The following is a 135,800-nucleotide window of genomic DNA, read 5'->3' on the forward strand; positions in this document are numbered from 1 at the left end:
CATTACACAGCGGAATTACCTATATGCTGGAAGGTCCAAAAGGGACCATGTCTCTTCATATGCAGATATTTCTTGTTTCTAAATAAAATCTAACATTTTAGTGTTTAGTAGTAAAAAATGCAATCTCAATGTCACACTTTTCAGCTTTCTGTTACATGATGATTGCATATAATCTTCTTCAAAAGGTTTATGAAATTCGATAGTTGGGTGGAGTTTTAAACATGCTTACTATTTATTGGGACGCTCTTCTTATTTCAACCGTGTTCTTTTTTTCCAAAGGCAATCTGTGTTTCAAGAAAAAACAATCTTCTGGCCTACAGGTAAGTATAGCAAAATATCATGTCAATTATGATATGAGGAAGAAAGAGAAACATAGAATGAGAGTGGAATTGCAAGAGATCAATAATAAAGCATCTATACTTACGATGACAGTGTTTTCTAAATATTGCTGAATGTAAGTCTTGATTAGTCTTCTAGTAGTTTGTTACAATGTCTTTTCTTGTTGGAAGTTCCAAAATCTCTTCTGATTTCAGCAGTTAGAAGACATATTCTTCAAAAGGAAGGAAGAACCGTTCCATGGTTCTTAGAGAAAATGCATCAACCAAGCCTTGGCCCATGCAATACGCAGTGACTTTGTGCCTATCATCCCGTGCACGCACATAATTTCACAGCAATTCAGTAAAAACAAAGCTTTGAACTGAGATTTTACTGTATATATCATTGTGAAATATGTGAAAATAGCTCAGAAATTACAAATCAAGAAACATTCTGTTTTTAAGTCTTAATACTATTTTTCTATACAAACATTGGGATTTAGTTTTCTGTAATATTATATAGCTTGCTGTATAGGAAGTATACTAAACACTTCATACAAATGGCAAGAAACTGAACTCACCGCCATTCGTAGCTGTGATCTCGAAAATAGAAACTGGACTTCTTACCTTAATTTTGACCACAATCCACAGGTCTGGTGTTGACTTTTAGCCATTACACATCGGAATTACCTATATGCTGGAAGGTCCAAAAGGGACCATGTCTCTTCATATGCAGATATTTCTTGTTTCTAAATAAAATTTTACATTTTAGTGTTTAGTAGTAAAAAATGCAATCTCAATGTCACACTTTTCAGCTTTCTGTTACATGATGATTGCATATAATCTTCTTCAAAAGGTTTATGAAATTCGATAGTTGGGTGGAGTTTTAAACATGCTTACTATTTATTGGGACGCTCTTCTTATTTCAACCGTGTTCTTCTTTTTTTCCAAAGGCAATCTGTGTTTCAAGAAAAAACAATCTTCTGGCCTACAGGTAAGTATAGCAAAATATCATGTCAATTATGATATGAGGAAGAAAGAGAAACATAGAATGAGAGTGGAATTGCAAGAGATCAATAATAAAGCATCTATACTTACGATGACAGTGTTTTCTAAATATTCCTGAATGTAAGTCTTGATTAGTCTTCTAGTAGTTTGTTACAATGTCTTTTCTTGTTGGAAGTTCCAAAATCTCTTCTGATTTCAGCAGTTAGAAGACATATTCTTCAAAAGGAAGGAAGAACCGTTCCATGGTTCTTAGAGAAAATGCATCAACCAAGCCTTGGCCCATGCAATACGCAGTGACTTTGTGCCTATCATCCCGTGCACGCACATAATTTCACAGCAATTCAGTAAAAACAAAGCTTTGAACTGAGATTTTACTGTATATATCATTGTGAAATATGTGAAAATAGCTCAGAAATTACAAATCAAGAAAAATTCTGTTTTTAAGTCTTAATACTATTTTTCTATACAAACATTGGGATTTAGTTTTCTGTAATATTATATAGCTTGCTGTATAGGAAGTATACTAAACACTTTATACAAATGGCAAGAAACTGAACTCACCGCCATTCGTAGCTGTGATCTCGAAAATAGAAACTGGACTTCTTACCTTAATTTTGACCACAATCCACAGGTCTGGTGTTGACTTTTAGCCATTACACATCGGAATTACCTATATGCTGGAAGGTCCAAAAGGGACCATGTCTCTTCATATGCAGATATTTCTTGTTTCTAAATAAAATCTTACATTTTAGTGTTTAGTAGTAAAAAATGCAATCTCAATGTCACACTTTTCAGCTTTCTGTTACATGATGATTGCATATAATCTTCTTCAAAAGGTTTATGAAATTCGATAGTTGGGTGGAGTTTTAAACATGCTTACTATTTATTGGGACGCTCTTCTTATTTCAACCGTGTTCTTCTTTTTTTCCAAAGGCAATCTGTGTTTCAAGAAAAAACAATCTTCTGGCCTACAGGTAAGTATAGCAAAATATCATGTCAATTATGATATGAGGAAGAAAGAGAAACATAGAATGAGAGTGGAATTGCAAGAGATCAATAATAAAGCATCTATACTTACGATGACAGTGTTTTCTAAATATTCCTGAATGTAAGTCTTGATTAGTCTTCTAGTAGTTTGTTACAATGTCTTTTCTTGTTGGAAGTTCCAAAATCTCTTCTGATTTCAGCAGTTAGAAGACATATTCTTCAAAAGGAAGGAAGAACCGTTCCATGGTTCTTAGAGAAAATGCATCAACCAAGCCTTGGCCCATGCAATACGCAGTGACTTTGTGCCTATCATCCCGTGCACGCACATAATTTCACAGCAATTCAGTAAAAACAAAGCTTTGAACTGAGATTTTACTGTATATATCATTGTGAAATATGTGAAAATAGCTCAGAAATTACAAATCAAGAAAAATTCTGTTTTTAAGTCTTAATACTATTTTTCTATACAAACATTGGGATTTAGTTTTCTGTAATATTATATAGCTTGCTGTATAGGAAGTGTACTAAACACTTTATACAAATGGCAAGAAACTGAACTCACCGCCATTCGTAGCTGTGATCTCGAAAATAGAAACTGGACTTCTTACCTTAATTTTGACCACAATCCACAGGTCTGGTGTTGACTTTTAGCCATTACACATCGGAATTACCTATATGCTGGAAGGTCCAAAAGGGACCGTGTCTCTTCATATGCAGATATTTCTTGTTTCTAAATAAAATCTAACATTTTAGTGTTTAGTAGTAAAAAATGCAATCTCAATGTCACACTTTTCAGCTTTCTGTTACATGATGATTGCACATAATCTTCTTCAAAAGGTTTATGAAATGCGATAGTTGGGTGGAGTTTTAAACATGCTTACTATTTATTGGGATGCTCGTCTTATTTCAACAGTGTTCTTCTTTTTTTCCAAAGGAAATCTGTGTTTCAAGAAAAAACAATCTTCTGGCCTACAGGTAAGTATAGCAAAATATCATGTCAATTATGATATGAGGAAGAAAGAGAAACATAGAATGAGAGTGGAATTGCAAGAGATCAATAATAAAGCATCTATACTTACGATGACAGTGTTTTCTAAATATTGCTGAATGTAAGTCTTGATTAGTCTTCTAGTAGTTTGTTACAATGTCTTTTCTTGTTGGAAGTTCCAAAATCTCTTCTGATTTCAGCAGTTAGAAGACATATTCTTCAAAAGGAAGGAAGAACCGTTCCATGGTTCTTAGAGAAAATGCATCAACCAAGCCTTGGCCCATGCAATACGCAGTGACTTTGTGCCTATCATCCCGTGCACGCACATAATTTCACAGCAATTCAGTAAAAACAAAGCTTTGAACTGAGATTTTACTGTATATATCATTGTGAAATATGTGAAAATAGCTCAGAAATTACAAATCAAGAAACATTCTGTTTTTAAGTCTTAATACTATTTTTCTATACAAACATTGGGATTTAGTTTTCTGTAATATTATATAGCTTGCTGTATAGGAAGTATACTAAACACTTCATACAAATGGCAAGAAACTGAACTCACCGCCATTCGTAGCTGTGATCTCGAAAATAGAAACTGGACTTCTTACCTTAATTTTGACCACAATCCACAGGTCTGGTGTTGACTTTTAGCCATTACACATCGGAATTACCTATATGCTGGAAGGTCCAAAAGGGACCATGTCTCTTCATATGCAGATATTTCTTGTTTCTAAATAAAATCTAACATTTTAGTGTTTAGTAGTAAAAAATGTAATCTCAATGTCACACTTTTCAGCTTTCTGTTATATGATGATTGCATATAATCTTCTTCAAAAGGTTTATGAAATGCGATAGTTGGGTGGAGTTTTAAACATGCTTACTATTTATTGGGATGCTCGTCTTATTTCAACAGTGTTCTTCTTTTTTTCCAAAGAAAATCTGTGTTTCAAGAAAAAACAATCTTCTGGCCTACAGGTAAGTATAGCAAAATATCATGTCAATTATGATATGAGGAAGAAAGAGAAACATAGAATGAGAGTGGAATTGCAAGAGATCAATAATAAAGCATCTATACTTACGATGACAGTGTTTTCTAAATATTGCTGAATGTAAGTCTTGATTAGTCTTCTAGTAGTTTGTTACAATGTCTTTTCTTGTTGGAAGTTCCAAAATCTCTTCTGATTTCAGCAGTTAGAAGACATATTCTTCAAAAGGAAGGAAGAACCGTTCCATGGTTCTTAGAGAAAATGCATCAACCAAGCCTTGGCCCATGCAATACGCAGTGACTTCGTGCCTATCATCCCGTGCATGCACATAATTTCACAGCAATTCAGTAAAAACAAAGCTTTGAACTGAGATTTTACTGTATATATCATTGTGAAATATGTGAAAATAGCTCAGAAATTACAAATCAAGAAAAATTCTGTTTTTAAGTCTTAATACTATTTTTCTATACAAATATTGGGATTTAGTTTTCTGTAATATTATATAGCTTGCTGTATAGGAAGTATACTAAACACTTTATACAAATGGCAAGAAACTGAACTCACCGCCATTCGTAGCTGTGATCTCGAAAATAGAAACTGGACTTCTTACCTTAATTTTGACCACAATCCACAGGTCTGGTGTTGACTTTTAGCCATTACACATCGGAATTACCTATATGCTGGAAGGTCCAAAAGTGACCATGTCTCTTCATATGCAGATATTTCTTGTTTCTAAATAAAATCTAACATTTTAGTGTTTAGTAGTAAAAAATGCAATCTCAATGTCACACTTTTCAGCTTTCTGTTACATGATGATTGCACATAATCTTCTTCAAAAGGTTTATGAAATGCGATAGTTGGGTGGAGTTTTAAACATGCTTACTATTTATTGGGATGCTCGTCTTATTTCAACAGTGTTCTTCTTTTTTTCCAAAGGAAATCTGTGTTTCAAGAAAAAACAATCTTCTGGCATACAGGTAAGTATAGCAAAATATCATGTCAATTATGATATGAGGAAGAAAGAGAAACATAGAATGAGAGTGGAATTGCAATAGATCAATAATAAAGCATCTATACTTACGATGACAGTGTTTTCTAAATATTGCTGAATGTAAGTCTTGATTAGTCTTCTAGTAGTTTGTTACAATGTCTTTTCTTGTTGGAAGTTCCAAAATCTCTTCTGATTTCAGCAGTTAGAAGACATATTCTTCAAAAGGAAGGAAGAACCGTTCCATGGTTCTTAGAGAAAATGCATCAACCAAGCCTTGGCCCATGCAATACGCAGTGACTTTGTGCCTATCATCCCGTGCACGCACATAATTTCACAGCAATTCAGTAAAAACAAAGCTTTGAACTGAGATTTTACTGTATATATCATTGTGAAATATGTGAAAATAGCTCAGAAATTACAAATCAAGAAACATTCTGTTTTTAAGTCTTAATACTATTTTTCTATACAAACATTGGGATTTAGTTTTCTGTAATATTATATAGCTTGCTGTATAGGAAGTATACTAAACACTTCATACAAATGGCAAGAAACTGAACTCACCGCCATTCGTAGCTGTGATCTCGAAAATAGAAACTGGACTTCTTACCTTAATTTTGACCACAATCCACAGGTCTGGTGTTGACTTTTAGCCATTACACATCGGAATTACCTATATGCTGGAAGGTCCAAAAGGGACCATGTCTCTTCATATGCAGATATTTCTTGTTTCTAAATAAAATCTAACATTTTAGTGTTTAGTAGTAAAAAATGTAATCTCAATGTCACACTTTTCAGATTTCTGTTATATGATGATTGCATATAATCTTCTTCAAAAGGTTTATGAAATGCGATAGTTGGGTGGAGTTTTAAACATGCTTACTATTTATTGGGATGCTCGTCTTATTTCAACAGTGTTCTTCTTTTTTTCCAAAGAAAATCTGTGTTTCAAGAAAAAACAATCTTCTGGCCTACAGGTAAGTATAGCAAAATATCATGTCAATTATGATATGAGGAAGAAAGAGAAACATAGAATGAGAGTGGAATTGCAAGAGATCAATAATAAAGCATCTATACTTACGATGACAGTGTTTTCTAAATATTGCTGAATGTAAGTCTTGATTAGTCTTCTAGTAGTTTGTTACAATGTCTTTTCTTGTTGGAAGTTCCAAAATCTCTTCTGATTTCAGCAGTTAGAAGACATATTCTTCAAAAGGAAGGAAGAACCGTTCCATGGTTCTTAGAGAAAATGCATCAACCAAGCCTTGGCCCATGCAATACGCAGTGACTTCGTGCCTATCATCCCGTGCATGCACATAATTTCACAGCAATTCAGTAAAAACAAAGCTTTGAACTGAGATTTTACTGTATATATCATTGTGAAATATGTGAAAATAGCTCAGAAATTACAAATCAAGAAAAATTCTGTTTTTAAGTCTTAATACTATTTTTCTATACAAATATTGGGATTTAGTTTTCTGTAATATTATATAGCTTGCTGTATAGGAAGTATACTAAACACTTTATACAAATGGCAAGAAACTGAACTCACCGCCATTCGTAGCTGTGATCTCGAAAATAGAAACTGGACTTCTTACCTTAATTTTGACCACAATCCACAGGTCTGGTGTTGACTTTTAGCCATTACACATCGGAATTACCTATATGCTGGAAGGTCCAAAAGGGACCATGTCTCTTCATATGCAGATATTTCTTGTTTCTAAATAAAATCTAACATTTTAGTGTTTAGTAGTAAAAAATGCAATCTCAATGTCACACTTTTCAGCTTTCTGTTACATGATGATTGCATATAATCTTCTTCAAAAGGTTTATGAAATGCGATAGTTGGGTGGAGTTTTAAACATGCTTACTATTTATTGGGACGCTCTTCTTATTTCAACAGTGTTCTTCTTTTTTTCCAAAGGAAATCTGTGTTTCAAGAAAAAACAATCTTCTGGCCTACAGGTAAGTATAGCAAAATATCATGTCAATTATGATATGAGGAAGAAAGAGAAACATAGAATGAGAGTGGAATTGCAAGAGATCAATAATAAAGCATCTATACTTACGATGACAGTGTTTTCTAAATATTCCTGAATGTAAGTCTTGATTAGTCTTCTAGTAGTTTGTTACAATGTCTTTTCTTGTTGGAAGTTCCAAAATCTCTTCTGATTTCAGCAGTTAGAAGACATATTCTTCAAAAGGAAGGAAGAACCGTTCCATGGTTCTTCCATAAAATGCATCAACAATGCCTTGGCTTATGCAATGCACAGTGATTTTGTGCCTATCTTCCTGTGCATGCATGCATCCAAAAAGGGACCATGTCTCTTCATATGCAGACATTTCTTGTTTCTAAATAAAATGTAACATTTTAGTGTTTAGTAGTAAAAATGCAATCTCAATGTCACGCTTTTTGGCCTTCTGTTACATGATGATTGCATATAATCTTATTCAGAAGGTTTATGAAATGTGATAGAAGGGTAGAGTTTGAAAAGTGCTTACCATTTATTGGGACACTCGCCTTATTTCAACAGTGTTCTTCCTTTTTTCCAAAGGAAATCTGCATTTCAAGAAAAAAAAAATCTTCTGGCCTATAGGTAAGTATAACAATGTATCATGTCAATTATGATATGAGGAGGAAAGAGAAACATAGTGTAATGACGGGGTAGGGAGACAGACAGGTGAGCCCTAATCTACCCGCCACTCAGTCCCTGCCTACTTGCAACGGCCCGTCCTAGGCGACGGCGTACAACTGGGCGACGGTCCCTACGCTCAATAAGTGCACAACAGACAAACAGACAAGGGTACACAGAAGCTAAGGGAAATGGGGCAGTTGCCCACGACAACACAGTGAGCAACAAGAGTAGTGAACGAGCCGAGTAAAACCAGGAGTGCACGAGGTACAAATCGCAGAGCAGGAGCATAGTCAGTAAAGCCAGGGTCAAAAATGAAGCTAGGTCAATAATCATAGCAGGAGCAGCAGAGCCAGGAAACAGAAAAGAATTACAGGCAAAGGAGGAGCAGGAAATGCAGGTATAAATAGACAGAGGGCGGGAGCTAGCTCCATCTGGCCAGGCTGTGATAGGCTCTCCCACTCCTCAGCCTCCCAGCCTGACTGGTAAAAGATCGTGTCACTCTCTCAGACGTAGGAGCAGGTGCAGACTGATTACCCACGGGCGTCGACACAGAAGCTGTGTCTGGCAGATCCTTCACAGTACCCCCCTTTTAAGAGGGGCCACTGGACCCTTTCTAGGTGGACCTTGCTTATTGGGGAAGCGAAGATGGAACCTCCTGAGCAATACCCCAGCCTGAACATCCCGGGCGGGTACCCAAGTCCTCTCCTCAGGCCCGTATCCTCTCCAATGGACCAAGTACTGGAGGGGGCCTTGGACCATCCTGCTGTCCACAATCTTGGCCACCTCGAATTCTACCCCTTCAGGGGTGAGAACAGGGACCGGAGGTTTCCTCGAGTGAGCCAAGGACGGGGAGCAGCGTTTAAGGAGGGAGGCATGAAACACGTCGTGTACTCGAAAAGACGGGGGTAACTCCAGTCGGAAGGAGACAGGGTTAAGGACTTCAATGACCTTGTACGGCCCTATATATCGGGGAGAAAATTTTTGGGTCGGGACTTTAAGGCGCACATTTTTAGAAGATAGCCACACCAGATCCCCGACCACAAACAAGGGGTTAGCAGAACGTCTTCTATCTGCCTGAGTCTTTTGTATGCTCTGAGACGCCTCTAAGTTCTTCTGAACCTGGGCCCAGACTGTGCACAGTTCCTGATGAACGACATCTACCTCGGGATTGTTGGAACTACCAGGTGAAACGGAGGAGAACCGTGGATTAAACCCAAAATTACAGAAAAAGGGGGAGACCCCTGACGAGTTACTGACCCAGTTATTAAGGGAAAATTCGGCGAGGGGAATGAAGGAGACCCAATCATATTGACAGTCAGAGATAAAACACCTTAAATATTGTTCTAGAGACTGATTAGTCCTCTCAGTTTGGCCATTAGTTTCAGGATGGAAGGCCGAGGAGAAGTACAGATCAATCTCCAACTTTTTACAGAAGGCTCTCCAAAACAATGAAACAAATTGTACCCCTCTGTCAGAAACAATATTGACAGGAACCCCATGGAGACGCACGATGTGTTTGACAAACAAGGTAGCTAACGTCTTAGCATTGGGTAGTTTCTTGAGGGGCACAAAGTGGCACAACTTACTGAAATGGTCTACTACAAACCACACCACCGACTTGCCTTGAGATGGAGGCAAATCGGTGATAAAATCCATAGAGATATGGGTCCAAGGTCTCTGGGGAATGGGCAAAGAACATAGTAAGCCCGCAGGTCGGGACCTGGGAGTCTTGGACCTAGCACAAATTTCACAAGCGGCGATGTAGGCCTTAACGTCTTTAAGCAAACTAGGCCACCAATAGTTTCTGGCAATGAGATGCTTGGTACTCAGGATGCCTGGATGGCCAGATAGTGCAGAGTCATGATTTTCCCTGAGTACCCTCAGCCGGAATTGCAGGGGAACAAACAGCTTGTTCTCAGGAAGGTTCCCGGGATCTGAACCTTGATCAGCCGCAATTTCGGAGACTAAGTCAGAATCAACAGAGGAAATGATTATACCTGGAGGCAAAACACATGCAGGATCTTCCTCCGAAGGAGGGCTGGCCATGAAGCTACGCGACAGTGCATAGCCTTAATATTTTTAGACCCAGCCCTATAGGTGACCAAAAAGTTGAATCTAGTAAAAAATAACGCCCATCGAGCTTGTCTCGGGTTTAGCCTCCGGGCAGATTCTAAGAAAACCAGATTCTTGTGGTCGGTAAGGACCGTTACCTGGTGCCTAGCCCCCTCCAGGAAGTGGCGCCACTCTTCAAATGCCCTTTTAATGACTTAGAGTTCGCGGTTGCCAATATCATAGTTACTCTCAGTGGGCGAGAACTTCCTGGAGAAGTAGGCACAGGGACGGAGATGGGTGAGGGACCTGGTACCCTGGGACAAGACAGCACCCACTCCCACCTCGGAGGCGTCAACCTCCACGATGAATGGCTCCATTTGGTTAGGCTGAATCAGCACAGGGGCCGAGATAAAGCACTTCTTAAGGACCTCAAAAGACTGGACCGCCTCTGGAGGCCAGTGGAGGAGGTCAGCACCTTTGCGAGTAAGATCCGTAAGAGGCTTAGCGATGACCGAGAAGTTAGCAATAAATCTCCTGTAATAATTAGCAAACCCCAGGAAGCACTGTAACGCCTTCAGGGAGGCAGGTTGGACCCATTCAGCTACAGCCTGAACCTTGGCAGGGTCCATGCGGAATTCATGAGGAGTGAGGATTTGACCCAAAAATGGTATCTCCTGCACCCCAAACACACATTTTTCGGTTTTAGCAAACAGTTTGTTCTCCCGAAGGGCCTGGAGCACCTTCCTGACATGCTCAATGTGGGAGGACCAGTCCTTGGAAAACACAAGTATGTCATCAAGGTACACTACAAGAAATACCCCCAGGTAATCTCTTAAAATCTGATTTATGAAATTCTGGAAGCCCGCGGGAGCATTACACAACACAAAGGGCATGACGAGGTATTCAAAATGACCTTCGGGCGTGTTAGACGCAGTCTTCCACTCATCCCCCTCTTTGATGCGGATAAGGTTATAAGCCCCCCGTAGATCAAACTTAGAGAACCATTGGGCCCCCTGAACCTGATTGAAGAGATCAGGAATCAAAGGAAGGGGATACTGGTTCCTTACAGTGACCTTATTCAAGTTACGGTAGTCAATGCACGGCCTAAGACCACCATCCTTCTTCCCTACGAAGAAGAAGCCAGCACCTACCGGAGAAGTAGAGGGGCGAATGTAACCCTTGGCCAGGCATTCCTGGATATACTCTCTCATTGCTTCACGTTCGGGACAAGAGAGATTAAATATCCTACCCTTAGGGAGCTTAGCTCCTGGTACTAAATCGATTGCGCAATCGAATTCTCTATGAGGAGGTAACACTTCGGAGGCCTTTTTAGAAAAAACATCAGTGAAGTCCTGAATAAACTCAGGTAGAGTGTTCACCTCCTCAGGTAGAGAGATAAAATTAACAGAAAAACATGCATTCATTACCCCATTTGGTAAGATCCCCAGTATTCCAGTTAAACGTGGGATTATGCATCTGCAACCAGGGAAGGCCTAAAACCAAATTGGACGATAATCCCTGCATCACCAGTACGGAGCCCTGCTTCAAATGCATGGAGCCAACAAAGAGTTCAAAAACAGGGGTATGCTGTGTAAAATAACCATTATAGAGAGGAGTGGAGTCGATACCCACTACCCGAACAGGTTTAGGCAAGTCAATCAATGGCATAGCTAGAGACATAGCAAATTCCACAGACATAATATTAGCAGAAGACCCTGAATCCACGAAGGCACTGCCGGTGGCAGACCTACCCTCAAAAGAGACCTGAAAGGGAAGCAAGATATTATTAGGTTTCATATATACGGGAAATACCTGTGCGCCCAAATGACCTCCCCGATGGTCACTTAGGCGCGGAAGTTCTTCTGGCTGCTTATTCTTACGCCTAGGACAGTTGTTCATTTGATGCTTGTCATCCCCACAGTAGAAGCAGAGACCATTCTTCCTGCGGAACTCTCTACATTGTTGGGGAGAGACGGAGGCCCCGAGTTGCATAGGTTCATCCGAGTTTTCCGTGGAAGAATGAAGTAACGGAACCTCGGGAGCCATCATGGGGGGGTCAGAGGGGAAGGCACAAAAATGTTCCAGTTGTCGTTCCCTGAGACGTCGGTCAAGACGTACCGCTAAAGCCATAACCTGATCTAGGGAGTCAGAAGAGGGATAGCTAACTAACAGGTCTTTCAGGGCGTTCGACAGACCCAATCTAAACTGGCACCTCAAGGCAGGGTCAATCCACCGAGAAGCTACACACCACTTCCTAAAGTCAGAACAGTACTCCTCAACGGGTCTCTTACCCTGACGTAAGGTCACCAGCTGACTCTCGGCAAAGGCAGTCTTGTCAGTATCGTCATATATGAGCCCGAGAGCGGAAAAAAAAAGATCAACAGAGGAAAGTTCAGGGGCGTCAGGAGCCAAAGAGAAGGCCCATTCTTGGGGCCCGTCCTAGAGCCGGGACATAATTATACCCACTCGCTGGCACTCAGAACCTGAGGAGTGGGGCTTTAAACGGAAATAGAGCCTACAAATCTCCCGAAAGGAGAAAAAAGTCTTCCGGTCCCCTGAGAACCGGTCAGGCAAACTTGAGGTGGGGTTCAAGAGGTGAGATGGGGGGCACTACCAGGGTAGCATCATGCTGGTTGCCCTTCTGAGCCAGGGCTTAGACCTGTAGGGAGAGGCCCTGCATTTGCTGACCCAGGGTCTCAAGGGGGTTCATAGTTGTGTCAGGGAGCAGGGTAGAAAAGGTATATGGGCCTGTGATTATGTAATGATGGGGTAGGGAGACAGACAGGTGAGCCCTAATCTACCCGCCACTCAGTCCCTGCCTACTTGCAACGGCCCGTCCTAGGCGACGGCGTACAACTGGGCGACGGTCCCTACGCTCAATAAGTGCACGACAGACAAACAGACAAGGGTACACAGAAGCTAAGGGAAATGGGGCAGTTGCCCACGGCAACACAGTGAGCAACAAGAGTAGTGAACGAGCCGAGTCAAACCAGGAGTGCACGAGGTACAAATCGCAGAACAGGAGCGTAGTCAGTAAAGCCAGGGTCAAAAATGAAGCTAGGTCAATAATTATAGCAGGAGCAGCAGAACCAGGAAACAGAAAAGAATCAGAGGCAAAGGAGGAGCAGGAAATGCAGGTATAAATAGACAGAGGGCGGGAGCTAGCTCCGTCTGGCCAGGCTGTGATAGGCTCTCCCACTCCTCAGCCTCCCAGCCTGACTGGTAGAAGATCGTGTCACTCTCTCAGACTTAGGAGCAGGTGCAGACTGATTACCCACGAGCGTCGACACAGAAGCTGTGTCTGGCAGATCCTTTACACATGGAATGAGAGTGGAATTGCAAGAGATCAATAATAAACCATCTATACTTACTATGACAGTGTTTTCTAAATATTGCTGAATGTAGGTTTTGATTCGTCTTCAAGTAGTTTGTTACAATGTCTTTTCTTGTTGGAAGTTCCAAAATCTCTTCAGAATTTAACAGTTAGAAGACATATTCTTCAAAAGGAAGGAAGAACCGTTCCATGGTTCTTCCAGAAAATGCATCAACCATGCCTTGGCCCATGCAATACGCAGTGACTTTGTGCCTATCATCCCGTGCACGCACATAATTTCACAGCAATTCAGTAAAAACAAAGCTTTGAACTGAGATTTTACTGTATATATCATTGTGAAATATGTGAAAATAGCTCAGAAATTACAAATCAAGAAAAATTCTGTTTCTAAGTCTTAATATTATTTTTTTTATGCAAACATTGGGATTTCGTTTTCTGTAATATTATATAGCTTGCTGTATAGCAAGTATACTATATACTTCATACAAATGGCAAGAAACTGAACTCACCGCCATTCAAAGCTGTGATCTCGAAAATACAAACTGGACTTCTTACCTTAATTTTCACCACAATCCAAAGGTCTGGTGTTGACTTTTAGCCATTACACATCGGAATTACCTATATGCTGGAAGGTCCAAAAGGGACCATGTCTCTTCATATGCAGATATTTCTTGTTTCTAAATAAAATCTAATATTTTAGTGCTTAGTAGTAAAAAATGCAATCTCAATGTCACACTTTTCAGCTTTCTGTTACATGATGATTGCATATAATCTTCTTCAAAAGGTTTATGAAATGCGATAGTTGGGTGGAGTTTTAAACATGCTTACTATTTATTGGGACGCTCGTCTTATTTCTACAGTGTTCTTCTTTTTTTTCCAAAGGAAATCTGTGTTTGAAGAAAAACCAATCTTCTGGCCTACAGGTAAGTATGACAAAATATCATGTCAAATATGATATGAGGAAGAAAGAAAAACAAAATGAGAGTGGAATTGCTAGAGATCAATAATAAAGCATCTATACTTACGATGACAGTGTTTTCTAAATATTGCTGAATGTAAGTCTTGATTCTTCTTACATTAGTTTGCTACAATGTCCTTTCGTCATGGAAGTTCCAAAATCTCTTCTGATTTCAGCAGTTAGAAGACATATTCTTCAAAAAGAAGGAAGAACCGTTCCATGGTTCTTCCGTAAAATGCATCAACAATGCCTTGGCTTATGCAATGCGCAGTGATTTTGTGCCTATCATCCTGTGAATGCATGCATCCAAAAAGGGACCAAGTCTCTTCATATGCAGACATTTCTTGTTTCTAAATAAAATGTAACATTTTAGTGTTTAGTAGTAAAAATGCAATCTCAATGTCACGCTTTTTGGCTTTCTGTTACATGATGATTGCATATAATCTTATTCAGACGGTTTATGAAATGTGATAGAAGGGTAGAGTTTGAAAAGTGCTTACCATTTATTGGGACACTCGCCTTATTTCAACAGTGTTCTTCCTTTTTTCCAAAGGAAATCTGCATTTCAAGAAAAAAAATCTTCTGGCCTACAGGTAAGTATAACAAAGTATCATGTCAATTATGATATAAGGAAGAAAGAGAAACATAGAATGAGAGTGGAATTGCAAGAGATCAATAATAAACCATCTATACATACTATGACAGTGTTTTCTAAATATTGCTGAATGTAGGTTTTGATTTGTCTTCAAGTAGTTTGTTACAATGTCTTTTCTTGTTGGAAGTTCCAAAATCTCTTCAGAATTCAACAGTTAGAAGACATATTCTTCAAAAGGAAGGAAGAACCGTTCCATGGTTCTTCCAGAAAATGCATCAACCAAGCCTTGGCCCATGCAATACGCAGTGACTTTGTGCCTATCATCCCGTGCACGCACATCATTTTACAGCAATTCAGTAAAAACAAAGCTTTGAACTGAGATTTTACTGTATATACCATTGTGAAATATGTGAAAACAGCTCAGAAATTACAAATCAAGAAAAATTCTGTTTCTAAGTCTTAATACTATTTTTTTTATGCAAACATTGGGATTTCGTTTTCTGTAATATTATATAGCTTGCTGTATAGGAAGTATACTATATACTTCATACAAATGGCAAAAAACTGAACTCACCGCCATTTGTAGCTGTGATCTCGAAAATAGAAACTGGACTTCTTACCTTAATTTTGACCACAATCCACAGGTCTGGTGTTGACTTTTAGCCATTACACATCGGAATTACCTATATGCTGGAAGGTCCAAAAGGGACCATGTCTCTTCCTATGCAGATATTTTTTGTTTCTAAATAAAATCTAACATTTTAGTGTTTAGTAGTAAAAAATGCAATCTCAATGTCACACTTTTCAGCTTTCTGTTACATGATGATTGCATATAATCTTCTTCAAAAGGTTTATGAAATGCGATAGTTGGGTGGAGTTATAAACATGCTTACTATTTATTGGGACGCTCGTCTTATTTCAACCGTGTTCTTCTTTTTTTCCAAAAGCAATATGTGTTTCAAGAAAAAACAATCTTCTGGCCTACAGGTAAGTATAACAAAATATCATGTCAATTATGATATGAGGAAGAAAGAAAAACAGAATGAGAGTGGAATTGCTAGAGATCAATAATAAAGCATCTATACTTACGATGACAGTGTTTTCTAAATATTGCTGAATGTAAGTCTTGATTCTTCTTCAATTAGTTTGTTACAATGTCCTTTCTTCATGGAAGTTCCAAAATCTCTTCTGATTTCAGCAGTTAGAAGACATATTCTTCAAAAAGAAGTAAGAACCGTTCCATGGTTCTTCCATAAAATGCATCAACAATGCCTTGGCTTATGCAATGTGCAGTGATTTTGTGCCTATCATCCTGTGCATGCATGCATCCAAAAGGGACCATGTCTCTTCATATGCAGACATTTCTTATTTCTAAAAAAAATGTAACATTTTAGTGTTTAGTAGTAAAAATGCAATCTCAATGTCACGCTTTTTGGCTCTCTGTTACATGATGATTGCATATAATCTTATTCAGAATGTTTATGAAGGCAGGCGCATGCGTGCAGCTGAACATGGCGGACGCATTCTAGCCAGGCTCCGCACCTCGTGAAGTCAACCCAGCATATATATCGTTAACAGCTGACATCGGGACCCATAAGAGATAGGAGAAGTACCTTAGATGCTCGGGCATTCATCTATGGCCAGAGGGAGCGGCAGACGGGGTAAGCAAGCCCAAGCTCAGAGATCCGTGGCAGACATGCTGATGTCGGCGCCGAATATGGCGGAGCAGGGCCTGCAGCACAGACACAGACACAGCCCGGCACATCGGCACTGTCGCAGGATTATCCTGTGCTCCTGAGGGAGCATGGCAGTGAATCACTATCGCAGGCACCAGAGGATTCGCAGGCAGAGGGCCTGATCCCGGACTTGGGAATACCGCAGCCAGCGCCCATTCATGTGGCACAGCACTCGCTCATGCCGCCGGTCATTACTTCCGGACTGTCAGAGGACGCCATTTTCTCTTGCATTTTAAGAGCCATGCAAGCCCAGATGGGGGAAATCAGCTCCAAGATTGCCGCTGTACATCAAGATCTGCATAAAGTGGGGGCTCATATGCAGGCTATAGAAACCAAAATGACCTCCATCACGACAAGAGTTAATCAGAATACCAGATTTATGGAAGACCTGCAGGGGCAATCGGATGAGGCGAACACCAGAATTGAGGACCTGGAAAACAGATCCCGACGCTATAACTTCAGGATCAGAGGGGTCCCGGAATCTCAAACGGATGTACCGGCGGTGGTTCGGGACCGGGCCCACAGAGCATTGATGGCCATGAGGCGGGATGGACTTCCTAGAGATATAATAGTGAAACTTCACTATTATTCAGTTAAGGAGAAAGTGATGGAAAGAGCTCGGAAGCTTCCGGAGATCACCATTTGTAACACCGCGATACAGATATATGCGGACCTGGCTCCCGAAACCATTCAAAAAAGGCGGATACTTCACCCTATTCTGCAGACCCTCAAACACCATGCTATTCCATACCTGTGGGCATTCCCATTTCGTCTCCTTTTCATGCGCAATATCAGGCAATATGGCTTCTCTACGCTGCAGGAAGGGGAAGATCTTCTGAGGGACTTAAATATTCTACCGTCCCAGGATAAATCCAGCTCTTCCCGACTCCCTATACAGGAACCTCCGTTGTCACCACTTTGGCGCACGCAGGTAGGCTGTCTAGACGCGCCTCTAGAACCGAGGGTGTACTCTCGTCGTCAACCGAATCCTCCATGACGGGTGGAGGGCCGAAAATAGATGCATTCATTTTTCTTCCTTATACTTCATATCGGAGTATGATGTCTTCAAACAACACTAATGTTGAGTTTAAGCCTGATACTTCATAGTTGCAACCTGTTGCAGTTCTTAGGGGACTGGGAGCCTCGGTTCCATACGTTGGGATCGTTCTGGGGATTTCTGATTCCCACTTATATTATTGGAAGCTTTTTTATAGGCTGGCCCGAACAAGGCGAGGAAGGCTCTTGATGTACCGAGGTCGCAGTGAGTTGGTATTCCGGCCATAGATATGTTCAGTTCAAGATGTGAAGTTTGCTTTACTTTATTATTAACATATGAATGCATATTATCACCATGTGTTTCCCTACCTCCCTCGTTATTGCTCTCACTTGGCCCTGGTTGGGGGGCGGGATGAGGGGTATAGGGGGGGGGACATATTAGAGACACAGGGGTGGGTATGGGAAATATCTTCCACCCAGTACGCTCAGGGATGATATATGTTATGGGGTTGAATGTCTATGTACGTATTTATGGATATGCTTTGCCTTCACGACGGTCTGCTGCCCCCATTTTGCAGTCTTTTCTTGACTGCCTAGTCGGTAGACTATGTTCAGTATTACTGATATTTTGTGTCTGCCCTATTTTTGTTCTGTTTCCTACTCCCTTTCCTTTCCCCTCTTTCCTATTTTTGACCTTTGTCTCTATGGCTGGCTCCCAATCAGCACATGGTTATACCTCCTGCTCTATGATGGTGGTCCCGGAATCTACTAAGACCTACAGTTTACTCACACATAATGTGCAGGGTCTTAATTCCCCGATCAAGCGTCGAAAAGCTTTTTTATACTATAAATCTACTCACGTTGATATACTATTGTTACAGGAAACACATTTACCTCCTCTGCTCCATCGTATTTTCATAGACACTACTCACAAATTTTTGGGCTAGTGCCTCTACTAAGCACAGGGGAGTGGGCATATGGCTGGCTCGGTCGGTCCCGTTTACATCTCACAAAACGATCTCTGACCTGGATGGCAGGTACATCTTGGTCACAGGTCTGTTGCACGAATCTCCGATAACTTTTATTACCTACTATGCCCCGAACTCCAATCAACCGGCGTTCTTCCAAGGCATGTGGCGCAAGCTTCAAGCATCGATAGAGGGCCCGATAATTATGGGGGGGATTCTAATATCGCCTTGGACGCGTCCATGGATAAATCCCATGCATCCAGGGTGCGATTTATTCCTCCTACGTCAACTAGCATACAAGTAGCACGTTTTTTTCATTCGGTGGATTTCACAGATATCTGGCGGGATTTTAATCCCACAGCGAAGGATTATACTTATTTCTCCTCAGCCCATAATATTCACACCCGCATTGATCATGTTCTGCTTTCTACTAGTTTGCTCTCTAAGGTCACGGACGCTAGGATTTTGGCTACCCCCTGGTCTGATCATGACCTGATTGTGGTTCGGCTGTCAGATTTATGTGGGAGACCTCCCATCTCATCTTGGAGATTGAATGAGTCACTACTATCGGATCAGGAGATAGTCAAAGAAATCCAAAGAGAATTGGACACATACTTCCTACTTAATAAGGCACCGGACACCTTGATCATGTCCAACTGGGCGGCTCACAAAGCAGTGATTAGGGGAAAGTTCATTCAGATAGCCTCGCGTAATAAGAAACGGTCGAAAAAGGTACTTGCGTTAAAGGAAAGGAAGTTTGCGGACCTGTCTGAGCAATTTAAAAAAGACCCATCGGCAGCTATCAGAACAAAACTGGCGGAAGCTAGAACAGAATTGAATTTATGTCTGACGAGCTGGGCGGAAAAAAGTCTGCGATGGTCACAACATAAGTTTTTTTCACAGGGGCACAAACCGGGGACATTGCTTTCCAGACGCCTTACGCCCCGATTTAACACCTCAACACCGCCTAAATTGCGCTTGGCGGATGGATCTCTATCACAGAATCCTACTAAGGTTTTAAAGGCCTTTCATGATTTTTATTCAGCATTTTACTCGGCACCACCTCAGTTTGATAAAAATAAGGCTAAGGCCTTGCTGGAAACAGCAATCCCTACTAAACTTTCCCAAGGGGATAGAGAGGTATTGGATGCTGAATTTAGTTTGGAAGAGGTATTGGATGTTATTAAAAATCTGAAGGCCCACAAAGCCCCGGACCAGATGGGTTTTCTTCAGGTTATTATAAACACTTTAGGGAGGTCTTGGCCCCGCACATGGTTGAACTGTTCAATGCCTATCGGGAAGGTAATAGTTTGCCTCCTTTCTCAAATTTAGCTTACATACATCTCATTCCCAAACCTCATAAGGATCATACAGATCAGGCCAATTACCGCCCGATATCCCTACTCGATGGGGATCTTAAGATTTTGACAAAAATCCTGGCGGTTAGATTGAATTTGTTCCTCCCTACATATATACATAAGGACCAAGCAGGGTTTATACCCTTCCGCCAGGCGGAGGACCAGACGAGAAGGGCTGTGGATATTATCTCAGCAGTCCACTCGGGGTGGGACGGTACTTCTGGACGTCAAAGTATGTTATTAAGCCTTGACCTTCCGAAAGCCTTTGACTCGTTATCCTGGGAATATTTGTTTTATGTCCTTGGAAGGATGGGCTTTGGCTCCAGCTTTTTGTCTATTCTTAAGATCTTATATTGTCTTCCTACGGCAAAAATAAATTCTAGGGGATTTATGTCGGGAGCCTTTCCAATATGCAGAGGAACGCGTCAGGGGTGCCCGCTATCGCCCTCCCTGTTTGCGCTGGCTATTGAGCCATTGGCCAATCTCATACAAAATTCTCCCAACATTAGGGGAGTGAAGGTGGGGGGAGTAGAACATAAATGTGCATTGTTTGCGGATGACATTCTGCTTTTTCTGTCGACACCTCTTACATCTTTGCCGAATCTCTTTCATATCCTTGATCAGTTTGGCAAGCTGTCTGGACTTAAGGTCAATCATGCCAAGTCGGTGGCAATGAATCTTACATTACCGGATAGGGTAGTAAAGCTCCTAAAACTTAACTTTGATTTTCATTGGGATGCTTGTAGATTGACGTATTTAGGCATCAAACTGACACCCACTATAGAGTCCCTCTACAAGGACAACTTCCCTCCACTTTTGAAACAAATAGTTGCAGATCTCACTAGATGGTCTCCTCTTAATCTCTCATGGTTTGGTCGCATTGCCTCCATCAAAATGACGATTTTGCCCGGATTGCTGTCTTATTTACGCACACTCCCTATCGTGGTCCCTCAGAAGTCGCTTAGAAAAATCCAAGGGCTCATTATGTTGTTTATTTGGGGTTCTAAAAGCCTGAGAATACAGAGACAAACTTTATTCATTCCTAAAATTGCGGGGGGTCTGGGGGTTCCCTTGATCCAACATTACTACCATGCAGCACGTCTGGCACAGTTTACAGATATTTATGTGAGACCATACTGCCCTCAATGGACACAAATTGAAACGACCGCATGTGCTCGTTTCCCGCTGGAAACGCTATTATGGATGGAGACCTCGGACAGGCCTCCGGTTCTCTCCCCTGTGCTTCCTCAGATGTTACAGCTGTGGGATACGCTTAGAAAGAAATTCCATATTAAATCACCCCATTACCCGCTTATGACTATCACGGGTAACTCTGCCTTTCCTCCGGTACTGCGTAGTATGGAATTTCGTTGGTGGCTCAATAAGGGATTTTACAGGATCAAGGACTTTTTTATAGGGGGGGACAGTAGAACTTTGGGTTACTTTCAGGACTCACACTCGATGCCCCCATCGGAGCATTTTAGATATATGCAGATACACCATTTCTTGTTGGACTGGAAATCCAAGCAGGGGGACAACAGTACATTGACTACTTTTGAAAGGCTGTGCTGGCTCTTTGGCCTACGACGTAAAATATCCACGATATATTCCGATCTGGTCACTCCGGAGGGTAAACTCCCTTACATGACCGGGTGGGAACACGATTTAGGTACAGTGGTGGAATTGGAGCAGTGGAGGGAGATGGCGTGTATGACCTCGAAATTATCTATTAACACATCCTTGGTTGAAGCGGGTTATAAAGTATTAATGAGATGGTATATGGTCCCCACTCGTATAGCTCGATTTAATCCATCTGTGGATTCGCACTGCTTTAGGCAGTGTGGTGTGGAGGGCACGCTAATGCATATTCTATGGGAATGTCCAGTAGTTGCAGTTTTTTGGAACCAGGTATACCAGCTTATCAACACAGTGATCCAAGTCAAACCCCCCAATGATGTAATTACGGCACTGCCGTGTGGTGCTATCCCGGAGGTTCGGGCCCCCACACGTAAATTTGTCCGATATGTGTTCCTGGCAGCTAAAATAACTATTGCTAGGGCTTGGCGATCATCTACGTTGTCTATGGATATGTTGATCGCTAAGATCTCATGGATAATGGTCAATGACCGCCTAACAAATCTTCTGGCTGGTACATTAGACAAATTTGATGCCATTTGGGACCAATGGAGGAATCGCACACTTTCGTGAATACAAAGAAATGGTTACGATACCCTTCTACCCCACACCTTTCCTCCCCCCCCTCCTCATCCTTCTTTTGGTTATTGTGTGTGTTTTTTCTTTTCTTTTCTCTCTCCCATAGAGGCCACGTCACGGTACTCTATAAAGCAATGTGATGCCAAGGGTAGTTACCTATGTTAGCAATGAATACATTTATATGCTCTATAATTTGCAAGAGTTTCGACATCATGATAGACATGTAATGTGAGTTTCACTGCAGGCCATGTTGGTCTAATACTCTGTTCGATTGTATTATTGATATGCAAAAGCTGCGACTCTGCGAGTCTGTGTTATTACTATTTTACAAAACTGTTTAATAAAAAACTATTGAAAACAGAAGGTTTATGAAATGTGATAGAAGGGTAGAGTTTGAAAAGTGCTTACCATTTATTCGGACACTCGCCTTATTTCAACAGTGTTCTTCCTTTTTTCTAAAGGAAATCTGCATTTCAAGAAAAAAATCTTCTGGCCTATAGGTAAGTATAACAAAGTATCATGTCAATTATGATATGAGGAAGAAAGAGAAACATAGAATGAGAGTGGAATTGCAAGAGATCAATAATAAACCATCTATACTTACTATGACAGTGTTTTCTAAATATTGCTGAATGTAGGTTTTCATTCGTCTTCAAGTAGTTTGTTACAATGTCTTTTCTTGTTGGAAGTTCCAAAATCTCTTCTGAATTCAACTGTTAAAAGACATATTCTTCAAAAGGAAGGAAGAACCGTTCCATGGTTCTTCCAGAAAATGCATCAACCATGCGTTGGCCCATGCAATACGCAGTGACTTCGTGCCTATCATCCCGTGTACGCACATAATTTCACAGCAATTCAGTAAAAACAAAGCTATGAACTGAGATTTTACTGTATATATCATTGTGAAATATGTGAAAGTCTAAGTCTTAATACTATTTTTTTTATGCAAACATTGGGATTTCGTTTTCTGTAATATTATATAGCTTGCTGTATAGGAAGTATACTATATACTTCATACAAATGGCAAGAAACTGAACTCACCGCCATTTGTAGCTGTGATCTCGAAAATAGAAACTAGACTTCTTGCCTTAATTTTGACCACAATCCACAGGTCCGGTGTTGACTTTTAGCCATTACACATCGGAATTACCTATATGCTGGAAGGTCCAAAAGGGACCATGTCTCTTCATATGCAGATATTTCTTGTTTCTAAATAAAATCTAACATTTTAGTGTCTAGAAGTAAAAAAATGCAATCTCAATGTCACACTTTTCAGCTTTCTGTTACATGATGATTGCATATAATCTTCTTCAAAAGGTTTATGAAATGCGATAGTTGGGTGGAGTTTTAAACATGCTTACTATTTATTGGGACACTCGTCTTATTTCAACAGTCCCCTGTAGGTGATGCCACCCAGCCCCTTGTAGGTGATGCCACCCAGCCCCCTGTAGGTAATGCCACCCTGCCCCTTGTAGGTGATGCCACCCAGCCCCCTGTAGGTGATGCCACCCAGCCCCTTGTAGGTGATGCCACCCAGCCCCTTGTAGGTGATGCCACCCAGCCCACTGTAAGTTGCACCCATACCCCCCCCTTCCAGGAGAAGTCACTGACTTCAATGTCCATATATGGACAGTGTAGTCACTGACTTCTCCTGGAGAGGAATTCCCTGCCACAGGTCGGGAATTCCGCTTCAGAAGTGAGTGACGTCACTGTGTCCATATATGGACAGTGTAGTCACTCACTTCTCCTGTAGCGGCATCCCCGGCCAAAGAGTCGGGGATTCCGCTGCAGAAGTGAGTGACTTCGCTGTGTCCATATATGGACAGTGTAGTCACTCACTTCTCCTGTAGCGGAATCCCCGGCCATAGAGTTGGGGATTCCGCTGCAGAAGTGAGTGACTTCGCTGTGTCCATATATGGACAGTGTAGTCACTCACTTCTCCTGTAGCGGCATCCCCAGCCATAGAGTCGGGGATTCCGCTGCAGAAGTAAGTGACTTCGCTGTGTCCATATATGGACAGTGTAGTCACTCACTTCTCCTGTAGCGGAATCCCCGGCCATAGAGTCGGGGATTCCGCTGCAGAAGTGAGTAACTTCGCTGTGTCCATATATGGACAGTGTAGTCACTCACTGCTCCTGTAGCGGAATCCCCAATCCCCGGCCGGGGATTGGGGATTCCGACTCCTAGAGGGAGCAAAAAAAGACCCTCCTCCTCCTCACATGCACTCTGCACTGTGACGAGGAGGAGAGAGAGCGCGAGCGACGGTAGACCCGGCCATCACTCGGGACACATTCCGGTGATGGCCGTGTATTACCCGGCCCCATATACTTCTATGGGAGCCGGGCGGCCGGGTACCCGGCCGAAAATAGGGCATGTCCCATTTTTTGACGGCCGGTTTTCCCGGGCCGTCAAAAAATCGGTCGTGTGAATAGCCCCATTAGGGGTCTATTGTTCCTAATGCAGCCGGGTGACGGCCGATTTATGAACGGCCGTCACCAGGCCGGGAAACCCTGTCGTGTGAATTCCTCCTAAGTCTTAATACTATTTTTTTTATGCAAACATTGGAATTTAGTTTTCTGTAATATTATATAGCTTGCTGTATAGGAAGTATACTATATACTTCATACAAATGGCAAGAAACTGAACTCACCGCCATTCGTAGCTGTGATCTAGAAAATAGAAACTGGACTTCTTACCTTAATTTTGACCACAATCCACAGGTCTGGTGTTGACTTTTAGGCTGGGTTCACATGACCATGTTACGTCCGTAATGTACGGAACGTATTTCGGCCGGAAGACCCGGACCGAACACAGTGCAGGGAGCCGGGCTCCTAGCATCATAGTGATGTACGACGCTAGGAGTCCCTGCCTCTGCGTGGAACTACTGTCCCGTACTGTAATCATGATTACAGTACGGGACAGTAGTTCGACGCAGAGGCAGGGACTCCTAGCATCGTACATCACTATGATGCTAGGAGCCAGGCTCCCTGCACTGTGTTCGGTCCGGGTCTTCCGGCCAAAATACGTTCCGTACATTACGGACGTAACATGGTCGTGTGAACCCAGCCTCAGCCATTACACATCGGAATTACCTATATGCTGGAAGGTCCAAAAGGGACCATGTCTCTTCATATGCAGATATGTCTTGTTTCTAAATAAAATATAACATTTTAGTGTTTAGTAGTAAAAAATGCAATCTCAATGTCACACTTTTCAGCTTTCTGTTACATGATGATTGCATATAATCTTCTTCAAAAGGTTTATGAAATGTGATATTTGGGTGGAGTTTTAAACATTCTTACTATTTATTGGGTCGCTCCTCTTTTTTTCAACAGTGTTCTTCTTTTTTTCCAAAGGAAATCTGTGTTTCAAGAAAAAACAATCTTCTGGCCTACAGGTAAGTATAACAAAATATCATGTCAATTATGATATGAGGAAGAAAAAAAAACAGAATGAGAGTGGAATTGCTAGAGATCAATAATAAAGCATTTATATTTACTCTGGCTGTGTTTTCTAAATATTGCTGAATGTAAGTCTTGATTCTTCTTCAATTAGTTTGTTACAATGTCTTTTTTTCATAGAAGTTCCAAAATCTCTTCTGATTTCAGCAGTTAGAAGACATATTCTTCAAAAAGAAGGAAGAACCGTTCCATGGTTCTTCCATAAAATGCATCAACAATGCCTTGGCTTATGCAATGCGCAGTGATTTTGTGCCTATCATCCTGTGCATGCATGCATCCAAAAAGGGACCATGTCTCTTCATATGCAGACATTTCTTGTTTCTAAATAAAATATAAAATTTTAGTGTTTAGTAGTAAAAATGCAATCTCAATGTCACACTTTTTGGCTTTCTGTTACATGATGATTGCATATAATCTTATTCGATTGTATTATTGATATGCAAAAGCTGAGACTCTGTGAGTCTGTGTTATTACTATTTTACAAAACTGTTTAATAAAAAACTATTGAAAACAGAAGGTTTATGAAATGTGATAGAAGGGTAGAGTTTGAAAAGTTCTTACCATTTATTGGGACACTCGCCTTATTTCAACAGTGTTCTTCCTTTTTTCCAAAGGAAATCTGCATTTCAAGAAAAAAAATCTTCTGGCCTATAGGTAAGTATAACAAAGTATCATGTCAATTATGATATGAGGAAGAAAAAGAAACATAGAATGAGAGTGGAATTGCAAGAGATCAATAATAAAGCATCTATACTTACGATGACAGTGTTTTCTAAATATTGCTGAATGTAGGTTTTGATTCGTCTTCAAGTAGTTTGTTACAATGTCTTTTCTTGTTGGAAGTCCCAAAATCTCTTCTGAATTCAACAGCTAGAAGACATATTCTTCAAACGGAAGGAAGAACCGTTCCATGGTTCTGCCAGAAAATGCATCAACCAAGCCTTGGCCCATGCAATACGCAGTGACTTCGTGCCTATCATCCCGTGCACGCACATAATTTCACAGCAATTCAGTAAAGACAAAGCTTTTAACTGAGATTTTACAGTATATATCATTGTGAAATATTTGATTATTGCTCAGGAATAACAAGTAATGTAGGGGTTATGGAGCCCAATGAACACGTTTATCGCACACGTACATGATAAACGTACGGCAATAACGTGATGTGAATGGTGCCTTACTAATTTCCCTACTTCCAACACACTTCAAGAACTGACTGTTCACATGCTACCTAATATATCTTACCCCTTGACAGGCGCCATTGTAACGAGATATTCAATATTATTTACTTCATCTGTCAGTGGTTTTAATGTGACGGATGTTAATTGTATGTTTGAATACGTTTTTTTTTATACAAAAAAAAAGGTGCTATAAAAGGCAGTTAGGAAAAAACACAACCATGCGCAGAAAAATCTGTGCGTACTCACATGTTTTGTCTTGAGATGTTCTGCAGTAACAATTGTGACATTCTGCGGCATTCTGATTACTTTATGTACAGTATATTGCATACATTGCCCATTGACTCCCATTGTAAAAAAAAAACATATGCTGTGCCACATATATTTTTTGTGGAATATGTTTTTATTGAGAATGCTTTTCTACATGGTAAAAAAAAAAGTATACAGACACATACTATCAGAGCATATGCCATAAAGATACTCTTATGCCATGTATCAGGCCTATTAAAGGCTACGGATACATTGGGCATATCTACTGAGAGCATTTCCAGGCCTATATGCCGGACCTATACCACAAATGTGTAATAAAACAGAGCAATGAGGTACCTACTGTTACATAATGTACCAACTACCAATTACTATACTGTACATCTCATCCCCCGTCTTACCTGCAGCCACCATCACATTCCAACTGTCATCTCCCAAGTAACAGAAGAAAAAAATAACACATCTGATTGGTTGCACCTAACTGTCACTTTTTTACATTATAAGAAAAAGAAAGCATCTGATTGGTTATGTCTGTCACTTTTTTTTTTTTAATAATAGAATGAAGAAAGCTCCTGATTGGCTGATTCTAACTGTCATTTTTTTGGATTACATAAAAAAGCAAGCAGATGATTGTTTAACTCTAAGGTTGGGGCTAGACCTAGACTATTTTAGTAGTGAGCTATAAGGCTGGGTTCACACGTGGCGGAATTTCACTTAAATTCCGCTGCGGACACTCCGCAGCGTTAATCCGCAGCGGAGCCGTTTGTCCATTGACTTACACTTTAATTTAGCAGTGTTCGTTTAGACGAGGCGTAAAATTCCGCTGCGGAGCATAGGCTGCGGAGCGGAATTTGGTGTCCGCAGCATGCTCTGTCTGTTGCGGAGCAGTGGCGGACTCATGGCGGAATTTCTCCATTGTCTTCAATGGAGAGTCAAAATTCCGCAATGAAGTCCGCAGATCTTATGTGTGCTGCGGAGCGTATTGGTTTTACTACCATGACATTTCTTCATTCTGGCTGGACCTATGTATTTCTAGGTCTACAGCCAGACTGAGGAAGTCAATGGGGCTCCCGTAATGACGGGAGCGTTGCTAGGAGACGTCTGTAAATAGTCACTGTCCAGGGTGCTGAAAGAGTTAAGCGATCGGCAGTAACTGTTTCTGCACCCGGGACAGTGACTACCGATCTTAATATACATGTATCTGTAAAAAAAAATATAAGTTCATACTTACCGAGAACTCCCTGCTTCTGTCTCCAGTCCGGCCTCCCAGGATGACGTTTCAGCCTAAGTGACGGCTGCAGCCAATCACAGGCCAAGCACAGGCTGCAGCGGTCACATGGACTGGCGCGTCATCCAGGGAGGTCGGGCTGGATGCCGAAAGAGGGACGCGTCACCAAGACAACGGCCGGTAAGTATGAAATTCGTTTACTTTCACTAGGGAAAGTGCTGGCCCTTCTCTCTATCCTGCACTGATAGGGAGAAGGGAAGCACTTTTCCCGCAGTCCGCAGCAGCTAGTCCGCATCAATTTTCTGCACATTTTGTGCAGATCCGCAGCAGAATCTGCAACGCAGATTCTGTGCGGCATTGATGCGGACAGTTGCGGAGGAAATCCGCCACGTGTGGTCATGCCCTAAATCGCTGTCCATAGGAATGCATTGAGTAGCTTGAAAATCTCTTCAAAATCACTGCAGTCAAGATATTTTTAGCAATTTTTTCTTTTTTTTAATCGCTACATGCTGGTATTTCAGAACTATACACTTGTCTGGAGTGATTATGCAAACATTTTCAATGCATTTCTATAGACAGCGATTTATCGCTCACTACACACGTAGCAGTTGAGGTGTAGGCAGAATCCTAAATAAAAAATGCATCCGCAAAATAGAATGCGTTTTTAACCCGATTTAGTAATTTTTTTGATGAGGTTGTGTTTTTAATCGCAATCGCGTCGTAAAAGCACCAAATCGTGGAAAAACATACCTGTTTGATGCGTTTTTGTTTTTTTTATCAGTCCAATTTTTATTAACAAGAAGGGTATGTTCACACGGCGGGGGTCCGTAACGGCTGAAATTACGGGGATGTTTCAGCCTGAAAACATCCCCGTAATTTCAGCCGTACCGGCATGTGCAGGCGCTTGAACGCCGCGTCAATTACGGCCGTAATTAGCGCTGCTATTCATTGGAGTCAATGAATAGCGGCTCCAATTACGGCCAAAGAAGTGACAGGTCACTTCTTCTACGCGGGCGTCTATTTACGCGCCGTCATTTGACAGCGGCGCGTAAATATACGCCTCGTGTGAACAGACAAACGTCTGCCCATTGCTTTCAATGGGCAGATGTTTGTCAGCGCTATTGAGGCGCTATTTTCGGGCGTAATTCGGGGCAAAAACGCCCGATTTACGTCCGTAAATAGGCCGTGTGAACATACCCGAACAGTAATGATACATTAGCAGTCATGCATCAACTGTAACAGCATTATATACAGCATTTCCAATATAACATCATAAAGAAATATCCCAACATTGCATCCCAACCCCCCCTCAACCCCTGCACAGCCCCCTATCAGTATCTCTGTAATTTGTACCGATAATCACAAGACCCCACAAATTCCTATTGATTCTCCATATAAGCAAGCAACCTTATTACCATGTCCTACCCCCCTCCTTGCCACCTCCTGCTTGAATGTATCTCCCTTGGCCAACTCACCGTTTAACAAAATATACCTTGGTCAGACAACTATCTCTTAAATAATAACCCTACAAAATCGGTTCCATCCGTAGAATCCAACTATACACCTCAGGTCTTTTCTCAACGTTTCTATATTTGTGTCCGTATTCTGCTCAATTCTGGTGACACCACCCCCGAGTAATCCAACCATTTTCCCCACTGCTTATCAAATTTCTTCACATTACCCCTTTCGAGAATATTTTATATTCCATCAAAATAGTGTGATTCTGCATTCCCACAATTTCCCTCTGCACGGGAGGCTCCACATCCAACCAGTGTTTAGTTATACACTTTCTCGTCTGGTATAACATTTTTGCAATTGCCAAACATTCCAGATTGTCACCCTCCAGTTCTGCCACAAACCCCAGCAACAGCACCTTTGGATCCGCCGCCAACTCCACACCATACACCTGTTTTTCTAAATTCTGATATCTCCCCCCATAGGTTCCGCAAAGCCCTACATGTCCAGAACATATGATAAATGTCCGCTTTCTCCGCTGTACACCTAGGACACTTAGCATCCGATCTGAGTCCCATCTGTTTCAGCACCCAAGGGGTCCGGTAAACTCGATGTATCAAGAAAAGTTGCGACCTCCTCTGCGCCATACTGAGGGATAGATGGTAGGATGACGCTAAGATTTCCTCCCAATCTTCTTTGGGCAAAGAACTCATATCCCGCTCCAATTTCACTCTCACTAACGCCATAGGATCTCCCAAGTGCTGTGATAGCAAGTTCTTATAAGCCATCGAAATCAGCCCTTTTGATGTGTCCGCCTTAACCTATATTCTAATACTCCCAGTGCACAAACAGTCAGATCCACCAAATCTAGCTGCGCCCACAGAGCATGTCGTATCTGCAGATATTGGTAGAACATTCTGTGCTCCAATTGAAACTGGTCTTTTAATTGCTGAAAGGACTTCAGTGTAGTATCATCATACAAGTGATTCAATCTTATAACCCCTGCCATTGATACAATTCCCACAGAACCGGATTATGCTAAATTAGAGTATATTTAGTACACATCCCTATGCCCAATACCTGTTTACATTGGCACAATACTTTATGTATCAGAAGCAATATCGGTTTAGTACATGCTATTCTCTTGTAAGTATGCGCTTCCAGCCCCTCCAGCGGATTAATCCCACCCCCAAATATGACAATAAGTGCGCATTGGATCCCCATTTCTCTTTGTCCTCCCATCCTTTAAAATGTTGGCTCTGAGCTGCTAAGTAGTATATCCAAGCATTCGGTAAAGCCACACCCACTTCATCTTTTGGCAATTGTAGTTTCTCCAATTTTATCCTAAGCACCCCTTGTTTCCAGACCAGATCCCGAAAAGAGATTATGCAATCTTCTAAACCAGTGCTTGGGTATCCATACCAGAGAATTGTGGAGAATGTACAGTACCTTGGGCATAAGAATCATTTTGATTAGGTTAGTCCTCCCCAGAGCAGAGAGAGGAAGTCTATTCCAAGTCTCCACTCTAGCTATAACCTTGGGCAACAGTGGCAAGACATTTAAAGACATATAATCGTTAACCTTAGAAGTCACCTAAACCCCTAAGTATGTAAATTCTGAAACTACCGGAATACGGGGCCCTACTCCAATGTCCGCAACATTAACCGGGTCAATCGGCATGAGGGCCGACTTGTTCCAGTTAATATTCAAACCAGAAAAGACTCCAAATCTAGTGATCATGTTCAGTACCAAAGCAAGAGTATTTTCAGTGTCTGTCAGATATATCAAAATATCGTCAGCATATAGAGATATTTTTTCCTCCATCACCCCGTATTTCATACCCTTTATGCGCTCTTCTTGTCTTATTGCACAAGCTAACGGTTCCACTGCCAGAGCAAATAATAATGGCGACACCCCTGACGCGTTCCCCTGGCCAGCGGAAATTTATCAGACAGCGCTCCATTCATCCGTAGTCTAGCCGTAGGAGCCACGTAATGCAACTGAACCTACTTCACAAAATTAGGACCAAATCCTATCTTACCCATAACCTTCCATAAATACCCCCATTCTACACAATCGAACGCCTTAGCGGTGTCCAGCGTTAGCACAGTTCTCGCCACAGGTTCATCCGGCACTACCTGAAGATTGAGGAATAACCTCCTAAGATTTACAGCCATTGACTTGGATGGCATGAACCCCGATTGGTCTTCATGCACAACTTTCTGCACCACATTATTTAGCCTCTGCGCTAAGACCTTCGCCAGTATTTTAATGTCCGATGTCAGCAAAGATATCGGTCTATAAGATTCCGGTAATTGGTTAACTTTCTCCTCCTTAGGTAAGACCACTATCGTTGCTTCATATAAGGAATCAGGTAATTTGCCTCTTTCAAAACTATCCAGTAGGGTATCTAGAAATTTTGGAGCTAGTTCATCCCTATAGTGCTTATAAATTTCCCCAGGCAGACCATCCGGACCCGGTTCCTTCTCATTTGCCATATCTCCTATCGCCCTTTCCAGTTCCTCCAGGGAAATAGGTTCCTCCAATCTCTCTCTGTCCTCAGGACCTAGGCTAGGCAATCGAATATCTCCCAAATATTCCTCCAATTGCTGTGTAGTGTAATGCACTCTAGAGGTATAAAGTTCAGTATAGAACCTTTTAAAGACTTTCAAAATTTGCCCCATATCTGTCTCCAACCTTCCGCCCTTTAGTCCATGAATGAAGTTATTGCCCCTTTGTGGCTGTGCCATTCTAGCAAGCAACTTCCCAGCAGTGTCCCCTTCTTCGTAATATTGCTGCTTAACAAATAATCTCTTATTATAAGCTTTCTCCAGTTGCTGATTTCTCAACAGGGTCTGAGCCTCCACCCAATTTCTAAGTGAGTCCTCTGAACCCTCTTCCACATGCCTTCCGTTTATGCCACCCGTTCCATCAGACTTTCCCCCAACCGCCTAGACCTTGTTTTGATCCGCTTAATATGTTGGATGAATACTCCTCTCAACCAAGCCTTCATGGCATCCCATAAAACCCCCTGTGGTACCGAATCAGCATTAAAAGTGAAGTACTGCCCTATCAGGTCTCGCAAAACGGATTCAGTCTCCAGTTCCCAGGACTTCTGTTGGGCCGTTCTCCCACTTCCAGCATCATTGCCACAGGGGAATGATCCAACAGCGCTCTCTGAAAAATATTCTATCTGTGCGATATAATACACACGCCGAAGCTGAACATACTATCAGATCTATCCGGGAAAGTGACTGGAACGTGGACGATGCACATGAGTACTGGCGTATCCCTGGGTGTTTATCTCTCCAGATATCCTGTAGTTCCATTTCCATAATTAACCTGCCAAATGCTGTCATGCCCTCCCCTTGTCCCCCAGCCCCCCTATTAAAGTTTGATGCAGTTTTTAAACTGCACCTCAACCACTACGTGTGAATATACTATAAATATTACTTATTAAAATTAGAGAAAAAAGCCTATCTGCCCCCAAGATTTGTTCTCATCTGAATTGCGTGTGTGGAAAGGATGAGGGTGCATATAAATGAGGAGTATATATTGTAAATAAGGCTAATCCGCACTGAAACTCCACCACAAACCACAATACAATGTAACAATTTTAACAAACCCCCATTCACTTACAGCAGTGCTTCTCAAACTGAGGCCTCATCAGTGGGGTGCCCTCTAGTTTTTGTTGAGACAGAGCTGGGGAGGCAATTTTCACAGAGTGATCCTAATCTGCACAGTCCTTTCTCTGGCTGCACCAATCTCAGTACTTTTGTGCTTATTTTAATGTTATATTAGGTTCGAGAGACAAATTAACAATACATTTAGCAATATTTTTTATTTTTACATTAACTTTGACCACAGGTGGTGAGGCACAGGCAATATCATGTTCAGACTGGTGAGGCCCCTGTAGAAAAAGATTGAGAAGCCCTGATTTACAGCATTAAAAATCTGCAGCGGTGTCTGCACATGTCCCATGTACACGATCGTAGAATTCATCCGTAATTACTGTTCGTAATTACGACCCATTCTTTTCGATTGCCCACGGACACCTTCCCGTATATTGTGACAGGTCCTCCTTAAGCTAAATTTACACTTCAGATGTTACGTAAATGTGATTTGTAAAGATCCCAATCACATTTTGCATGTAACAACCGATGTGTTCTAGGGCTCGCTGCAATTTTTATTTTGGATTCACACGAGACGCACATTTTTTGTGCAGAAAATCCACAGCAGATTATAGTCTTAGCTATGCGGATACGATTTGAACAAATCTCATCCACATGCTGTTGAACATTTTCCAGGCAGAAATCAGGGAATGCTGCAGATTTTCATAACCACAGCATTCCCTGTTCTGGATGTTCACTGCAGATTACAGCCTTTTCAATGTAAAAGGGGTCAATTCCACTCCAAAATATGCAGCAAAATACGCACATAAAACGTGCATATTTTGCTGCAAAAAAACTACGTAAACGCTGCATATAGAATGTGAAAAATCCATCCCGTATGAATCCAGCCAATCACAGCATGTCCTATCCATCACAGCTTTGTAACCAGTTTTATCTAATTGAAATCAATGGTGAAAAGCTGCAGAATTAAAAACTGGCTTTGTTTACACATCACAGATTTGCTGCAGATTTTAAATGCATTTTTTTAAGCTGAAACCAGAATCGGATCCAGGAGAGAAAACCTATAAGGCCTTTTAAAAAAAAAATATTTCTTCTATTCCTGTATTTGGCCTAAAAGATACATGCAAAATCTGCAGTAAATGTGCATTGTGTGAACAAGGCATTAGGCTCCCTGCACACGCTGCGGATTGTGTTGCAGAAATTTCTGCGACTAAAAATCAGCACAAAACCTGCAACAAAATCTGTAGCGAGTTCAGGGGCCTTAGGGCGGGTTCACACATAGCGGAATTTCACTTAAATTCCGCTGCGGACACTCCGCAGCGTTAATCCGCAGCGGAGCCGTTTCTCCATTGACTTTCACTTTAATTTAGCAGTGTTCGTTTACACGATGCGTACAATTCCGCTGCGGAGCATAGGCTGCGGAGCGGAATTTGGTGTCCGCAGCATGCTCTGTCTGTTGCGGAGCAGTGGCGGACTGGTTGCGGACTCATGGCGGAATTTCTCCATTGACTTCAATGGAGAGTCAAAATTCCGCAATGAAGTCCGCAGATCTTATGTGTGCTGCGGAGCGTATTGTTTTTACTACCATGACATTTCTTCATTCTGGCTGGACCTATGTATTTCTAGGTCTACAGCCAGACTGAGGAAGTCAATGGGGCTCCCGTAATGACGGGAGCGTTGCTAGGAGACGTCTGTAAATAGTCACTGTCCAGGGTGCTGAAAGAGTTACGCGATCAGCAGTAACTGTTTCTGCACCCGGGACAGTGACTACCGATCTCAATATACATGTATCTGTAAAATAAAATATAAGTTCATACTTACCGAGAACTCCCTGAGTCTGTCTCCAGTCCGGCCTCCCAGGATGACGTTTCAGTGTAAGTGACGGCTGCAGCCAATCACAGGCCAAGCACAGGCTGCAGCGGTCACATGGACTGGAGCGTCATCCAGGGAGGTCGGGCCGGATGCCGAAAGAGGGACGCGTCACCAAGACAACGGGCGGTAAGTATGAAATTCTTTGACTTTCACTAGGGAAAGTGCTGTCCCTTCTCTCTATCCTGCACTGAATAGGGAGAAGAGAAGCACTTTTCCTGCAGTCCGCAGCGGCCAGTCCGCATCAATTTTCTGCACATTTTGTGCAGATCCGCTGCAGAATCTGCAACGCAGATTCTGTGCGGCATTGATGCGGACAGTTGCGGAGGAATTCCGCCATGTGTGGTCATGCCCATAGCGTACGTCCACACACAGTGCAGAATTTCTGTCTGGATCTTCCGTGCAGAAATTCTACAGCGTATTACACTGGCACCAGAGATATAAGCAAATAACATTGACATGATGCGGATTTTTTTTTAGAAAAGATGTACAGAAATTGTCCTGCGATGCGGATTGTAAATCTGCAGCATGTCAATTTCGCTTGCGAAAATGCTGCAGAATTTCCACACGGAAATTCCGAAAACAGATTCTGCAGTGTTTACGCTGTGTGTGGACGTACCCTTATAACCACTATCACATTTTTTGCATATGATACCAGCAATTATCAGGTATTAAATAAAGGCAAATACTACGTATTAATATTAGGGCATGAGATATTGCAAAGATTATAACTATGAGCAATTGTCAATAATATATACGGTACTATAAAATAAACGTGCTCACAAATTCATTCTCGAAGAAAATCTCCTAATAATAATAATAATATTGAGATTGGTAATAAACTGGGAAATATCAATATATTGTATAAGAGAAAGGAAAATGCTAATCAGGCAATTCTCCCAAAATGATAATATTAATGTAAAAGTCATATTTTAAAACGGAAAAGATGATAAAAATAATTAATTATTTGCAATATCAGGTTTTACCGGTACCAATATTATTATTTTTATGTCACTTTACCTTGCTAGGCTCCCCAGAGTGAAATCTATGCCAGCTAGATGCTACCGTAGATTTTTACTATAATTTACACCAGTTTTCTGGTGTAAATTATAATAAATTTGTTGGGCCACTCTGACCCCTTTTGCATATCCATGCCCATTTTCCACAATAGACGGGAGGGTGGCGCAAAAATGCCAAAACTGCCCAAATAAAACTCAAATCTCGGCTTTTGAGCCCTTTTGCGACTTTTCAACGCCAGAAAAATTGCGTGGAAAGGTTGAAAAATTCCCGCTTTATGCTGTTTTTAAATGATGATTTTATTTATTGAAGAAAAAATGCTGTTTAGCACTACCTGGCCCTATGTGAGAAAGTAATAGCCCCCATAGGTACTAAATAAACCAGTTTACTAAATTCAATTGGCAATTGGGTTCAATTCCACTAGCCACAACCAGACATTATTATTGCCAGACATGTTGAATCTAAATATCATTAACCCCTTAGTGACCAGCCCATTTTAGGCCCTAATGACCAAGCTATTTTATTCGTTTTTCTATAGTCGCATTCAAAGAGCTATAACTTTTTTATTTTTTCGTCTACATAGCTGTATGAGGACTTGTTTTTTGCGGGATTAGTTGTACTTTTTAATAGCACCATTTTTGGGTAAATATAATTTTTTTATTAACTTTTATTAACTTTTTTTGGGGGGATTATAAAAAAAACTGAAATTCCGCCATTGTTCTATGCGTTTTTAAATTGATGCTGTTCACTGTTCGACGTAAATAACATGTTACCTTTATTCTATGGGTCGGTACGATTACGGCGATACCACATATGTAGAGGTTTTTTATGTTTTACGACTTTTGCACAATAAAAACACTTTTGAACTAAAATGATTTGTTTTTGCATTGTCGCTTTCCAAGAGCCGTAACTTTTTTATTTTTCCATCAATGTAGTGATTTTTTGGGCTTGTTTTCTGTGGGACGAGACGTAGTTTTGATTGGTACTGTTTTGGCGTGCATGGCACTTATTGATTCATTTTTATTATGACTTTTTGGGGGCAATGGAAAAAAATTGCAATTTCGCCATTGTTTTTTGCGTTTTTTTTTTACGGTGTTCACCTTGCGGTTTAAATTACATATTAACTTTATTAATGGAGTCATTACGGTCGCGGCCATACCATATATGTGTACTTTTATTTATTTTTTACACTTTTACTAAATAAAACCACTTTTTATGGAAAAAAATGGTTTCATTTATTTTTTTACTGTACTTTTTATTATTAATCTTTATTTCACATTTATTATTTATTTCACTAGTCCCACTAGGGGACTTTACTGTGCGATCTTCAGATCTCTGCTATAATGCTCTGGTATACTTCGTATACCAGAGCATTATTGCCTGTCAGTGTAAGGGCAGATTCAGACGAACGTTGCGTTTCTGCGCGCGCAAACAACGCGGCGTTTTGCGCGCGCAAAAACCACTTGACAGCTGCGTGTGTCATCCGTGTATGATGCGTGGCTGCGTAATTTTCGCGCAGCCGCCATCATAGAGATGAGGCTAGTCGACGCCCGTCACTGTCCAAGGTGCTGAAAGAGCTAACTGATCGGCAGTAACTCTTTCAGCACCCTCGACAGTGAATGCCGAACACAATATCGAGAAACCTGTTAAAAAAAAGAAAAACTTCGTACTTACCGAGAACTTCCCTCCCGGCCATTGACTTGGTGACGCGCCTCTCTTGACATCGGGCCCCACCTCCCTGGATGACGCGGCAGTCCATGTGACCGCTGCAGCCTGTGCTTGGCCTGTGATTGGCTGGAGCTGTCACTTGGACTGAATTGTTATCCCTGGAGGTCAGACTGGAGGAAGAAGCCGGGAGTTCTCGGTAAGTCAGAACTTCGTTTTTTTTTTTACAGGTTCATGTATATTGGGATCAGAAGTCACTGTCCATGGTGCTGAAACAGTTTAACTCTTTCAGCACCCTGGACAGTGACTATCTCCTGACGTCGCGTACCGGAAATTTTTTTGCCGGGTTCGGCCAAAACAAGTTCGGCCGAACCCGGTGAAGTTCGGTTCGGTTGTCCGTGTTCGCACATCTCAAATACACTCCGTTTGGATGTTTGGAAACAGAAAAGCACGTGGTGCTTTTCTGTTTACATTCATCCTTTTGACAGCTGGTGCGCTGTTTCAGTCGGTTCGCACGGAAATGCTTCCGTGCGACCTGCGTGGTTTTCACGCACCCATTGACTTCAATGGGTGCGTGATGCGCGAAATACGTGGAGATATTGAGCATGTCGTGCTTTTTGCGCAGCTGACAAACGCTGCGCAAAAAGCACGGACTGTCTGTACTGCCCCATAGACTTGTATTGGTCTGTGCGTGGCGCGTGAAAACCACGAGGCCCGCACGGACCCAATACACGTTCGTGTGAATCCCCCCTAAATCTGACAGCCAATCTGTTAGGACGTGCCTCCGGCGCGTCCTAACAGGCATATGTCCAGGGCAGACCTGCCATGACACCCCATCGGAGACCCGCGATTGCATTTGCGGGCCGCCGATGGGTGACAGAGGGAGCTCAACGGGTTAACCCGTTAGTGACCGCCAATACGCCTTTTCACGGCGGCCACTAACGGGCTTTATTCTGATGCATAGGCCTTTTCACGGCACTGCATCAGAATAAAATTGCGGCGGCGTGAAAAGAGATAGCTCCCTGCTCTCAGCTACCGGAGGTAGCTGAGGGCTTGGAGCACAGTCTGGGGACCGTTGTTTGCGGTCCCCAAACCGGCGATCGCCGGTATTCAACGAATACCAGCGACCGCCGTTACAATTAATGCAGCGGTGGAAAATTAACATTTTTATCTCCTCTCACCATGAATGTTTGGTGAGAGGAGATAAAAAACTAACCTGAAGGGCCTCCGATGCCCGCGATCGTGCCCCCCTTCTCTTCTCCTCCCGCAGCTGCCGGGAAGAGAAAAAAAATGGCGCCCGCGCATGCGCACACAATCTAATTAAGATTGCGGCGCCGTGCAGAGGAATAGCTCCCTACCCTCAGCTACCAGAGGTAGCTGAGGGCTTGGAACACAGTCTGGGGACCGTTGTTTGCGGTCCCCAAACCGGCGATCGCCGGTATTCAACGAATACCGGCGATCGCCGTTACAATTAGTGCAGCAGTGAAATCTAACTTTTTATCTCCTCTCACCATGAATGTTTGGTGAGAGGAGATAAAAAACTACTTGTTAGGCCCCCGATCGTGCCCCCCCCTCCCCCCAACCGCCGGGAAAATTTAAAAAAAAATGGCGCACGCATGCGCTGTCAGTCAAAGGCAGCTATTCTGCCTGTAAATAGAAACTGATCAGGGACCGTTATAATTGGTCCCTGATCAGATGGTCACTGTGATATACCTATCACAGTGACCATAGTCCCATATTTTCAAAATACAGCACAAGATTTGTGCTCTTTCCCTCCCTCCTCTCACTGTAGTTGATCTGTGAGAGGAGAGAGAGAGATACCATACAAATCTTGTGCTGTATTATACTGTAAAATACACCACATACTTACTCGCCAGTGTTCCGATATTATCCGAATATTGTCCGTAATTACCCCAGATTACCCGTAATCACCCCAGATTACCGTAATCATCCCAGATTACCCGTAATTACCCCAGATTACCAGTAATCACCCCAGATTACACGTAATCACCCCCGTTTTTTGTTTGTCTTCCAAAAAAAACAAAAAAAAAAAAATTATTAGTGTGGTGAACATGAACCGCAGAAGCCGCAGAATGTTCTCTGCAGAGCAGGCATACGCCATGCTGTGCTCTAGCGGTTCCGGCAGTGATACGGACACTGCGTCAGAAGCATAACTTGGCTCAGAAAGCGACACAAGTTCTGCTTCTGCCACTGGACCCCCCAGCCCTATGGTGGTGGACGCAGCGGTCAGCGGTGAAGCGTCAGGAGACGGGCCTAGTACTGCAGTCCCTTCCGCAATTTGGGATCCTGCAATTGCTTTCTCCCCCCAAGTTTTGCCATTTACAGCGACTCCAAGCATCAACGCAGATGTCTCAAATTTTAGTCCCTATAATTTTTTTCATTTGTTTATAGGCGATCAGGTCCTGGAACTAATCGTCCAGCAGACGAATTTATACGCCAGGCAATTTGGCACCCAAAATCCCAGGTCTTGCTATGCCAGAGGATGGATCCCCACAACAGTTTCTGAAATAATTTTTTGGGGGAGAATTACCCTAAACATGGGCATAGTAAAAAAAAACTCTATCCGCTCCTATTGGGCTACCAGCGCTATCCATAGCACGCCTGTATTTGCAGCCGTTATGGCCCGAACGCGCTATGAGACTCTAATGCGTTTCATGCATTTTTCTGACAATACACAAATCCCCCCAAGAAGTGACCCAGCCTATGATTGCCTCAACAAACTGAGACCCCTAATCTCCCTCCTAAGTGACTCATTTTTCAATTTATACACCCCAGGTCAAAAACTAGCGGTAGATGAGTCCCTTATGTCCTTCAAGGGCCGTCTATCGTTTCGCCAATACATCCCCTCCAAAAGAGCCCGATACGGAGTGAAACTCTATAAGATGTGCGAGAGCACAACGGGCTACACCTGTGGCTTTTTCATTTATGAGGGCAGGGACCGCCACCTTAATCCCCCAGGATGCCCAGAGGATATTGGCATTAGTGGGAAAATTGTCTGGGAACTCATGGTGCCATTCCTACAAAAAGTACACCGACAATTACTACACCAGTGTCCCCCTGTATAAGTCCCTCCATGCTGCGAATACAGGGGCCTGTGGGACGGTACGAAAAAATAGAGTCGGCTTCCCTCAACGACTGGTGTCCAGGGGACTAGTAAGGGGTGCGTCACTCTCATTTGCAAGTGACCAGTTGCTAGCTGTCAAATGGAGTGACAAAAAGGACGTGTACATGCTCTCCACCGTGCACGAGGACACCACAGTGGCAGTAAGAGAGAGGGGCGCTACCTCTGATAAGAGGAAACCGGTCTGTGTGGTGGACTATAACAAGTTCATGGGGGGAGTCGATCTATCTGACCAGGTCCTACAACCGTACCTGGTCAAGCGCAAAACTAGGGCCTGGTATAAAAAGGTAGCGATCTACCTTATCCAAATGGCCACTTACAACAGCTATGTGCTCTACAAGACCCAGGGAACGCTCAGTTTCCTCCAGTATCAGGAGAAAATTATAGAGCACCTCCTGTTTGACTCCCCCGCACCTAGAGACTCCTTCAAGTCAGAGGATGTCAAAAGGCTCACTGAGCGCCACTTCCTTCACCCCGTTCCTGCCTCTGTGAACCAAAGATACCCCCAAAAGAGATGCCGGGTGTGCAGTAAACACGGAAGGAGGAGCGATTCCCGGATTTACTGCCCCATGTGCCCTTCAAATCCAGGCCTGTGCAACTACCCCTGTTTTGAGACCTACCACACCGTTTCTAATTATTAATTTTATCTATAATTTAGGGAAAACCAAAAAGGGTGGGGTGGGGGGGGGGATTCTTTTTATGGAGTCAATTTCATTTATGCATATTTTTTTGTTTAGTTTCTGGGATTTCCAAGGGAGGGAGGGATTCTCACGGGGAGGTAGTAAAGTATTTATTTCAGACTGTAAAACTAAATTTCCCCTTTATGATTTTTTTATACAATTCTTGGACAATTAAATCCTGGACTTGATCACTCACAAATGAATACAGTTTATTGTGCAGGAGCCCACATCTGTCTATTCAGAACATGGACCCCACAAGTGTTCTTGAAATAAAAAATAAATGTGGGCATTGCATTTATTAGTAGATAAATCCAACACCTGCGACCCGTGCCGCCCCTGAATTAGTGGAAGTCGTGCATTTTAGCAATGGTTACAAGAATAAATTGGGAATGTATTTCCTTTTTCTTATGACTATGTCCTGCCACATACAGCTGTTACATTCCTAATTCTGTACCGTGATACGGGCATGATATTTTTTTTTTGGAGGATCTCTAATAATTGAGCTGTTCCTTATCAATACACAATGGGCTTTGTTACGGTTCTTATGGAAATACTGATATCATTTTGGGGATTAGTGATCCTTTACTGTTCCTATAGATGGTTTTGGACACTGTCCCTTTATATATTCTGTAGGTGATTGGTTGTTTTGTGCACATAGCGGTTCCTACCTTGCCGGGCAGGGGCCTGTTATGGTGTACCGCGTCACTTGGCACGTTCGTTCCTCATATAAGGATTGATGGAGCTAAAGAGACGTTGTACAACCAGTCACTGAAAAAAAAGCTTGTCTTGACAGCCCTACAGGTGTTCTTCTATCTAGTGAACAGACTCGAGTTTGCAACATAGTTGGATACATTTTTCTCCATTTGTTTGAAGATATTGCCCGTCACTCCAGTACAGTTTATTTTTTCCTCTCTGACTGATTTTATATTAGGACAGAATTCTGTCCACAATGACATCATAATGGCACCAACTGCTTCTTCAGCAAGACATAGTCATAAGTACAGGCAAATACGTCTATAGCGACATGTATCCGTTATGAATACACGGCTTCAATTCTCTTCTGTGCCGCACAAATTTATTAATGTGGCATATTTCTAACAAAATAACCTTCTACCACGTCTCCTCTATTTCATGTGGAAACGTAATAAGAGTTTGAAGAAAACATTATATACCCATAGTGTCTGAAATGATACCCATTATTTCCTCCTTTAAAAATTGTTTGGTCCGCATGCCCACTACACCACTAGATGAATACCTTTAAGGGTTTAGTTTTTAAAATGGGGTCATTTCTGCGTTGTTTTTTTTTTTGTTCAGACAGCTCAATGCCTCTAAATGCATGATATGGGGCTGAGAATTTATTCAATTGTGCCCTGAAAGCCAAAGGGTGCTCCCTCTCTTTTTGGCCCAGCCACACGTCTAATAAGCAGACTGGGGCAACAATGAGAGTATTTTTGAAAACAGGAGAAACCGGGTGATAGATTTTGGGGTGTGTTTCTTCATTTTCATGTTCGCTTTACAAAGAAATCGGTCTTCAAACTGATACTTTTATGAAAAAAGTGAAGTTTAATTTTTTTTCACCTGCTATGCATTCAATTTAGCAAAAAACTGTGGGGTCAAAATACTTACTATACCCCTAGATAAATACCTTAAGGGGTCTAGTTTTCTAAATGGGGTCGTTTATGGGGAGTTTCTATCGTTCTGGCAGCTCAAAACCTCTCCAAATGTACATTGGGGCCTAAAACATTTTCAAGCAAAATCGGAGTCCTGAAAGCCTCCGGGTGCTCCCTTTCTTTCGGGCCCTGCTGTGTGTCCAGGCAACACATTAGGGTCACAATGGGGGCATTTTTGAAAACAGGAGAAACAGGGTGATAGATTTTGGCATGTGTTTCTTCATTCTTATGGTCGCTTTACACAGAAATCGGTCTTCAAAGTGATACTTTTATGAAAAAAGTGATTTTTTATTTTTTTTCACCTGCTATGCATTAAATTTAGCAAAAAACTGTGGGGTCAAAATACTCACTACACCCCTAGATAAATACCTTAAGGGGTCTAGTTTTCTAAATGGGGTCGTTTATGGGGAGTTTCTATCGTTCTGGTAGTTCAAAACCTCTCCAAATATACAGTGGGGCCTAAAACATTTTCAAGCAAAATATGAGACCTGAAAGTCTCCGGGTGTTCCCTTCCTTTGGGGCCCTGCCGTGTGTCCAGGCAATGCATTAGGGTCACAATGTGGGCATTTTTGAAAACAGGAGAAACAGGGTGATAGATTTTGGGGTGTGTTTCTTCATTCTCATGGTCGCTTTACAAAGAAATCGGTCTTCAAAGTGATACTTTTATGAAAAAAGTGAGATTATATTTTTTTACGCCTGCTTTGCATGAATTCTTACAAAAAAACTGTGGGGTCAAAATACTTACAACACCCCTTAATAAATACCTTAAGGGGTGTAGTTTGCAAAATGGGGTCACTTGTGGGGGTTTCCACCATTCTGACACCTATGAGCCTCTGAAAACCTGGCTTGGTGCAGGAAAACCAAATGTACTTCAAAATGTATAAAATTATTACTAAACTTGTAAGTCTTCTAAATTGCTCAAAAAAAAACATTTTTTTTCAAAAGTGCTGCCAAAATAGAGTAAAGAGATGGAAATATATATTTAATAAAAAAAATTGTACTGTATGTATGTACATATGTGACATATTGCCGTTAAAAATAGGGAAAAATGATAATTTTTACAAAATGTCTTCATTTTTTCTATTTTTTTATTAATTTCCGTAAATCGTATCAGTCTACTTTTACCACTAAAATAAACTACAACATTGGACGAAAAAACAATGTCAGAATTACTTGGATATTCAAAACTTTCGCTGAGTTATTCTCTGATAAAGTCACACATACCAGATTTAACAAATCTGGATTGGTCATTAAAGCCCAAACAGGCCCGGTCATTAAGGGGTTAAACGGCCACGATCGAAGTAAACTTCGATCACGGACGTTGGAGCAGGAACTCAGCTGTCATCAGACAGCTGAGCCCCGGCTCCAGCCTGCACGGGAGACACGTGCAGGACTTAGACTAGGCTCACGTGAAAAGGCGTCAGCCTAGCCTAAGGCCCCTTAGTGACTCACATGAAAAGGTATTGGTGGTCACTAAGGGGTTAAATATATCCTGTCTGGCAATGTGAAGCAGGGTAGAAGGTCTCAAAAAACAGCACATGATGCCACGTTCTGAATAGATTCAACTACAAATGCCAAACAAAGTAATAGAAATCTACCAGTCTGAAAAGGGTTACAAAGCCATTTCTAAGTCTCTGGGTCTCCAGCAAACCACAGTGAAAGTCATTATCCAAAATGGAGAAAACTTGGAACAGTGGTGAACCTTCCCAGGAGTGGCCGGCCTACCAAAATTCACGAAGAGCGCACCAACAACTAATCCAGGAGGTCACAAAAGAATCCAGATGAACATCTCAAGAACTGCTGGCCTCACATGTCTCAGTTAAGGTCCATGTACACGATTCCACAGTAAGGAAGACACAGAAATGACATCAATTAGAAAGTTGCAAGGCGCAAACCACTGCTGACCAAAAAGAACAGAAGAGCTTGTCTCGCATTTGCTAAAAAGCAACTACATGACCTGACTTTTGGGATAATATTCTGTGGACTGATGAGTCAAAGGTGTAACTTTTTGGAAGACATGGGTCTCGTTATATCCGGCAAAGAGCTAACACTGCATTCCATCATAAGAACATCATACCAACGGTCAAACATAGCAGTGGTAGAATGATGGTCTAGGACTGCTTTACTTCTGAAGGACCTGGACGACTTGTCATAATTGATGGAATCATGAATTCTGCTCTCTATCAGAAAAATGCTGAAGGAGAATGTCTGCCCATCAGTTTGTGACCTAAGTGCAGTTAGGTTATGCAGCAGGACAATGATCTGAAGCACACAAGCAAGTCATCCTCTGAATGGCTCAAAATAAACAAAATTTGGAGTGGCAAAGTCAAAGACCTGACTTGAATCCCATTGAGATGCTGTGAGAAGACCTTAAACGGGTAGTTCATTTATCAAAAACATTGGGGGATGTTGCTGAATTAAAACAATTCCACAAAGAAGAGCGGTCCAAAATTCCTCCACAACGATCTAAAAGACTCATCGCCAGTTATCACAAATGTTTGATTGCAGCTGTTACTGCCAAGGGTGGCACAACCAGCTATTAGGTTTAGGGGGGCAATTATTTTTTTTACATGGGTGATACAGATTTTCTCTAAATCTTTATCCTCAATAAATGGAATGATCATTTAACCCCTTAACGCACCATGACGTAACTGTACGTCATGGTGAGCAGTAAGTTCGCGCACCTTGACGTACAGTTACGTCAGTGCTTTGACAGTTAACCGCCGCGCGGCGCTACACCGCAGCGGCGGTTAACTGTGCAGGGTGTCAGCCCTGCTCTCCCCGTTGCCGATCAGCGGCCTGTCGCCGCTGATATCGGCAGTTAACCCCTTAATTGCTGCGCTCGATTTTGAACGCCACAATTAAGGTCTTTAGCGCCGATCGGCAGCCCCCATGTGAAATCACGGGGGCTGGCGATGGTACCCATGGCAACCGGACGCCAGACAATGGCTTCCGGGTTGCCATGTACAGAAGCCTATGAGGACCACCCCGAGGGTGGTCGTCGTAGGCTTCCTGTCAGTGTGACTGTCACGTCACAATGACAGTTGAAATGCATTACACTACGTGTGTAGTGTAATGTATTCCAGCAGCGATCAGAGCTGCAGGTCTAAGTGTCCCCTAGTGGGACAAGTGAAAAAAGTAAAAAAAAGAATAAAAATGTTTTAAAAAAAGTGTAAAAATAAAAGTTATAAGTGACATAAACAAGAACTGCTTTTTTTTCCTATAATAAGTCTTTCATTATAGGAAAAAAAATGAACACGTAAAAAAAAAGTACACATATTTGGTATCACCGCGTTCGTAACGACCCCAACTATAAAACTATAATATTATTTTTCCCGCACGGTGAACGCCGCAAAAAAAATAAACGAAAAACAATGCCAAAATCACTATTTTTTGGTCACCACCCCTCACAAAATATGTAATAAAAAGTGATCAAAAAGTCGCATGTACGCCAAAATAGTACCGATACAAACTACAACCCGTCCCGCAAAAAACAAGCCCTTACACAGCTTTTTTGACTGAAAAATAAAAAAGTTATGGCTCTCAGAATATGGTGACACAGAAAATACATTATTTTCTAAATAAGTTATTTTATTGCTCAAACGCTGCAAAACATAAAAAAACGTATATACATATGGTATCGCCGTAATCGTACCGACCCGCAGAATAAAGTATAATAGTCATTTATAGCCCAGGGTAAACGCCGTCAAAAATAAATAAAAATCATTGTCAGAATTGATGGTTTTTGGTCACCTGGCTTGCTGAAAAATTGAATAAAAAGTGATCAACAAAATCGCATGTACCCCAAAATGGTACCAATGAAAATTACAGATTGTCCCGCAACAAATAAGCCCTCACACGGCTCCGGTGGTGAAAAAATAAAAAAAGTTCCGGCTCCCAGATTATGGCGATGCAAAATGTGCAGAGTGTTCCAAAAGTGGATAAGATCGGGCGCCATTTATAAGTGCGACACTGGCCACATATCTGTGGATTATTATTTATTTACCCCATTATTATACCCTCTTATTATGCCCCTGATGTACTCTGCCCAGCCTACATGTGCCCCCACATTCTAAACTGAAATACCAGCAAAACGGCAGAGCTACTACCAAGCAAAATATACGCTCCAAAAGCCAAATGGCGTCCCTCCCTTCTGAGCCCTACAGCGTGCCCAAACAGCCGTTTATGTCCACCGATATGGCATCGTACCAAAAAATGGTACCAATAAAAACGACAGCTCGTCCCGCAAAAAATAAGCCCCCACACCGCTCTATTGACAGAAAAATAAAAAAGTAGTGGCTCTTGGAAAGCGGGGAGGAAAAACGAAAAAGCAAAACATGAATCAGTTCGTAAAGGGTTAATTACTTTCTAATGAAAAAACATTTATGACCACATGTGGGGTATTGCCGTACTCGGGAGAAATTGCTTTACAAACGTTGGGGTGCATTTTCTCGTTTATCCTTTGTGAAATTGAAAAAATTCAACATTTTAGTGGAAATAATGTTGATATTAATTTTCACGGCCTAATTCTAATAAATTCGGCAAAAGACGTGTGGGGCCTAAATGCTCACTATACCCCTAGATAGATTCCTTAAGTGGTGTAGTTTCCCAAATGGGGTTACTTTTGGGGGGCTTCCACTGTTTCGGTTCAGTGGCTTTGCAAATTCGACATGACACCCAAACATTCCAGCTAAATTTGAGCTCCAAAAGCCAAATAGCGCTCCTTCCGTTCTAAGCCCCGGTGTGGGTCCAAACAGTAGTTTATTACCACATATGGGGTATTTACGTAATCAGGAGAAATTGTTTTACAAATGTTGGGGCGCTTTTTCTCCTTTATTCCTTGTAAAAATTAAAAATGGCTACCTTTTTTCAGAAAAAAAGTAGATTTTCATCTTCACATACTAATTCAAATAAATTTAGCAAAAAAACTGTGGGTTCAAAATGCTAACTATACCCCTAGATAAATTCCTTGAGGGGTATAGTTTCCAAAATGGGGTCACTATTGGGGGGTTTCCACGGTTTTATTCCCTCCAGTGCATTGCAAACACGACACGGCACTGAAAACTATTCCAGCAAAATCAGAAATCCAAAATCCAAATGGTGCTCCTTCTCTTCTGAGGCCTGCTGTGGGTCCAAACAGCAATTTATTACCACATATGGGGTATTGCTATAATCGGAAGACATTGCTTTACATATGTTGGGGTGTTTTTTCTACTTTATTCCTTGTAAAAATTTAAAATTTCCTAATTTTTTCACAAAAAAAGTAGATTTTCACCTTCACATACTAATTCAAATAAATGTAGCAAAAAAACTGTGGGTTCAAAATGCTAACTATACCCATAGATAAATTCCTTGAGGGGTATAGTTTCCAAAATGGGGTCACTTTTGGGGTGTTTCCACTGTTTTGGCAGCACAAGGCCTCCTCACACCTGACATGGTACCTAAAATATATTCTAATAAAATAGAGGCCCAAAATCCACTAGGTGCTCCTTTGCTTCTGAGGCCTGTGTTTCAGTCCATGACCGCGCTAGGGCCACATGTGGGGTATTTCTAAAAACTGCAGAATCTGGGCAATAAATATTGAGTTGCATTTCTTGGGTAAAACCTTCTGTGGTACAGAAAAAATGTATTACAAATGAATTTTTGAAGAAAAAAAATGAAATTTGTAAATTTCACCTCTACATTGCTTTAATTCCTGTGAAACGCCTAAAGGGCTAAAATACTTTGTGAATGCTGTTTTGAATACTTTGATGGGTGCAGTTTTCAAAATGGGGTGATTTATGGTGACTTTCTAATATATAAGGCCCTCAAAGCCATTTCAGAACTGAACTGGTCCCTGAAAAAATAGCCTTTTGAAATTTTCTTGAAAATATGAGAAATTGCTGCTAAAGTTCTAAGCCTTGTGAGGTCATAGAAAAATAAAAGAATGTTCAAAAAACGACGCAAACATAAAGTAGACATATGGGAAATATAAACTAGTATGTATTTTGTGTGGTATTACTATCTGTTTTACAAGTAAATACATTAAAATTTAGAAAAATGCTAATTTTTGCTAATTTTCTCTAAATCTTGGCGTTTCTTACAAATAAATATTGAATTTAATGACAAAATTTTTTCAGTATCATAAAGTACAACATGTCACGAGAAAACAATCCCAGAATCGCTTGGATAGGTAAAAGCATTCTGGAGTTATTACCACATAAAGTGACACATGTCAGATTTGCAAAAATGGGGCTGGTCCTGAAGGCCAAAACAGGCTTAGTCACTAAGGGGTTAAAAGCTGCATTGTGTGTTTACTCGTGTTATCTTTGTCTTATATTAAAATTAGTTGGATGATCTCATTTAGGGTGCACTTGCCGTGACGTACTTGCATTGTATTTCCACAGTGTAGAAATATGGTGCGGAAAACTACAATGTATGCGTACGGGAAAAATATTCTGTAACGCAAGAACTACAGAAATCTTTCTGCACTGCAGAATATATTTTTTCCGTAGTTGGCATACATTGTAGTTTTGCGCAGCATAGTCTTACGCTGCAGAAATACACTTCAAGTGCACCATGTGTGAGCGCACCCTTAAATCTGGCAAATTATCAGAAATAAAAGTAATGGGGTGAGGGGCAAATACTTTTTTTTCACAGCACTGTATCTCTGGGACACAGTATATCTCTAGGGCACAGTTTGGTGGCACTTCAAATGGGGTTTTACTAGCAGGGACATTTATGGCATATCCACAGTATATGTCATAAATGTCAGATAGATGTGGGTCCCACCTCTTGGACCCGCATCTATCTCTAGAACGGGGCCCCCTAAACCCCGTTTTACCGCTCTGTGTTCCCACTGACGCGTTTAATTTTGCTGTTTCCCAACCATGTAAGATGAAAACTGCCTAGCTTGCTGAGCTACGCTGTTTCCGTAAGTCCCATAGAAACAGCATAGCTTGCATGCTACGCTGTTTCCGTAACTGCCATTCACTACTGTGGGAGTTACGGAACCAGCGTAGCTCAGCGAGCTTCACTGTTTTCATCTTACATGGTTGGGAATCACATGCGTCAGCAGAAACACAGAGCTGTAGAACAGAGTTTAGGGGGACCCGTTCTAGAGATAGATGCTGGTTCCAGAGGTGGGCCCCGCATCTATCTGACATTTATGACATATCCTTTGGATGTCATAAATGTCTCTGATGGGAAAAAACATTTAACTCTCTGGGGCACAGTATATAAGTTTTGGATACAGTATGTATCTCTGGGGTACAGTTTTAAAGGTAGTATAACTCTTTTGGGGAACAGTATATCTCCAGGGCACAGTATATAGCTCTGGTATTGGGGGCACAGTACATCTCTAGGGCACTGCATTGGTGACACCATAACTCTTTGCGACATACTTTTTGTGGTGGATCACCACAGGGGTGTTTGGGGCGTAAGCACCCTTCGGCCTCTTCCACACGGCAGTATTCTGGTTAGTATTTTGCAGCAGTATTTGTAAGCCAAAACCAGAAGTGGATGTGAAACATGTAACAGGTACAAAAGTGTTAAATAAACTGTTAACGATTTTAGTATTGTACAAAAAATAAACAAATATTAAAAGTTCAAAAGACCCCCTTTTCCCATTTTTCCTCTAAAGTAATGTATAGAAAGTGATCAAAAGTCGCCTGTACCCCAAAGTGGTACCAATAAAAACTACAGCTCACCCGCACACTGCAAGTTATGACTTTCAGAATATGGAGACACAAAACAAATCGTTTTTTCTTTGTAAAAGTAGTAAACCATCATTAAAAGTACATAAATTTAGTATCGCCGTAATTGTATTGACCAGTAAAAATAAGTCGTCATTTTTACCAAACGTGGAAAGATTTATAAATGAAACCCAGAATAACAATGGAGGAATAACAGTTTTTTCCAATTCCACCCCACAAAAACTATTTTCAGTTTCCCATTACATTATATAGTACTTTAAATAAAACCAATAAAAACTACAATTCCTCCCACAAAAAATAAGCCTTTACACCACTCCAGTGATGGAAAAATATTAGGTTATGTTTTGGCCCTACGTTTAGGGTGTACATTGAGAAAGCTCCCAACGTACATGCTAAATATGTCCATAGGGCTTCATTATCGGAACAGTGGCCAAAAGTGTGTTGTTTTGACCTTCGCCAGGCTGGATTATGTCGGTATACCTTTTTTTGTGAGGATGGAACAGAGTACGCTTTCCTATACATAGGGATCCGGCAAAAAAAGTATACTGCTTTGTATATGTTTTTTAAACATGGGAGTCTATGGGTGTCGTATGCCACCGGGAGAATGAGAAAAAATCCCGGACTGTGCATTTTCGGACATTACGGACAGCAGAAAAAAACACTAGTTTTTTGCGAACTGTCCGTAAATTTACGGACGATTGGCAACCCTGCATACATTACAGGTATAACGTATACGTCATGGGTATTTCAATAGCCTTTCATAACGTTTACGTTAAACGAATACCATTGTAGTCAATAGGTGACATATGCAATAAATGAATGCCTAATAGTGGCATCTGTCACCCATAGACTATAAAAGTATCCGTTTAACGAATACGTCATGAACTGGTTCCTGCAACTTCATGATGTATACCTTTAAAGCGGTTGTCCACCTTCTGACAACTGATGACCTATCCACCGGATAGGTCATCAGTATGTCTTCGATGCAGGCCCGACACCCGTAACCGCATCGATAACCCGCTCCGGTGGCCTGCGGGCACCGGATGTTGTGGCACATAATGCTATGTACGGAGCCCGGAAACAGTTGGCTCCGCACATAGCATAGCGGCCATACTGCAGAACTGCAGGTCCGCTTCTATTCACTTGAATAGGAGCAGAGCTGCAGTACTGCAGCTCGGCCGCTATTCCGTGGCTGGAGCGAACAGCTTCCGGCTTGTACGTCCGGTGCACGGAAGCACATGACCAGCTGATCTGTGTGGGGCCCGGGTTTCGGACCCCCACAGATCATGTACCGATGACCTATCTGGTGGATAGGTCATCAGTTGTCAGAAGCTGGAAAACCCCTTTAAGGCACACCATTCTATGGTAATGAATAACACTGTTAAGGCATCTGTCACAGCCTACGTTTAATGTATACATTGGGAGCTTTTCCCGGAGTATACGCTAAATGTAGGGCCAAAACGTGGTGTGCACAGAGTCTTAGAACCATAACCAGAATAAATACTGATGCAAAATACTGACTAAAATACTGCCATGTGAAAGTGCCCTTTTTTACCCATTTTTTTATTACTACAATATGAGAGTCGTAACCTTTTTTTTTTTTCCGTAGATGAAGTCGTATGAGGGCTTGCTTTTTGTAGGACAAGTTATTTTTATTAATATTACCATTTTGGGGTACAGTACATATAACAGTACATATAACTCATTGATTAACTTTGATACATTTTTTTAAGGGTATTTAAAGTAGCTTTTCGCCATTATTTTATGGGATTTTTTTTTTAAATCATTCCCCGTGTGGTATAAATAAAATTTCAACTTCATGGCAAGGATTGTTACAAATGTGGCGATACCAAATTTGTATACTTTTTTTTAATATTCAGAATTTTTGCTCTATACAGCAAGTGTATATTTATTTGGAAAACAAGGGATCTTATAGTTTTTTATTATATCAAGGGCCGTAACGGAATTGATGAAGAAAATTTCTGCAGCATTTCCGCTAAAACTAGCTGACATTCCGCTGTGGAAAAAACGCACCATTTCCTGCGTTTTTTTTTTACTGTTCTTTAACGCAGCAATTCAGTCCACTTTCCACAGCAGGAATTGACATGATGCGTAAAAAAAAATATGCTACGCAGGTGAATTTTTTGACTGGAAATTTTACGCTGCGTGTGGATGAGATTTATTAAATCTCACCCACTTTGCTGCTACTGTATTCCGCTGCGTATTTTCCGTCCGAAATTCCGGATGGAAAATACGCAGCAATTCCCTATCCTTTTTATATAAGCTTTAATAATTTTTTTTTTGTCTCACTATGGGACTTGAATTTGCGATCCTCTGATCACTGTAATACTTCTGTAGTGCAGTGTATTACTGCTTGTCAGTGCTTCATAGGCAACTTATTAGGCCCGGCCTTAGACCTTCTTTAGGCCCCTGGCTGTCACAATAACCCATCGGCACCCTGCAATTGAGTAGTGCGAGGCTGATTGGGTGACAGAGAGAGCCCCCTCCTTCTGTCAAATCGCTGAGTTGCCATAGTAGCTATTGATCACCGCATCTAAGAGCTATCTCCAATCACAACCGTTGCAGCAGGGTGTCAGCTGTATGTTACCTGCGCCATCCCTGTGCCATACATTTACAGCGCTGGTCGTTAAGTGTATACAGTAAGTGAAAATGTTTTTTAGCATTTTTTTCTTTAGACATTTGGATGTCTGCCATTGACTATCAATATAAAATAGCATATATACAATTTTTAGGATAAACACTATCACGAAGCACTATACTATTGCCTTAGCTAAAAATGGTATTCCTGACAATTTGCATAAAAACGTATTCCTAAATTACATACTTTGTCATAAGTGTTTGAATACGTTTTTGTAATAAAAATTTTTTTTTAACACTATACTAAAAAAAAAGTGTTGTGCACGGGGCCTAAGAAAATGCATAACCATGATAAAATATATATATATATATATATATGTGTACTAACATATTTATCTGTACTGACTAATATGATTCCGTTTTTACTCTACAGTTGTTGGGCTCCTTTTTCTGAACTGAGCCTGAAACAAGTGCAAGTGACTATTGTTACATCACTTTACATAAAATATCGTTTTACATTGTATTTGATGACCCCCAGTCATACTGTACTTTGCTTCATACTCTGCTTAATATTAGCTCTTTTCATACTTTGTTTCTACCGTATGTTTACCGTATACACCGGGAAAATCTCTGAACGTAATGGATACACTGAACACAAAGGCCCAATGTATGCAACTGTACAGTATAAAAAGGACACACTTTTGCCATATATCGGCCCTATTAAAGGCTATGGATACATTGGGCATATATACGTTGAGATCATACACAACAGATGTGTAATAAAACAGAGCTTTGAGTTGTACCAACTACCGTACTGTACATCATGTCATTCAGGCCCAAAATCAAAACCTTTTGACTCCCCCATCATCTCAGATATCCCCAAACATCTCATCCCCCGACTCCTACCATCTGACTGCTCCAATCATTTTATGCTACCTCACCTATCATCTTATGTTATCCCGATCACTTCATACTTCAATACTCTCATACTACATCACCAGTAATTTCCCTCATAGACTCTTCTACCTGAAGGACACTTGGTAGTCATTGGACTGGGAGGTAGACGCTGAGTCTTGGTGCTGAGATTACTGCTGGAACGTGGTCTCTTGAGACTTTGATGTATCAGCTTGTACATGAAACGTTCACTATAAAAGAATTATAAATGAATATTTACATCCCAGAGGATATACACATGTGATATCTCATATCTGCCTAGTACCAGAGCTGGGGGCATTTATAACAAGGAGCTTCTTACCTGCAGCCACCATCACATTCCAACTGTCACCTAACAAGTAACAGAAAAAAAGAAAGCATCTGATTGGTTGTGTCTAACTGTCACTTATTAAAATGATAAAAAAAACAAGCAGATGATTGGTTGTCTAACTGTCACTTATTTAACCCATTCTTAACATACATGTACGTTGGACATCGGAGGGGAAATATGAAGCAGGCTCACGATCTGAGTCTGCGCCATACACTGTGGGTGTCACCTATATAATACAGCTAACACTCTACTTTACCAACCGAAATCGGAGATAATTTTGATCCCAGCCATTTAACTGCTTAGATGCCACGGTCAATAGCAAGGCTGCATTAAATTCATTAGAATTAGACAGAGAGGGCCCTCTGACACCCCATTGTACCCCCCTCGCAACACAATCGGAAGGTGCCAATGGATTGTCCAGCTAGCTGGGGCCTATTGAAGGCCCCTGGGTCTGCTGTCTTTGTCCTCCTATTCTCTTAAGCCTTGCCAGAGGCAGGACTTAATAGAATGAAAAAAACACAATACAGTGCATTATATAACTGTTGCAGTGTATCAAGCAGCGATCTACCCAGGGCCGGTGTTAACACCCGGCGAAACTGGGAAAGTGTCGGGACCCACTACACTACCCTTGGACCCACTACACTACGCATTCACAGGCCCCCCCCATGCCCGGTGGCACCACTAGCAGCCACTATGGCTGCTACAGCGGTAGCGATGCCACATTCAATAGTATCTGCGTCCTTAGGATGCAGATATTATTGAACACTATGGCAGAGTAGGGAGATATCTCTCTATGCTGCAATTTACTAGGCTACAGGCAACGTTCGGCCTGCAGCCTGTCATACGCAGGGACAGGATCCCTGCGCAGGCTGGTGTGATGATATAACTGGATCACACCGGCCTACTCAAGGATCCCGTCGGCGTTGATTCGCTCTGTTCGTCACGAGAAGGAGGCCTAGGCGACTATGATGTTATTTTGTTTTATTTCTTTGGGGGTCGCTATATGGGGCAATCTACAGGGAAGGTCACAATATAGCTCTATCTACAGGAGTGGGGCTGTATGGCGCTATCTACAGGGGGGCTGTATGGTGCTATCTACAGCGGGAGCTATATGGCGCTATCTACAGGGGGCTGTATGGCGTTATCTACAGGGGAGCTGTATGGCGTTATCTACAGGGTAGCTGTATGGCGCTATCTACAGGGGGGCATATGGCAATATTTACAGGGGAGGCATATGACACTCTCAACAGGGGGGCCGTATGGCGCTCCTTACATGGAGCTGTATGGCGCTCTTTACAGGGGAGCTGTATAGTGCTATCTACAGGGGGCTGTATGGCGCTATCTACAGGGGGGTCTGTATGGCACTATCTACAGGAGGGCTATGTGGCACTATCTACAGGGGCTGTATGGCGCTATCTACAGGGGGTTGTATGGCGATATCTACAGGGGGGCTGTATGGCAATATCTATAGGGCGGCTGTATGGCACTATCTACAGGGGAAGCCATGTGGCACAACCTGGGAGGGGGGCTGTGTGACACTACCTGGGAGAGGGCTGTGTGGCACTACCTGGGAGGGGGGTCTGGGTGGCACTACCTGAGAGGGGGGGTGTGGCACTACCTGGGAGGGAACTAACTTTATGGGGTACAAACTGGGGGCCTACCTTCTACAAACCGTGGTAACAAAGTGACGTTTTCTGACATTTTACCTCCGCGGTGAGTTCCCCCGCAAAGGGGCCCACTAAGTCTGTGTCGCCCAAGAGCCCACATAAACCTGGAGCCGGCCCTGGATCTACCAATCACCTGTTCAAGCTCCCCAGCGTAACAAAAAAAAAGTAAAGATTAAATAAATAAAGTTATTAGAAATATAGAAAAAAATATATTATTAAAAGTAAAATGAAATTTCCCCCATGTAAACAATGAAAAAATAAACATAACTAGTATCGCCGCATCTGTAAGCGCCTGTTTACATCAGCATTGGTTTTCCATTTATGGGATTCCGTTGTAGCGGAAATGAATAGAAACCAAGGCAAACAGAAATATTACCATTGAAATCAATGGTAATGCAATCGGAAGCTTTAGTTTCCGATTGGCTTTCCATTCATGGGTTCCTCCGATGGAAAACTGCAATGGAACCCATAAACGGAAAACCAACGCTGATGTGAACCCAGCCTAAAAGTCTGAACTATTATAAATAAAATAATCTGACAACCTGGCCATTCCTAAAAATTAGGAATAAAAAGTGATCAGAAAGTCGCATGTACCTCAAAATGGTGTTAATAAAAGCTACAGCTCACCTCACAAAAAACAAGCCCTCATACAGCTCTTTTACCGGAAAAATAAAAAAAAGTTATGTGTCTCAGTATATGGCGACACAAAACACATTTTTTTTAACAAATCGTTTTTATTTTGTAAGTAAAGCAGTGAAACATAAAGAACCCTATATAAATTTGTTATTACCGTATCTGTTTTGACCTGCAGAATAAACTAACATGTCATTTTTACCACTATTAGAACGCCGTAAGAATAAAATGTAAAAAACAATGGAAGGATTGCTGTTTTTTCCATTCCAACCCACAAAATAATTTTTAAACGTTTATCAGTACATTATACAATACATTAAATGATGCCATTAAAAACTACAATTTGTCCCAGACAAAAAAATCCCTCAAATGTCGACTTAAAAATAAAAAAGTTGTGGCTCCTGTAATGCGGGGAGGAAAAAGATTAAAATAAGAAAACTAAAAATGGCTGTGGCGGGAAAAGGCTAAATTAAATTAGGTGTATATATTATAAATACGGCTGTGTTCACACTGGGTTCTGTGTTTATGTTTAGGGAGGCACGTTGTGAAAAGTATAACCTTTAAATTATTTCTTCAGGTTATTATGGTCCTGTAGATAGATAATATGTGGATTTTTTTTTGCTTATATGTAATGTATTAGCAATAAAATATGTTTTATGCAAAATAATGACAATTTATTTTTTGGACTTTTTTATTTGTTACTTTTTTTTAATCCCATTAAGGGATAACTTTATTTACAACTTTATTTTGTACTTATAATGTATTAGCATACTCCTATATGCTAATACATTACATTGTGTAACTATGGCACAGGCGGTTGTTAGGGCAACATATAGTGTGCCCTAAAAGTAGGCTTTCTGAGCGGATAGCCCTGGAGTCCTTTCTATTTCGCATACTCATGCCCATATCCATAAGTACATTTTCCATGCATTCTCCTGCCATCTTTCAAACCCTCATTCATCCATCAGACTTCCAGATACTGATACATGATATATCACTCCAGATAACCTGTTTACACTGCTCCAGAGTCCAGTGGCGGCGCGTTTTACACAACTCCAGCTAGCATTGCCCACGGTGATCTAAGGCTTGTATGCAGCCGCTTGACGATGGAAACCTATTTCAAGAGGTTCCTGACGCACAGTTCTTGTGCTGATGTCACTTCCAGAGGCAATTTGGAACTCTGTAATGAGCAATGCAACAGACGATAGGCCATTTTTATGCACGACGCACTTCAGCCCTCACCGACCCCGCTCTGTGAGTTTGCGTGGCTAAGCTACTGTTACACTTAGACACTTCCACTTTGAAATAATCACACAATAATCGCACTTACAGTTGACCGGGGCAGAATCGAGCAGGTTAAAAATTTCACAAACTGACTTGTGGCAAAGGTGGCATCCCATGGCAGCGCCAAGTCACTGAGCTTTTCAGTACAATCCATTCTAGTGTTTGTCTAAGGGTTCGCATAGCTGTGTACTTGATTTTACGCACCTGCTTGCAAAGGGTGTGGCTGAAACACCTCAAATTAATATAATTTTGGCCTTAAGGTATACCTGAGATTATTTGTATTTATGATATAAGTGAATCAGTATAAATAGCAAGGCTTAGTGCTGAGGGAGGCTGTGGAGAGTCCCAACAATTATTTACTATTCCAATGAATTGTTTTAAGTACATTTACTTGAAGTGTTGGTTGGACCCCCATCGGTCGCGCATTGATGGCGTATCTCAAGAAAGAAGGAGCAACAGCTCTCAGATTACTGCGACCCTCTTGAAGTTTTACCAGACACTGTGCTTTCGTCCATGTGATGTGTCTTTTATTGTATCTAAGTGAATGGGGCTTATCTGCAATACCAGGTACAGTGCTTAGATAAGTGCACTGCTGTAGTTGGTAAAACTATAAGTGGCCCCTTCATTCTCATAGGTGAGCGTCCCAGCAGTGTAGACCATCACTCATCACACAAAAATAGCATATCCCAGTGATTAAAGTACAGAACCCATTGAGGTTTTAGTAAACATTTTGATCTGACCATGTAATCACATTTCACATTGATCTCATTCAAGTTCATACATTGTGTGGCGGATTGCATGTTCACCAATGCCATCGTAACACCAGAAAGAAGAATGACCTAGCAGCTCAACAGATCCCAGCCCTGAGCCACACACACCAAGGCCGCTGCACCATCTAAACGGATATAAGTCAAGGAGTTCAAGAACCATTTGCGCCTTTGACCTACTCCTACCTGTGAGCTCCATCAAGTAATTTATTCTTAGGCATGCAGTAAATGAAAATCATATTGCCTGTACTATCAGGGCCTGCTCCAGGTTTATGTGGGCACTTTGGCGACACAGACTTAGTAGGCCCTTTTGCGGGGGAACTCACAGGAGTGGAATCCCCAGCCAGAGCATTCCGACACTCTGGCTGGGGATTCCGCTTCAGGAGAAATCCTAGACGTCACTGTCCATATATGCTGACGCCGGCCCTGACTATGAGGGTATGTTCACACGACCTATTTTCAACCGTTTTTCGGGCCGTAAACGCCTGAAAAACGGCCGAAAAATCAGAAGCAGAACGCCTCCAAACATCTGCCCATTGATTTCAATAGGAAAAACGGCCGCGTAAAAAAATGGCAGCGAAAAAGAAGTGCCGGTCACTTCTTGGGACGTTTTTGGAGCCGTTTTTCATTGACTCTATAGAAAACAGCTCCAAAAACGGCCGTAAAAAATGCTGCGAAAAACTCAGCGAAAATCGCGAGTGGCTTAAAAAATGTCTGAAAATCAGGAGCTGTTTTCCCTTGAAAACAGCTCCGTATTTTCAGAAGTTTTTAACTCCGCGTGTGAACATACCCTAATTGCAGTTAAGATTCAGTCCTCCTTCACACACATACTTTTTAAAACGTTGAAAAAAAATTTAAGAGTGAGGCATACATTGTATTTTTCTGCAGAGTATGTGTACGCTGTGGAAATACAAAGCAAGTATGCCACGTGTGAGTGCACCATTAGACAGCATTAACTTAGACTAGGCAGTTTGAAAATGCACCAAATTTAACAGTGGTGCATGCTGTACATTTTATTGCATCTTGCTAGACCTGCTGGATACTTCGCTATTCATTGTAGCAACTCTTGGTTGGCTTAGCTTTTGTTGGGCGCACTTTGATATATTTAAGCCATGCCCCTTCCCACTAAGCCACGGACTCTTTTCTGACACTTTTTAAAAATGTCTAGAGTGGTACAAACATCTGTTCTTAAATTACTCTAAAATGAAATGTGCCAAATTGCACAAAATAATTCTAGATGCAGACATAGTTACATAGTAGTTACATAGTTACATATGTTGAAAAAAAGACACAGGCCCATCAAGTTCATTCCTTCTCATTAAATTACACGTCATTCATTGCTCGATTAATTATAAGGGTATGTGCACACACACTAATTACATCCGTAATTGACGGACGTATTTCGGCCGCAAGTACCGGACCGAACACAGTGCAGGGAGCCGGGCTCCTAGCATCATACTTATGTACGATGCTAGGAGTCCCTGCCTCGCTGCAGGACAACGGTCCCGTACTGAAAACATGATTACAGTACCCCTTAGTGACCACTAATACGCCTTTTTACGTCGGTCACTAATGGGCTTTAGGCTAGGCTGACGCCTTTTCACGTCAGCCTAGTCTAAGTCCTGCACGGGTCTCCCGTGCAGGCTGGAGCCGGGGCTCTGCTGTCTGATGACAGCTGAGCTCCTGCTCCAACGCCCGCGATCGAAGTTTACTTCGATCGCGGCCGTTTAACCCGTTAAATGCCGCCGTCAATAGCGACCGCGGCATTTAACTTTGTTTACAGAGGGAGTGCGCTCCCTCTGTCACCCATCGGCGGCCCGCGAATGAAATCGTGGGTCTCTGATGGGGTGTCATGGCAGCCGGGGGCTTGATAAAAGCCCCCAGGTCTGCCCTGGACATATTCCTGTTAGGACGCGCCGGAGGCACGTCCTAACAGATTGCCTGTCAGATTTACACTGACAGGCAATAATGCTCTGGTATACGAAGTATACCAGAGTATTATAGCAGCGATCGGAATATCGCACAGTAAAGTCCCCTAGTGGGACTAATAAAATCAGTCATCAAAGTGAAATAAATATTATTAATAAAAAGTACAGTAAAAAAATAAATAAAACCATTTTTTTCCATAAAAAGTGGTTTTATTTAGTAAAAGTGTAAAAAAATAAAAAAAGTACACATATGTGGTATCGCCGCGACCGTAATAACTCCATTAATAAAGTTAATATGTAATTTAAACCGCAAAGTGAACACCGTAAAAAAAAACTGCAAAAAACCATGGCGAAATTGCAATTTTTTTCCATTGCCCCCCAAAAAAGTCATAATAAAAATGAATCAATAAGTGCCATGCTCCCCAAAACAGTACCATTCAAAACTACGTCTTGTCCCGCAGAAAACAAGCCCAAAAAATCACTACATTGATGGAAAAATAAAAAAATTACGGCTCTTGGAAAGCGACGATGCAAAAACAAATAATTTTAGTTCAAAAGTGTTTTTATTGTGCAAAAGTCGTAAAACATAAAAAAACCTCTACACATGTGGTATCGCCGTAATCGTACCGACCCATAGAATAAAGGTAACATGTTATTTACGTCGCATAGTGAACGGCGTCAATTTAAAAACGCATAGAACAATGGCGGAATTTCAGTTTTTTTTTATAATCCCCCCCAAAAAGGTTAATAAACGTTAATATAAAAATTATATGTACCCAAAAATGGTGCCATTAAAAAGCACAACTAATCCCGCAAAAAACAAGTCCTCATACAGCTATGTAGACGAAAAAATAAGAACGTTATAGCTCTTTGAATGCGACTATAGAAAAACGAATAAAATAGCTTGGTCATTAAGGCCTAAAATGGGCTGGTCACTAAGGGGTTAAGCCATGCCCCTTCCCACTAAGCCACGGACTCTTTTCTGACACTTTTTAAAAATGTCTAGAGTGGTACAAACATCTGTTCTTAAATTACTCTAAAATGAAATGTGCCAAATTGCACAAAATAATTCTAGATGCAGACATAGTTACATAGTAGTTACATAGTTACATATGTTGAAAAAAAGACACAGGCCCATCAAGTTCATTCCTTCTCATTAAATTACACGTCATTCATTGCTCGATTAATTATAAGGGTATGTGCACACACACTAATTACATCCGTAATTGACGGACGTATTTCGGTCGCAAGTACCGGACCGAACACAGTGCAGGGAGCCGGGCTCCTAGCATCATACTTATGTACGATGCTAGGAGTCCCTGCCTCGCTGCAGGACAACGGTCCCGTACTGAAAACATGATTACAGTACGGGACAGTTGTCCTGCAGCGAGGCAGGGACTCCTAGCATCGTATATAAGTATGATGCTAGGAGCCCGGCTCCCTGCACTGTGTTCGGTCCGGTACTTGCGGCCGAAATACGTCCGTCAATAACGGACGTAATTAGTGTGTGTGCACATACCCTAAACCTCAATGCCATTTGTGAGTAAATCAGCCTTTTTTTTTAAATGCTGACATAGTATCTGCCATTACTACCTCTTCGGGTAGGGCATTCCATAGTTTGACTACCCTAACTGTAAAGAACCCTTTCCTATATTGATGTCTGAAACTTTTTTCTTCCACACGCAATGAATGTCCCCTGGTCCTTTGTAGAGTCCTTGGAAAAAACAGATTGTGTGCTAGTTCTTTATATTGACCACACATATACTTATACATGTTAATAAGATCACTTCCAAGACATCTATTTTCCAAGCTGAACAAGTCCAATTTCTCTAGCCTTTGTATGGGACATCTCCAATCCCATTTAATAATCTAGTCGACCGCCTTTGAACCCTCTCCAGTTCTCCTATATCCTTTTTACAGTTTGGAGCCCAGAACTATATAGCTATTTTGTGTAAGAAGGTTTATTCTTCAGTAAACTGACATTTGACTATTTGTTAGTATTGTTGTGCAATTGGGATTTGGCATATTCTTGAGCTGGGGATTTTTTACAAATTTTTTTATTTTTTTTGTATAATGAAGTTATACAATTTTCCAATTTACTGTCTGTATTAATATCTCACTCTTTTCAGGATCTCTGCTTGTTGTTATTCAGTAGGAAAATGCATTGTTTATTCAGTGGATACAATTCTGTCCATGGTCATGCGATGGACACACAGGTGCACGGCTCGTTACAGTTACAGTATGTGTATCAGAGCTGTGTCTTCTAACAATCCCATCATCTGTGTTAATTTGTTGAGAAACTTTCATCAGGCAGTGAAGAATTGCAACAAGTAGTAAGGGGGGATCCTTGAGCAATGAGGGTATGGTTAGAGGAGGATTGTCTGTTAGATCTAGATAAAGAAACACCGTACGTATACATTGTGTAATGCCTGGTGCTGGGCATAAGCGATTCTCTCTTTGTGTCATTCATCTCCCCCCAGGCCCTGCACCAAGCTATCATTATGGAGGTGTTACTGTTTGTACATTTTTCTGCGCACCACTTCTACTATGACTGTAGTAACATACGAACTCCCTGAGTTTGCTGCGTAAAGCTATGTCAAATAAAACACAGGAATTTTGTGGGTAAATAAGTGGGGGTAGGCCACAGCTTTATTGAATGGTGAAGAAAACATTGTCCGTTATTTATTTATTTAACGTGTTCTTAATAACCCGTTAGTGACCGCCAATATGCCTTTTCACGGCGGCTACTAATGGGCTTTATTCTGATGCATAAGCCTTTTTACGGCACTGCATCAGGATAAATAAACAGAGCAGGGAGCTGTCAAAACTCCCTGCTCTCAGCTGCCAGAGGCAGCTGAGGGCTAGGAGCGTCCCTGCTCGAACGTGTGAGATCGATATAAGTATCTATCTCACCCATTTAACTCCCTCTCATCCCACTGACACCCGGCGATAAGATCGCTGAGTGTTGGTGTCTCCAATAGCAGCCGGGGGCCTAATAAAGGCCCCCAGGTCTGCCTGTAGTGAATGCCTGCTATTTCATGCCAGAGGCATGTCCTAGCAGATGCCTGTCCATTTTAAACAGACAGGCAGTAATACACTGCAATACAAAAGTATTGCAGTGCATTATAATAGCGATCGGATGATCACATATTAAAGTCCCCTGGTGTGACTAGTAAAAAAGTTTAAAAAAAGTTTAAAAAAAAAAAAATGTGAAAAAAAATGAAAAACCCACTTTTTCCCCTTACAAATTGCTTTACTATTAAAAAAATAAAATAAAGTAAAAAAGTTACGCATATAAAGTTATTACATTATTTAACCCGCACAGTGAACGCCGTAAAAAAATTAAATAAAACACTATGGAAAAATTGCTATTTTCTGTGAATCCTGACTAAAAAAAATGTGATAAAAAGTGATGAAAAAGTCGCATCTACTCCAAAATGGTACCAATATATGGACAGTTACGTCACTGGAGCTACCCGACACATGCGTTTAACGTATCCGTCACCCATAGGCTCACATGTTAAAAATAAAGTATACCGTGCAGTTTACTTTTTTGCAGGATCCCACAGTCAGAATAGCGTAGTCTATTACGCTATTCAATCCTTCAAAATGTTAGCCCTATGGACACATTTATCATATATGTCAGGAGCTTTCCCTAAACGTAGGGAAGAAATGTAATCTAAAAAGGGCCTTAGCAGTATATGAGGTCTTAGGTTTTTAAGGGATAAACCAAGTGGAATGGTAGGAGCGTAGCTCTGGATATTGGCATTCAGTGTATGAGTGTGTTGGGTTACCTCTCAGTAAATGTTTCATATGAAGTAATGCAGGCTTTGTGCTTCATTTTCAGGCATACTCAATGTAGATTTTCTGGTTAGTGTTGCCAGGTTTTCCCAAAATGTATTTTCAACCAGGTTACAGAGTGCAAATTATGCACATGACTGAATATAATTCCTTAGGCTCATACAGGGAATAACTTAGGCTAAGGAACTTCCATATCATTCCACTTTGTTATGATGTCACAACTGCTGTCAATTTTTAGCCACATTTATTGCTACATTAGAAGTCAGAGTTTATCATCTTGCTCAACATCATTTTAAAATTCTGTGGTTATAATGAATACTAATAATGCTGTCAAGACGGGCCTGCCGCAAATGCAATCTAAAGATACAGCTGAAAGAAAGACAGGTACATACAAGCCATTGACATTTCTAGTACAGCTAAGGCCTCATGCACACAACCGTATTTTTCCCACCCGTAAATACTCGCGTAAATACGGGTCCTTGGTCACACGTATTCGACCCGTTTTGCACCAGTATTTACGGGCCTGTGCCTGTAAATACGGGCCCGGTGTCACCCGTATTCCACCCGTATTTACAGGCACGTTTTTGGCTGCAAAATTACACTTCACTAATCGGCAGCCCTTCTCTCTATCAGTGCAGGATAAAGAGAAGGGACAGCCCTTTCTGTAATAAAAGTTAAAGAAATTCATACTTACCCGGCCGTTGTCTTGGTGACGCGTCCCTCTCTTCACATCCAGCCCGACATCCCTGGATGACGCGGCAGTCCATGTGACCGCTGCAGCCTGTGATTGGCCTGTGATTGGCTGCAGCGGTCACATGGGCTGAAACGTCATCCAGGGAAGTCGGGCCAGATGTCGAGAGGGACGCGTCACCAAGGCAACGGCCGGGAGACCAGACTGGAGGAAGCAGGAAGTTCTCGGTAAGTATGAACGTCTTTTTTTTTACAGGTTGCTCTATATTCTGATCGGAATTCACTGTCCAGGGTGCTGAAAGAGTTACTGCCGATCAGTTAACTCTTTCAGCACTCTGGACAGTGACTATTTACCGACGTAGCCTAGCAACGCTCCCGTAATGACGGGTGCACACACGTAGCCACCCGTCATTACGGGAGCTCCATAGACTTCTATGGGCTGTCCGTGCCGTTATTACGGCCTGAAATAGGACATGTTCTCTCGTAAGAAAACGGGAAGGTACCCGTGGCCAATAGAAGTCTATGAGCCCGTTATTACGGGTCGTACTTACGACCCGTAATAACGGGTGTTTTTACGGTCGTGTGCATGAGGCCTAACAGCCAGTGTCCAGTGTTGTTCTTTGGAAAAGCAGGCTCTAGGGGCCAGTAAACAGGATGCTATCATAATGTGTGGCTAATTCCATCATCATGCAGATCATTTTAACAGTATATTTGTCTTACTTTTAGGTCTTGTTCAAGTAGCAACCTCTATGACAATGGTAAGAAAATGCAAGGTAAATATACGAGGGTGAGTCAAAAATTATCCGCACTCTGGTTATATTAAAACTTCTGTTTTCCGTATTTCGTACGAGGTCGTTGTTTCCCCAGTTACTGCTGTGCAGGTTTGAACGTGTTATGTCTGTTTATTTGTGACTGAGATGTGAGAAACAGTGGCTGCACCACTTGTGATTTGCACGAAATTAGAGCAGCGTGCAGTGATTCATTTTTTGTGGTCTGAGGGTGTGTCTGATGCCGATATATATCAAAGACTTTGTGCACAGTATGGAGAACGGGTTTTGTCATTAAGTGTGTATGACTGGATAGAAAAGTTCAAGGAAGGCCGCACAAGTGTCTGCCATGAAGAAGGAGCCGTCCGCCCGTCCACATCCATGATTGCTGATAACATTGAGCGTGCACGTGAACTGATTCTATTGGATAGACTATCACCTGTTTAGTCCCCTGAAAGAAGCCCTAGGAGAACAAAGATTTACGTCTGATAAAGAGGTGAAGACAGCGGTGCATTCGTGACTCGCAGCTTAGCCTGAAACATTTTTTAACGTGGGAACTTCAAAGCTTGTTGACTGATGGTCAAAGTGTGTTGAAAAGAAGGGAGATTATGTTAAAAAATGATGTGTTTGACTTTGCTGAAAGTTGATTAAAATAAATTCTACAGCCAGTGTGCGGATCATTTTTGACACCCTCGTAGAATGGTTAGGGTACATCTACAATGCATTCGGAAAGTCTTCAGACCCTTTACATTTTTTCACATTTTGTTATGTTGAGGCCTTGTGCTAAAATAAAAAAAAATTATGTTTTCCCCCATCATTCTGCGCTCAATACCCCATAATGACAAAGTGAAAACAGAATGTTAATAATCTTTGCTAATTTATTGTGAAAAAAAAACTAAAATATTGCATTGACATAAGTATTTATAAACTTTAGTCCCCGTGCACGCGACCATAGAATTTGTTCGTAATTACGGACCATGATTACGGTCCGTAATTACGGACCCATTCACTTCTATTGCCCACGGGCACCTTCCCATATATTTAAAAGAAAGTGTCGATGCTGCAGAAAAGCTCCGCAAAAGATAGGACATGTCCTATTTTTTTATTTTTACGGACCGTGCTCCCATACTTTATATGTCCGGACCGTGACTACAGGCACAGTCGTCTGCATGGGGCCCTACTTAGTTGAAGCACCTTTGCCAGCAATAACAGCCTCCAGTCTTCTTCCACAAGGTTTGAACACCTGGATTTTGGGATTCTCTGACATTCTTCTCTGCAGATTCTCCCAAGCTCTGTAAGGTTGGATGGGGAGTGTCGGTGGACAGCCATTTTCAGGTCTCTCCAGAGATGTTCCATTGGTTTCAAGTCAGGGCTCTGGCTGGGCCACTCAAGGACATTCACAGAGTTGTCCCTAAGCCACCCCTGTGTTGTCTTGGCTGTGAGCTTAGGGCCATTGTCTTGTTGGAAGGTAAACCCTCGGCCTAGTGTGAGTTCCAGAGCACTTTGGATCAGGTTTTCATTAAGAATATTTATGTACTTTTCTCCACTCATCTGCCGCTGAAAAACACCCCCACCGCATGATGCTACCACCACCATTCTTCACTGTAGGGATGGTATTGGGCAGGTGATTAGTGGTGCCTGGTTTCCTCCAGACATGACACTTAGAATTGAGGCCAACAAGTTCAATCTTGTTTTTGTCAGACCACAGAATCTTGTTTCTCACAGTCTGAGAGTCCTTTATGTGCTTTTTTGCAAACTCCAGACGGGCTTTCATGTGTCTTTTACTGAGGAGAGGCTTCTTTCTGTCAACTCCGCCATAGAGCCCATATTGGTGGAGTTTCTCCCATCTGTACACAGGATCTTTGGAGGTCAGCCAGAGTAACTATTGGGTTCTTGGTCACCTCCCTTACCAAGGCCCTTCTACACTGATTACTTAGGCCCCATGCACACGACTGTAAAATCGCCTGTAATTACTGACCACAATTACGGTCCGTAATTACGGGCCCATTCAGTTCCATTGGCCGAGGACACCTTTCCATATAGCTATGGATGGGTGTCCAGGCCGTAGAACTGTTCGGAGAAATATGGAGCATATCCGTTTTTTCGTGTTTTACGGGCCGTGCTTCCATACTTAGTATGGGAGCACAGCGCGAAAAATGCAGACGGCCATCAGCAGCCGGCACTCGTGGACTGTGTCCATGGGGCCTTAGTTTGGAGGGGCGGCCAGCTCTAGAAAGAGTCCCGGTTGTTCCAAACTTCTTCCATTTAAGAATTATGGAGGCCACTCTTAGGAACTTTCAGTGCAGCAGAAATTTTTTTGTACCCTTCTCCAGATCTGTGCCTCCACACAATCCTGTCGATAAGCTCTACAGGCAGTTGTTTCCTCCTCATGGCTTGGTTTTTGCTCTGATATGCATTGTCAGCTGTGAGACCTTATATAGACCAGGGGTGTATCTTTCCAAATTATGTCCAATCAAATGAATTTACCACAGGTGGACTCCAATCAAGGTGTAGAAACATTTTAAAGATGATCTAGAGAAATGGGAGGCCCCCAGAGCTAAATTTCAAGAGTCATAGCAAAGGGTCTGAATACTTATGTCCATGCGAAATTTGAGGTTTTCATTTTTAATAAATTTGCAAAAAATTAGAATATTCTGTTTTCACTTTGCCATTATGGGGTATTGGGTGCAAAAAGATGTGAAAAAACGTGCATTTTTTTTATTTTAGCACAAGACCTCAACATAACAAAGTGTGAAAAAACTGAAGGGGTCCGAAGACTTTCTGAATGTGAACAGTCTATCAGAATTTGTATAATTTATTTATTTTTTCAAATTCTGCCTTTTTTTCAATGCATAAAAAAAACTTTTTTATAGACAACAAATAAACAGTTTACAATTAAAATAAGCTGCGTGGGTGGCCTATGCAGAGGCTAATGACACATTAGATAAATGGTGGACCTAGACAACACATCAATATATGAGACGGAGTTCGCCAGATAGTAGACTCACTGCCATATAGTCATCAAATGAGAAGATTATTGTCTAAACAATACATCAAATTTAACAATGGTAAAAGCAGACTAATACGTAAAAGAATCCTGCAAAGAGCAGAAAGAAAGACAAAGGAAGGAAGAGAGAGAGCAAGTAAATAAAACGGGGGGGGGGGGGAGTTTGTCATGATTATCCCATAAAGAGGCTGTATCTTCCATACATTTCACCTACTGGACTTTCTGAAACCAAAAGTGCATCATAGGAGGGTCCACCTGCTTCTAAAGGACTGGTATGCAAGAATGAGCCACATTAATCAGGTGGCGGACAATCAACTTCTTGTAGGAGGATATGGGGATGTAGCAGGAAGAAACTTGGAGTCTTAGGAAGAGTGTAATCCGTAAATTTCGAGGTGATACGCCAGTTTCCTAGAACTCAGCCATCTTCCAACACTCCCAGAAAAAGTGTAGAATAGTTTCCACATACGTAGGATCAGCATCTCCAGCAAATAGGAGAGGCAGACGGGAAAAGACTATGCATTTTGCAGGCTACCTTGTAACATTTCATCAGAATTTTAAACCCAGCTTCTTGTATTCTACTGGATAGTGGGAATTATGCAAAATCATTGTAAAATGCATGTTTAGATCACTCTCTTGGTCAGATAGGACGGATGTGAGTTCTCCGATGGAGAGACAAGTAGGGGGTATAAAGAAGAGAGAACACATGTTGGAAAACCAGTCGTGTAGCATAAGTTTTAAAAAAGAAGGTGAAGGAGGGATCACGGAGTTGAGATGCCTTTCAAAATAAAAATGGGCATGGTTCTTGGGCAATGACGAGTTGTGATATCGTCTTACAGGTTTAATCTACCAGAAATTGACAAGCCTCCACCTTGTTTGCTCTGTGCCAGGTGTGGAAGGGGCCCGGTTCCCCACCCAGCGAGAAGGCTGGGTTTTTCTAGTTAGGATAAAGCGGCCAAGGAAATGGTAGGGTGGGAAAATAAAAGTGATGCCACGTATAACATGGGTCAAATGAGGAGTTGGTAGCGCATGGTAGTTGTGGCCTGGTTCAACAACCACAAAGACATAGAGATGGGAAAGGAGACAAACCCCTGCTCCAAGGGAACACATGGTTTGAATAAGCTTTTTCTACATTAGTCCATTTTACCAGATGCGATGTCTGGGTCTCAAGAATAGAGAGAGCACTACCCGCTGGTTTTTGAAACCAAAAGAATTTGGTTTGTAGCGAAGAAAGTGTAGTGAACATGGCGATGGTATGGGAGGGGGGCTTGAAAGAAATACCATTAGCGTGGTATGATGTTAATTTTTTTTAAATGGAACTGTGACCAAACCAGGTAAAGGTGCCCTTGGACCATCTAGTTAAGTCTTCTTAAATAAGGGAAAAGTAATGATCAGTTTTTAGTGTCTAGTTCTGTGTTAGTCTTCAGAATATCAGGTTTTATTTTCCTGTATGTTCCTAAAGTTTGTAATTTTAAATGCACAGTTATTAAGCCAAATGCTCTGCATTATTCTTGTTGTTTAATTTCAGACACTTAAAAGAATTGCTAAAGATATCAAGATAATGTCTAGAGTCTGTAAGGTTTTCCGACAAAGGCTGAAAGGACTGACAGAATTTCAGATCTTAAGGCCAACAGGGCAAGTCAAGGATTCAGTATTGGTGGAAGATGTAAGAAATTAGTTTAGTTTTTTTTTTGTTTATCACTAATACAATTCTTACCTGTGCATGTATTAAGTGTTGAGTCAAAACATTTAAGTTGGGATAATTTTGCATTCTGAATTAAATTAGAAATAAGCTTGTCAAGATCACAGAATTGTAGAAAGAATGAGCGTAGCTTATTTTAGGCTATGTAAACCGTTGAGGGTTTTTTGATTAAATGATGTATTAATGGCTCAAAAACATTTTAAATATATTTTTATAAAAAATGTTGCATATTTTTAGAGATGCATCTTCTATCCGTCAGTAGGCTGCACTGACGGCTCGGCTGAGAAGGGCCACTGTGTGCCTCTTACAGCTTATCAAACCCTAATACCGATCACATCTAAGTTAATCAACTTAGATGTGATCAGTATTAGAATTTGACACGCTGTCAGAGGCACACCGTAGCCACTGTCAGCCGAGCCAAATTTGGATTAAAGAGTCGAGATGCAGCTTCTATGTAAAGTGCATGCATAAAAGATGCATCTCTAAAAGTCTAACAAATTCTCTATGGCTGCATGGCTCTGTGCAGATATCTCTACTATGTGCATGAGCCCTAAATCTGGTTATAAACATAAAATAGCCTAGAAGCCTAATAGCAGACCCACAATAACATGCCATATTGATTTGGTTGAACAGTCATATTACTTCTACACAGCAATCTAAAAATGATTCGATAGGTAAAAATGTATTGAGTTGTACCCAGATAAATTAGATTTTTGCCAGATTCTGATGAAATCGTCCCTCTGCGAATAAATATCTCATGTTCATGACAAGCTTTAGGCTGGAATCACACATGCAGTTTTTGTGTCAGTTTTTTATGCAGTCTTTGAGCCAAATACATGAGTGGACAGGGGCATACATACCATAGAGACAGACTATGCGACTGCTTTGGGCCCCTTTGGGAGAGAGAGGCCCAGTTCTGATTGGTCCTCAACCATTTTGTCACATATCGGGTTAGTGGACTCACTAGGCCGCACCGCCGCAGCAGGGAGGCAGCTGGCCAAACAACAGGAACCCCAGAATACAAAGTCCCACACAAGGGTACCTGGATAGTCCAGACAGTAGCCGCAGCTCTGGCACAGATGGAGATGGGTGCAGCAGGTATTGCCAAACGTGGCGGATGTCACAGGTGCCGCAGTTTGCGCCAGACGTGGCGAATTCCTCTGGACATGGCAGAAGACACAGGACATGGCGGATGACACAGATGCCGCAGGTTGCGCCAGACGTGGTGAATTCCTCTGGAAGTGGCAGATGACACATGACGTGACATGACTCCGACACTAATAGGCACAGGAACAAGAACAGCACGGGATACAGGAACAGGTCACAGGGCACGGGTAACAACTGGAACGGGAAACACTAAGGGACCATTTGCAAGACAGACTGGGAAAACTAACAACGCTCAGGCAAGGATCAGAAGGGCTGGGGCCTTCTTATAGAACAGGAAATCATGGGCCGTTGATGATGATGATTTCCGGATGTGCGCGCGCTGGCCCTTTAAGGCCGGGCACGAGCGTGCGCCCCGTACCCTATGGGACACAGCAGAACGGAGCGGAAGTGAGCACTGGCGTCTCCTAGGAAGGAGATGGGGACCAGCGCTCACGGATCCATGGCTGCGGCGTCGGGAGGTGAGTAAACCCGACGGCCCGTGGCCATGGACGCTACACATTTATTACTGGGTGGAAAGAACCTGTGCAGGAGTCCTCTCTCCAGATGGGGTAGGAAATTGGCCCAAGGGTCATGAAAAAGGCTTAGAGGCTCTTCTGTCCTGGATGGGAAACATTGCCACCTAAATGGCGGGAGCATTTTAATCTTTGCTATGGGGAACCCCTCTTTTGTATGTACACCACTGTGAGTGAATATAAAAGATATAAGTATTAAAGTTATTACATTATCATATTCCCTCCTTTTGGATCCACACTTGGCTCTGGTGAAAAAGAAACTGCATCCATATACCACACCAAAAACTGTAACATAAACTGCATGTGTGAAATGTGAATCCAGCCTAACAGTGAGTATGGATGCTATGGTATAGTGCAAAGTCAATTGTTACGGTAATAGTAATAAAACAAAATTAAAAAAAAAGAAAATTAAACTTGTTTTCCAGTGGATATTTAAATACTAAATCACAGGACTTTATTTTTACGTTCTATGCTGTCAAATGAATTGTAAATGGACATAGTAGATTGCTAATTACATGATCAGATCTCCTAGCATACATGAAAGGAAGCTATACAGCACAATCTAATAATACTATTATAAAATGTGTATATACCTTTATCTAAGCAAATATGAATCTAACAAAGTTTTGCTTATTTTTATTTTAGAGAAACAGAATGATCTTTGACCCTACTTTGTTCAAGACTGGACAGGTGGTATAATTTAGACTTTTATATTAGACACACGTTGGGTCTAGTTGTCCGGAAATGGGTTGTCTCATTGAGACATCCCATTTAGCTGATTGCCTGAATGCAGCTTCTCTAAATGTAAGGCCCCACGGAGCAACATTGATGCAGCCGACAACCGCACCGGCACCCTGTGTTGTGCAGTTGTCAAAATGCTTGTAAAAGGCCATGTATTGTTTAGGGTACAACGGCTGTTTACCTGCAAAGTCATGCAGCATTTAAATTATGCGTCAATGCCACTCCGTGGGGCCTTACCCTAACCTTTGGCGATAAACTGTTATCACTTGGGGAAGCTGCATCTGGCCTTTCATTTACTCTGCTGCATGGGAAAGCTAGTATTACATGGCGGCCATTGAAATTAATGGCTGTTCATGTAATTCATTGGCCGCCGGTTCCGACAGAACAATGTGGCTCATAAAGGGGGTCCCGAGCAGGGCATATGGACATTGGTCATCTCCATGAGATAACCCCTTAAGCTTCATATACATATATTTAGTGCCAATGATAGGACCAGATCCTGTCCTGTGAGATCAGGAAATGTTTTTTTCTCAGAAAGATTTTGGAATGAGCTGCAATACCACACACAGCCCATAGAGAATTGAGAGAGAAAAGCACGGCGCCACATAGTGTGAGTAAGCCCAAGAAATAACAAACTTAGTTTGACAGATGGAGGCTTACCACAGGTGAAAATGTCAGGAGCGTATAGTAGGTAGATAAATAATGGATGAGTGCTGCTGCCGAGATCCCAGCTGGTCAATCTTGAAGGACCACCGCGATGTAAATGTATAATTTATTTGAAAAAACGGGACCCCATACGGCGCTGCTACTCAGGAACGGATACAGTAGTAGTTTAGAATTGAAACTTTATTGTAGGCTACGCGTTTCAATGCCGCACCGGCATCTTCCTCAGGCCACAAACATTGTAGTCTGAACAACAGCCCTTTAAATACACCACGCGGGAGAAAAAAACCGCCAATGTAGACAGGGTTAAAGTGCAAGATGACGTAATCACTGTGAACAGTTCAAACATGACAGGTACAAAAAAAGAGAAATCCAATTATGTATAATGCTAATTTAAACTAAAATCGGCAGAGTGGAAATAAAATGCGGTATGAGATCTTGTCATAAGAAAAAAGGGGGGGGGGAATTGTAGACAATCATATAAAACATTAATATCCATATCGATGTATTTAAGCAGTTGCTAAAACACAATAAAATATACAGAAGTTTAGCGATGTATCGTAATATTTCGCGGTAATTCACCATTTAATTAGGATGAAAACGAATTGAAACAAAATAAACTGAATAAGTGAAAATCATAAAAACTACTATTGAACCCATATAGCTGGGAACTCAACTGGACGTGGAAACCATAAAAATAATGTATATTTCAGTGAAAAAACAACAATCAACCATTAAGTTGATCTGAATGTCATTTATATTTTTATTTCTAGTAATTATCCTATGGAATAAAATAAGAACATTCCATCATATAAAGATGTAGGTGTCAAGTAATTAATTTGGATAATGGTAATGGTTCTATTAATATTAATATCATTGGGTGTAATTTCCCTGATTATTTTGTGGTCTGGCCGCTACGGGTTTTTAGTATTTTTAATCATTTTCTCCTCCTGAATCCATTTTTTTATAAATTCGTTTTGATTGCAAATAATTGGTGAATTACCGCAAAATATCGCTGTTTTGATACAGCACAAACTTCTGTATTTTTTCTTGAGTTTTTAAAACTTTTATCTTTAATCATATTTTAGATTGTCTAAAATAGCCCTCCCTTTCATCCAAATTAATTACTTGACACCTACATCTTTATATGATGGAATGTTCTTATTTTATTCCATAGGATAATTACTAGAAATAAAAATATAAATGACATTCAGATCAACTTAATGGTTGATTGTTGTTTTTTCACTGAAATATACATTATTTTTATGGTTTCCACGTCCAGTTGAGTTCCCAGCTATATGGGTTCAATAGCAGTTTTTATGATTTTCACTTATTCAGTTTATTTTGTTTCAATTCGTTTTCATCCTAATTAAATGGTGAATTACCGCGAAATATTGCAAGTACGATACATCGCTAAACTTCTGTATATTTTATTGTGTTTTAGCAACTGCTTAAATTCATCGATATGGATATTAATGTTTTATATGATTGTCTGCAATTCCCCCCCCCTTTTCTCTTATGACAAGATCTCATACCGCATTTTATTTCCACTCTGCCGATTTTAGTTTAAATTAGCATTATACATAATTGGATTTCTCTTTTTTTGTACCTGTCATGTTTGAACTGTTCACAGTGATTACGTCATCTTGCACTTTAACCCTGTCTACATTGGCGGTTTTTTTCTCCCGCGTGGTGTATTTAAAGGGCTGTTGTTCAGACTACAATGTTTGTGGCCTGAGGAAGATGCCGGTGCGGCATTGAAACGCGTAGCCTACAATAACGTTTCAATTCTAAACTACTACTGTATCCGTTCCTGAGTAGCAGCGCCGTATGGGGTCCCGTTTTTTCAAATAAATTATACACACACAGCCCATGGACAAGAGTGGTGATTGGACAAGAGTGGTGATATTTGTTGAAGAAAGCAGACCCTTTTTTAAATCTCATACGACATGTCTTTTAGAAATCTCAAAAGGAAGACTATGTGTGAAACAAAGTCAGTAACTGCGAAAAAGTTGTACAAGAATAAGGAGTTTAAAGGCTCGTGATATTCTCAGGCTCTGCTCTCATCATGCCATTTTTGCCTACGTTTCATACATGCATCAAGAAAAGGCTCCCAACCTATACATTAAATGTTGGCTGTGATGGATGCATAACAGTGACTTCCCTCAATATAGACTTTAATGCTGTCTGTTAAAGGGATATGTCGTGAACTGGGGTCATGAGAGTTCATGACGTATCAATTAAAAGGATACCATTATATCCTATGGGTGATAAATGCCACTGTTAGGCATCTGTTTAATGGATCTGTCACCCATAGACTATAATGGTATCTGTTTAATGGATATGCCATGAAAGGGTATTGGATAGCCCATGATGTATGCATTAAATGGATGCCTGAGATGTATGCCATACAGTGACTTTTTATTGGCGTAATCCAGCAGGATAGAAAAGGATAGAAAAGCATATGTGATGTGAACAGGGCCTCAAAGAGTTTTCTAAATTATTGGTTACTGGTAATAAAATATTCAGCCAGGATGAGAGTAACTTATGAAAATAATTAGTCTATTTAGAATCTCATCTATTTTAAAGAACATTGGGGGAAATACATTAATGTTAAACTAATTTAGCAGAAAATGTACTATATAAATATATATGTATATATATATATATATATATATATATATATATATATTTGCCACATCGTTGGCTGTCTGTGCGACAGAAATGCAAATCTATGCCTCCTATGAGCAGATGTCGATTTTCACCATAATTTATGCCAGATTTTGGTGTAAATTATGATAAATCTGTCGTTTTAGTAAATGCTCAGCCCCCTTCGGCTAAACCCCCCCCCCCCTTTTTCTCCTCACTTTAGAAAAGTGGCGAGTAAAGCAAAAGAGTGTAAACTTTAGCGCAACTTTGGAGTGCACCAAAATTTGCACCCTAGAGCTAGTATTTTATTATGTTGTATTTAATAGAATCACTTTCCTAGAAAAGCAGAGCTCATCACGTTAAAAAGACCTGAATGGAGAACAGAAGTTGAAACTAAGTTTTTATGGAGTATACTGCAGAATCTCCCAAGTTATCGTCAATACAGCAACCAACTTCAGATGCTTCTAGCCAAGGTTCTTCGGTTGGAGAGGTATGATAACCTTATGGATAGCCCCTTCTGGACCACAGTGTGATGTGTTGTCTTATATTAGGAGACGTTTTAGTTAAAATACTAACTAATACATCACACAGTTTTTCATTTTGAGGCATGCAAGCTTATTTGCACTATGTATGGTTTGTTATTATTTGTCCATGGGGTATAGCACCCCTAAGGAGTGATTAATTTTTAAATTTTTTGTGTAGCTTTATTCTAATTTCTTATCATGGTGTAGGGATATTAGGAATGCAGAGTCTGCTTGGAGTTACACCAACCAAGCCTTTGCCCATTTGTGCTTAGTATCCATTTGTAGATTTAGCACAAGAGCTAAGAGAAGTGAGATTAACATCAGACATTGGGATATACACCATATGATAAAAAGTAGGAGAACAACCCTCTAATCTTTGCCACAAGTCGGTTTGTGAAATTTCTGATCTGCCCTGGTTAACCATAAGTGCTATTATTGTGAAGTGGAGGCTGTCCTCTTCTGCGTCACTCACTACAGAATTCCAAACTGCATCTAGAAGTGACAACAGCCAAAGAACTATGTATCGGGAGCTTCATGTTTTCATGGGCAAGCAACTGCACACAGGCCTAATATCACAATGCACAATTCCAAAAATCAGCTTGACTGGTGTAAAGGATGCCACCACTGGACTCTGGAACAGTGGAAAAGTGCTTTCCGGAGTGGTGAATCGTGTTTAACTATCTGGACCTCACCTCAACCCAATTGAACACCTTTTCTGGTGAATTGGAACACCGATTGCGAGCCAGACCTTCACGTTCTACATCAGTTCCTGACTTCACAAATGCTCTTTTGGCTGAATGGGCACAATTTCCTACAGGCACACTCCAAAATCTTGTATCCAACAAGGGAGAAAAAGACAGGGACCGCACATCCACTTGTTATATATTGATCAATATTTGCTAAGAAAAAATGATATATCTAAACATGAGGTGCGTAGTAAAACGTAGGTGCGTTTTTTTTAAATGTATAAGCCTATTTGCTACTTCAGGGTGATTTCTTTTAAGTTAGTCCCTACTCTTCTATGTGTGGCAGCCGCATAGAAGCAACACAGCACCTGCAGGGGAACAACCCAGAAGCCAAACTGCACCCCTACTGCAAGGCTAAGCTACCTTGGTTCTGGGTCATATCTACCCAACAGGCACAGCAAAAGTAGTGGTCTAGCTATGGGGGTCGCAATTGCAACTAGACCCTGCAGCCAGGGGGGCCCACGGCCTCCGTGCCATGTCTATCCACTGTTACTATAGTAACTCTGGCCTATGTAATAAACTACACGGGCCCCTGTTACTACAGTAACAGAAAGGGGCGGTGGCAGGGGGAGTGTTTCCAGTTGCCCGGAAACACCCTGTGAGCAGGACCGAAAGGTGCTTATATACTAATGGCACGATGACGTCACTGGATCACGCTGGCCTACGCAAGGATTCCGTCTCGGCACTTTATAGGCTGCAGGACTGAGGGGGCCTTGGAGCTCTGTTCTTCGCGGGAACGGAGCTAGGTGATGTAACAGTGCGGCTACTAAGGGGAAGGATTTGGACCCAGAATGTAATAATCAAAAAGAACGTTACTAGAGAAAGTGTTCTTTCTCCTTATTTATTATGTAAGAAACCAGGAAAAAGGTCTGGGTTGCTGGAGTGGAAGAGAAAAGAAAAGTTTCACTCTGTCTTTATGACAGTCCAGGGTTTGGGCTGCCTTAGGAGTCTCGTTAGCTGCCAGCTGTGAGAACTACTTTAAGAAACGTGTGATCTACTCACACAATGCTCCCAGTCTCGGGAAGACAGGCATTGTCAGCCTGTGGGAGCTAACTTGCCCCAAGTTGTTAGTGAGTATATTTTTTTAATTTGTTTTTGGGACACCTGGGCTCTATCCACAGGGAGGGCTGTTTGGCACTACCTATAAACGGGTATGTCTGGCACTATCTGCAAGGGGGCTTGTGTGCACTATCTACAAAGGGGGGAGTGTGCAACTATCTATAAATGGTGGTGCCACACTAAATACGGGGGGCGTGTGACACTATCTACAAAGGGGCCTGTGTGTGGCACTATCTACAAGGGGGCCTATGTGTGGCACTATCTACAAGGGGGCCTAGCAAACAACCCTAATGGACCCTGATGTGGCCCTACCTATCCGGTGCACCCGTCCTTATAAGGGTAGGAACACACTAGGCACATTAAACACATTAAATTATGATGCAGCCGCAATGATGCAACATCACCACCTTTTCCTCTCTGGATCCGTACCATTTGTGTCCACATCTAGGTGGTGCACCAGTCGCCTTTCTTCTACTATCAACGCTGAATGGAGGTTTATTACTGTGTTGGTCCCTTTTCGCTCTACTTTAAGTAAAGGACATGTGGACCACTTTGAAATATGTTTCTTGATCGTTAAAACAAATATTTGTAATTCTTTGTCCACTGATGAACCTGTGTACTTACAGGAGAAACACGTTGGTATATTTCAAATTAATTTTTCTGATTGGGATTGGCTACATTTTCTCTCATGTTTGTGAATATTTTCTGCCATCAATTCTTTGAAGCTATATAAGTTTATGTGTTCTGTAAAGCACACCCAGACCTTTACCTTAATTATGTATGAACTAAGTGAGTTTATTTGTTGTCTTTCTGCAATTGTCCAGTATAGGCAACAATTCTTGTAGGGGCCCTATAGTAGGGACAAGCTTAGATTAGGGATAGCCACCTGTATGGTGTATGTATCTATTTGAGTTTCGCTAGGGCATACGAGCGCCTTGACGGCTTCCCTTTCCCTCCCCGGCCAAATAGCCCTCTTGGACAGAGTTCAGCAGTAGGGCTGTATACGGCCTATTTAGGCTCAGGATGGAGTTCAGGGATGCCAATGTAAGGGCAGGTGTTTTTATTTGGTAGGGCCACATCAGGGTCCATTAGGGTAGTTTGCTAGGCCATGGGCCTATTATTTTTAGTCTATTCTTTAATAAAAGTTATGTATTAACTTCTTGTACTGGGGGATTCTCTTGTGAGATTTTTCAAACTACTTTCCTACCATAATTTTTTTAATTATAGGGTGCCTAACCTTCTATGTTTTATGCCATTATTGAATTGATACATTGCTCCCACAATGCAATTTTGAAATGTCATTTAGTTGTATATAAAGTTCATATCCCCCCGTGGTTTCCATGCCCACTGTGAAATATGGAGGATTTATCTTGGTATTGGCACTCAGTCTCACATTGACAAAGATTTGTCTTGTTCTCTTACCCCTATGTACATTTCTGCAGAAGACTTATTATAGTACACTGTGGAAATAGTGCAGGAGGAATAACTGAAAACCCATCTTCACTCCACAAAAAGTGCATTTACTTGTGTTAAAAAAAATGTTGCCCAATTATGGGACATGTAGCTACCTGGGCAGGCACAGAACTAGATTGTTTGTTTATATGACATCTTTAAGAAAGGATTAGATGGATGGTGAAACCTGAATTTTGGTCAAACCAAAGCATGGCAGAGAATTGTGGTAAAAGATACTTGGCATTTGTTATTTGTGTATAATCATTCAAAAACCGAGCCTTGGTCACTGACTTTTAATGTGATGTGATGCTCTTTTTTATTATTTTAGGTTTGGACGTAGGAGAGTGATCATCAAAAAAGGTCACACTGGCAGTAGTTTCTACTTCATCTACTCTGGCTGTGTTGCCATTTGTAACGACAGAGAAGGTAGCAGCGCCTTTCTAGATAAGGATCCTGCTCTCCTGCATGCAGGATCTAAATTTGGGGTAAGGAATTTTAGCTACAAACTTCCAAACTACTGAGTATATGTGGGAGGTAAGCCTAGTTTATCAAAAGCTTAAATTAATACCCATAATGCACTTTTGGCTGTTTTATTGCATGAACCACAAAAAAAATAAAGAAAAATTAAATATACAAAGTAATTATGAGATGTAGAAAAGCCCTATTTAAAACTACGGGGCTTTTGTAAAATAAAATTCATGTCAGACCATGTTTATCGTGTCCAACAAAATTGAAGTAAAATAGAAATATCATTTTGAAATTTAAAGCCCAAGTTTGTGACAAAACAAAATTGTTCTTATGTAACACAACATGACATATAACACAATTGCAGTTATGTTCCTATGTGATGCCCCCTTCTGATCCAATCCAATTACATCACTTCCATTCGCAATTACCATGGAGTCCCATCTCCTAAAACACCTGTCAAAGTCACAGATAATAATTCAACCAGCAGCCTTTGTCTGATGGGCAACAATTTCATGGGGAATGTAGGCTTTAAAGGGCATATCCACTTTTGACAATGCCCGTTTGTGAGAAAGGTCCCCTGACCATAAGCTGATCACTGGGTGTTTTGCGAACCGGCTGTGGTCCATGCTGCACATAACTGTGCATTAGGAGGCAGTGAGGTCCTGCTCTGTCTGCCAGGAACCCGCATCCAGTTTGGCCAGCACTGTAGTATGCAATGTGATTCTACAGCACTGGATGTCGTACCGGATACTTAAGCCTGGGAGACAGAGTAGGACACTATCTCCAACTGCACAATTATGAGCAGTACTGACCACGGACGTTGACCGGACTGTGCCGCTATTTAGAAGCAGAATAGGTAATGCAACTCCTGCACTGTAATCCTTTTTTAATATAATTGGAGGTGCACTTTAAATCGCTCATAATAAAGAATTTAGTGACTTTCACCATGGCACTTCAATAGGTTGCCATCTATCCAAAAATGAATTTCTTCAAAATTATGCCCTGCTAAACCTGCCTCAGTCAACTCAAGTGCTATGGTGTGGAAATGTCTAAATGCCTAGGAGCAACAGTACTGGAACTACAGCATTTTGAAGCATGTAAAATGTCTGTTCTCAGTTGTAATTTTCCTACCTGGAGCTTCATAGATTCAGTTGCCATGTTCGGGAAGCAACACAATAGCCTTGGATCATCATCTGCAATGCCGTATGGAGTAAAGCAAGTCATCGTTGGACTCTGGGGCAATGATAAATCACATAAATCATCATCTGCCAGTCTGCATGACAAAGCTTATTGTCTAAATGTGTAGTGTCATATGTAAAGTTTGATGTAGGAGGAACAGTGGCCTATTCCATCATTATTGGGCTGGGAACCTAAATAGTTCCACTGATGGAAAATTGTGCAGGTCATAATTGAAATGGCCTTTCTTGTTTAAGGCTTGTGCACATGGCAAGATTCATACATTTTTTTGTGCTGCGTTTAAAGTGAAGGATTTTAGCTTCCCTGTACAGCACCCCGACCTAAGGTGCATTCCACACTTTTGGAATGAATTGGAATATACGTGTGTATATGAACCAAATCAGCCATGTTCCATAATTTAATGGAAAGCCTTCCCAGCAGAATAAAGGGGGTTATAACAGGAGATGATGGTCCAACTCTATATAAAAGTGCAATATAAAAAAGTTGATTTATTTAGCTTTTTTTCAGAGAGAAATTAAGTAAAATCGCTAAATCAACATTAAAACAATAAGCTAAATGCAAATTTATTTACCTAGTCTGTGTCAACTCCTCACCAATTATTAGGAAATTGAATCAATGGAAATTCTCCAACATGCTTTGATCATTGAAATTGCTTGGCTTAAATAAATTGAGAGATTCCAGTGAAGTGACCTTTGGTTTTTTTTAAATTCTGGGGTGCCCTTCTAGTGGGAAAGTCAGTTTTAGGCCCCTGGCATATTGTGTTGCAGACATTTTTGCAACTGAAAACCAATTCCATTCATTTGAATCTGTTTCTGCAGCATGCACAAAATCTGCAACAAGATCTGACGCATTTGTAGTCTGTAGTCATAAGCAAAGACTAGGGAGAACTATAGTAAAAGTCTGGCAGTCTGTAGTCTGCTGGGGAAGACCATCTGTGGGAATTTAGAAAATTCTCTTAAGCCAGGTCAATATTCACCAAACTGAGGTCTGTTTTTTTTTTTTATGTGACTGAGTATAATAATAACCAATTTCTTCCATGTCTGTTCTGCCAGCGCATGGACAGGTAAGCAGCCGTTTAGTGTGAGGACCATACCAAACTGATACCATAGTTCTTAACTTCATGGGCACTTAGTGTGTTTATCTGTCCAATCATTTTTAGGTTTACAGTTTAGATTTTAATAGAAGAAATACAGTACTCTTGAAAGATGGATGGCAATGCCCAGTTGTAAATTTATTGATACATTTCCAGAAAGAATAATAGAGGAAGTTCTAAGAAAAGATGCTTCAGAATTATTATTTTATTGGCAATACAAGTATTTACTAAAATACAGGAGAACTGACAGGTCCTGTTTAAGAACATTTTTTTTTACAAATATCAATCTACTTATGTTCTAGGATATTGCATTGCTAAAAGGCCAAAGAAGGAATGCCACAGTGGTCTGTATGGAAGAGACTGTAATATTAGTTGTTGATAAGGAGGATTTCTTCTCAAATAAATTGGATGTGGAACTGCAGAAAGAATGTCAATGCCGTTTTGAATATTTCAGGTAAATGTATTCAACTGAATTAACTTTTACCTATGGTAATTGTTATTAAAAATGGTAGTCTTGTCCTAATTATTTGGCCAATACCTTATACTATTCATGACAATAATATATTTTACTATTCCTGATTACTATTTTTTGGTTGACCCCTCATTTGTTTTAACCACTTTCATGAGATCTCAACTGATGGCCAGGCCGGCACCAACCCATTAAATAAAATGACAAATTGGTTTCCTGAAAGTCTACCTTAACTCCAAAATCACTTAAAGAGGCTCTGTCACCACATTATAAGTGCCCTATCTCCTACATAATCTGATCGGCGCCGTAATGTAGATAACAGCAGTGGTTTTTATTTTGAAAAACGATCATATTTGAGCAAGTTATGAGCAATTTTATATTTATGCTAGTTAGTTTCTTAATAGACATCTGGGCGTTTTTTACCTTTTTACCAAGTGGGCATTGTAAAGAGAAGTGTATGACGCTGACCAATCAGTGACCAATCAGCATCATACACTTCTCTCCATTCATGTCCATTTGTACTCAGCACAGCGTGATCTCGCGAGATCACGCTGTGCTGTCACATACACCCACATTAACTTTACTGAAGTGTCTTGAGAGTGAAAAGACATCACCTCCAGCCAGGACGCGATGTCTTTTCACACTCCCGACACTTTAGTAAAGTCTTTGAGGAACATACTCACACAGCACAGTGCTGTGCTGTGATTAAGTCCCACACAAACTTTACCGAAGTGTCGGGAGTGTGAAAAGACATCGCGTCCTGGCTGGAGGTGATGTCTTTTCACTCTCAAGACACTTCAGTAAAGTTAATGTGGGTGTATGTGACAGCACAGCGTGATCTCGCGAGATCACGCTGTGCTACGAGTACAGCTAAAAATTAATGGAGAGAAGTGTATGATGCTGATTGGTCACTGATTGGTCAGTGTCATACACTTCTCTTTACAACGCCCACTTCGTAAAAAGGTAAAAAACGCCTAGTTGTCTATTAAGAAACTAATTACAATAAATCTAATATTGCTCATAACTTGCTCAAATATGATCGTTTTTCAAAATAAAAACCACTGTTGTTATCTACATTACAGCGCCGATCAGATTATGTAGGAGATAGAGCACTTATAATGTGGTGACAGAGCCTCTTTAAATAATGAGTGATGAAGAATCTGCATGTCCATGGTTAGGACCAGCACTAGGCCATTATGAGTTTGCATCGAGCTTGCACTGAATGATAAGATATCCACTGGGTATCCCAAATTAAGGCAGAAAAAGTATTGACTTAAAATAAAGAGGATAGATCAGAAGTCATTACTAATGTTCTGTTGCATTCACATGAATATTTGTCAGTAATTATCTAGGGCCCTGAAATCAAGTCCGTACAGCATAGATTCAGCTTTCATCTTCATTTATTTATTTATTGGAGTTCAACCCCAGAACCTTTTTAAATACAGCTGGCTATGTCTATAGTTTGTATGTGGAATTTGCACTTGATATGGATCACCGTACTGCCACAAACATAAAAAAAAATCATGAATAATAAAATTTGCTACTTTAGACTGTGTATTTCTCAAGCAACATGATGTTATAATGTCTCAGATACTTATAAATTTGTGAAAAGTTGCATTATAAGGGCACAAAGATCAAATTCTTTTTAACTGTTCATAAAGCCAAATCATTCAAGCTGGACAACACAAATTCATGTGATTGTAAGGGTATGTTCACACGGCCTATTTACGGACGTAATTCGGGCGTTTTTGCCCCGAATTACGTCTGAAAATAGCGCCTCAATAGCGCTGACAAACATCTGCCCATTGAAAGCAATGGGCAGACGTTTGTCTGTTCACACGAGGCGTATATTTACGCGCCGCTGTCAAATGACGGCGCGTAAATAGACGCCCGCGTAGAAGAAGTGACCTGTCACTTCTTTGGCCGTATTTGGAGCCGCTATTCATTGACTCCAATGAATAGCAGCGCTAATTACGGCCGTAATTGACGCGGCGTTCAAGCGCCTGCACATGCCGGTACGGCTGAATTTACGGGGATGTTTTCAGGCTGAAACATCCCCGTAATTTCAGCCGTTACGGACCCCCGCCGTGTGAACATACCCTAAAAGAAAATATGGTCCCGTGTGCACTGGCCATAAAAAAAACAAAAAAACACAACTACAGAAGATCCCTTCAGTGCTACCCATGTGCCCTCAAACTAGCAGTTCCTTCAAAAATGAATGAACTATACGAATTCACCAAGTTGTATGATTTTTGCCTTGATCTTTCATGAACCAATCTCAAAATACATGTGTTTTTTTTATCTGTCTGTGTTATTCACAATAGAAAATGGAGAGCATATTAGGATAAAAATATTTATTACTTTACAACTAAGGCCTCGTGCACACGACTGTATTTTTGTGTCCACAATTTATCCACATTTTTGCAGATAAATTGCAGACCCATTCATTTCTTTGGCCCCACGCACACGACAGTGATTTTCCTGGATCCGTGCTGGTGTCGTGAATCCGGGCCACAAAAACCATAAAAAGTCATTTTATGATCTGGTTTTTTGGATTCACAAATTTGTGACATCATTTTTTTTTGTTGCGGATCAGTGAATCCAAACGACATACAGATGTACATCAAAAGTTTTTTCTCCAGAAACTGCTGCAATACTTAAAACATAGCTTTATATATATATATATATATATATATATATATATATAGATGTATATATATATATATATATATATTACAATATTTTTTTTAATAAATACGTAGTACATGTGATGTGCAATATAAGTGTAATTTTCCTCCTCTTCCAGCAGCCTTTTCTGGCCTGTAGGTTCTCTGTTAAGGTTTACAAACCCCGGCAGCCCTGTCAAAATTTTTCAACCGTAACACATTAATGTCAAAAGGAATAGGAGGGGGATGCAGCTGCAGTTTCTCTGATTCTCAGTGTTTTATTGAACGTGTATGAGGGGATAAGGAAGGAAAAGCATAAGGTAGACATCTTATTAACTGATATTGCTGAGCACAGCAGCAACTTTACATTAGGAAGAGCTCACTCCACTCAACAGGCATGGAGAGAGAGAGAGAGAGAGATTTCCAGGAGGCATGCAAAGAAATGAAAAAACAACAAAATTTCTGGTGTCACTGCATCTATTATACATCTATAGATGGTTAAGGATAGATTGTGATTTTTGTTTGTACTCTATGTACTCTTTAGTTGTGTCACTCCAATATATGATAATCGCTGATTAAACTTTTCTTCTATACCTAGATCTCTGGACATCTTCTCCCACTGGCCACATCAGCACATCAAAAGTATTTCAGAAAGTTGCCAAACCATGCAGTATCAGTTTGGCCAATTAATAATACTGGATTCCAGTGAAAGTAACAGTATTGCATTCATTACTGAGGTAAACATAGGTGACTATCCTAGAACAACCAGAACTTCAATGAGACATATTTTATACACCTTGGTCTTCCCTTTTGGATTCCAGTTTGGGCAGCACCATTCAGAATCGTAATGTGTAAACCTAGCCTAGAAATAACCCACTTTAAAAACAACCATATAATGCAGGGAGTTTAAGAAAACAAAAAAACATTCAACTTGGAAATATATATTTTTTAATTCACTTCTGTCAAGTTGTAAAAAAAAATATATTCTGCCATTTCTTAGCTTTTTAATAATAAAAGTTTTTATTGAACCAATATGCATTACATCATATGAATCCACAGGATCCAATACACATTATACAAGTACAGCAAACCTTTGATTGATCAATTTTACAAAAAAGAAACAACATAACATAAAACCAAAATAACATGGTCTATCAAAGGCTTTTTACAGTATCATTACCTACCTGCATCACAAAACAATGCTATGACAATTTGAGATCTTCCATTTATCCCAATAAGAAGCCTTCCTGTACACACCTTGAATAGAGGCCAGCGAACATTCCATAATACAATTATTACTCACATAGTGTGTGAGCTCAAAAACTCTAGGTATGTTAACGGATTTCCAATATTTCGCAATCAAAATTTTGGCTGATAACAGCATATGAAACAGTATAAGTCTATCACTATGAGCAAAATCAACCAATCCTACATGTAACAGTGCCAGTGTAATGACGGGATAGGGAGACGGACAGGTGAGCCCTAATCTACCCGCCACTCAGTCCCTGCCTCCTTGCACGGCCCGTCCTAGGCAACGGCATACAACTGGGCGACGGTCCCTACGCTCAATAAGTGCACGACAGACAAACAGACAGGGGAACACAGAAGCAAGGAAAGTGAGGCAGTTGCCCACGGCAACACCGTGAGCAACAAGAGTAGTGAACGAGCCGAGTCAAACCAGGAGAGTATGTGGTAGCAAAAGCAGAGCAGGAGGATAGTCAACAAGCCAGGGTCAATAAGAAGCAGAGGTCAATGGTAATAGCAGGAACAGCAGAGCCAAAAAACGGAAGAATCACAGGCAAAGGACAAGCAGCAAATGAAGGTATAAGTAGACCAAGGGCGGGAGCTAGAACCATCTGGCCAGGCTGTGATAGGTTCTCCCACTCCTCAGCCTACCAGCCTGAGTTGAGTGGTAGAAGAACGAGTCACTCGAGCAGACCTAGGAACAGATGCAGGCTGATTAACCACGGGCGTCGACACAGAAGCTGTGTCAGGCAAATCCTTTACAGCCGGGTCCGGAGATAAGGTAATCAATTCCCAAAAGAGACTATCAGTATTGGGCAGACTGGCGAATATCTGTGACAGTAACTGGAAGGAAACTGTGGCAGGCACCCTGGAGAGGCATCTGTGGCATGTTTAGTTACATCAATTTTAATTTCAGGCCTCTAACCGATCATTGCATTGACAGTCTAATCTGAGCGTGATTGGCCATTAAACTCCGGACATACACTATACACTATATGGACAAAAGTATTGGGACACAATTTTTAATCATTGGATTCAAGCACCTAGCCATTCAGTCCTCCTTTTCAAACATTTGGAAAAAATTGGTTGTTCTAAAAAGCTCACTGAATTTGAGGATGGTACTGAAATAGGATGCCACCATTGCAACAAGTCAGTTTGTGAAATTTCTTCCCTCCTAGATATTCATAACCACAACAACTCAACCACAAAGTGGCAGACCATGTAAAGTTACAGAGCGGGGTTACCATAGTGTATAAAAGGAGCCAATGCTCTGCTGCCTTAATAACTGCAGCGTTCCAAACCTCCCCTGGCATCAACATCCGCACAAAAACTGTGCATTGCGAATTTCATGGCATGGGTTTTAATAACCGAGTAGGTGCATGCAAGCCTTACATCACCAAGCACTTCTCTATCTGGCAGTCCGATAAACAAGCCTGGGTTTGGCGAATGCCAGGAGGACGTTACCTGTCTAACTGTATTGTGCCATCTGTAAAATTTGGTGGAGAAGGGGTAATACTATGGGGTTGTTTCTCAGGGGTTGGTCAAGTCTTCTTAGCTCCAGTGAAGGGAAATCCTAATGCTGCAACATACCAAGACATTTTGGACAATTGTATGCTTCCAACAGTTCGGGAAAGGCCCTTTATCTGTTGCGGCATGACTGTGCCCCAGTGCACAAAGCAAGGTCCATAAAGGCATGGTTGGGTGAGTTTGGTGTGAAAGAACTTGATTGGATTTGCAGAGTTCTGACCTCAACCCCATCGTGTTTTTCAACATGGCCCAAGAACCAGTCTATGTTTTTGGATAATTACACGATTAGCTCGTCAAAGGTCTAATAAAATCAATGTATGCATTGTACAATAGATGTAAATATGTAACCACAGATAACACTCTGTATTCATTGTTTTTACCCTGTAGGGCACTTGTGATGTATTAAGACTTGTGAACTTGACAATGTGTCCATCATATCACAAATGGCTTCAACTGTCTCTACCTTCTTTAAAAGCAACAACTGCTCTGCAACCAAGTATGTATAATGAACATTTCAGCTCAACATTTGCATTGTCTTCCACACAAATAAAAACAATAAAGCTATATCTGTTATACAGTATATATCTAGTATAACCTTTGTACTCCACAAATTACAGCAGCAGCTTTTAAATACCTTATTTATATGTATATACTGTAAGTCCCAGGCCATCACTTATACTGATTTCTATTGAAACCCCAGTAGAAGTACAAGCTAGCTACTTTCTCATTACTCCTCGCTGATGTCACTATTGAATTAAACTTCCCAGCATTCCCTTACATTTCAAAGTGACAGCAGAATAATTGGGATAGGAAGTGGGGAATTCTCTGCAGGGAGATCTGAGAGAGGAAAGTGGGAAGACCCGCTGAGTGACAGAGAAATTAGCCCCGTGGGAGTTAATATGGCTGACAATGGTAGCTGACGCAGCTACTTCCAGCTCTAGAAACTAAAGGCAAGGGAAGTTTGCAGAACAAACAACTGTGAGAGACTGCACGCCGGTTCTAAATAGAAGTGTCCTATTTCACTATACCTCCCTACCAGCTTTTTTTGTTATTTTACATGAAATAGGTTTAAACAATAATATAAAATGCAGAAAAATAAATAAGTGTAATATAATCCTAAACCTGCTCTAAGCCTAAGGTTTGATGCACTAAGTAGTACCTAGTTTGCATAAGAGAAACTAATGTATGTATGTATATCCATGCACAAGAATAGTGCAGCTGCCTCAGAAACATGAAATGTGGTGGATGTTGAGCATATTCTCAAGAGAATTAGTATTATCGAAGTTCTTTGCCCCCTTGAAAACAGCGACCTTTAATGCACTAGTAGCAACTGCATATGTACTGTAAGATCCAGTATATTGTTTCTCATATGATATTTTAAACTGTGGATTAAGCTCTAGCTTCTTTGCATCCACCAATTTATTACATTAGTGCTGCTTCATTTGAATATTTTTGGAATATATATATTGTCCTGAAGACCAAAGTGCATTAAAATCAACCTACCCTTATTCCCTATACATTTATACATATATATATTATATGCAAGAACAAAAAACACAATGTAAAGAATTTCTCTCTCTCTCTATTTGAATAATAAAAAACGAATCAATGCAAGAATCAATCTACGAAAAGCCAACATGTCAGCAGTCACTTCCTATACAAAAAAGAGTGCCAGCCCATAAATGGAAATGTCTGACAGATAATCTCGTGGCTAAAAGGTAAGCCCATGGTAGTGTCCTAGAAACTGAAATTGTTTGAAGGTATAGGGTGTTTTCTCTGACCTCATATAGATGGTCAAATTGTTGAGTGTCAAAAGCTGTCGGTGGATTGGAAAGTTATGTACAATTAGAATATAATCCCTAGCCAGCTAAATTTGAGCAAAGCTAAACTGTATGTAAAACAGACAAGATCACAAAAGATTCACTCACTAAACCATTTTGTTAAAGGAAAAAATAGATGCCAGTAGATAGAAAAGATAATAATTGAGAGTATCAGTTAGTGCCAAAATCGATCCCATAGAAAGCTATGGGATCCGTTCTTGCACCAGTTTCCCTCTGGCTGTTCCGCAACATGCTGGAGGGAAACTGACAGGGACAACTGACATATATGGATGGTCCCTAAATCATAAATCAGTAGCTGATACCTTTAATGGCTAACTGAAATAAGTGCAAATAGCAAGCATTCCAGACAGCTGGGTGAAAAGCCAAGCTAGTAGTCTTGGGGATGGCAATGCAGGTAATGCAAGTGTAAAGGATCTGCCAGGCACAGCTTCGGGGTCAACGCCCATAGATAATCAGTCTGCGTCTGTGAGACTGACTCCATCTTCCACCACTCAGGGTGGCAGGCTTCGGAGTGGGAGAACCTATCACAGCCTGGCCAGACGGAGCTAGCTCCCGCCCTCTGTCTATTTATACCTGCCTTTCCTGTTCCTCCTTGCTTGTGATTCTTCTCGTTTGGTTTCCTGGCCCTGCTGCAGCTTCTTGTAGTATTTGTCCTTGCTTCGTTAGCGCCAGTGTAAGAGGCAGACATTTCCTCTTAGCTTGCAGGGTTGTTTTGGAGAGATCCGCATATATGTGTATCTTTTCATAAGGTACAGGTAGAGCCGGCAATCGTCGTGAAGCAGACATGAGGGAATCTTTGGTATTATAAAAGTGGATCCTTGCTATCACATCCCGTGGCAAATCAGCAGAAATAGATTTAGGTTTAGGGAGGCTATGGGCTCTATCTATGATAAGATCTGCAGGTTTGGAAGTAGGCAATACCTCCTTAATAAGTTGCTGCAAGTAAGCGGTAAGGTTGGAAGGTTGGACCGACTCTGGAATTCCTCTAAATTTGACATTATTCCGTCTGTTGCGATCCTCCAAATCAGCCAGCTTGCATTTTAAAGCTTGCATTTCTTCCTCCAAAGACACATGAGCGTCCACTATATCGTTATGTGCATTAGTGAGTTCACTCACTTTTGACTCCACGTGGTCTACTCGGTCTCCTAAGTCGTCGATAGCGTTAGAGAGCTTCGTGGAGAATCCCAATAAATCGCTGTGAAAGGAACCCCTGAGGGCTAATACCATATTTTTTTTAAAAGCTTCTGAGGCTGCTTGATCCGATGAGGGTATATCCTCTATGGCCACAGAATGTGGAAATATATCCTCCACACAGGGAGCTTGGGCAGTTGTAAGGCCTGCAGGACTGGGGGGGAGGAGATTCCTCTGATACATGAGGGGATGACGCCATCTTAGAGGTGGGGATATTTGTTAGTGCAGCAAAGCGTCCCTTCCCCATGGAAGCTACTTTAGGCGATTTTGATTCCCCGTCCCCACAGGGCATAGACTCACCCTCGGCTGTCATCTTGGAGGGGTTGTAATCCCAATCTCCTTCAGGCAAGGGAGGAGAGGCTGGCGGGACGCTGGCCGTGGAGGATGCTTCGCCGCCATGCTTGTTCTCCTTCGCGGAGAAGAAGTCTGTGAGACGCTTGGGTCCCGTTTTCGAGGACTTCGTCCGGGTCATCATGTTACCGTGCTGTCGGAGGTAATAGGACTGATAATCCGGTGGTATGTTACGTCGCTAAGGTCGTAGCTTAGAGATCTCAGAGCGGAGCTCAAGGAGATGCGACCGCTCTGTTCGGCATCCAAGCCACGCCCCCGTAGACACACTCTATAAAATATATAACACGTCCTATTCTTGTCCATAAATACGGCATGGACTCCCCATAGAATTCTATTGGCGTTTCCGTAATTACTGACGGCTACGGATGTGCAACCATAGCTGTCCGTAAGTACGGAAGCGTTGCTAGGTGACGCCAGGTTTGCAGATGTTGCACATCATTTGTGGCTTTCTTTTTGCGGATCCGTATATATAGATGCATTACAGATGCACTACGGACCGTATTTGCGGATACCGTTCAGTATATGCGGATAAGTTGCTGAAGACTACTGATCCGTATTCAGGGACAGTATTTACGGATGGATGAAAATATGGTCGTGTGCAAGGGCCCTTAGCTGTTTCTGTATCTCGTAAAGGAGGCTGAAGGCACATCTACAAAAGGGAGGGACATGTGACCTGTGTTATCACTATTGTTAGACGTCCAATTAGTCAGACTACTACTGACCAAAGAATTACAGCAGATCTTAGGCCCCATGCACACAACTGTAAAAAATCTCCGTAATTGCAGATCGTAATATGGTCTGCAATTACGCACCCATTCAGTTCTATTGACCGCAGACACCTTTCCGTATCGCTACGGATAGGTGTCCGTGCCGTAGAACTGTGCCGGGAATTATGGAGCATGTTCTATTTTTAGTATTTTTACGGGCCATGCTCCCTTACATTGTATGGGAGAACGTCCCGAAAATGCGGGCTAGAGCCCGCAGCCGTCGGCGGCCGGCCATGCCCGCAATCGCGGACCGTGATTACGGGCACAGCCATGTGCATGAGGCCTTAGGCCCCATGCACATGACCGCAAAAAACTTCCATAAAAAACTGTTTGGGTATGTTCATACGGCCTATTTTCAACAGTTTTTCGGGCCGTAAACGCCCCAAAAAACGGCTAAAAATACGGGGGCTGAATGCTTCCAAACATCTGCCCATTGATTTCAATGGGAAAAACGGTGTTCCTTTCCCACTGGGCGTTTTTTACGTGGCTGATTTTAAAAACGGCCATGTAAGAAAATGCCTCGTAAAAAGAAGTGCATGTCAATTCTTGAGCCGTTTTTGGAGGCGATTTTTATTGACTCAATAGAAGAACAGCTCCAAAAATGGCCGTAAAAAACACCACAAAAGCCGCTAGTTGCTTGAAAAACGGCTGAAAATCAGGGGCTGTTTAACCTTGAAATCAGCTCCGTATTTTCAGCTGTTTTTTGTTAAGCGGGTGAACATAGCCTTTAGAGCAAGATCATAAAAAATGATACAATCTGGAGTATGTATGCAGAACATCAGGGTGCAGAGCATGCACATGGATCTGTGTAATGTACACACTATAAAGTACACAGACATAAGAGGAGATCCAGGGGCTGCAGGGAGAGCCCCCCGAGAGCCTCAACTAGCACCCTCATCTTCCGTGGGCTGCTAGTTTGCCCACTGCTGCTCTAAAGCCTTCTGTATGCTTTTAACAAAATTGTGCAGAGTTCTATCAATAATGCATTAATATTTATAATATTAATAACTTTTCCATTGCATTATTTATAACAGTTACAGGGACAATGTTGCAAACTCTATACCTGAAGGATTACACAGTGTTGTGGCTGCAGCCGTTTACATCCATATTGATTTGCTACATCAAAAGGAATTCTTTGTGAGTATTCCCTTATTTGATCATGAAAAAATGGCCTATCAATTATAATTAATTTAATAATTCTTTGTTTTTATATATTGACTACTTATTTGGCAGTAAGGCCTCATTACACATGGTATGGAGGCTGTACAGCAACTGGCTTGTCATGGCTCTGGGGGTATGTGGACCCACTAGGCCACTCCACCGTAGCGGAGTAGCAGCTGGCCAAACTACAGTCAATGAAAGTCTTTAGAACTAGAGTACCTGTATAGAAGTTCTGTCAGACACGTGGCGTAGAAGACACTTGGCACAGATGACACTTGGCACAGATGACACGTGGCACACAGGATGAACTCGACTCCAACACTAGACTTCGCTCAGGAACAAACACAATTATTGGATACAGGATACTGGAAGCAGGATACGGGAACACTAGGATCAGAACCCAACTAAGGGACCATTTGCCTAACGAACATAGGTAGACACAACAACGCTCAGGCACAGGAAGGAGGGCAGGACAGACTTAAGTAGGACAAGGAGAACAGGGATAGTCTAGGGAAGAATATAGTGGTGCGCACACTGGCCCATTAAGAGGGCACCAGAGCGCTTGAACCCTACGGAGGTGAGGCACAGATGGGAGCAACACATGCCGGCATCCCCGGGGAGGAGAAGCAGGACGCTGGCAAGAAGGTAATAGACGCTGGCAGCCGCTAGGGGAAGCCGGATAGCGCCGAACTGCTAGCGCTACAATGCTCCATTGGGTGCCGTAGAGACCATTCTCCTCTACAAAAAATGCTTCTAGGAAAAAAAGCTTCTTACGTACAGCATTTAATGTAACTTTCCACATTATGTATAAAAAAAAATATCTGTGCTTTTTTAAATAAATCAGTGGCAGATGGGGGTACAATAAGGGTATGTTTACACAGGATTTTTTTGCAGGCAGAAAAATCTGCCTCAAAATTCCTGAAGGAATTGCCATGTCTTCACTTTCTTTGTCGTGTTTTTTGCGTCATTTTTCAGCTGTGGCCATTGAGCGCTGCGGGCAAAAAACGCTGTGAAAAACGCTTTCTCTGCCTCCTATTGATTTCAATGGGAGTTCAGAGACGGAATCGTGGGAAGAAAGAGCATGCTGCTTTATTTCCCACCAGTGTTTTTTCCTCTCTCTTCTCCAGATTTTGTCTGTTTTGGCCCGGTTTCCAATGCAGTTTCCACGTCAAAAGCAGCGCCAAAAAACTCTGTGAAAACTAGCCCTAAAGGTCCCATGCAGTTCTATGGATGCCCTATTACTGCTCTGTACAAAAAGAATACATATTGTCCTGACATTATGATAGGCAAGGTTCCGCTTTGGCTCTGCAAAGCCACATTTAGCGAAAACATGACCCTGTGTCGTACAGTAATTGCCCCCTAAACTTAAAGCATAACTGTTGTTTCAGGTGACTTTTCAGAATAAGTTATGTGTGTGTACATGTGAAATAACACTTTTTCTGGCCATTCTGTGACTTGTATATGGCGTTTTCCTCTTTGTGTGTTCTATTTCCAAATTGTCAGTTTTCCCTGAGCTAGGTGGTGGAGTCTAACAGCTTTGATGTCTCCCATACCCTATCTCTCTATGACATACCATCAGAAGCAGCAGCAGCATCATGGACGAGATTATACAGCAGTACTGAGCAGTATGGCTGCAAATCCAGCACGGAGATGAGATAGAACACATACTAGAAGCTGCAGCAGTGTCTCTGCTTTTGTCTCCCTCCAGCAACTCTCTCCCCTCTCCATTGATTTCTATGGGCAGCATGTAACCTGATCCCCTCAGTGAGCTGATAATTAGTCTGGTCTCTCAAGCAGTGAGAGAGAATGATCAGTGCAGAAGACAGGGGAGAGAAATGGCTCATAAGTTGAGAAAGAGGCATTTTTCTCTAATAAGATATACTGCATAGTTAATTAGCGGATATAAGAAACTTTGAAATATATCTTATTTGAGAAAAATGCCTCTCTTTCTCAACTTGTACACTTGTACTATTGAATTATTCAAAGTTTGTTGAAAGGTCAGTGGCCATTTGGTTGTGACACAGTTAGCAGCAGAAACTCAGTCAGTTATTCATATCACTGTAAATCAGAGGGATACTGTCTCTCATTACAGAGACCCAGCTGGTATATGGAGACTTATTTAAAGCCAATGCTTCATGAGAAATAAGTCTGCAAATAAAGTCATTTTGTTAGGCTTTAAACCTAAAGACTCCTGTGTCCCAGACAGAGGCTCTTCACATTGAAAGATCTGAAATATAGGACAGCTCAACATCTGTTTATTCCAGCCTCACTTGATTCCTTGCCCTGATTGGTTTAACCCTTTTGGCTTGCTATAAAAGTTAGAGACAGGCACTTCCTGATTGCCAGACTATTGAGCTTCCTCCCTGTAGTCTAGTTTCTTACTGTGGCTCTACAAATTATTGCTGATTTGTGTACCAAACTTGGACTGTTTCCTGACCACGTCTCTGCCTCCTGCTACAACCTGTTGCTGCTTATCTGTGTATCAAACTTGGATTGTCACTAGACTACTCTTGCTAATAGCACCCTCCTGCCTGATTGTTTCAGCCACTGGACTCAAAATCTGCTATAGACCTTGGGACATATCAGCCAAACCAGGTACTGCTCCAAAAGTAAGAGAGACCCATTTGTAGATGTCACTGTATTGGGCGTTTTGGCCCTTATCAGTACAGAGCAGTGTACTGGTTGGCTGAATGAGATGCCTTAGATGAAGCTCAAGTGGGTACTGGCACTCTTTAAAGAGACCCAGCAGATGTACGGAAGACATATTTAAAAGCAATGCTATATGGGAAAAAAAATATGCAATCTCTGGTTTGTCTAATATGAGTTTATTTGCAAATCATTGTAGAGGAATTTTGGCACAATCTCCCTTGCAGAAATGCTTTAATTCAGCCATATTGGTAGGCTTTCGAGTATGGACTGAGTTTTTTATAGTCCTACCACTGAATCGCAATGGTGTTCATGCCACTCTAAAACCTTAATTCTGTTTCTTTTGAACATTTCGGAGGAGGACTTGCTGTTTTGTTTCAGGTGGTTTTATTGCAGCATAACCCAATTGCACTTCAGATCATGAACTATACATTCTCCAGGATTTGCTAGTACTGAAGAATCACCGTAAATCCCTATAACCCCTTCCACTGCATGCACTGCACTGTAAGCCTGGGTTCACACAACCTATTTTCAGGCGTAAACGAGGCGTATTATGCCTCGATTTACGCCTGAAAATAGGGCTACAATACGTCGGCAAACATCTGCCCATTCATTTGAATGGGTTTGCCGACGTACTGTGCAGACGACCTGTTATTTACGCGTCGTCGTTTGACAGCTGTCAAACGACGACGCGTAAGTTGACTGCCTCGGCAAAGAAGTGCAGGGCACTTCTTTGCAATGTAACTTGAGCCGTTCTTCATTGAAGTCAATGAAGAGCAGCTCAAGATTTACGAGCGTCAAAGACGTCTTGCATAATGCGAGGAGGAGCTTTTACGTCTGAAACGAGGCAGCTGTTTTCTCCTGAAAACAGTCTGTCTTTTCAGACGTAAAAGCCTCTCATCGTGTGCACATACCCTTAGGGTCCAACATAATTGCTGCATATTTTTCGTCTGGAATTTTAGACTGAAAATACGCAGTGGAGTACAGTAGTAGCAATTCCAGATGGAAAACAATTCCGTTACGTATGGACAAGCCCCAAGGGTGCAGTCACATATTTTGTACTAGAAATGTCTGAGACTGAAAATGAGTTCCATTCATCTGAATAGGGTTATTTTTGCAGCAGGTGCATAGATTTCTGCACGTTCTATTTAGATGAATGGAACTGAAATCGTAACAGCTTTGTGTAATCAAGTTAACAAGTTATTATTACCACTCGATGAACTGCGTAAAAAAAATAATATGGCGGATTTACTGCCCCTTCCCCCCCCCCCCCATAAAATAAATGAACGTTAATAAATTATATGCACCTAAAAATTATGCCATTAAAAATACAAGTCATCCGTCAAGAAAATGTGGCTATACTTACGAAAACAGCATAGCTGTGCTGTTTCCGTAACTTCCATACAAGGGAATAGGAGTTGCAAAAACAGGGTAGCACAGCGAGCCACACTGTTTCCAAAACTCCCATTCACTTCTAGGGGAGTTACGGAAACAGTGTAGCACAGTAAAATTTGCTGTTTCCTAAACCTGGCCACCTCTCCACACAGTCTCCACCTGGATGCAGCTGCCGCCTCACCATATGGGGTCATGGGACCCCCGTTTATGAGATAGATATGCGTCCCAGAGCTCGGACCCGCATCTATCAGACATTTATGGCATATCCTGGGGATGTCTAAGTGTAAGATGAGTAATTTGTTTGAAAAAACGGGACCCCATACGGCGCTGCTACTCAGGAACGAATACAGTAGTAGTTTAGAATTGATACTTTATTGTAGGCTACGCGTTTCAATGCCGCACCGGCATCTTCCTCAGGCCACGATGTGTAAGATGGGAATATCGCTTTAAGAGGTTAATCCAAAATTAAGAAGGCAGGAGCATCAAATGTGCTTGATTATTGGACTGTTAGGCCTCATTTACACGAGCGTGTGCGTTTTGCGCGCGCAAAAAACGCTGCGTTTTGCGCGCGCAAAAGGCACTTGGCAGCTCCGTGTGTCATCCGTGTATGATGCGCGGCTGCGTGATTTTCGCGCAGCCGCCAACATAGAGATGAGGCTAGTCGACGTCCGTCACTGTCCAAGGTGCTGAAAGAGCTAACTGATCGGCAGTAACTCTTTCAGCACCCTCGACAGTGAATGCCGAACACAATATACACCAACCTGTGAATAAAAAAAGACTTTCATACTTACCAAGAACTTCCTGCTTCCCCCAGTCCGGGCTCCCGGCCGTTGCCTTGGTGACACGTCCCTCTCTTGTCATGCGGCCCCACCTCCCAGGATGACGCCGCAGTCCATGAGACCGCTGCAGCCTGTGATTGGCTGCAGCCTGTGCTTGGCCTGTGATTGGCTGCAGCTGTCACTTGGACTTAACTGTCATCCCGGGAGGTCGGACCGGAGTTATCGGTAAGTCAGAACGTCTTTTTTTTTTTACAGGTTCATGGATTTTCGGAGCGGAAGTCACTGTCCATGGTGCTGAACCAGTTTAACGCTTTCAGCACCGTGGACAGAGACTGTCTCCTGACGTCGCGTACCCGAACATTTTTTACCGGTTTCGGTCAAAACGAGTTTGGCCGAACCCGGTGAAGTTCGGTGCGCTCATCTCGAATTTGACACTCCGTTTGGATGTTTGTAAACAGAAAAGCACGTGGTGCTTTTCTGTTTACATTCAGGAGTTTGACAGCTCTTGCGCGAATCACGCAGTTCGCACGGAAGTGCTTCCGTGCGGCATGCGTGGTTTTCACGCACCCATTGACTTCAATGGGTGCGTGAGTGCGCGAAAAACGCACGATTATAGAACATGTCGTGAGTTTTTTTCTGCGCACACGCGCTGAGCGCAATTCACGCATCGTCTAAACTGCCCCATTGACTAATATAGGTGCGTACGACATGCGTGCAAAGCACGCGCGTCGCACGCGCGTATATTACGTTCGTGTAAATGAGGCCTTATAGTAAGTATCTAGTCCAAAATAAAATGCTGCCAAGTAAGTCACTATCACTATGGTTATCTTTGTTTTTGGTCTTGGGGTCTTGTCTATTAAATATATGTATTATATTTCATTAGAATCTGTCACAGGACTTTCAGGAAAATTTAAAGCAGGGGAGCCAGCGAGACAATCGAGGCTTAATCCTAGTTAGTAGGAATTGTAAAATTATACTTCTCAAAATGTCAAGGTTTAAAGAATTTTGTGATCCTGAAACAATAGAAAAACTTCAGAAGTATCAAAAGAAATACCCCAGGTAAATAAATAAAAATTGAATATTTAGGTTGATTAATCCTTTTTTCTACCAAATGTATCATTTGCACTCCAGTAGCGGTTACCATTTTGGGTCTAAAGGGTTGCACCAGTTTTTTTAATCTGTACCCAAAATCATATATTTTTCTGGATAGAATAGCGCAGTATAGTAAATTATTCTGACCTGATATTGACAGAAACCTGACAAAAAAATAACACAAAGTGTGGATAGGGCCTTAGTACATATTACACTATCAGCACTTTGTTTGACAGAATTCACAGTAAATGGAAACGTCAGAATGTGAGTGCTCTGTTGTTTTGTTCTCATTTCTATAGAGAGTGGCTATGGTAGCATGGTAAACTCTCTGGCTAGAAAGGGGGACTTTAGGGCCCCTTAGTCCTTATAATGACAGGAGTTCCATAGGTTTGACCCCCATCTATCATATTTTATGACCCAATTGATGGGTCATAACAAATATATATGTCACGGCGGGGGTGTGGACCCACTGGGCCGTACCGCCGTAGCGGGAGAGCAGCTGGCCAAACGGTACAAAATCAATGTCTATAGTTCGGATAAAGGTACCTGTGGCAATTCAGATAGTAGCGATGGTTGAGGCTTGGATGGAACTCTGGCAGTAAGCAGACAACAGGTGCGGTGAAACACAGCGGGTGTAGTAGGCGACACAACACGACTCCAACACTGTACAGCACAGGAACACGATAACACGGGAAATAGGATACAGGTAGCAGGAACGGGAACACTGGGAACTGGAAAACAAAAAGAGACCATTTGCAAAGACTAACACGGGTATACTATAACAACAACAACAACAACAACAACACTCAGGCAATGAAGGAGGGGGCAGAGCCCTTCTTATAGTCCAGGGTGATTTAGGCTAATTTGAACATTACTCCAGGTGCACGCGCTGGCCCTTTAAGGCCGGGTACGAGCGTTCGCGCGCAAACTACGTGATTGCTGCAGAACGGGATGGAAGTGAGCACTGGAGTCTTCTGAGGATGAGATGGGGCCAGCGCTCGCAGATCCATCGGGGGGTGAGTAATCCCGACGGTTCGCGGCCATGGGTGTTACAATATATATTTATATATTGTCATGTTACAACCCCATCAACCTCTTCATATCTAAAATATTCATATTACCTTCTTCTAGCACTTTGTGCAGTGATGAAAATTAATGCCCGGGCGTTTGGTGGCAGGAAGCATTTAATTGCATTCTGCCTTCCCTCTAACAGCCATATTGCAAAACTGTAAAAGATAATAATAAAATGTTACAATATAAAAAACAAGACAAATAAATTAATTTAAAATGTAAAAGCTTGTACCCCAGAAAAGGACTGATATAAAGAAGAAAAATTGAGCTTACACACAATCCGGCCAATTTACAATATTTCCAGTCCTTACTTTCCTGTGTCTATACATCCAACTCTAAAAGATTGTACAATACCTTGAACCTACAAAAACCTTATCTGCTATAAACTCCTAAGGACCAAAATCAACCGACTGTCAAATAGCTGTTTGATATCAGATTTATTGGCAATTTTTAGTTTACTAGACAGGCTGGTATATAGATAGGTACTTCTATAAAATAGTTTGCAAATTGGTTTGGGTATGTTAGCCAAATATTTTTTTGTTCCTTTTTTATAGTGACAATACACTTTGCAAATTGTTTCTGCAACAGAATGACTGGGAAATGTTCAAGAAAGATTTAGTGAGCTTGCTTCTAAAGCCGCTTACTACTTATCAGTGTGAGAAGAAACAGACAAAGAAACAAATTCAACTACAGTCATCAAGCAGCAGCCGGGAAGGAATATTAGATCTGTGTTCTGTCTCCCTAACCAAACCGAGAAGTAAATATGTGACACGGGGGACTGTGTCTGACACAACGGCACAGAGTGAACACCTCATCAGTCCTCAGAACGGAAATGTCCGGCTTATTCATGCAATTACAGTACCAAGGCCTAAGCTGGATTGGGGTGAATGATTACTAATATATTAGGCAGTGAATGCTCATATGAAGTTTGTCATTCACTGGCTTGCGAAATGGTAGTAATACCCAATAAAATCCACTGAATCGTGCATAGATACAGGTAAATCATGTGTGTTTTTATATGATCTCTACAAAAATTAAGTTAAAGAGGCTCGGTCACCACATTATAAGTGGCCCATCTTCTACATAATGTGATCGGCGCTGTAATGTAGAAAACAACAGTGTTTTTTATTTAGAAAAACAATAAATTTTGACGGTTTTATGACCTATTTTCGATTTATGCTAATGACTTTCTTGATGCCCAACTGGGCGTTTTTTAGCTTTTGACCAAGTGGGTGTTGTAAATAAAAGTCTATGACGCTGACCAATCAGCGTCATACACTTCTCTCTGTCTTGAGAGTGAATAGACATCGCTTCCAGCCAGGACGCAATGTTTATTCACAATCGCAACACTTCGGTAACGTTTGTGTGGAACTTAATGACAGCAAGCGTCATTAATGTAATGTATTATAAACTGTCAGTGTGATGTTGACAGTTACACCGACAGGAAACCTATGAGGACCAGCTGGTCCTCATAGGTTTCCGTGAATGACAGACCCGGAGGCCGTTGTATGGCCTCCGGTTTTGCCATGCAACCGATGGCAGCACTCGCAATCGGTCCCGGGGAAACTTTGTTGTAGCAATCAGGTCCCGATCATGTCCACGGGGCCAGAGGCAGGGGTTAACAGCGAGATCCGCGTGTCACCGCTACGCAGAGACACCCGGATCGCACTTTTAACACCTGTGAATTCACGTCGGTGCTGCACAGAGCCCAGCATGCGCCGACGTGAATTTACTGTGAGCGGTCAGGAAGCAGTTAATAATGGTGATCATATTCTCTGTAGCCGAATCAATCGGTTCGGCTATCAGAGAACAGGTTGCTGGGCAATCGGGGACACTGACACCGCCGGCGTCAGAGCGCTCTCCCCAGTGCTATGAGGGCAGAAGGAGAGGTCTGCAGATTCACGTACTATCTGCACGGGGTATATGCGGATAGGACGTGAATCTACAGATTGTCGGCGTGAAAGGGTTTAACACCAATTGAACAGAATGGAGGAAGCCACTCGCATGCGCAGCCCCCTCTTTACTAGTCCCCGTCGAGAATCTGTGGCCATCACACCAGGCAAAATGGCGGTCGGGTGACTGTCATTCTCGATATAGGTGCGGGTCGCAGAAATTTATGGCATATCCTGGAGATATGCCATAAATGGATAAGTTGGAAATACCCATTTAACACAGTTCAATGCACCACCATGGGCTGTTCCCTGCCCAAAACCCAAAACTCATCAGGACTGACAGCTTTGGTGAAATTTGGTCCGGCTTGCCTCTGACATGCAGGATACAGATATTATCGATCACATCTATGTTTATGAACTTAGATCTGATCGATAACAGCTGGATTCTGCACTTCAGAGACACACAGGACCAGCGTTCACTGAAGCCATCACTCCTGACGGCAAGATACAGCTTCTATGTATACAGGATACATAGAAGCTCAAAACGTATTTAAAAGTTGCATTAAATCACATAATACATTGTTTTATTCTTTTTAAAAAATTGCTTCAAAGGTTTACATATCCTTTAAGGGTAGGTTCTCACCACTTATGTTTGAGGCAGAAAAATATGAGGCTGATTAAAAGAGAAAACAGCCCCTACTTTTTTTTAACTAGTTTTTGCAAGCGTATTTTAAGGCGTATTTTGAAGCATTTTTTGCAGTGTCAATAGAAAATCAGCTTATAAAACATTTCAAGAAGTGACATGTCACTTCTTTGTTACAAAGCGTATTTTTACAAGGCATTTTTTAATTCAGCAGTGTAAAAATATGCCTCATATGCGCTACACAGCTCCAGAATGAAAATACCATCGTACCACACAATCTGTCTAAAGTCAAACCTTAAAATCCTTCTTTAAAACAATTCGGAGAGATGAGAAATATCGTTATTTGAGACAGAGATAAGGGAGGCTCAGTTGTCATGGATATGGGACTGTAAGAACAACAAGTGATGTATATGCTCAACAACACAAGACTCGCATAAACTCACTTCTGATCTGACAAAATTATTTAAGGAAAGGTGGATTGATCCAGCATACTGTTTGGATACAAGCGCGGTCTGAGCGACACTGTATATGATCTGTCCTGCTGAGCTCTGTATGGACTAAAACTCGCTAATCAGCTTGCTGTTACTGGGGCTCTCACTACGTCTCCTCCACAAGCTGGAGAAAGAGACATAGGACTAGGACGGACAATCCTTACTCCAAACCACAAAGCGGAACTTGCCGGTGGAGAACGACGCACTGATTAACTTCACAGAGACTGCACCTGACAGCGATAAGTATATGTTGCCGTTAAAATCTCTCTACATGCTATTGAAGCCATATTACAATAATCAGTGCCACTCTGTGTCTAAACTTTGATATCTGCTAGTGTCGCTCTGGTTGACTGATTACCGTCTGGGCCGTACGAACATTCACTACACTGCCACAGCTTGGTTGAGTAGTTTTGGTATGGTCCGCTGTTGTTCCCAGGAAGGTGTAGAGAGAGGCATAAAACCTAGCCACCATCGAGTGGGCCAGAAAGGTTTTAAATGTCAGGATTGCAAAACATGTCCATTCTCTTGGGAGTGTAGTACTTGGACATACACTATATTGACAAAAGTATTGGAACATCTACACAAGCTTTTATGGCATCCCATTCTAAAAAATATGGAGTTGTTCCACCCTTTTCAGCTAAAACAGATTCCACTCTTCTAGGAAGGCTTTCTACAAGATTTTGAAGTGTGTCTGTGGGAGTTTTTGCCCAGACACCCAGAAGAGCATCTGTGAGGTCAGACACTGATGTTCGACGAGAGGATCTGGCTTGCAATCTTCATTTTAACTCATCCCAGAGGTATTTGATGGGGTTGAGGTCAGGGCTCATTGTAGGCCAAGTTCTTCCACACTAAACTCACCCAAACATACCTTTATGGACCTTGCTTTATGAACTGGGGAACAGTCATGGTGGAACCGAAAATAGCCTTTTCCAAACTGTTCCCACAAAATTGGAAGTATACAATTATCCAAAAAGTATTGGTATGCTGAAGCATTAAGATGTTATCTCACTGGAACTAAGGGGCCTAAGCCGACCCCTGAAAAACAACCCCATAGCATATCTCCCCTCCACCAAACTTTACAGTTGGCACAATACATTAAGACAGGTAATATTCTCCTGGCATTCGCCAAACCCAGACAAAACAGTACAGTAAGATGGATACACTTGGTCAGGCAAGCACAAGCAAAAGAAGGATAAGCATCACAAGGCACAAATTATCATTTATCACATGATGTTACAAGTACAGAGGAAATAGAGAACATGTAAACCTATTTATAAGACATCATAACAGAGTCAGCACTGGAGTGACCTGATTGTGTATTCTCATAACTGAACAAATAAAGTGTAAAATAAATGCGTAACAAAAACCAACACCAGGTGGAAAAGAGTTATTTCTGGTATAAGTAGTTTTTCAAGTATGTCACATCTGGGGCGAGGTAGGGTGTCAAGGGATATTATGCTTTGGAATACTTAAGGGCGATTGCTGAGGGTATATGTTGAGTCAAGCCTGCTCCTAATCCTAAAAAACGTCTTTGGGCAGCCTCTATGTGCATATATAGCTTTTTCATACAATAGGGATGTATTGACCAAGACTTTCCAATCATGAAGCAACACATTTCCTAGTTAGAAAGAGTGTTTCCAGCAGGAACGTTCTTTAAGAGGTAGAGGAGTAATTTTGAGGGTCTAATTAAAGGAGACATGTTTTTAGACTCCTTAAAGGTATCCCATGTCCGCAATATAGAAGACTTTGTTATTGTATATTTTGGGAGAAGAATGATTCCCATTGGGCAATAAAATAGGGGAAGTGGAAGAAGCAAGGTAAACCAAAGTGGGGGTTATATGCCAGCCAGGCCTTAGAGGTGGTTCATCCCACGACAGCTATGGTGACACCGGGGCATGATACAATACTGAACGAACAAAGTAACAGAAGGAGGTCACCCTAGGAAATACGTACCTGTTTAGACACCAGGATTAGATTTATCCAGGAGAAAGCATCAAACCAAGGAGTGTAACAAGAGTAGGTGCTAGTAGTAGGGATAAAGTATCGTCAAGTATTTCCAGGTCAATAACCATGTTTTCCAAGCTCATGGGGTCTGGGCCACAGGAGGAGTATTAGAGGGATGGAAATAATATAGGTCCCACTTACAGTTGAAGCCTGACAGCCATATCGCTAAGGGGGTATTATGCGCCAGCATAACTTCTAGGCCTTATGCATCACCAAGGGGATAGAGGGGGAACATAGATTCCTAGAATTGTAATAGGGCAATTATTTATGGTAGCATGGAGGAAGACATAGCATCTATCTTTGTCTGTTTCCACAGTATGTAAAAATAAATTTGAGAAGTGTCTAATAAGTAGTACCGAGTGGATCGCCCAGCCTAACCATGGTTTCCTGATAGAGACTGTTAGGTTAAGTGAGAACAATGTCAAAATGTTTAGAGTGTGAAACTCAAATACAAGGCCCTGTCTGATCCGGTTGCCTAAACCCATTACATTTCAGGAAACAAAATAAATGAAATTACTCCCAGGTAAGGGTTGTGTCACTGAAGTAGCCATAGGAAGGGAAAGGAAAGAGTAGCCAGCAGGATGTGCAGCAAAGAAATGCAGGACTCCTCAGATATTGCAATGAATACAATATAGCACACAGTGTAAAATAGCAGAACATTGACATGAACAAATTCCCACCCTGTACTACCACCCCAACGCTGTAAGATCTCATCTCCCAAACGCAGCAACCCCAAAATTGAAAACCAGTACCACATTTTGAAAGGAAAATAAGAGCAAAGCAGGTACAAATAACAAGAGTAAGTAATCCATGTTTATAGGATACTGAAAAAGGATACAATAGGAGATATGAACAAGATTCCATAAATGGACGTGGACAGGAATTGTAGAAAAATTTCAGACTGAGTTACTGTAGCTATCTTGGTTATTTGGTGGGGCTTCCCGGTCCGGGTGGTGAGACTCCAGACAGTCATGCACATTGCTAGGGCTTTCAAAGAAATGAGTGCAATAACCTTAAGATTAGATGGGTACAACATGTCATATTCAAGCAGTTCCTTGAGGCTTTTTTGTGAGGGGAGGGAAAAGGAGTCCTCTTTCGCTGAACTTACACTGAAAAGTCTGGGTATTCTTTGAAGTGGGCATCATCTTGAGGTATAGAACTTTTTATGCTTTGCAAGACGTTGGAGGGTATCACGGTCCCTATAGTTCAAGAACTTAGCTATAAAAGGTGCATATAGCTGCTCAGGGGGAACGGCTGTGTGGAATGCGGTGTGCCTGTTCCACCGCAAAGGGATATGGTCTTGACCCTTTGCACAGTAAGGGAGGCCAACAAACCGGAGATTTCACTGGCGGATTCTATTCTCCTGATCTTCCATGGACTGATGAAGAGCACATACAGTCCTGGCCAAAAGTTTGAGAGACTGAATCAAATTTTGGTTTTTGCAAGGTTTGCTGCTTCTGGTTTTATAGTGGCAATTTGCATTAACTCTATATTGTTATGAAGAGTGATCAGATGAACTGCAATTAATTGCAAAGGCATTCAATTAGTTGCAATTGAAAATCAACTTAATCACAAAAACACAATTTCCAAGGCATTTCACCCTTGCCACAAAATGACCTGCTAACATAATTTCAGTAATCTTCTCATTAGCTCAGGAGAAAGTGTTAACTAGGACAGGGCAGATGATATCACTATGTCATGCTGATTGAATTATAAGAGCAGACTGGTTGGCTAAAAGGTGGATGGTGCTTGAAATCATTGTCTTCTTCTGTTAACCATGGTTACCTCCAAGGAAACATGTGCGGTCATCATTACGCTGCATCAAAAGGGCTTTACAGGCGAGGACATTGCTGCTTGTAAGATTGCCCCTAAATCAACCATTTATCAGATCAGCAAAAATTCAAGGAGAGAGATTCAATTGTTGTGAAGAAGTCTTCAGGGCGTCTACGAAAGTCTAGCAAGTGCCAGGACCGTTTCCTAAAGAGGATTCAACTACAGGATCGGCTCAACTCCAGTGCAGAGCTTGCTCAGGAATAGAAGCAGGCAGGTGTTAGTGCATTTGCAAGCACAGTGAGGTGAAGGCTTTTGGAGGCTGGCCTAGTGTCAAGAAGGGCAGCAAAGAAGCCATGTCTCTCCAAGAAAAACATCAAGGACAGACTGACATTCTGCAGGAAGTACAGGGATTGGACTGCAGAGTTCTGGGGTAAAGTTATTTTCTCTGATGAAGCCCCCTTAAGACTGTTTGGGACATCTGGAAAAATCATTGTCTGGAGAAGAAAAGGTGAGCGCTACCATGAGTCCTGTGTCATGCCTACAATAAAGCATCCTGAGACCATTCATGTGTGGGGTTGCTTTTCATCCAAGGGTGTGGGCTCACTCACAATTTTGCCTAAGAACACTTCCATGTATAAAGGATGGTATCTAAACACCCTCAAGGGCAACTCTCCCAATGACACGGAGCAATTTGGTGATGATAATGCTTTTTACAGCATGATGGAGCACCATGTCACAAGGCTAAAGTGATAACTAAGTGGCTCGGTGAACAAAACATTGAAAATTGGGTCCATGGCAAGGATACTCCTCAGATCTCAATCCCATTGAGAACCTGTGGTCAATCCTCAAAAAGCGGGTAGAAAAACAAAAACACAGAAATTGTGATAAACTCCAAGCACTGATTAGGCAAGAATGGGTTGCCATCAGTCAGGATTTGGCCCAGAAGCTTATATTCAGCATGCCAGTGCGAATTGCAGAAGTCTTGAAAAAGAAGGATCAACACAGTAAATATTGAGCCTTTGCATAAACTTGATGTTTTTGTCAATAAAAGTTTAAAAACGTATGAAATGCTTATAATTGTATTTCAGTATACCACAAAAACATCTGACAAAAAAATCTAAAAACACAGAAATAGAAAAATTTGTGAAAAGCAAACTTTGTGTCAGTCTCAAAAGCTTTGGCCAGGTCTGTAGATTTAAAATACAACACGCTGGGTTACCTGCAGCCGCCACTAGAGGGACTTTATAACTGCATACTGTTATACACTGAACTCAATAAGGCAGTGTACAGTAAGCTCTTATTCCCCCTCATGTTGTGGCTGCAGCCAGACAGCATGTTATATTTTTAAAAAATATATATTTCCAATTTTCCCCTATGGTAATGTATAAAATAAAACTGTAAATATAATTGGTATCGCTGCGTCTATAAAAGTCCATGAATGCCGCAGGAAAGAAAAAAAAATCACGGTGCCAGAATTGCTGTTTTTTGGTCACCTCGTCAACTCGTCAATGGACATTGACCATTTATTGACCATTTACATGCCCCAATCAACAGCGACTGCGGCATCAAAGCCGCTAGAAAGAGTAGGGCAGCCCCCTCCATCAACCCAACGACCACAACATGATTGCGGAGTGCCGATAATTGTCATGGCAGCCTGGGGGTCTAATGAAAGCCCTCGGGTCTGCCATCTTTCTGCTCCAATTAATCCTTAATAGGGGGGCTTAAAGGGGTATTCCCATTTTAGACATTTATAGCATATCCACAGGAATGCCATAAAAATGTCTGATAGATGCGGGACCCAGCTCTGGAACCCACACCTATTATCGAGAACAGGGGTAACATTGTGCTATTTACCGGCTTCTATTAAAGGGATTTTCCAATCTTAGACATTTATGGCATATTCAAAGCATGCACAGCCATCTCCCCACTATTCCCCGCCAGGAATCTGTGGCCAGCACCAGGCAAAACAGGGGTTGTGACCCCCATTTCCGAATATAGGTGTGTATATGTATATATATATATATATATATATATATATATTGAAGAAAATCCCACAGCACTCCGTGCTAGTGAAAAAAATGGTGGTTTATTAAGCCAGCACAAGCTGCAACGTTTCCGTCCTGCTATAGAACCTTTATCAAGCATAGTGATACAAGCAATGTGTGAACCATATATAGTGATTGTCTCATTAACATAATGAGTAAACATTAAGACAGTATATATAACAAAACCATACTGATATACATTCAAATCCGACACTTTTAACCCCTTAATGACCGGGCCATTTTGCACGTTAATGACCAAGTATTATTTTTTGTTTTTTCACGGTCGCATTCCAAGAGTCGTAACTTTTTTTTTATTCCGTCGACATAGCCGTATAAGGGCTTGTTTTTTGCGGGACGAGTTGTATTTTTTAATTGTAGCATTTTTAGATGCTTACAATATATTGATTAACTTTTATTAACTTTATTTTAGCAGAGAATTGAAAATAAGCAGCTATTCCAGCATTAATTTTCACGTTATAAATTTACGCCGTTTACTATGCAGCGTAAATAACATGTTAACTTTATTCTATGGGTCGGCACGATTACAGGAATACCAAATATGTAAAGGTTTTATATGTTTTCTTTACGTTTTACGTTTACGTTTGCACAATAAAAATTACTTGTTTTTGCATCGCCGCATTCCAAGAGCCGTCATTTTTTTATTTTTCCGTAGATGTGGCCGTATGTGGGCTTGATTTTTGCGGGCCACTGTGTAGTTTTCATTAGTACTATTTGGGGTACATAGGACTTGTAGATTAACTTTTATTTTATTTTTTATGGGGGGAATGGGAGAAAAGAGAGAATTTCGCCGTTGTTTTTTGCGTTTTTTTTGGACGCCGTTCATCCGGCGGTTTAATTAATGTGTTCATTTTATTGTTCAAGTTGTTACGAACGCGGGGATACCATATATGTGTATGTGTTATTTGTTTTTACACTTTTTCTGAATAAAACTACTTTTTGGGCAAAAAAAATAGTTTTATTTGATTTTGACTGTAATTATTAAATTTTTTTTCCACAAACTTTATTTAACTGATTGACTTTTTTTTTTTAAGTCCCACCAGGGGACTTCACTATGCGATGTGCCGATCGCATATATAATGCTTTGGTATACTTAGTATTCCAAAGCATTATTGCCTGTCAGTGTAAAACTGACAGGCAACCTGTTAGGTCATGCCTCCGGCATCGCCTAACAGGCATTTGCTGAAGACAGACCTGGGGGTCTTTGTTAGACCCCCGGCTGTCATGGAAACACGACGGCGACCCGCGATTTGTTTGCGGGGGCGCCGATGGGGTGACAGAGGGAGCTCCCTCCCCCTGTCAAACACATTAGATGCCGCTGTCACTATTGACAGCGGCATTTAATGGGTTAAACTGCCGGAATCGGAGCGCGCTTCGATTCCGGCAGTTGCAGCAGAAGCCAGGCTGAGTATAACAGCCGTGCTCCTGCCGCTGATTGCGTGGGTACAGTGGCAGTACGCGCGCCATCACAGGACGGATATATCCGTCCTCCTGCGCGAGCTAGCAGCTGCTGAGGACGGATATATCCGTCCTTCGGCGTTAAGGAGTGAAAAAGATTTCTAGTGATCAGTCGCCAGTGTTGACAACAGTGAATACAAAATTACAAAAACATTATTAAAACATGCAAAATCTGTATGATTGTCATGAAATTGAAAATGCCACAATATATGTGTGGGTGGAGAACATCCGACCACTCACCAATCCGGGCTGATGTATGTAAATTCGTGAAAGGAGAGGCAGGTCTGTTCCACCTGTTGAATCCACCAGCTCATTAGAGTCCTCACCCTTCTACTGCGCATGCTCTCATAAAGAAGACGGAAGACTGGAGTTGCATAGCAACAACTGACACTCAAGCCAGTTAGCGAGTTCAACGCAGCAAGCAATACAGGAAGTAGAAATGACGTGTGCCAACTAGCATCTGAATCTGCCAGACTGCAATCCAGGACTGATATTTAAATGATGTTGACCTAATATCTGAGACAGAGCACTGTAGAACATAACAGTGCTACATTTATGATATTAGTAGCCCCCTTGGGGTAAAAAACAGAACTCATATAAAGTATCAAGAAGGTCAAACAATTTTTATAAAATTTTTATATATATACATCTGATTATGTACTACTGGACTAGCAGGATTAGTCGGGCAGATGTGGATGCGTATCATTATATCCCGGCACATGTAGAGCTGGTGTGTGGTCACGATGTTCCAATGGTTATCTGAAAAACATCATTAATTTATATAAATAAAACATTATTCAACAAGATTGTCCCAATAAATATGAAACAAAAAAGTTGTTGTATAAGGGTATGTGCACACACACTAATTACGTCCGTAATTGACGGACGTATTTCGGCCGCAAGTACCGGACCGAACACAGTGCAGGGAGCCGGGCTCCTAGCATCATAGTTATGTACGATGCCAGGAGTCCCTGCCTCTCCGTGGAACTACTGTCTCGTACTGAAAACATGATTACAGTACGGGACAGTTGTCCTGCAGCGAGGCAGGGACTCCTAGCATCGTACATAAGTATGATGCTAGGAGCCCAGCTCCCTGCACTGTGTTCGGTCCGGGACTTGCGGCCGAAATACGTCCGTCAATTACGGACGTAATTAGTGTGTGTGCACATACCCTAACATGTATCACATACCGCATGCTATTACATGCATGTGTGTATAAAAACATTCAATAAGGAGGACACTGCAGGGGCACCCAACATTGCAAAAGCCATGTGTTAATTAATTCAATCTCGCCACATTAAATTCGATATTAAGGCCCCTAGGATGTAAGGAACCCAATAATTGTATCCATTTAAGTTCACATTTATGTAAAAGTCTGTGTCCATCTCCCCCCCCCCCCCCCTGTAAGGAATGGGAATGTGTTCAAGGATCATAAATTTTAAATCCTTCTCTGAGTGCCCTAAATCACAGAAGTGTTTTGCCACTGGCAAATCACGTCTCTTTTTGCGAATGGAGTGCCTATGGTTGTTAAAACAGATTTTAAAGTCGCAAGTGGTTTCACCCACATAAAGCAGTAAACAAGGACACCAAAGAACATATATAACCCACCCAGTATCACAAGTAAGAAATTGTTTGATTTCATGTTGTTTGTGGGTAACAGGATGCTCAAATTGCCAATTTTTCTAGGTCTAAGGAATGTTTGTTGGTCTGTCGCACATGTTTTCGCTGGGTACCTGCAGCCGCCACTAGAGGGACTTTATAACTGCATACTGATATACACTGAACTCAATAAGGCAGTGTACAGTAAGCTCTTATTCCCCCTCATGTTGTGGCTGCAGCCAGACAGCATGTTATATATTTTTTTTTTTATTATTTCCAATTTTCCCCTATGGTAATGTACAAAATAAAACTGTAAATATAATTGGTATCGCTGCGTCTATAAAAGTCCATGAATGCCGCAGGGAAAAAAAAAATCACGGTGCCAGAATTGCTGTTTTTTGGTCACTTCGTCAACTCGTCAATGGACATTGACCATTTACATGCCCGGATCAACAGCGACTGTGGCATCAAAGCCGCTAGAAAGAGTAGGGCGGCCCCCTCCATCAACCCAACGACCATAACATGATTGCGGAGTGCCGATAATTGTCATGGCAGCCTGGGGATCTAATGAAAGCCCTCGGGTCTGCCATCTTTCTGCTCCAATTAATCCTTAATAGGGGGGCTTAAAGGGGTCTTCCCATTTTAGACATTTATAGCATATCCACAGGAATGCCATAAAAATGTCTATTATCGAGAACAGGGGTAACATTGTGCTATTTACTGGCTTCTATTAAAGGGATTTTCCAATCTTAGACATTTATGGCATATTCAAAGCATGCACAGCCATCTCCCCACTATTCCCACGCCAGGAATCTGTGGCCAGCGCAATTTTGTGTTTTCCATGTAAACTCACACTTATATTTATCAAATGAGTTGCAAAATGACTAGAAAATATAGTCAAGACATTGGCAAGGTTAGAAATAATGATTTTTATTTGAAATAATAATTTTCTCCTTCAAACTTTGCTTTCGTCAAAGAATGCTCCATTTGCAGCAATTACAGCATTGCAGACCTTTGGCATTCTAGCTGTTAATTTGCTGAGGTAATTGGGAGAAATTTCACCCCATGCTTCCAGAAGCCCCTCCCACAAGTTGGGTTGGCTTGATGGGCACTTCTTGCATACCATACGGTCAAGCTGCTCCCACAACAACTCTATGGGGTTGAGATCTGGTGACTGCGCTGGCCACTCCATTACAGATAGAATACCAGCTGCCTGCTTCTTCCCTAAATAGTTCTTGCAGAATTTGGAGGTGTGCTTTGGGTCATTGTCCTGTTGTAGGATGAAATTGGCTCCAATCAAGCGCTGTCCACAGGGTATGGCATGGCGTTGCAAAATGGAGTGATAGCCTTCCTTATTCAAAATCCCTTTTACCTTGTACAAATCTCCCACTTTACCAGCACCAAAGCAACCCTAGACCATCACATTACCTCCCTGATGATTGACAGATTGCGTCAGGCACTCTTTTCAGTTGTTCTGCGTCTCACAAATGTTCTTCTGTGTGATCCAAACACCTCAAACTTCGATTCGTCTGTCCATAACACTTTTTTCCAATCTTCCTCTGTCCAATGTCTGTGTGCTATTGCACATATTAATCTTTTCCTTTTATTAGTCAGTCTCAGATATGGCTTTTTCTTTGCCACTCTGCCCTGAAGGCCAGCATCCCGGAGTCGCCTTTTCACTGTAGACGTTGACACTGGCGTTTTGCGGGTACTATTTAATGAAGCTGCCAGTTGAGGACCTGTGAGGAGTCTATTTCTCAAACTAGAGACTCTAATGTACTTGTCTTGTTGCTCAGTTGTGCAGCGGGGCCTCCCACTTCTCTTTCTACTCTGGTTAGAGCCTGTTTGTGCTGTCCTCTGAAGGGAGTAGTACACACTGTTGTAGGAAATCTTCAGTTTCTCTTCAATTTCTCAAATGGAATAGCCTTCATTTCTAAGAACAAGAATAGACTGTCTAGTTTCACATGAAAGCTCTCTTTTTCTACCCATTTTGAGAGTTTAATCAAACCCACAAATGTAATGCTCCAGATTCTCAACTAGCTCAAAGGAAGGTCAGTTTTATAGCTCCTCTAAACAGCAAAACTGTTTACAGCGGTGCTAACATAATTGCACAAGGGTTTTCAAGTGTTTTCTAATCATCCATTAGCCTTCTAACACAGTTAGCAAACACAATGTACCATTAGAACACTGGAGTGATGGTTGCTGGAAATGGGCCTCTATACACCTTTGTAGATATTGCATTAAAAACCAGACGTTTGCAGCTAGAATAGTCATTTAGAACATTAACAATGTATAGAGTGTATTTCTGATTAATTTAATGTTATCTTCATTGAAAAAAACTGTGCTTTTCTTGCAAAAATAAGGAAATTTCTAAGTGACCCTAAACTTCTGAATGGTAGTGTGTATATATATATATATATATATATATATAGCAGACAAAAAAAATATATATATTTTATTTTTTTTATTTTTTATTTTTTTTATTTAATTATTTATTTATTTTTTAAACACATTGTTTTTTTTTACTAAAAGTAGTACATTATAAAAAAAAATTAAAAAAAAGCGTTGGTGATACCAAAAATTAATTTGGTATCATAGTAATCATATTGACCCGCAGAATAAAGTTAACATGTCGTTTTTACCCTACGGTGTACGCCCGGTGTTCTTGCACCTGCATACATTTTGTATCATTTAGTTGGAATGTGCTGTTCAACTTTTTGTTGTGTTTATGTGATCCATATATGTGGGGTTAGTGACTGCCTCCACTTGTTGTTCTTGCACTCCTCCCATTCTGCCCTGGGTGATTTTAATCAGTTCAATGCTGGATCCTACCATCCCCAGGTATATATGTAGGCTTAGTCCCAGTTCTGGGTGTATGTGCAGCGTAGGTTCCCACCTTACAGAGGTCGCCTTGTCGTGGCAGGTGGGCTAACACTTTTTGATCAAAATGTGCACTAAGAACCTCCCTATTTGTAAGTAGATTTAGCTTTAGTGCATATTTATTTATATTTAGTGGTTTAGGTGGCATTAGTGTTGCAGGGTGCTGTCGCCATTTTTTGTCTGCTGTATTTCTGCAGTCACAGGTGTTCTTGCACCTGCATACATTTTGTATCATTTAGTTGGAATGTGCTGTTCAACTTTTTGTTGTGTTTATGTGATCCATATATGTGGGGTTAGTGACTGCCTCCACTTGTTGTTCTTGCACTCCTCCCATTCTGCCCTGGGTGATTTTAATCAGTTCAATGCTGGATCCTACCATCCCCAGGTATATATGTAGGCTTAGTCCCAGTTCTGGGTGTATGTGCAGCGTAGGTTCCCACCTTACAGAGGTCGCCTTGTCGTGGCAGGTGGGCTAACACTTTTTGATCAAAATGTGCACTAAGAACCTCCCTATTTGTAAGTAGATTTAGCTTTAGTGCATATTTATTTATATTTAGTGGTTTAGGTGGCATTAGTGTTGCAGGGTGCTGTCGCCATTTTTTGTCTGCTGTATTTCTGCAGTCACAGGTGTTCTTGCACCTGCATACATTTTGTATCATTTAGTTGGAATGTGCTGTTCAACTTTTTGTTGTGTTTATGTGATCCATATATGTGGGGTTAGTGACTGCCTCCACTTGTTGTTCTTGCACTCCTCCCATTCTGCCCTGGGTGATTTTAATCAGTTCAATGCTGGATCCTACCATCCCCAGGTATATATGTAGGCTTAGTCCCAGTTCTGGGTGTATGTGCAGCGTAGGTTCCCACCTTACAGAGGTCGCCTTGTCGTGGCAGGTGGGCTAACACTTTTTGATCAAAATGTGCACTAAGAACCTCCCTATTTGTAAGTAGATTTAGCTTTAGTGCATATTTATTTATATTTAGTGGTTTAGGTGGCATTAGTGTTGCAGGGTGCTGTCGCCATTTTTTGTCTGCCCCAGTACATTATATGTACTTCCATCCCCTACCCTGCTGCCAATTTTGAAAAATTATGAAAAATCCCGGATAACCCCTTTTAAATGATTTTGAGATTAATTTCTCAGGCTCCACACTGCATGCTGTATAAAAACTATAGTCCAAACCAAGGCTTCTCAACTTTTCCTACTGGGACCTCACTAGTCAGCTCTTCTTGATAACTGGGTTTCACCACCAGTGATTTTGAGAAGCACTGGTCTAAACAAAGCATCCATTTGGTATCTATACAAATATTCGAATTTGCACAATAAAACATTTTGAGTTATGATTTTTCAAATGATTGAATATATTTAGCAAAATAAAGTTAAAAAAATAAACAAACAAAAGTAACCAAAAACATGGACAGGTTTGCCTCTTGTTTTTCGTTCTGCATCTTAGGCTTCGTTCACACCTGCGTCGGTGTGTTCCATTGCTCTGCTCCGTCTGAGGAGCAGAACAAGAGAATAGCAGAAGCAACGGTTCCGTTGAACAACAGACCAGTGTCCGGCAGAACCCATTGATTTTCCGTCGGGGTGTCCATGATTTTTACCGGAGACAATAGCATGCATGCTACTCTATTATCTCTGGTAACCATTGTTTTTGGGCTTTCCCAGCCTAATAATAGCAACCTGCGGCCGCCCCGGTACCCAACCTTCACTTCAGATGGTCGGATATCCACCCCTGCTGGACGTCCTAGACAATGTACCCACAGTGCCTAGTGGCAAATACAGCCCTGCGTGTAGTAAATATATACTGCACTCCCAGTGGCACAATTTTGGGAAACAATTATATGTACAAAACTACCATTTTCACACTGGAATTTGCTAGGGCCTAACGCAGTCTTAAAAAGTGTTTTTCAAGAGGTTGCATTGCAGAGGGCACGTGGTCAGTCCGGCCACTCTATTCTATTGTACTTATGTGGCCAGCAACAGTCTGCATGTTTGATTTGCCTTTGATTGTGCATATTATGATGTACTACTCAGGAGTAGGATTCAAACAGGTTCTCTGTTTTGCCGACAAAGACATATGCACCAGGGGGGTCACAGTGTTTCGCAGTGTATTGCATCATAAAAAATGATTCTAATAATCAAATAAAACAATTGCAATATTCCAAATACACCCTATATTATAGTGGACTATAAATAAAGAAATTCCCTGTCCAAAATGTTTACCTGAATGGACACACTATGTATAGAATTACATTAGCGTACACACCTACCTACCCACACATTATATTAAACTCACACATTAGGTATATGCGCACATTCAATATCCTAAGTGTGCTCAGCCCATTTAGTTAGGCTGTGCACTGTGAGACGGGTAGTGCTGTGTGAGCAGTAAGCCGCGACAAATCTCCCGACTAATGCACAGATACGGTGCGGGAACCAAGCTCAGTACATATATACAGAACCAGAACAAAGCACAGTACATATATACAGCGCCAGAACATAACTCAGTACATAAATACAGAACCAGAACAAAGCTCAGTGCATAAATACAGTACCAGAACCAAGCTCAGTACATAAATACAGCACCAGAATAAGCCCAGTACATTAATACAGCTCCAGAACAAAGCTCAGTACATAAATACAGCACCGGTAGAAAGCTCAGTACATATATACAGCACCAGAACCAAGCTCAGTACATATATACAGTACACAAACCAAGCTAAATACATAAATACAGTACCAGAACAAGCTCAATACATATATACAGCACCAGAACTAAGCTCAGTACATAAATACAACACCAGAATGAAGCTCACTACATAAATACAACACCAGAACAAAGCTCAGTACATAAATACAACACCAGAATCAAGCTCAGTGCATATGTACTGCACCAGAATAAAGTTTAGTACATATGTACTGCACCAGAATCAAGTTTAGCACATAAATACAACACCAGAACAAAGCACAGTACATATATACAGCACAGGCACACAGCGCCGGCTCCAGGTTTATGTGGGCCCTTGGGCGACACAGACATAGTGGGCAACTTTGCGGGGAAACTCACGGTGGAAGTCAAATGGCAAAAATCGTCACTTTGTGCCCCATATAGACGTTAGGCCCTGTTTATGCCCCCATATAGAAGTTAGGCCCCCAGTTTGTACCCCCATAAATTTAGTGCCCTCTGTAGATAGTGCCACACGACCCCCCTCCCAGGTAGTGGCACACAGCCCCCTCCTCCCAGGTAGTGCTACACAGCTCCTGACGTGACTGTCTATATATGGACAGTGTTGTCAGGGGCAACCCCAGAGCCATAGTCCCGGGCAGAGCACCACTAGCACTCTGCCTGGGAGTGGCGTAACTAAAGGCTCATGGGCCCTGGTGCAAGAATTCAGCTTAGGTCCCCCTACCCAACACCACCAGACCCCTGCGCATGCCTATGCCCAGTTGCCTTGCCTGACAGACCCAATAAATGCCCCAACAGTATAATGCCCTCATAGATGCCCCCACAGTATAATGACACCCCCATAGCTGCCTCCCACATAGTATAATGCCCCCCATAGCTGCCCCACGCACAGTATAATGCCCCCATAGCTGACCACCACTGTATAATGCCCCCATACATAATGTCCCATACAGTATAATGCTTCCATACAGTATAATGCCCTCCATAGCTACCCCATACAGTATAATGCCCCCCCATAGCTGCCCCATACAGTATAATGCCCCCCATAGATGTCCCATACAGTATAATGCCTCCATACAGTATAATGCCCTCCATAGCGGCCACATACCGTATAATGCCCCCCACAGCTGTCCCATACAGTATAATGCCCTTTCAGCAGCTACAATAGGAACCCCCTCCCATACCCGGAATAATGCCCCTATATGTACCTAATAGAAAAATAACAACATAATTACTTACCTACCCCCGTTCCCCTGACGTGTGGAGGATCCTTCTTCTCCTTTGCACTGTGCTTTGAGACACTCGTCACAGACAGGCGCGATGTAGTGACGTCACTACATCGCACCTGCCTGTGCCAAGCTGTCCACAGCACAGTGAATGCAGGAGCGAGGCTCAAGCATTCACCCCAGCTGAATTTTCGTCCTGCGGACGCAGACTCAGGTGGGGGCGGGACCAGCGGGGTCAGGCTGGGACACTGCTCTGGTCCTGGCATCGCTGTCTATATTCACTTTCCATATATAGACAGAGATGTCAGGGGCTTTCCCAGAGATGGAGTCCCGGAGCAGAGCCGCTAGTGCTCTGCCTGGCACTCCTCTACTTCTTATATCACTGTCCATATATGGACAGTGATGCCTTAATGATGGCAGCAACAGCACCCGGCGGCCGAGTGGGCCCCCCAAGTGGAGTGGACCCCGGCACTTGCCCGGGTTTGCCGGGTGCTGAAGCCGGCCCTGCAGGCACAAATACAGCTCAATAAAGAGATCATTTGCTTATTCAGGTTAACCCCTGCCATATAAGTTTGTACGACATAAAACTACAGCTCCCAGCATGGCCTGAACAATGGTAAGTATATGCTGGGAGTTGCTGTTTCACAAAAGAGAACGATACACTCATCATCTCGCTGCAGATCATACAGTGACTACAGAACGGATCAGTCACAGGGAGAATAAACGTTTATATTTAGTGATATACAGGTGACATCTTCTCAGATTGGAGTCTTTTATTTTTCTCTTTTCTATTCTGTCCAGACCTCCATGACTTCGGCTGCTCACCTTTCCAACATTTCCACACCTATAAACAAAGATAAAATTCTCATGTTGCCACACTCTACTCCCTGAATATAATAGTATCATACAATGTGCCCCTGAATATAATAGTACTATACACTGTGCCCCTGAATATAATAGTACCATACACTGTGCCCAATAAAGTTGTCAAACACTGTAAAATAATGCACCACACACAGTGCACACTGCAGTTAGAGCCACTCACAATGCCCCCTGTAGATTGTGTCCCTCATAGAGCCCCCTATAGATAGTGCCCCTCATAGAGACTGCTGTACATAGTGCACCTCATAGAGCCCTCTGTATATAGTGCTCCTCATACAAACTCCTGTAGATAGTGCTCCCCATAGAGCCCCCTGAAGATAGTGCCCCCATAGAGTCCCATGTAGAAAGTGCCCGCTCTAGTCTACAGGCTGTAAATAGTGCCCCCTGAAGAGTCCCCTGTAGATAGTGCCCCCTGTAGATAGTGCCCCTTGTAGTGTACAGGCTGTAAATAGTGTACCCTTTAGAAAGGGTCATCCCATAAAGTCCTCTGTAGATAGGGTCCCCCCATAGAGTCCCTTGTAGATAGGGCCCCCCATGGAGTATATATACAGTGAAGGAAATAAGTATTTGATCCCTTGCTGATTTTGTAAGTTTGCCCACTGTCAAAGACATGAACAGTCAAGAATTTTTAGGCTAGGTTAATTTTACCAGTGAGAGATAGATTATATAAAAATAAAAAAAAATTAAATCACATTGTCAAAATTATATATATTTATTTGTATTGTGCACAGAGAAATAAGTATTTGATCCCTTTGGCAAACAAGACTTAATACTTGGTGGCAAAACCCTTGTTGGCAAGCACAGCAGTCAGACGGTTTTTGCAGTTGATGATGAGGTTTGCACACATGTTAGATGGAATTTTGGCCCACTCCTCTTTGCAGATCATCTGTAAATCATTAAGATTTCGAGGCTGTCGCTTGGCAACTCGGATCTTCAGCTCCCTCCATAAGTTTTCGATGGGATTAAGGTCTGGAGACTGGCTAGGCCACTCCATGACCTTAATGTGCTTCTTTTTTGAGCCACTCCTTTGTTGACTTGGCTGTATGTTTCAGGTCATTGTCGTGCTGGAAGACCTAGCCACGAGCCATTTTTTATGTCCTGGTGGAGGGAAGGAGGTTGTCACTCAGGATTTGACGGTACATGGCTCCATCCATTCTCCCATTGATGCGGTGAAGTAGTCCTGTGCCCTTAGCAGAGAAACACCCCCAAAACATAATGTTCCCACCTCCATGCTTGACAGTGGGGATGGTGTTCTTTGGGTCATAGGCAGCATTTCTCTTCCTCCAAACATGGCGAGTTGAGTTAATGCCAAAGAGCTCAATTTTAGTCTCATCTGACCACAGCACCTTCTCCCAATCACTCTCAGAATCATCCAGATGTTCATTTGCAAACTTCAGACGGGCCTGTGCATGTGCCTTCTTGAGCAGGGGGACCTTGCGGGCACTGCAGGATTTTAATCCATTACAGCGTAATGTGTTACCAATGGTTTTCTTGGTGACTGTGGTCCCAGCTGCCTTGAGATCATTAACAAGTTCCCCCCGTGTAGTTTTCGGCTGAGCTCTCACCTTCCTCAGGATCAAGGATACCCCACGAGGTGAGATTTTGCATGGAGCCGCAGATCGATGTCGACTGACAGTCATTTTGTATGTGTTCCATTTTCTTACTATTGCACCAACAGTTGTCTCCTTCTCACCCAGCGTCTTACTTATGGTTTTGTAGCCCATTCCAGCCTTGTGCAGGTCTATGATCTTGTCCCTGACATCCTTAGAAAGCTCTTTGGTCTTGCCCATGTTGTAGAGGTTAGAGTCAGACTGATTAATTGAGTCTGTGGACAGGAGTCTTTTATACAGGTGACCATTTAAGACAGCTGTCTTTAATGCAGGCACCAAGTTGATTTGGAGCGTGTAACTGGTCTGGAGGAGGCTGAACTCTTAATGGTTGGTAGGGGATCAAATACTTATTTCCCTGTGCACAATGCAAATAAATATATATAATTTTGACTATGTGATTTTCAGGTTTTTTTTTATATAATCTATCTCTCACTGGTAAAATTAACCTAGCCTAAAAATTCTAGACTGTTCATGTCTTTGACAGTGGGCAAACTTACAAAATCAGCAAGGGATCAAATACTTATTTCCTTCACTGTACACACACATACACATACATATATACACAATCCTCAACATTGAAATTGGTACACCAAGTAGGGCAAGCTGTAAGGTTATGCAAATCGAGGAAGTACGTAGCAGGTGTCGCTAAGATCTGCAAATTATCAAATTTCCAAGCACCTAGTTCCAATCTGTGGCATGTGGGAGGGGCGTAAAAGCCAAATTGAAATTTTTTTAGCCACATGAAACATCAAAAATTGTGTGGTGTGGGATGGTTGTGCGATGCCTCCTGTTCATCGACGTGCCAGTTATTACCACTTGTCGCAAACTGAAAGTGACAGAATCCTTGAACTGAGAGACCTTGGCTTATCACTCTGACAGATCGCTACGCACCTAGGCCTGAGATGTCTGCTCTGTTCAATGTTGCATGTCCTGGGGTTTGGGAGAACAGCAATGAACACTACAAACACATATACACACATAGAAACTTACCATCTCTCCTTGCTGACAGGATCACAGGCTTCTTGCAGGACGGGCTGTGGGCGGAGCTTCCTCCTCTGATCTTGCTCCTCGGCTCTTATTTACTCCATGTGTGTAACTGAAAAAAGGACAGAGCAGAGCCCAGTGGCGCCCACCACATGCTGGAAGGCTGTAGCGCCCTGTGAATTCGCACAGGTCGCACACCCCTAAGGCCGGCCCTGGTCATACCTGTGGGAACTCTTAACCAAATTAAACTTTGAACCTCATTTCCAGAAATGCTCTGACTTCTTTATGACTCCCCTAAGGCACAGATTCAAATGATTCTGGACATGTCAGACCCCCTTTTTTGGGGGAGAGGCACGAGGCAGGGATGACTCCACTCACCACTTTCTTTGCCATTGCTATTGAGCCGCTGGCATTAGCTATTCATCAATCCTCCAATATTAAAGGACTTTCTAGAGGACCCATAAACTGATCTAACTCATATTACAGGCAGAAACCCCAACTACAGTTTCCCTCCAGGTTGTTGATAGACTTGAATACCTGGGAATCATAGTCTTGCTTGATGCAGGTAAATATTTAGACCACAATCTTGCAACACTGTTAATGGTGACACAGGCACAGCTTAACTGATGGAGCCACTTACCACTGACCCTAATGGGCAGGATTAATTTGTTTAAAATTATCTGTTCCTTTATCTTTTTCATGCATCGCCTATGGTGATCCTAAAAACATTTTTTAGGCTTCTAGATGGCATAATCTGATCTTTCTACTGGCAAGGCCAAACACCCCACATCAGTCTGGCCACACTTCTGACCCTGAAACACCATGGAGGTTTGGAAGCACCTAACATGTATCTATTTTTTCTTGCCTCTCAGATGGTTTATGCACATTGGTGGATTGATGCTGGTCTAAGCAATGCGGTTACTGCATAGGCGAGTGCTAAACTAGGTTCCTTGGTAAGTCTCACAAATTTACTATACTGCTATAGGCCCCCTTTATCAACATTTCTTACACTCAAAACTATAGCCCAGGTTGGGTTGGTAGCACAGGGACTGTTAAAAGCTGTAGCAAAGCCTGCTCTCTCACCTCAAACCCCCCTTTGGTCAAATCCATAATTACCCCACCTACATGATCTTTTTTGGGCCGAAATGTGGGTGAGGGTAAATTATCTAGTTCATATATTCCCTGAGACTAAAGGTCCTCCATCTTTTACTGCGTTTATGAAGTATGGGGTACCAAAATATGCATTATTTTATTATCTCCAGCTTCGTCATGCGCTCCAGACTTAGTTTAGCACTGTAACTGTTTCACTCTCTTTCTCTAAACCTTTGGAACTTCTTGGTACCCCAGACCTCTCCAAGTCCCTAACAAGAACTTATGCCCCCCCCCTATAAACCACTGGACTGTGGGTGGCAGCCATCCTTGACTTAGCAGAGGATTGAAAGGAGATGGAAGGCTCCTACTTTGACACATTGGTAAGCGCTAGACATTTTTCAATTCAAATTCAATTTCTAAATAGAGTATACTATACTCCAGCTAGACAAAAACACATAGGGGACTCTTAGGCTATGTTCACACGGGGTATTTTGCCGAGTTTTTTGACGCGGAAACCGTGTCGCAAAACTCGGCAAAAACGGCCCGAGAACGCCTCCCATTGATTTCAATGGGAGGCGTCGGCGTCTTTTTCCCGCGAGCAGTAAAACTGCCTCGCGGGAAAAAGAAGCGACATGCCCTATCTTCGGGCGCTTCCGCCTCTGACCTCCCATTGACTTCAATGGGAGGCAGGAGAAAGCAGATTTCTCGCTGTTTTATGCCCGCGGCGCTCAATGGCCGCGGGCGAAAAACGGCGCGATAATCACCGCGAAAATCGGCGTGCAGGGAGAGGAATATCTGCCTCAAAGTTCCAAATGGAATTTTGAGGCAGATATTCCTCCCCCAAAATACTCTGTGTAAACATAGCCTAAATCAGATATCTTTTTTAGATGTCAGGTAGATGTTGAGTCATATCTGAATTCTGGCTGGTCCTGCTCAAAACTACTCTCTTTTTGGTCTAAGGTTCTCTAATTTCTCAATGATCATTTCAGCTTTTACAGAATACATTCCCATCAAGTATGCTTACTAGGCATCATTGATTATGTGATTCAGGGCTTATATTAAAAAATCTTCTCCCAATTTCTTCTCTTTTGTTCCTGGAAAGTTCTCACCTTGTCATGGACATCCACAGACCCCTCCCCCTCCAACCTAGTGCATTGGATACATTTGACTAATAAATATGTCCACTTATTCAAAATCTTGTTCATAAACTGGAAATGCCTATACAAATTCAATAAAATTTGGTCCCGATGGTTCGAGATGGAGGATACAGCTATATAGCCTCTGGTATGTATGAGGCCGATGTCTCTTTTTTGGTAATAGGGTTGGTGGGGTGGGTCACATCAGTGTGAATGGTTGTATGTCTGTTGGTTGATTGACCTACTTGTATTAGTCTATTTTCTTTTTTTTTTTTTTTTTAAATGTTTTATTGCATAAAAGCAAAAATAAAGCCTTTAATTCCCACACAAGAGCTGATTAGGAGCGTTTCCATCAGTGAGACATCCCAGAGTCAGCTTTTGGCAGTAAGACCAGAAATGCGTTATCCAAATATTTCTATAACATATACTTTTTCTTGTTTGTAATTTTTGTTTTTAACAGGAAACCCTGAGGATGAGAAAATTATTTTAGGGTTCCCACCGGGAAAAAAAGGTTTTTAAGAACAGAACTATAGTGTAACAACAGAATTAATATTTTCAACATGGTAACCTATTTAGTCTTTTTTACTAATAAAGATAATATGTTTAATTCTGTAAAGTTATGTTTTTTAACATTTAATTAGTCATCTAAATTTCCTAAATGTAATTGGTTGTTGTATTCCATGTAGAGTACACTGAGTAAGCCTTTTGCCATACTCAATTGATTGAAACCTAAGGATTTAACTTGTTCCTGTTAATAGATATCAAAAATTAAATATGTATGAGACCATAGGAGTGTTCAGTTAAGGAAATAATTAACAAGTAAAGAGAGTAAACTGTCTTGACAATGCCATGTATGGTTATATACTGCTATTGATCTATATTGCATCACATGCTCTATGTAGCTTTAAACGCTTCCATGTAGGACATAGATTATGTGATATAGCCCATTTAGTTCCAATATAGCATTATAGATTCTTTGTCAATAGAATAACTACCAAACAATATTATGGACTCCGTAGTGATTAAAGACAACATTAAACATTTAAATAAATACAATTCTGGACAAGATCTGTGGGATGTAAATGTATTGTTTTTAATAAAATAATGTGCCAGTTGCCCTCCTTTTTTCTGACTACAATCTTTACCATCAAAGCTTCTCACTGCAGAAGAATACATCTAAATATACATGGTCTCTCCATCTCAGGTGAATTTCATAATGTTCAGATTAGTTTTTTTGTTTTTTTTACAGGTTATCTTTAAATCTTTATGCTGTCAAATACTTTTCGTTCTTGAATTTTAAAATAAACTCCCAACAATTAGATAACTTCAGATTTTTCCCCTCTGAAAACTGATTTCGTATTTCTTGTCCTTCCAACTCAAATAGTAGAAAAATTTTATAAAATTCTAAACTGCCATGACACCAAGGATTTTGCCGAAATCACCTTTTTGCTCCTTCTAACATTGTTTCAGATTCCTAAAGATATCTGAACTGATCAATCCTATATTCTCCTATCTTTTGCACGCATGCATGCACACACACACACACACACACACACACACACACACACACACACACACCCACCCTGCCAGTGCACAAGTCTTTGTACTGTTTTTAGGAATCTAATTAATATTTTGTCAGGCATACCCATATAAATCAAGAAGGTTGTTTTGTTCCCTTACAGCAAATGAGGCACTGGATTTGTAATTTTACAACTATTAAAAGTGGCCCATTTAGACCTTATTGTTCACTGTTGAACAATATTTAAAGTTTATTTAAAAAAAAAAAAAATACAGAAAAGTACCTATATGTGTCTGAATGGTCACCAGACGATGCCACTAGAATTATTTACATTTTATTTTAATTATTTTACCCAGCTCTGTACAGCACGTATGTTTTGATGCTGCCAGGGTTTTCTGTCGGGTTGGCTTACCATGTAGAGCTCTGCAGTTCCCATTATTCCTCTCCCCTCTCACAGACATTGCCTATATTTACAGCTACCTGCTTGCCACTCTATTACAAAGTGTAAGGTAGTGCTATATTTATTAGCTGTAAGCTACTGTAGGAGCTTAACAAAGGACCCCCATATCTAAAAGGGTCTATACTCGTGCTGGTCCGCAATGGCATCTGTAATGTTTGCCCTGTCTTTAAATATGTGCTGCTTTAACTGCTTTTCCTCCATATGCCATATCGCTTGCACTGTAACGTTTAATTTATTTTGGCAGGTACAGTTTGGCTTGCTGATCCAATCTAAGTTACTTTGGTGCTTGGAGTGATGTCACAGAAGCCATTTTAGTCTTTTGCTGCTCCATAACAGCGTGGTGACGTTGCAGCGTGGCTACGCCGCGTCCTTATGGGTGGGTGCGACCTTGACCATATAAAAAGCGGCTGTTGATGTCAGTCCGTGATCAGGGTTTGGGCAAAGCTGCTGAAGTGAAGAGGCGCTAGCAATGGTGCGGAGTCTGTTTGCTCCAGGAACTGCTTGCGGTTGACCACCAGGAGACTCCCCGCGTGTGTGAGGTGCATCGCTGTGGTGGGTGGATTATGGGCAGGAGCTTCCCCATGAGAGACAGTCTGATTGGAGTTCCTCAAAGCAGCAAATAAACATCCAGCCAGTGGAGGCAGAGTGCAAGGCCTGAGATTTAAAGAGGACATACCCCTGTATCAGGGAGGAGTGCCCTTGACTCTGCCCTGTGGAAATGTGAGCCAGCCAGGCAATCATAAGCCTGCATCAACCGTATCCTGTATTTAAAAGAATGTGCCTCTCAAGCCTGAAAAGTGTTGATTTGTTTGCTGTGCTGTGGGTGTGATGTAACACCGGCCAGTGAAAATGTTTTGTAGCCAAAAATCCTGGTCTACATACCATCTTTTCCGTGACAACCCTGCCTAGGCCTTGCACCATCCAGTCCACATTCTTACACTAATGAGACAGAGATCTGCTGTCTAGCATGTGAACCACAATCCCTCTAGAGACAGGAAGGTAGAGGAAGAGAGCAGGGAGCAGTGGAGATAAGAGGCATGTCATGTGGGATGTCTTGTACACTACAGGGAGGGGGAGAGGAGAGATAACCAATGTGCAATGTATGGAAGTGACACAAGCAGGAGATAAATACCAGGAGCTTGGTCATGTGACTGCAAGTGAGACTGGCTTACAGAAGCATCTTAGCTACAGACAGTACATTAGGAAGTGATTAAACAGGAAAACCCCTTTAAGAGCTCACTCCTCTTTGGATAAACAGCTTCTTCATACCAATTCCTGGGCTTCCTCAAAAGTAGACATGCCACAGTTTTCCCAGTTGGGCCTATTTTTAACACGAGCTGTAAGTGATGACTCCAGGGTTACCAACTATGGTGGTTTGACCTTATTGTAGATAGAGGATAACTGGGAGAGTTGGGTGGCAAAGTAGTATTTATGAAAATTCAGGAAAGATAACCACCTACCAGTTTGTGCAAGTTCATGGTTGTTCTAGCTATACATTGTTGTTTTCCTGCCCAAATTTAAAAAAATATTTTTAGCTGTAATTTTTATAGGGCTGATGCTGGCACTGGTGTAGGAAGGGTTCTAAAATAATAAGGGACCCTGGGCAAAGTCACCCTTTTCACCATGTGGTCTCTACCGACCCAGGATAATGTGGGATAAACGGAAATCTAGGGAAAAACTGTTTACGAGTAGGAGAAAGGATATTACAAAAGATGATTTCTGATTTAGAGGTGTTTAATTTCCAACCGGATAACCTGGCAAAAAGATAATAGGACATGCGGGGGGTTAGGGAGTGTTGATAATGGTGTAGTGAGTGGGGGAAGCATGTCATCTGCAAACAAATTGACTTTGTATTCCCGATTCCTTATTGCCACACCCGAAATGTCATGGGTTCAAAAGAAAGGCAAAAAGCGCTGGGAAAAGCGGGCAACTTTCTTTTGTTAATCTGTGTATGGCAATAGGGAAAGGGGAATCATTTGGTAGTTTAAGAAAAACAGCCGGTTTACAATAAAAGGATCGGAGAGCTAGTAAAAAGGGTTTGGCAATGCCCGTGGTTTGTAGCACTGTTGGGCCTACTTCAAAAGGGTTGCACATGATAAAACAAACATTGCTGCTTTCTTCCATTAACAGAACCGCACCAGTCCATGCGCGGAACTGGAAAACCACACATAACCTGTGGACATGTTTAGCACTGTTTTGGAAGAAAGCAGCCATATTTTTTTAATGTGAGTATTTTTCTGCATAAACTTTTCCCTTTATCCTTCCCTGATGCTTCCACTTTGATTATATTTGTATATGTTTTGTTTTAGACAACATCTAATGGATTTGTAGCTGATTCCATGTACAGTTTATCAACTACTTTAAATCTAAATGACCCTCCGTTTTGTTCCTATCATCTTGCAGATGCCTCGTACGGCATCTGCACCTTTAAAATACTATCTGTCTATCCTTTTGGCTCTTGATTTTGCCCCTGCTGAACACTAAATATTCACTATCCTGCCTTTTATGGCAATTCTCTCTCAGCAGAAAAGCATGAAATTATTCCTGTCTATTAGATACTCAATAAGTCGCAGATACTAAGAGGTTGGTTATGAAATTGACACCAAGTGTGACCTAATAGAGGTAAGTGGGGCATCTCAAGAACACTAGCACTCAGGTACTGTAAGTAAAAAAAAATTGGGCCCGGAGTTACACTTTAAAGAGGCTCTGTCACCAGATTATAAGTGCCCTATTTTCTACATAATGTGATCGGCGCTGGAATGTAGATAACAGCAGTGTTTTTTATTTTGAAAAACGATCATTTTTGAGCAAGTTATGAGCAATTTTAGATTTAGTTTCTTAATGCCCAACTGGGCGTGTTTTTACTTTTGACCAAGTGGGTGTTATAAAGAAGTGTATGAGGCTGACCAATCAGTGACCAATCAGCCACATACACTTCTCATTGTTCCAGCCCAGCATGATCCACAGCACAGTGTGGTTATGCAGTGAATGAAGCTGGGCTGGAACAATGAGAAGTGTATAACACTGATTGGTCACTGATTGGTCAGCCTCATACACTTCTTTATAACACCTACTTGGTCAAAAGTAAAAACACGCCCAGTTGGGGATTAAGAAACTAAATCTAAAATTGCTCATAACTTGCTCAAAAATGATCGTTTTTCAAAATAAAAAGCACTGCTGTTATCTACATTACAGCGCCGATCATATTATGTAGGAGATAGGGCACTTATAATCTGGTGACAGAGACGCTTTAAACTACTACTCTCTATTTCAGATACATATAGTACCGCTTAAAAAAAGGCAATCATGTATCACATTCTTCCAGTTTAGTAATTTATGTATGTAAGTATATGTTCACACTGCGTTCAGCGTATACAAAAGGAAATGTTCATGGCATAGACACGGAATGTGTCCACAGGGTATAATGGACTGGACAGATGCCAGTAGAGTGTCTTTTTAGAACAGCATTTTTTTTTTAAACTGCATTGAAAAGTATAGTTGTCTACGCTTTTAATACAAATGGGTCCCGAAAAAAGAGGTATAGTGTGTGGTGATTTTTTTTTTACATTGGGAGTCAATGGGTGAATTATGTAATTGTATGACAAAGTTGAATACATCAGGGCTCTACATTCAGTCATGGTTTGGTTTCTTCTCCATTACTGTGGTACCTTTAAAACCTAAAAGAAATCTTTTAGGAAACATCTGATAAATGTGGCCTTTACATGTATTTACATGTACAGATTTAAACTTAAGGGTGGCAAACGTACAATATTATCAGAATGGAGAACCTCCGTTTGGCATTACATAATCCAAAATTCCTTCACAAGAGCAGGGTAATCTAGTACATAGAACCTGTACTATTGCTTCAACATCGTCCTTCCTTCTCCTAGGCCAGTAACCCCTTTTCTACCCTTTTTCTGCACTAATTTTCCCACACAATTCCTACTCCACACCTACGTACATCCCACTCCTTTTCTTTTTTTTCCCAGTGTATAAAGAATTTCTTAAACATTACTTACCTTACTATTGCTGCTACTAAAATACTAATCCATGCTCTAATTATTTCCCATATTGACCACTGTAAGGTTCTGTTCACACAGAGTGTTTTGCCTCGGTTTTTGTCGCGGAAACCGCGGCAAAAACCGCGGCAAAATACGTCCGAAATTGACTCCCATTGATTTCAATAGGAGGTGGAGGCGTTTTTTTTTTACCGCAAGCAGAAAAAATGCGACATGCCCTATCTTGAGGTGTTTTCCGCCTCAAAAACCCCATTGAAATCAATGGGAAATATTTTTTGACGCGTTTTTTGATGCGTTTTTCAGCAAAAAAACTTTCGCGGTTATTCTATTTTTCTGTTGAAGAGATAGCTAAAAAAAAAGCCTAAAAAAAACACGGCAAAAATATGCGACAAAAATCGCGGCAAATACTGCGTCAAAAAAAGCGTGTGGTGAAAATCCACTTAAAAAAACCGGAGCTGATTTTTCCAGGCAGAATTTATGCCTGCAACAAAAACTCAGTGTGAACATACCCTAATTCATTGGTAACGGATTAAATCAGTTCTGCTATTATTCATGAACCATAAGGGTATGTGCACACAACCTTTTTTCAGATGTAATGGAGGCGATTTACGCCTCGAATTACGCCTGAAAAGACGGCTCCAATACGTCGGCAAACATCTGCCCATTGCTTGCAATGGGTCTTACGATGTTCTGTGCAGACGAGCTGTCATTTTACGCGTCGCTGTCAAAAGACGGCGCGTAAAATTACGGCCACATCAAAGAAGTGCAGGACACTTCTTGGGACGTAATTGGAGCCGTTTTTCATTGACTCCAATGAAAATCAGCTCCAATTACGTCCATAAAAGATGCCGGCGAAAAACGCGTGCACTTGTAAAAATGTCTGAAATTCTGGAGCTGTTTTCTCCAGAACACAGCTCTGTAATTTCAGACATATTTGGCGTTGTCGTGTGAACATACCCTAAAAGTTACTCTTAACTCTAAGTATGCCTTGAAAACTGACTGACCTGGCTGTGGCCCACTCCTCATCCAATTCTGCTGTCCTTACATTTTACTACCCTGCAACACAATGCACTTTTATATCTGTGTTGGCACTGATATTGGCTGACCAAGAAGGGCTATGATCAAAAGGGATATACCTCCCGAGTTTCCTAGAAAGGAAAGGCAGACATTTTTTCAGACTTGGTCTCTAGTTTTTACCCTGCCCTAGTAATGCATAAATATACACTGAATGCATAAAAATATACTGCCCTAGATATTTAAATTATTGAACACATTGTGAGAAATGCATATTATACAGTTCACATTTACTGTATATATAGCATGAATGTATATGGTGAAAGGATAATACAGTGCCAAGTTAATGCCATTCATTGCCCCTAGTGTCATACAATGCTTAAATAAAGCCAAACTGTACCCAAAAAGCATACTGCCAAACAGTACCTAGAAAACGTCAACTTTGCTAACATGGAGGCATATTTTGCCCACATAGTACTTTGTCCATGCAGTGCTATACTATTTTCACAAAAAAACAAATAGTACCCTGAGTGGTCACCTCCTCCTCGCTCCCACATTGACAGCACTTTCTTGCACTGTGCCAAGGAACTACAACAAGAAATATGTTTTAAGGAATAGGAAAATCTGCAGAAAAGTTAATTTGTGAGAACATATTCTGTTGTGTTCTCATGTAGAACAAGGGCTGGTGTTCTCATGAAAAATAATGCTTTGATCAGAGTGGGTCTAATGATCTTGCCACCTAATGCCACCAGATATCATTAACAAAAGAAATATATTTGAGAAACATGTATGTTAATTCTATTTATTTATATTGCTTATACAGCACCAACATATTGCGCAGTGCTGTACAGAAGTGGTCATCACTAGAATCTAAATTCCCTGTTTATTTTTGGAGTGTGGAAGAAAACCAGAGTACCCAGAGAAAAACCATACAAGCACAGGGAGAACATACAAACTCCATGCAAATGTTGTCAATGCTGGTATGTCACAGCTGTCATCATCGGAGATTTGAAAAGCTGGACCATGTGGCTAACAGCTCATCACCACGCCGCTTCTATTTAAGAAAGGGTTATCTTTGCGAGACAGCCCCTTTAACTCCTTCCCGCACATTGCGCAATAGATGTACGGTGCAGGGATAATGCCAACAAAGGGGCTATGCTTACGCCATTAGCAGCGTATGTCAGCTGTAACATACAGCTACCTAGAACATACTCGACTATACCACCAAAAAAATAAAAGCGGAGAACCAAAGGGGCTGGAAATTAGATCATTAACAATGCTTTCTTCTCCATAACAAAAAACGTTGGGAGGGGATGTCGCCATCGGAATGCCCCTTTAAGTCTAAAGTGACTGTCCGACCAAACAGTAGCTCTAATAAATTAATAAAATCGACAGGTTATCTTGAAATAAATGCATATTAAGATAGTGCTATTTTTTTGGATCCAATCCTGGTTTTGTATTAAAAGAAGCAGAAAAGGCCCCTTTTTCCTCAGAGCCAAGTGTCAATAGGTCATTTAGACAAGCAAGCAGACGCTCTCAGCGGTCTTTACATTTTTAGCATTTATATGATGTATACCTATATAGTGCAAGTAAAATGACAAACACTTTACTTGGTAGAAGAATGCTATTCTGTGTCAATTCCAGTCATGGAATCATACATATGAATGTTAGCCTTTCTGTTTTGAAACTATTTGAAATTAATTGTATGTTTTCTAAATAAACAGAACTCAGCGTGAGTGAGATCCATTACAAGAAACGTTTGTGAGCAGATCTGTTTATGTTTTGGAACCTAGCAGTATATTTAAAATAGTCAAACAAAGAGTCCATTGATGTTATTACAAGACATCTTTATTTTGCCCCCCAGTGCATTGAGACAAGTGGACTGGTTGTATGCCACTACACCACCGCACAGTTTGATATGCCAAGTTATGCAGGATAATGATAGAACCTCTTTAAAGTAAGGACCCACGTAACGGCACCCGCATGTGGCCGAAGCCGTGCTCACTTGTGGCGGCCAATGGCCGCACTACTTTGCCATTCACCACTGTATGGCGGCGTGGTCTCGGCTGCAGCTGCACGGGACTGTACCCTAATACAGCAGGTATTGATCAGCCATAGCATTCGCTAAACAACTTTTTTTTAGATTAGACAAGCCATTTTGTGTTTTATATCTGTACAATTTTATACATATATGTCCACGTTTATGATTTTTTTTTTTGTCAAGTCGGACTTTTCAAAGTTGCATTAAACTGTGCGCCAAATTTTAGATATTTTTTGACGAACAGTGATGAGAAAAGTGGTCATGGGCTCCCAGGAGACGTAGTTTAGGTCATAGTAAGGAACAATGGAGCAAAGCTCCTGTACATCTGCTCAAAGAAGTAATTTTTTTGAGAGTTCAAAATGCACCCTCAGTTTGATTGGTTAGTCTCAATAAACGTCAAACAGAGTCTTATTGTTTTTTTCCTCTATTGTCAAGGTTAGGCCCCATGCACACGAATGTGTTTTTGCGGCCGCAATTCACCCGCACATCTGCGGGTGAATTGCGGGCCCATTCATTTCTATGTGCCCATGCGCACGACCGTGGTTTCCACAGTCCGTGCATTGCCGGGAGCCTGGACCGCAAAATGATAGGACATGTCTTATTACTGACATATTTTGTGGTCCAGGCACATTGAAATTGAATGCACACAGCCATATGCATGGCCCTCGATTTGCGG

General features: G+C 41.6%; 1 protein-coding gene and 1 long non-coding RNA gene across 2 annotated transcripts; one reads left to right on the forward strand and one right to left on the reverse strand.

The window, feature by feature from the left end:
• Window positions 1–33,537: 33,537 nt before the first annotated feature.
• LOC142656317 (uncharacterized) lies at window positions 33,538–65,145 on the reverse strand. Its single transcript, XR_012849652.1, has 3 exons — window positions 65,012–65,145; window positions 54,701–54,819; window positions 33,538–33,617 (listed from the first exon to the last, which is right to left on the reverse strand). It is a non-coding gene; the product is annotated as an uncharacterized LOC142656317 (long non-coding RNA).
• A 175-nt stretch (window positions 65,146–65,320) lies between these two features.
• LOC142656318 (cyclic nucleotide-binding domain-containing protein 2-like) lies at window positions 65,321–102,633 on the forward strand. Its single transcript, XM_075831217.1, has 13 exons — window positions 65,321–65,402; window positions 66,435–66,466; window positions 71,008–71,145; window positions 73,506–73,550; window positions 77,240–77,403; window positions 81,023–81,179; window positions 83,755–83,906; window positions 87,186–87,324; window positions 89,747–89,855; window positions 90,975–91,077; window positions 94,544–94,646; window positions 100,374–100,549; window positions 102,208–102,633. Exons 1-13 carry the CDS (start codon window positions 65,330–65,332, stop codon window positions 102,542–102,544), a joined length of 1,728 nt encoding a protein of 575 aa, XP_075687332.1. The 5' UTR covers window positions 65,321–65,329; the 3' UTR covers window positions 102,545–102,633.
• The last annotated feature ends 33,167 nt before the right edge of the window (window positions 102,634–135,800 follow it).

Source organism: Rhinoderma darwinii, chromosome 6 (genome assembly GCF_050947455.1).
Source record: "Rhinoderma darwinii isolate aRhiDar2 chromosome 6, aRhiDar2.hap1, whole genome shotgun sequence".
Lineage (NCBI taxonomy): Eukaryota > Metazoa > Chordata > Amphibia > Anura > Rhinodermatidae > Rhinoderma > Rhinoderma darwinii.

What these genes read in the sequence shown, in the direction of transcription:
- LOC142656318 (XM_075831217.1), top strand. Translation starts at nt 65,330, where the DNA reads ATGAATACTAATAATGCTGTCAAGACGGGCCTGCCGCAAATGCAATCT. An exon ending in TACAGCTGAAAGAAAGACAG is followed by an intron (nt 65,403 to 66,434) that starts GTACATACAAGC and finishes TCTTACTTTTAG; the next exon opens with GTCTTGTTCAAGTAGCAACC. An exon ending in GATAATCTCGTGGCTAAAAG is followed by an intron (nt 91,078 to 94,543) that starts GTAAGCCCATGG and finishes TATTTATAACAG; the next exon opens with TTACAGGGACAATGTTGCAA.